We start from the raw sequence: 144179 nt of genomic DNA on the forward strand, positions 1-144179 counted from the left end.
CTGTCTGCAGAATATATGGTTAAAGCATGCAAAGTTCTTAAAAATACATATGAACACTTGAACATTTGCACCTTATGCTCCTCTTGAGTAGGTACAAATTAGACATCTGGGATGAAAACATAACCTCCTTGAATCAGTGAGACCTGGATGGATCTTACTTTCATTTCTCCTTTTTTACTCACTCTCACCCATACTACTGATATTAGTTGAAAGCAAGTGAACGGAAAGAGGGTAATGAGATACTTCTGTGATACATGGGAGTAGATTTTAAACAAATGAACATGTCTCTGTTCATTAACCCGAGTGATTCAAAGCAAGCTGCAGATAGGAAGTCATTTTCTCTCAGAAAGCATCAGGTATAAATAATTTTCCAGAACAACAAGAGCAATTGTGTATATAGTTTGGTAACATCTATAATTTATATGATCAGTATGAATAAAAACAGATTTGGGCTTAAAGCTGGATTCCTAGACTGTTGTGGAATTTTTTCAAGGTACAACAAAAATAGGCTTGCCATCCTTTTTTGTTGATCTCAAGTCTGAACCACAAGCAGTAACACAGCGTTCTGAAGCAGCAAACGTAACTTCACCTCGCATCAGCTATTGCATGCTTTTTCAATCTGGCCTGTTCTCACAATCTTAATACAAACAAAATGGGTGGTACCCTACAGTTTTGACCATCTGACCTTCATGAGGAGTACTGTAAAAAAGGCCCAGATGTGCCACGTGAATCAATCTTCTCTCTCCTTCCTGCCTGCTCCCCGTGCAATGCAACTCTTCAAGACTCTCAAGTCTTGACTTGAACACAATATATTTCGTGTTAACTGAACAGCATTGCGGATCAGGTTTTGGCATTACAGTTTCTACTGTTGTTTTAAAACATATTTTGCAGGGGGTGGGTTAATATTTAATTGAATAAGATAAAGGTATACAGCCCAAGTGTCCTTCCATTAAAAAAAGTGAGAATTTTGTCTTTATGCCACTATGAGTAAGAATAGGGTTCGCTAGTAAAATGGTGGGGGGAGGGGAAGGGAGAAAAACACGCTGAAAGGGATGTCTCAGATACTGCTAGAAGAAACGAAACATCTGCTTTTAGGTACTTTTACTAACTGTGCTTGTGCTTTCACTGTGTTTTGCAGCAGCAAAGTCAAAAATAATGGGGGGGGAGGGGGAGGAATCACGTAATTGTTCTGTGCTTTGTGTCCTGCCACATCACCATAACGATTTTAATTAAGCAAATGTAGAAACAGCTTTTATTTATAGCCACATTTATATCTGTCACTCAGTAGCCTTTCATGCCATGAAGTTTACCAAACAGACCTTCTATATACTTGTGTCTTCCGTGGACTAAGAATTGTCTCCTCCACCTGAGCAGAGAGGAGGATACAAAGGATACCGAAAAGGATCCAAGTATCCTGGAGACCTGGACCAAAGCCTGGACTTCCTATTCTTCCAGTCTGTGTTGTCACTTCATAAACAAAACAAGAACAAACGAGACCATGCGTGTCCAAGTGGCAGTACGGCGTCCTAGCAAGAAAGACTGTTGAAAGAAAGGTGACATGAAGGAAAAGGAAACCTCTTTATCAAAAGATACCTAGTGGCAAGAAAATTTCCAACTGGCCAAATGCCAGGAATGATTCCAACATTCAGCCGCCTGCAGTTTATAAGCGTTTTCTTAAGAGTTTCTGTAACTTGGAGGGAAATTTGGGTTCTAGTTCATAAACAATTGCAGCTGTGTTTGTACAACGCTTCCATGCACTTGCCCGCCTGCCTTCCACCCATGCAAGGCGGACGGCTGAGACAATGGCCACCCTCGCAGGCTTCCATTCCCCTGCGATCGCTTTCCAGAGCCGGCCTGTCACCACGCCGGCTGAGTATTTCACCCCCAGGAGTTGAAAACCGGCAGCTTTCCTTACTGCAACGGTGAACAGCAGGTCGCTTTCTAGTGCTTGCAGGTGAGAACTGCTTTGAACTTCCGATGCTTTAAACCCCCGTAAGTCGCGGCGATAGGGAAAACGCGGCCGGCTGCCCAGGCAGGGAGAGCCGGGCCAGAGGCAGGGAGAGCCGGGCCAGGCCGGGCGAGAGGCAGGGAGAGGCGGGCCAGGCCGGGCGAGAGGCAGGGAGAGGCGGGCCAGGCCGGGCGAGAGGCAGGGAGAGCCGGGCCAGGCCGGGCCAGAGGCAGGGAGAGCCGGGCCAGGCCGGGCGAGAGGCAGGGAGAGCCGGGCCAGGCCGGGCCAGAGGCAGGGAGAGCCGGGCCAGGCCGGGCGAGAGGCAGGGAGAGCCGGGCCAGGCCGGGCCAGAGGCAGGGAGAGCCGGGCCAGGCCGGGCCAGAGGCAGGGAGAGCCGGGCCAGGCCGGGCGAGAGGCAGGGAGAGCCGGGCCAGGCCGGGCCAGAGGCAGGGAGAGCCGGGCCAGGCCGGGCGAGAGGCAGGGAGAGCCGGGCCAGGCCGGGCCAGAGGCAGGGAGAGCCGGGCCAGGCCGGGCGAGAGGCAGGGAGAGCCGGGCCAGGCCGGGCGAGAGGCAGGGAGAGCCGGGCCAGGCCGGGCGAGAGGCAGGGAGAGCCGGGCCAGGCCGGGCCAGAGGCAGGGAGAGCCGGGCCAGGCCGGGCGAGAGGCAGGGAGAGCCGGGCCAGGCCGGGCCAGAGGCAGGGAGAGCCGGGCCAGGCCGGGCGAGAGGCAGGGAGAGCCGGGCCAGGCCGGGCCAGAGGCAGGGAGAGCCGGGCCAGAGGCAGGGAGAGGCGGGCCAGGCCGGGCGAGAGGCAGGGAGAGGCGGGCCAGGCCGGGCGAGAGGCAGGGAGAGCCGGGCCAGGCCGGGCGAGAGGCAGGGAGAGCCGGGCCACGCCGCGCCAGAGGCAGGGAGAGCCGGGCCAGAGGCAGGGAGAGCCGGGCTACGCCGCGCCAGAGGCAGGGAGAGCCGGGCCAGGCCGCGCCAGAGGCAGGGAGAGCCGGGCCAGAGGCAGGGAGAGCCGGGCCAGGCCGGGCCAGAGGCAGGGAGAGCTGGGCCAGGCCGGGCCAGAGGCAGGGAGAGCCGGGCCACGCCGCGCCAGAGGCAGGGAGAGCCGGGCCAGGCCGGGCCAGAGGCAGGGAGAGCCGGGCCAGGCCGCGCCAGAGGCACGGAGAGCCGGGCCAGGCCGCGCCAGAGGCACGGAGAGCCGGGCCACGCCGCGCCAGAGGCAGGGAGAGCCGGGCCACGCCGCGCCAGAGGCAGGGAGAGCCGGGCCAGGCCGCGCCAGAGGCACGGAGAGCCGGGCCGGGAGAGCCGGGCCCGGCCGGGCCAGCGGCCCTGTGCCAGCCACCGCCCGGGGCCCGCAGCGGCTCGCAAGGGGAGGGGCCGCTGCCGGGGCCGCCGCCAGGCGTGCGGCCAGCCGGGGGGCCGGCCCAGGCCGCCGCAGCTTTCGCTTTCGCCTTCCCCGCAGTCGGCCCTTTCCCCGAAGTCAGGTGGTGCGGCTGTTGCGGCCGGGCGCTCCCCCTCCCGCCGCGCTCCGCCCGGGCGGGGCGGCGGGCTCCCCGAGGCGGCTGCTCGCTGGAAAAGGCTCCCGGAGCCTTCCCCGGGAGGTGAGGGGAGGCACGGCAGCCGGCTTCGAAGGAGAGGCGGGGGGGAACGGCGCCAACAGCACGGGGAGCTGCCCGGCGGCGCGGTGACTGCCCCTGGGGGGACAAGGCGGCGGGGGGATGCCCCGCGTAATTCCACCTATGGCTTCCTCGGGCCGGGCCCCGCTGGCCGGCGTGCCGGCCCTGGCTGCTCTCTGGAGGTCGCCCACTGGGCTTTGGCTTCAGTGTCTTCCCTCCTGGGGCAACGGGAGCCATCTCCGCAGGGTCTGCGCTCCCTGCGGGGTCACCACGACCGCATCAGCCAGGCGCCGGGCAGCAGCCCCCGCTTCTCTGCCACCTGTTACGTCTGCCCGCAAATGCTACTTCTTAAACGCCTGGTAGCTCCTTCTCTCACGCGTTTCCAGATTTCTAAGCCTGCCCTGCTCCCAAGGCTGCTTGGGAGCGCCAGAAGCCCACAGAAACGGAGGCCCGTCCCCGGGGACCGGGCTCACCCTAATTTCTGCCTCGCCTGCTGCTGGGCGGCTTTTTCTTAACAGGTGCAACCTCCCTCTCTCTGTTACACGTGCGGCGCTTCTGCCTGCGAGCCCTGCGCAGTCGTTAGGGGCCCGCCGGCCGGCCGGGCCGAGGGGGACGCGGGGCAGCCCCTCGGGGTGGCGGGGGGAGCGCCGCGCCGGGAACACCCCGCCGCCCCCACGCGGAAGGGAAAAAGGCTGTGGGCGGGGCACGCCGGCGCCGCCGCGCGCCCATTGGCCGAGGCCGCTGGGGCCGGGCTGCCATTGGCCCTGCCGGCGGCTCCCCCGCCCCGCGGCTGCGCGGTTATTTCCCGGCGCAAGCGAGGGTCGCGGCTCGGAGCCGGAGCGCAGCCTCGTCCCACGTGTAAGTGCGGGCCGCGCGCGGGCAGGCGGGCGGGGCTACCGGTCGCCAACGGCCGCGGCGAGAGCGGGCCGGGGCTGCCCGGTCGGTGGTGCTGGCACGGGGGGGGGGGGGGCGGGGAACGGACGGACACGGGGAAGCGCTGTCAGCCCCGCGGGCCCGTCGAGCCGCGGTGTGGGGGGAAGAGGTGTGCGGCGTTCCAGGCGGCAGGGACGGCTGCCCCCCGCCCTTTGCTCCCGAACTGCCGTCGCCTGGTTTGGCGGCCATCAGCCGGGAACGCCTTCAGGGCCATCCCTGAAGTGTTGGGGAGCGGCGGGGTGAGGAGCGGGAGCTAGCCGTGGGAGACACCCTCCAGCACGGGTGTTACCGAGGCACACGGACCCGCACAGCTGCGAATGGCTTTCGCAAGACTGCGATCTTAACTGCCCTTACCCAAGGAAAGGCAGAACGGCAAAAGGGATTTTCCATCCTACCCCGCTTCGCTTGTCAGTTCGTCAGTGGCAGGCTGAGCCCAGGATCCATCTCTCTAACGCTTTTTCCGCAAAAGGTGCCGACTTCCCACTTTTTCAGCGTTTCCCTGCTTGCATCCTCAAGGACTGCATTTGCTGGGTTATTATATTGCTCTGTAACCATCTCTTTAGGAGCAGTGGCAGAGAACTAAGTCATTTTCCCAGTGTGGTTGCTTTAAGACACAGGAAAATTGAGTAAATCTTATCTTCATTTAAGCACCAGGAGGGGGGAACACCCCCCCCCCCCCACACACACACACACACAAATGCACTTCATGCATTTAGACAAAGTTCTTCCAGCTTTCCTCACTAGTGTCACGTTTAACTGTTTTTCTTGGTGCCGCTACAGGATACTCAAATGCTGCGTTACCTGTAATCTGGATCCCACGCGCATCAAAATCCTCAAAGCCCTCACTTCAAACATAATAGCATTTTTAACTCTCATTTGCTTCTCACACAGCATATGCCACTCAGCAGCTGAGGGAACTGGCATACAAACAATAACAGGATTTGGCAGGAAGCCATGTATAAAATAGGACCTATCTTAAGTAACAGGGCAGCATCAGGGTGAAGGACTATCACTTTTTTTTTTTTAAATTGTAGATGCAAGTGGACTTGCATCTCACCACCCATGTTCTCAGCCTGGACTGTTCCTTGGGCATATCTTTACATGCCATTTCCACTATGAAACAGTAACCTGCAGCCCAGTGAGGAGACAGCAACAGGTCTGCAGAGACCATATATCGGAACATATATCAGCCACTCTGTTATAGAAATGTTATTGTACAGCGTAGCTTCTCTCAGTCATATCAGTTCATTTTAAGTAACTTGTGTCTGCTGCACAGATTACTTGAATTTAGCCTGACAATTTGATCATGGGAACTAAAACATGTAGTAGAAAAAACATCTTTCCAATACTTCTCCATTTAAAGTGACAAGATCTAGACGTTTTCAGAGCAGGCAAGTGGGGGCACAGATAGCATCCAAAAATTGGCCCCCAGAGGTTTCTTTGATTTCCCACTCACATTCTTGGTGATGGGGAGTACACATCTGCACCAAGAAAAGGTAAAACGCCACAGGTAGGATCTTGATCCCGCAGAGTACAGGTATCAAACACACAGGTCCTCATTCCCACATCCCTACTAAGCAAGAGCATGGTAGCACTACCAGTACCCTAAATGCTGTGAAAAGGGGTTCAAAGAAAAAGTTTTCATAGGGAAGGATGATTTAGCTTAGAGTTATTTTTTCACAAAAGAGTACACTGTCTTAATTTAAAAAAAAATTTAAAAATGCAAATTAAAACAAGCACAGAAGAACTTTTATTCAGTTTTAATGACTAGCTTTCTGAAACTGTTACAGCTGAAAATAAAATGGTTTTGTTTGCTGGAAACACTTTTCCTTCCTACTCTCCAATTTTGCCAATGTTCATGAAAATTTCAAATTGGTTACTTTTCACCAGTTCAGTCCAAATACTACTTAAACATTTATACTGTGGGTTTTTTTTTTTTCCCCCCCCTGCCTCAGGATGACTCAGTGGTATCAGCTACAGCAACTTGATTCCAAGTTTTTGGAGCAAGTTCACCAGCTATACGATGACAGCTTTCCTATGGAGATCAGGCAGTACCTGGCACAGTGGCTGGAAAACCAGGATTGGTAAGCATAGAAATTGGCCTTCAGGTTGTGTGATGAGCAACGCTCTCATACGTGCTGTTACCGGCAGAATACCAGGGAAGCAGGCTGCTAGGTGAACATTTGCTGGCAGCACACTTCAGTGCTCTGTGGGTGCTATAGCCTGTATTCCTGCCCCTCTTCAGGGCTTTCTAGAGGGGCCTGACACCTAGAGTAACAAGTGTACTATCTCATATTTCCCTCGGTTGGTCTGTAAGAAAAGCAGCTGATTTAAGACCGATCAGTTACTACCTCGGCAGCTTAGTCTCTTGCTGTTCACAGACTTTGAACTTTTGCCAAGATTTCCGTGGAGTATCTTCTTTTAGAAGACTGGTACAACATGCACATGCATCAGGTTCACTTTTAGCTTCTTGATGTGCATGTGGCAAGAATATTACAGAGAAAAAACAACATTTCTGTATCAAGGAAAGTAAACTTGAGAGAATGAAACTGGTTTATGCTTGAAGGTAATTCTTACTGCTTGCGTATGCTACAACTGGAATTGGGGATTAAAAATAAGTACTCCTGTATGCATTTCTTGAATGCCGTATTGAAAATGTATTTGACACAAGCATGCCTTAAATTATTCTAGGGAACATGCAGCCAACAACGTATCTTTTGCTACGGTGTTATTCCATGACCTGCTGTCACAGCTTGACGATCAATTTAGTAGATTCTTGATAGAAAACAACTTTTTGCTGCAACACAACATAAGGAAAAGCAAACGTAATCTTCAGGTACGCCTGGGCTATACATTTGCTATATGGCTATACATTTGCTTGAATTGCTTCAGTAGTACAATTGGATGCGTCTAAGCAAACTGCCCTGCCATGAGGGATTTTTGCAGAGAATGTGTGAGAATCCTAATTTAAAAGCCAGAATTCAAATGTTGCTCTGTTTTTGGTTTAATTTGCTACAGTTAGAAAGTTACAGTTTCTGAGAGCTCTAGGAAAAAAGTTGTAGTTTATAAGGTGTTTATGTATTTGGAGCGCTTACTCAAATGTAGTTTCACTTACCCCACACCTTCCCCAGCCGGTTTCCTCAGTGTACTAAAGCTTCTGATGCAGAAGAAACACAGGGGAAGAAATCCTTCCCATGTCATGGCAGAACTACAGTTAATCGCAAAGGGCTAAAGCAATTGGTAGTGAGTGGCAGTGCAGAACATATCCTTAGTGGACTTAATTACTTTTGTTAGTCAGTCCTCCCCTCCTCCCTGCAGGGCTCTATGCCAGAGGATCTTCCATAGAGTCACCTTCTCCGCAGCCTATTGCCCACAAATCTAGCTTCTCCTCACCACCAGTTGGGGACTAGGGGACTGTTTTCTGAGGAGAGCATGACCAGGCTGTACTTACCCGATAGTAACTATAGATCGGCAATGAAAGATGAGTCGAGAAGGCTGGTACAGCTCAGTTACCTCCCAGGGCAGCACCATCCTGGGCAGAGCAGGGCAGTACTCAATCCAGAGCATGTTTCAACTTTGTATGTGTTTAAAACAGTAAGGTTGAATTTGTATCTGGCCTTGACTGCGTATTCATAAATAGCAACTAACGTATCTCCTTTACATCACTGAGCAAGAGCTGTACCCGTCAAACTAGAACAATCACCCCTCAAAAACAGCAGCTATACTTCAAAGCTGTGGGAGGGTGGCTCTGAAGAGAGGAGAGCTCTCTAGCACTGTAGGGTAGTATCTCACTTCTTCCAGTAATGTCTCTGACCCTTTCCTGTTGTTTTGTGCTGAGGCCCGTTGCTTTGTACACTAATGAACTGCAATAGAAACTCATTCTTGGCGATGGTTGCAGCTGTCACACTCCCTGTAGCCTTGGAGCATGCTATGACCAACATGTACCCCGAGGCTCACACAGAGTCACCCACTAATCTTTTTGCCAATCGGTTTAATGAAGGACAGGAAATTATGGGTATGAACTTTAACAATAGACTGTCTCTAATGCCAGGATAACTTCCAAGAAGACCCAATACACATGGCAATGATCATCTACAACTGTCTGAAAGAAGAGAGGAAAATACTGCGCAGTGCCCAGTTGTCAAATCAGGTAACAGTCTTGGAACATCTACTGTAGTTGTATCTACCCTTTCCTATTATTTGGGACAGAAAGAGTGGAAGACGACAGAGAGGAAACACGCTGTCCTCTCCCTATCCAACAACATGTTTCTTCTGTCTTTAAGAGTGAACACTGATATGTACCAGCTGGACAGTGTGGCTTGTTTGTACTATATGAAGCATTTGGAGGGGAAATGGCCAAGAAGTAATTTTTATTCCTTGAGTGATATAAAACCTATGCTGTTTTTTTAATGCTTCTATAGTACTGCCCGATATGCTTATCAGATTTTATTACAATTTAATAGTTAATGCTTGCCTTATTTCTCCAGCAAGATTTTAGCTTTTTTCTTCTGCGTTTTACTCCTGAATTAACTCTGTATTAAGCAGCTGAGCCTTGTTGCTTCTCTGGACTGTCTCTCTGGGAAAATGATGCATCATTCTCTTTCCCAGCTATCTCCAAGTATTTTTCTATTTTTGTTTTTTAAGTGAAGCCTATTTTTTTTCCTCTGAACGATAGGTAAAGCTGTATTCTTCTACTTCCTCATCTGTTCTCTGACTTTTCATCTTTTTGTTTTTTCCTTTGCAAGGAGAACAGTTTTGCAGTTAAAATAATCTGCAGTTGGGAAAGGCATGCAAACTGTATAGCTAGATGTAATCCATTTGCATAATAACGTGATGAGTGACCAAGCATGTTAAGTTCTGATACTGAAATACTTCCCTTTAGGGCAAGTTTTTGAATGCTGGTAGAGTGGGAAGAGTACTCAGGCATAGGGTTTCAACAAAGGGCCTAATGCAACTGTGTCCAAAACAGCTCCTCTGAAAATGTGACTCTGACAGAGCCCTTGTAGTTGCAGCACAGCTGTTCAGTTTCTGTTCTGGCACATGACAAAGCACTCAACTGCCTTTCCAGCAATATATCTGGGTCCTCAAAAAGGGAAGTAAGTCCTCCTATACATACTGTTGGCACTAAGTACAACACCATTCCCTACCTGTGCTTTCTGGTAAATATTCTCATTTCCCAAAGCTGACAAGATAAAATGCAGAGCAAGCACAATTATAAGCATCCTAAAAACCAAAGGAGAATCCCAAATGTTAGGGTATGCTCAGATTGCTTTAATCGTCTGACTTAAGTCTATGATGGAGGACCTTTGGCAGTTTACCAAAATAAGTACTTTAAGATGACCTTAGCTGAAGCATTAGTCAGAGCAACAATGCATACCTGACTGTCCCACATTGGAGGAACAGCAAGTTTTAACACCAGTAGTACTGTTAATGTGTGGAATAAAAACCCTGTCTTTCAAATTACTGCAACTCTCCCTGAGTGACATCATGCAATAAACTTCCTGAATGATATTAAGGTCAGCTTTCAAAGAAACTATACAGAGATCTAAAATGTGCTTGAATGCCCTGTAGGGAAGAAATTGCATGCCAAGTTACCCCATTTGCCTGTACACAAACAAGACCTGTCTTGTTCTTGCTCTTAGCCCATTTCTCCCCATATCCTGTATGGATGAGTATAATACTTGATGTAGATGTCATCCAACCTTCAGGGTTGTTGTTTTCTTGACATACATTTAGAAGATACATGAAGATAAGCAAACAAAAGAATGGATTTATGCAGAGAGAAAACAGAATATGTTTATAGCTTTATATTGCTATGACGGAAAAAAATGCAGCATCACTACACAACAGGCATTTTTAATTCTCCTTTGTTTCTTGCAAATTCACCTGAACTCAATTTCATATTATAAAACCTTAGTACGATTGATCAGAACAAGTCATGCTTCATCAGGTCGTTTGTCAACAAAAGTCACTAGCTTATGTTAACAAAAAGAGTATTTGCTGTCTCATGGGTCACTCTGGTTTGACTTCTGTTGTTGTTCTGCTTGCTTCCCTCAGATGGAAGTGGGGGGCATACAGAACACTGTGATTGGGATGCTGGACAAACAGAAGGAGCTTGATGCGAAAGTTAAGGCTGTAAAAAACAGTGTTATAGTAAGTATAGAACTATTTCAAGTAGTGTTTGTTGTTGTATTGAAAAGCTTTCAGTACATAAGACTTGCTAAAATGACAAATAAAAATAAGGTAATGGTTTGGTTTTCAAGTCTATAACCAGTGATTGTCTGAAAATAGAAAGTAATTATTAGTCAGTAGCACCGTAATACAGATTTGGGATTTGACTGGTTTAGCAAGATCAAATTTCTTGTGCCTAAGTTTTCGCAACAAAAACATTTTACCCATCTGAAATACTAGCAGCTGAGGAAAAACTCTTAAGAAATCATATACTGACCAATTTGTTGTTAACTAGAAGATAGATTTTCATTTAGCATATAGATGTTTATTGTCTTAACAAATACTGTCATGACAGAAAGCTTTTCTCCAAGCAGTACCAAAGAATTTAAAAGTTTGTTTGAAATGCTGTGTGGTGTTCCAAGTTTTTCTACTGTAGCCGAGGTTCTCCTAAACTCTGTGAACCAATATGGCTAGACGATGAGGACTTTTCCATATTTTATAATAAACAGATTTTAGTTAGCTGAGAAGAGGGAGGGAGACTGAATAGAAGGCAGTTAAGTTCAGGGATATTTCCTGTTAGGGAGTTGCAGGAAAAGGCATTGCTTCATCTCTGTAAAGGGCTGGTACCAGGTAGTTCCTAATCAGAAGTAGTCTTGCATTACATGAAAGTATTGAATAATTGTGGCTACCTTCATTTGTGCTTTATAGGACGTGGAGCAAGACATCAAGACATTAGAGGATATGCAAGATGAATACGACTTTAAATGTAAAACCTTGCAGAACAGAGGTAATTTATCAAGAACACACCCTATTGCATATAGTTTATAAGAGTAAATTCTGCTGTCTTAGGTAACTAAACTTAACAGTATGCAGCCAAAGTTACTGGTAATGTCCCTCCTTTATTAATTCTGCTTTGATAGTGTTCCTCCTTCATTCATTCTGCTTTATGCTGAAACCTAAATTCCCCAAAATGCATTCTCTGCATCTGTCTGTTCTTACAGGCAAGAGAGCCTCTTTGTTAACACAGCATTCCTTTGTCTTTTACAACCCTTTGCTACTAGAAATACCAAACCCTGTAGACCTGTGACCATTCAGCCCTACACCTAAATAGTTAAGTTTAGGCTTCTCTTTGCCATCTTCTGTTTGACAAATGCCTTCCTGCTCCGAGTTTTGTAGGCTCTTGTGTACTGAGGGAAGCACATGCAGCTGTAGCCCACACTGGTTTCATTATACAGATCTGTCTCTCCTTTTGACTACTTTGTTCTAGAAGAGGCTTCTGTTTCCAACACAAATTGGCAGTTGACTGTCCCTCAGAAGGGGGACATGTTCAGAAGATACTAAGGGGAGCACTGAGCCACGATCTTGCTCTTTTTGCTTGGGGACAGGTAGGGCTTCCGTGAGGCAGACAGGAACCTCTAACTTAAGGTCACTAGGCAGCAGAGGTAGTAGCTAGGGCGACTGCATAGGATCTGTCAGCCTGGGCTGCCCTCAGGAGGCTGTAAACATCCTCCCTTGAAATAACTGTTAGCTTCTGTTGCCATGTAACAGGAATGATTCGTGTCTGAAGTCAGCACGAGAACAAATTGCTCAGTGTGTATCTTTACACAATACAATTGTTATTTTAAATCAGGTTCTTGCTCTAAAAAGCAGCAAACTCAGATCTCAATTACTTCACTGGGATAGTGGCTTTTCCTTGCATTAGCGCTTTAAGTGTAGACTCTGTCCTTTCAGAAGGGGGAAAGGAGGAATCAAAAAAACAATCTAGGAGGCAGTAAGTATTTTCTCCCTTAAGCTTTAAAGATATACTTGACATTAGCCAGACAGGTCCCCTCCTCCCCCCAGTGTTTCCCCCACTCATACTTCAGCACTCCTTCAGCCTCACCTTCACAATTTCGACTTATTTTACAGAGCATGAGTCCAATGGTATGTCACAGGAGGAATACAAGAAAGAACAGATGAATCTCAAGAAGATGTTTTTGTCACTTGACCTCAAGAGAAAGGTAGTGTTCAAGTTTTCTTTCGGAAGGCAACAGCGCTTTGTTTTGAACATATTTTCATTAGGTTGACATACAAATTATGTAAAAGAAAACTTTTCTGCTACTATCAGTTGAACTAAGATTTCATTCTTTCCATCTAGAAAATCTAGAATCTCTGTAAGCAATTTTATTTCTCTTCTAGCAACCTCTATCAGGTAAAGCTAAAAGAACAACGAGAGGGAAAAGGTGTCATATCAGTTGTCATGTTCTTGAGGAAAACGGTGATTAAAAAATTTGCAGCTATATTCAAGTTAAGTGTGCTCACTCTTGTTGCAGTGCTCAAATCTACAGCAAGCACTGGGTCATCCCAGATAGACACTTGGGACATACATGGATTGTGAGACACTGGCTCTTCGGAATTCAGCAATAGTGAATATGCTGTGTTTCTCCATTGTTTCTCCACTTAATCTAGCAAATACTCCAGCTAAAAAGAAGCAGATGTTTTTAGAAAACACCCTCTGTTGACAGAAACTATTACTCTGAGGTCCTGGCAGAGTTTTGCAAGACAGATAGCATTAGCTAAAACAGTACTTAGTTTTCCTGTATGAAGTATTTTTAATAAACAGGGTAATTTAATATTCTCTATAGGAAGTGGTGAACAAGATAGTACAGCTGCTGAACACCACAGAGCACACACAGAGCGCTCTTATTAATGAGGAGCTGGTGGAGTGGAAACACAGGCAACAGACTGCATGCATTGGTGGCCCACCCAACGCTTGTCTTGACCAGCTACAGAACTGGTAAGTCTTTAGTCAAATACTGCATTGGACAGGAAATTGAAGTGTATTATGAGGAAACACCAGATCTGTGAAGTACACTGATTATTTAAGTTATGCTTTTTCATTCTGTCACAGGATAACTACATTTCATTGATTTTATTACCTCACCACATTTCCAGTGAGCAAGAAATGTTCTCTGTGCACTGCCTAGTCCTTAGGGACAGTCACCTGGCTGGTGTGTCAGCATTATTACAATACAAAAACATGCTAAAAGTAATAAGACTGTGTAATTGTAGGTTCACCATTGTCGCTGAAAGTCTACAGCAAGTTCGTCAGCAGCTCAAAAAACTTGAGGAACTGGAACAGAAGTTTACCTATGATCCTGATCCCATCACAAAAAATAAACAAGTTCTGCAGGACCGAACATACAGTCTTTTCAGACAACTCATCCAGAGGTAACCAGCAAGAAGGGTCTTTTTGTGTTTGTATGAATAAATGGGTGGAGAGCACCTTCGCTTCTGTTCCCTCTATTTCCTGCATGCTAACTTTCCATTTTCTGAGGTTTTCCTAAGTTTGTCACAAACATTAGACTAAATGACTGGTTTTAAGATTTACCCTATCTAGGGTTTCCACAGGTTTAGCCCATGGAAAGGGTTTGTGATCAGTCATCATTTAAGTTAGCAGGAGCTATGCTACAGTATGCATTGGTTACAGAATCAAGCTCCTAGTCTGTTAGTCCATTTCTTGCTTTAAGCTTCAGCCCTGCAAAGTTCAAGTAAATGGAAGCAAGAAACCATCTGCACCAAGATAAATACACACTAGATTCTCCAATCCTTTGTCTCTGGACACATCCTATTTGTCCCCAGCATAGAGAGGCCAACCCTATCTCTGTGCCATCTCTATGAAAGAAGTTACTGTAGCTGGTAGTTGCCCCACATAAGATCAGAGTCCCATTCTGTAAATATATAGTAGACAAAAATTCATGCTGCGGAAAGCTTGAAACTAGCAGATAAGAGCAGGGGCTTAGATATAGTAGGTAACACCCTGTATGGCGGGGCTAGAGCCCAAGATTTTCAGAGTTCCATTCAGATGCTTTGACCACTAATCTTCAATTGGAAAACACAGGTACTGCTTTTTAATGAAGTGAAGGTAACAAGGAAGAGCTGTAGAAGCCCAGCTGCAGAAGCCCAGCTGCTGTTTAGTTAACTTGCCTGTGAGTATAGTGGAAGGAAAAGTCTCTGTGCTGCCTAGGATTTGGTAACAATAGAAATACTTAAGGATTTGTGCCTACGCAGCACAACGCTACACAAAAGATGCCCAAGATGCCAAGTTTGGGGTGCATCAGAACAGGCTAGCCTCAGGAGTTTGCTTCATGTCATTAACTAGCCCTCATCAAATCCCCAGCTAGTTTATCTAGCTCTTGGGCTCTATGTGTTGTTACATAGCACCATCTCACAGCACTGAACCGTAAGAATTCAGCAAGCACTGGAAATGGCAAACAAAGCAACACTCCTCACTTGGATTATGCTAGTTATGTCACAGTGTTCACATGCTGTTTGATTTCAGGGAAGTTTGAAGTAGCACTCTCCCTCCCCAAGCGATCAATGTATTTAGGAAAAGCCAAACCTTATGAAATCACTTCATACTTGCAATATTTCTAGCCCCATCAATACAAGTGAAAGAAACCAACACACAGACCTCTGTACAGATTGAAACTGAATGAATAAAGTGTACAGTACTACTGGTAAATCACCATTCTTTTAAAGTTCACTTTTTACGTAATCTCTTATTCCTTAAAGACAACATTGATAAATCAAAGTGCCTTTAATCTGTTCTTTCCATAGCTCCTTTGTGGTAGAGAGGCAGCCTTGCATGCCAACACATCCTCAGAGGCCGTTAGTCCTGAAGACAGGAGTCCAGTTTACAGTAAAGCTGAGGTATGTTTTCCTCTTCCCCCTTCTTGTTTTGTGGTAAGCTTTTAATGTCATTGGCTTCCTACAGCTGAGAGGATTGCACATCTTACAGTATAGCCTAAGTACTGAGGTAAGGAGGAAGAAAGTGCCCTATGGCAGGGGGTTGTCTTCTAGCAAAGTTTAACTTCCATTTAGCTTTTACCCTTTACCAGAAGTGGGGGGTATTGAGTGTACAAGAAACACAACCAAACAGCAGAACAGACACATGCAGACCACTTTGTCATGCAAAAGAATAACTCATTTGCCCATCTAGTTTCCTCTCTAAATGATAACATGGAATCAGTGTCTACAGACCTTGCTAGTTTATCCTGTCACTGCATCTGTGCTATCTTGTGCGGAGCAAGCTTGGAGCCTGTGTGGCCCTGAGTTGTGCAGCTTAAATATACCTGTGATAAGCAGTGCAATAGAAGAGAACCTATCTTTTGCAATTGGAGTAATTTTTTTTTTTAAATTTCTTTTTCCAGATTGCTGGTGAAATTGCAGGAGTTGAACTACAACTTGAAAGTGAAAGTTTTATTTGATAAGTACGTTGCATTTTTCTCATCCTTGCATATGTTAATAGTAAGCAGTCCCCATATTCAGAAATCCAAAAGGCAGACATATTTTAAGGGTTGAGTTGGCCAGGAGCAGGCTGGTTCTCCATGGCAGCAGGTACAGCCTCCCTTTTTCATACCTGTGCCCTTGCTCTAAATTTCTCTCTGCCTTTAGAGACATGTCACAAAAGTATAGAAGGCCTCAGCATTTGCTTTAAGGGCAGGGAAAGAAAAGTAACAGGCTCTCCAAAATAACAGCGGTAGCTGTAAGGTCATGAAAGGGGGCTGTGCTGCTAAGAAAGCAGATGAGTTTTGTCTTTCCATTCGAGTGTTTAGGGAGCATTCTGTTCACTTGAAACAGCTCTGGGGTCCAGAAACTTGCATGGCATGGGGGAAGGGAAAAGAAATTCTTACATGGATGTCAGAGCTGAGGCTTTGAGAAGTACACCAGATAATGCAACTTAGTAACATTCAGAGTGGTAGGAAAACCAATTCAAGTGATACAGCAATTTATTCAAGAAGTTGTATGGTTTGAAAGCAGATTTAGAATGACAGCACTATGTGTTTTTTTTCCTCAGAGCAAGAGTTAAAGCCTATGTAGTAAAAGGACTTGCTTTGATTATAAAGCCCCGCAAAATTTACGCCTCAGTAAAAGATAGCCTGTGTACCACAATATTTATTTCAACTGCTTGAACCAATTGCCTTCTCTTTTACACAAAAGATTTCACAGAAGCATTTTACCAGTTCTCAGTCAGCTACTAAAACAAACACCCACATTTTCTGTGTCTGTGGCAGAACCTTTAGAAGATTTTTATTTTGTCTTTTTTTTTTTTTGACAGAGATGTAAGTGAGAAGAACTCAGTCAAAGGGTATGTGGTATTACAGTTTGGTATATTTCATATTGGGTTCTTTCAATGAATCCGAGACTCTTAATTCTTTTCTCTCTCTCTGAAGGTTCAGGAAGTTTAATATTTTGGGAACAAACACAAAAGTAATGAACATGGAAGAATCTACTAATGGAAGTCTAGCAGCAGAATTCAGGCACTTGGTAGGGTTTTTTTTTTTTTCTCCTTTTATTGACACATTCATGTAACAGTGTGGGTAGAGGGTGTGGTAGGAAGGAGACAAGTTTCTTTTGTTATTGAAGTCATTGTTTACGTTTGTACAAGAGGAACTGTGAACATCTCTCCTTTTTCTTTGTTCCTTCCCTTTTGAAATCTTTGGCCTGTTTCAATTGAAATGCTGTTGCTTTTGTCACTGAAATAGGGCCAAAAAGGCAAACAAGAGTATTTGCTGCCATACAGCTTATGTTGCAATGAGTTCTTTGGAGGAGAAAGAAAAAAAGAAGCCTAGAAATGTTGTTTTGGGCCTTTCAGATGAAGATTCATAGGTAGGAAAGCTTGGAGTTGTCTAAAGACCTTTGAAACTGGAAGAGGAAAATGGTCTAGGAGAGGACAGCTACAAGAAATTCAGTGCCTTCAGCAGACTATACAACACTTTTGATCTGCAGATTGTGAGATAAATCAGATGGGTTTCATCATTACAACAGGAAAGGAAAGATGCAAGTCCTGAACCAGTGAACATGGAATTCTCCCTTCCTCCCTTCATTGTCCAGAATAGACACTGTCTGGAGTTTATTGTCCAGTTCAGAGGGGTACTTTGATAAACCAGTATTTCATCTGATCCTTCCTGATTTCATGCTGCTTCTGTTCTTATAAGGCCTCTTACCTAAAGGCATTAGATCATAAGCGTGCAATATCTATTTTCCCAGGTGAATGGTCTGTAACAGAGTAATAGTTACCTATAGCTTAACCTTTTGGCTTCCATAGCTTAGAACCAAATAGGATCAGACACTAGTGCAGCAAGTTTGCGTACAGTTGAGCAGCTAGAGCATGCAAACTATTTGCATCCCCTACCACTTTCATTTCTGGCCAAGGTAAATGAATGACAGGGTTTTTTTTGTTCATTTGCAGCAACTGAAAGAACAGAAAAATGCAGGAAACAGAACAAATGAGGTAAGCAGCACTAACCTTGTTTGTAAAGCCTTTGTGTAATACACAGTACATTGTGTAAGACATTCAGGCATTTAAGACAATGCTCTGCTCAGTGCCATAAAGAAACACACAGGATGACAGATCTCTAGGAGAGGAGTTCAGTGTTTCTAGGAAACAATCCATGTAGGACGCGTCTACAAATGAGAACTAGTGCCAGAGTGGTGTCCCTCTGGACTCTCCCTCCTTGGTACCTAGCTTTAACAAGACTTTCTGGTAAGGACAGATTTTTCTGTGGCTTCAGGGTAGGAGCCAAAAAAATAGTGGCTAGAGAGTACCCATTCTAACAGGCAGTTTTAGGAAGTTAGCAATGTCACTTGACTTGGACCTGTAAACTGTTTCTGAGGTCCAGAGCAAGTAACCTTGGGCAAAAAAGGTTTCTCCCCATGATAAATCTCCTTACCTTCCCCCCCGGCAATTTTCAGTCCCTGAAACATTTTCTTTTTTCATACTTTTTTTTTTTTCTTTAAAGGGTCCTCTCATTGTAACAGAAGAACTTCACTCTCTGAGTTTTGAGACACAGCTGTGCCAGCCTGGCTTGGTAGTAGACCTAGAGGTATGTCTTAGGTGAAACAGATGGACTTAAATTCCTGTATGTCACTCATGCTGACAATCTAAACTTACTTTTTGTTTTAAAAAAAAGTACTTGGATATCAAACACTTTCAGTTATTTCAAAATATATGAATGACACTTCACAACATCTCTGTATATATACACATACAGTGAGAATACTGTCAAATCTCTGGGTAAATAAGAGTAGATGTACTTTGCAAAGTATCTCATAACCAACCCTGTGTTTTAAGCTCTTTAGGTATCAGTTTCCATTTATTTCAGAAGCAATATGCTATGAACTCTGTTACTACAAGTGCTATCATAACTGACACTAAATGGAGGTCTTTATCAGACAGAAATCAGTCTTTCTAGTACTTCATCATACTGACCCTTTCTCCCCTACATATAAACTTCAAGTGAAAGAGTTAAGACCACAAAAGCAAGGAATTACAATGGAAACATGTTTGTGGGTAGAGGAGGACTGCAGCAGGGGTACAGGATAGTCTGATACATTTCCTTCTGTGTTCCTTTCAGACCACATCCCTTCCCATTGTTGTGATCTCAAACGTGAGCCAGCTTCCAAGTGGATGGGCTTCTATCTTATGGTTCAACATGCTGTCTACTGATCCCAAGGTATTTGCAAAAAAAGTATCAGAAATACTATATGTAATTTTCAAGCATTGTCTGTATACAAGTGGCTGCTGCTTTTTTTCCTGAGGGAGATGACTTAATGGCTTTCAGGTGTAGAGGCACAGTGACTTACTTCCCCATCCTAAACAGAGCAATGTTTCAAACCCACATAAGGATATTATACATTGTATTCGGTATATACAGTACACAGTGAGAAGCCAAACAAACATTCAAGAATACAAATACAGTGCACTTGAGTAATCTAGGAATTCTACTCAATGGGAGAAGACCAAAGTCCCAGAGATTGCTTTTCCTGGTAAAGAATACCTGTCAGAATAGCAGCCTGCTATTCCACAGTTGTCTCAAGCTGACTTTGATTCTTAAATCTGCATTCTGTTTTGGCAATACACTTTTGTAAATTCAAGTGGTATTCCAAAATTAATGTTTATTAACTGTAGATTGTATTTTTCCCTTCCATTTTAGAACTTGTCCTTCTTTCTGAATCCACCTTATGCAAAGTGGTCTAAACTTTCTGAAGTTCTGAGTTGGCAGTTTTCTTCTGTAACAAAGAGAGGACTTAATGCAGATCAACTGAGCATGCTGGGAGAGAAGCTACTTGGTATGGTCTGCTTCCATTACTTTAACACTTTTGGTACTGAACAAGTAGATGGCCTGTTTGAATTGAAGCTAATTCTACATCTTTTTTGCAATCTATTTTAAGTTTTCATTTCCTCTCACACTCTTTCCCTCCCCCCCGCCCCCCTCATACAGTATCACTTTATAGCAATTAAGTGTTTTCTGTTTTTTAGTAGGGTGGAGTTTGCAAATGAATGTCAGGTCATGGAAAAAAACCTGCAGTTCTAACTTAGGAGTTGTATGCATTAGGGCAGCACAGATTGGGGCTCCTTCTGTCCTCTGAAGAGCTACTGAAGTTATGCACATGTTTAGTCAATCTTTGAGATGGCCGTTTCTTGGCATTTTTGGGGGTTGTTTAGGATTTTTTGTTTTGTTTTTTTAAATCCATCTCCATCAATTTTAACTTCATGCATGCCACCAACTACAGTGGGGGTTCACTCTATCTGCATAAACACAGTTGCAATATCAAAGTGCAAACATGATGAAACTGTTAAAGGATATCAAATTGAACATCTCCCAGATGAGAGTCCTTAGGCTTTCACTAATCAGCCATAAGTTTCATTTTCCAAACTCCTTGTGTGTTTGCCCGATAGGCAGGGCACTTGACACGGCTACTGAGTTTGCATAGTAGACTCTAGATAAAAATACTGTTGATTCAGTATATTCCACTAATCCTTAAGTTTCAGGAGGCACTTGTATTTAAAGGGTTTCTGACATTAGTGGGTCTAGGTGGTAAGTAAGTACAGCATTCCAGTCTCCAATTCCCTTCCTCTAATTTCCCCAAGACATAAGATCTGACAAAAAGCTTACTGATTTAATAGATTACTTTTCAGATTTCTGCAAGGAGAATAAATTTTTATTAGTCTAATTAACCATCATGAAGACAAAGTGACCACTGACGTATTTCTATGGTCAACTTGCATTTCAGAACTTCAAGAAATTCTTGTCAAGCTCTGATAAGAGTAGGGATGCTATTTAAATCTTGCCTCTACGGCTAGAAGCATTTCACTACTGAAAGAATCCAGGTAGCTGAAACACTATGCATTCAGGATCCCTTAATACAAGGGGACACAGAATCTAACAGGATGCCAGGATACAACTCAGCTGCTGCTTTTGTGATGTGAAAGTTGACAGAATCTTGGTCTCTAACACTAGCAGCATCAGAAACAAGCTCCCTAACCCAATTTATTTTTAGAGAGATAAGGGAAAAGCAGCCTATTTCTGACTATTGAAATCCATAGCATGATCTGTATGGAAAGAATTTGGCTCTGAATACAGTCAGGGTCTACAAAGCTCTGGCTACTGTAGTCACAGGATAAGATTTTCTTTGTGGTTTTGATGTGGTTATGAAATACCGTTGACATGAAAACAAGGCAGGGGAAAAGTGATTGCCACAGGAATGAGCGAGTCTGTGGTTGGGGCAGCCAAGAGTTTCTGGGGCAAAAGCCTACGAGTCACCAGAATTGAGGCAGGCAAGTGCTTCATCTCAGAAAGATGACGCAGGGTCTGCTGAGCTCCTACAGAAAAGCTTATGGGTTTCAGTTTTCTTGTTTTGCTGGAGAAGAGATATGCCAGACTTCAGTCTCCTTCCTGGAAGGATTTTGAAACTGGCAAGTGTTAGGTGTAGTACAGCATAAAAAGCATCAGAATGAATTCATTCTCATTACACACAGTCTATTTATATACATTTCATCATTCTCACACAGTGAACTTCTCCAGAGGGGAGCTCTGTGAGCTGTCCCTGCACTAGCCATGAAAATACCGTAGCCTCACATTCCTCCTCCAAGTCCAACAGCTCAGAGTTGTAAATAAACACTCAGAACTTGGTGCTGTAAGTACTTTCCTTTCAGTCTTACCAAGTAACTTACGGAACATGACTGAAGTCAATTTATTCTGTTTAGGGCCAACAGGTGGAGGATCTCATGATGGCCTTATTCCTTGGACAAGATTCTGCAAGGTATGAACTCAGTTTAAAAATTGAGATGGAAGGGGGCATTTTGTCTTGTTTTGGTTTTTGGGTGGTGTTTGGTTTTTCTTTCCCAGGGTGCTTTCTTTTTCAATAGTATACCCTAATTATTCTAGAGCTTACACAGTTGTGGGAAGTTTTGGTGGTGAGGTTAAGTAGCAACAGGAGGAGGAAAAAGGGCTTGTAATAGCAAGGGGTAGATGATTATGAGATTGCTTCTGAGCCATGTAAACTGTATAGAAAAATGCATCTTTCCAACACAGCGTCTTCATCATTATTAATGTAATTGCTATTAATAAAATAGTTCTCCATTTTAACTATTACAGAAAGTGTCAAAAAAACCAGTAAGATGAGCAATTAGTCTGTCATAGTGAAGGATATTGCCCAGAACAGGGGCAACTGGATTAGGGTGAGGATTAGCACAGGGTAGCGAAGAGGGTCAGCATGATAGCAGACAGCCACATCATGAGATTTCATAACCCTGTCTGCAGCAAGACAGGAGGACTCTTCACACTTTCTTTGGCTTTAGACACTAAACTGGTATAGATAAGCAGGAGATGACAGCAGAGAGGAGCAGACTCCAGGGGAAGAGCAAAGCTCTGGTGACCTACAAGCACTCAAGTTCATTAATATGAGTGTCTCACAAGGAATTGAAATCCAAGTCTGAACAGAAGGCATCTCTAAGCTGTCCTGCTAGCCAGCCTGGTGGAAAGCCCCATGGGATGGTTTGGATGTCCAAGAGCTCCAATAAGGACAATGCCCAGGCAGGAACCAGAGCCTTTTTTCTGCTGTTAGACCAGTGTTGTTGCATGAGAGGCACTGGGTCACATGTTTGTGGGTACTGTAGGCTCAGGGAGGCATTTCTCTGACACTGCCTCTTGCCTTAAGATTCAGTACATGCTTAATTCTCAATTGTTTCCGTTCTTCTGGAGCAGAGAACCAGAAAGGGGAAGAAATAAGAGAATACAGTGATGGTGGGAAAGAAGAAAAAGGGGAGAAAAATGCAAGAACAAGTAGATGCTGGCAGGATTGAGAGCTTGCTTCCTCTCCACTTAACAAAACTCATGTTTCATTATCCCTGTTCTCCCCTCCCACACCCTGCCTTTCCGTATTCTGAATTTCAGGAAAATATAAATGATAAGAATTTCCCCTTTTGGCTATGGATTGAGGGAATCCTGGAGCTTATTAAGAAACACCTCCTGTGTCTCTGGAATGATGGGTAAGACCTGAATGAAGTTAACAAAGATGTGGTTATTGCCTCAGACCTCTCATTTAGACTAGCAGTTCCATCCTCAGGTTGTGAAGTTGTTTCTACAGGTACCTTGGATCCAATAAAGTGGAACTTGCAACCAGAAAAATCTGAGGCAAATGAATCCTAATAGCGAGGAAGTCTCTAATGAGGCAATTGCTTGAAGCAAAAGCATCAGATAACCAAGCTGTCCTATTTAAGACAGAGCAGGGCTTTGAACCTTAATTTTTTTTTGCCTCTGCTCCCACTATAAGTAGGTTCTTTCTGCACCCTAGAACAGAGCCTTTTTTGTGTTTGACAGGGAAGACTAACCTACAACAAAGTATAAGTCATAAAGCAATCATCCATCTTAAAAACCAGCCAACCAACCTTCCCACAAGCAAGCGTTATTGTGAGCCTCCTCTAGGTGGCAGCAGCCAGACTCAGCTTCTGTATCTGCATTGTGCGTTCACACAGTAGTTACAGATTTTAACGGAGTTTATTAATTAGTAAGACTCTGCCAGATGGCAAACCAGTTCCATTTGCCCTTTAATACTGGTTAGTAAACTTTTGATGCTGGTATTGCTGATCTCTGAAGTAATTGCTGCCAGAAACAGGTTCAGCCAAGGTTACAATCCTGCATTTTAGGTTTAGCCACATTAAGACACCCTGTCAATAGTGCACTTACAGTGGAGCATCCTAGCATCCTACAAGTTTGCAGGATCTACAACAGCAGGATTGCTCTGTCTTGCTATATTCAGCAGCTGGCTTCAAATTATTACCCCCTAGTTTCAGATGAGTTCTGTTGAAGCCCTTTATAGTACAAGCCTTGTTTCACTGCCTAAAACCACATATTTCTTAGCTAAGTAGACTCCAGTGCAGCAGGATCTTTTGCCACCATTACTGAAGCAGAGTTGCAGTTCTCTCCCAGTTGGTGTTCTGTCTCAGTACGGCTGTATGCCTACAGGATTTTTGCATATGGCTTTGATAGTATACAGTCTTGAATAGCATTACTCATTGCTCTCAGTTATGAGAGCAATCCCCTGTTTAGGGTTTAACAGAAAGAAGAAGTGCAAGTTAAATGCTGAACGCAATCAAAATGAGATTTAGTAATATTGGTTTTTCCCCTCTTAGCTGGCTGTGTTGAATAGTCACAGATCTTTGTTTTCTAGAAAGGCAAAAAGGGAGACTGAAGGGAAAACTCCTACAAATTGCAAAGATACTTGAGCAGGTGTCATGGTTTAGCCCCAGCCAGCAACTAAGCACCATGCAGCCTCTCACTCACTCCCCCTACCCCAATGGGATGGGGGAGAGAATTGGAGGAGTAAGAGTGAGAAACACTCCTGGGTTGAGATAAGAACAGTTTAATAATTGAAATAAAGTAAAACAGTAATAATAACAACAACAATATAATAATGATAATAATAATAATATACAAAGCAAGTGATGCACAATGCAATTGCTCACCACCCGACGACCGATACCCAGACAGTTCCCGAGCAGCGATCCCTGCTCCCTGGCCACCCCCCCCCCCCCCCCCAGTTTATATACTGAGCATGACATCATATGGTATGGAATAGCCCTTTGGTCAGTTTGGATCAACTCTTCTGGCTGTGCCCCCTCCCAGTTTCTTGTGCACCTGGCAGAGCATGGGAAGCTGAAAAGTCCTTGACTAGCATAAGCAGTACTTAGCAACAACTAAAAACATCAGTGTGTTACCAACATTCTTCTCCTACTAAATCCAAAACATAGCACTATGCCTGCTACTAGGAAGAAAATTAACTCTATCCCAGCCAAAACCAGGACAGCAGGAAAGAGACAAATCTACAGTATTCACTGGGATAGAGATTCCCCTTGTATACAGAAGACTAGTTATTACAGCCTCAAGAATGCTTGACTTCCTCAGTACTTGAGGGATAGGAGGACTAAAGACTACGATTATGCACAGTACCTTTACCGCCAAACAGATTTGTTAAAGTGTGCCATTTAAAACAAAACCAAAACAAAAAACACCCACAAAACCCATAAAACAGGACAGCTTACAGCACCTGAAATTTCTAAGCAAAATCATGATTATTTAGTAGTTTTTGTACAAAAAGCACTTTCCCTAACTTAATGCATGGAAAGACAGTAGTAGTACTTTTTGAGTAGTACTCAAAACTTCATTATTGATGGAGTATTTTGAGGAATAAGCAGCAGTGCAAAGAAATTCTGACCTTTTAAAAAAAGCAGTTGGGGTTTGACCAGGTTATGCCCTAGTGCTGGCTTGTACAACTCCCTCCACAGTACCTATTCAGACCAATCCATTTCTTAAAATTACCACACTGGCCTCCTTGCCTACACATGCCTGAGCATGGTGTATTTGGGGGGTTGAAGTCACACAAGCTTGACAGCTCATCTAGAAAACATGCACAAGGAATAAAACAAACCCCACATCTGTGTGATGCAATCTAGTAGCTGGCAAACTTTGTTTTATCAACCAAAGAGGAGAAACAGCTGTTCCTTAGTGAAAACTGCTAGTTGGGATCTGACCATATTGTACACATATAGCTTTAATTCTGCTTCCACAGCCCAGTTTTGAAAGCAAAAGACAATCTCCTTTATTCTGAGCTCAGAAAAATTATTATATAAGCCACCAGGCAAAAGGAAGAGAGCTGAGGGAAGCTGTGGTGATTGATGGCTTCCACAGGGCAGCTCCAGCCTGTCAGTCCTATGCTAACTTCCTAGCTGTTCACAGGACAAAGCCTTCTGCAAGGCTTTTACAAGTACTTCAGCTTTTTAGTTTTCCTAGCACAGCTTAGATTTTATGTTGAGGAGTAAGCTCAGCTTTTTTTTTTTTTCTTCAACATTACAGCTGCATCATGGGTTTCATCAGTAAAGAAAAAGAACGTGCTTTATTGAAGGACCAGAGTCCAGGAACATTTTTACTAAGGTTCAGTGAAAGCAGCAGAGAGGGAGCAATCACATTTACTTGGGTGGAAGGATCTCAAAATGGTAAGTCAGTAACAGAGAACATCTTTGTCTTCAAAATACAAACTTGTATCAGAAAAATAAGTCTTTATGCTCTTCTCTTTGACACTGAGAACCAATACAATACACCACCCTAGCAGTCCCCACTCTTACAAGCAACAGGCCACAAGCTATAGCAGACACGCACCTTCCTTTGGTCGTTCATAAGCCATACAGTGCATTGTTCAAGGCTTCAGTTAGGGTTAACACCACTTCCCAGGTACTGCTTCTGGCCTGGAAGTTTGTTGAAGACAAACTGCCTTGGCTGTCTCCCCTGCCTCCTTAGGGTCTCTTAGCAAGATACCTTTAGTACATATATATCTGCATCTCCCTCCAAACCTGTATCACCTTTCCCATCAGAGATTTCTCTCCCAGGAAGAGTTCACTAGTGTCACATTCATCCCTCTGTACTATTGTTCTCTCCCATGACTTCACCTTGTGCACAACACTTTTTTCACAGCTTTCATTAAATCATGGTCCAACACATTTGTTCCTTCCCACATTCTCCCCAGATAACCCACATATTCACTTACTTAATTTTCCTAGCAGTTCTCCTTCCTCCTGTTTCCAGAAGAAGAACAGACAAAGAGCTTGATTCTTCAGTTAGCTGGGCTACTACTCCCACCCTCTTTCAAGGAAGCCTAGAGACTTAAAAGCTGCAAAAAAGATATAATCTCCCTTGTATCCAATCAGGGTTCTTCCCTTCTCATAGTACTTAAATCAACCCCACCTGCCAGGATGCTGCAGCTGTTGACATTTCACTTGGATGAGCCCAAGGCCTATAACATCTGGAAGAGAAACTGCTGGATGTAGTTGAATGACTTCTTTACCTTTGCTGCCTTCATACCTGAGGCATCCAAAAATTGAGCAAAGAAGGGTGATAGTATTTGGAGCATTCAGGGAGGCTTTATCCGTCTCTCTTTAGAATTCAGAAGAGCCCCAAGTGGTGTATTACGCACAAACTTCCTGATACACAGTAGAGTTTGAATGACATCATTTAGAAGAAGGTTAAAAAGGTAGCATAACTTTAACTGGTTAATGAAATATTGCAGTTAATTTCCACAGACAGGTCACCCCAGTCATTCTGAATACATCAAAAGCCATCACTGTACACTTCCCCCCATATGCCTTCCTACCCCACAAAACAATTGTGCTCACTTTGACAGTCGTCAAATATTTGCCTGCAGCACAGTAGGTGTCATCCAGGTAAGCCTTTTGCTCACGTGACCTCAGAATTTGTGGCAGTGGCTGCAGCTTTTCTGGGCAGTTTTAGAAAAAGCTTTGAAACCACCTTTAAGAATCACTGCTTCTCTCATCTGCAGAGCCCCAGTTCCATTCGGTAGAGCCATACACCAAGAAGGAGCTCTCTGCTGTTACTTTCCCTGATATCATTCGCAACTACAAAGTGATGGCAGCTGAAAATATTCCTGAAAATCCACTGAGATTTCTGTACCCAGACATACCCAAAGACAATGCCTTTGGCAAATACTACTCCAGGCCTAAGGAGGGTGAGTGCTATAAATGGCTCATACAGCATAAGGGTGATGTTTGTTCTTGAGGTGTGTGGGCACTGTATAATTTCTGTGACATAGAAAGAAAGGGTAGTAGTTGGACTGAGTGTCTTGGCAGCCTAAACCATGCTTGAGTGCTGCTCAGCTGAAAGGTGAGAACAGGCACCTAAGCTTTAGTAGGTTAAGAAAAGGTCTGTTTTTAAAGAGACACAACATGAGCTCTAGTCAGATCACAAAATGAAAGCATAATTGTTGCTGGCCCGCTAATTCAGCTTTCATGTGAGCCTATGAGATAGCTCAGAGATGTAGGTTCCCACTAACAGCTGGAACTGTGACTTATATTTGACTATTACACAGCACTGATCCTGGCTATGTGGGCCTGGCAGGATGTGTGGATACAGCTACAGCAAACTTTAGGGGAGGTTTTATTCCCCATTTTCTATAGGGGAAAAGCAAAAAGGAAAATCTGACTAAAAAATGGAATAAAAAGAGACTTGCACATTATCTGGGTCACAGGCTTTATTTTTGGTACAATGAAGATGGCAACGTGAAGGAAACTTGCTAAAAAACCCTATGCTCCTCCTTTTTTTTTTTCCTTCTTGAAGCACCAGAGCCTATGGATTTGGATAGTCCCAAGGGAAACGGCTACATCAAGACGGAATTAATCTCTGTATCTGAAGTGTAAGTTTCCACAAAAAGGCTGGATTTCTAGGAACTGAGCATAACTTCAGCTGTAGTTCATGTCCCTTCACAATATTTAAGGTGTAGGTGCCCCTGTTAAATCTTTCCTCTCTCTCTTCGAGGACCTGATCACACCACATTCATGCAGTGCTGTGTTTGAAACACTTACTTTTTTTAGGTAAAAACACTAGAAACTTGTACTGGCAAGTAATTTCTTGAAAAGCAAGTTCTTTAAGACTTGTTGGAACTTGTTTGATTAGAATGTACATCACTGCATAGTCCCAGTTTTCATTTAAAGCCATGCTGGCTTTGCAAAGCATGGTGTATTTCTCACAGGCTGGGTCTTCTTAACAAGAGACCTCATTAGTGGCCCTTCGGGACTCAAGAGCCAGACATGGTAGTCCAGCTGTGCCTCACTTCTTCATTCCCTGCTTTTCTCCTTCTCTTAGCCACCCTTCCAGGCTCCAGTCTCCAGAAAACCTGCTTCCCATGTCTCCTGAAGAGTTTGATGAGGTGTCTCGGATAGTGAGCACAGCAGAGATTGATACTGTGGTATGTATCACAAACCAGCCTTTTGCAGGATGGTTGAGCTGGAACTTGCTTTTTTTCCTTTTTTTTTCCCCCTTCAAATGTACATCAGACACTTAATGCAAGCTAACGCTTTGGAATCCGTCTCTCCAAATGCATTAGAAAAGCTGGGAATCCAAAGTTAGACTGGGATTGCTATCGCTTGTTCGTTCCACTTGTTTGTGAGGATAGGGGTGAAGAACAGGAGAGCAAAGCTTCCAGTGTGTATCTTGCAGGGGGAGGGAAGACAGGAAGGAAGGAAGGCGTAATGCTGTAGTCCTTCCTGTGGGGTCTGGGGTGGGGAGGGAAGCTAGAGCAGATATGCAGCTTGGAAGCGTTGCCCTGCCAACATTGGTGAGGTACCGCCTGTTAACAGAGCAGTGTCATCCTTTTGGGGTGTACTTCAGCAAAAAATTCCAAATTAAAGCATGGCTTTCCCTCCCCCCCCCCCCCCCGGTAGTTTGATCTTAAGATGTGAAATCTCGTGCTGTTTGGGGAGGACCTGGTTATGCTCCGTGGTTAGCAAAGACTAGAGTATTAGGGCTTTACTTGGCTTGTTTAATTGACATTTATTTTTCTTGTTGCAGATGTGTTCAGCGTATTCAACTTAAAGGTTGAGCTTTTTACTGCATTAACACAGCCAATTAGCTTATGCATTCCGCTCTGCAGTCAATGACTTGGTGACACGCTTCACTTCAACTCTTTGGTTTCTCAACCTGAAGGTCCAGTAGCAATTTTTAACTATTGGGAATATAAACAGCAGTCTGAGTAGCCTCTTCTTTTTGTTGTTTAGAAGTTCTTTGTTAAAGAATTTCCAGTTAGCGAGATACCGTGCCAGAGTGAAGGAAGAGAGGAGAATAGGCACGAGAGGTCCTCAGCAACAGTGATGGGAGAAAGATGCATTTTTTTAAGGGAATTGGTTAAATTCAACATTTAAAACAGTTGACTGTACATAGGCGGCTTCAAAGGAAAGCTAGTTGTTTTGCAGAGGTTCTGTTCAGAAAGGTTGCACTTTCTGTGTAACTACTTCTGAAGAACTTTCACAGCTTTGAATTTTCATCTGCATTACAGAAAGGAGAAGAACACCACTCTGCAGGTATATGCCGCACTGAATCCATGTGCTGCTGAAGCTTGTCCTGGTTTTATCTTTTCTAAGGGTATGGTATACTGAGACACCATAAGCCAAAAATGTTATCTGCATTTCATTTTTGCTTGTTTCTTAAGGCAAGGTCTTTTTGTGTAGGATGTTTAGCACAATCTTTCTCATAAAGAGCGCTTTTTAGGACACCACCTTAAAGCTTCATTGGCACATGCTGAGCTTGCAAGTCAACGTGTACAATCAAGACTAAGCCTCTACAGACTGCAATCATGCTGTCTAACAGCAGTATCAGACAAAATGAGAACCTACTCTTAAAGAGTGCCAAAGGGGTTGAGGTACGATTTTACTCACTGTGTTTAATCTACCACGGTGAGGATCTGGTCACTTGTATCTTTCACAATAATACATGATTTATGTAGGTTGTAACAGGTGGAATGGAAGTTAATTTTCTTGTGCACCGTGAACCAGAGCATTTATTTAACTGTTGATCTGAATAGCTAGAAGACCCTACAGGCTTTGACAATGAAGGTTTTTTTTTGCAATGAGGGATAAGGCACAGGGAAGTGAAGAAGTTAAATTTATACTGAGTAATGGTTGCAGGATATGCAGTCCTTAGTACTTAAAGGATGAAGTTGTGCTTCTATCAGAGGAGGAACAGGTTTGTTTCTCCGCATGTTTGAAGACAATTAACAACTCACAGTTAAGAGGGAAGGTTGTCTTAAGCAGCTGGTCTCATGGACTAAGGGCATGTATTAGTCCAGACTGCTAATTAGCGCACAGCTGAGCAGAGGGACTGCAGAACACTCGTGCTGGATCCCACATGTTCAGGTACAGGACCTGGGAAACGAGCTCTAGGTGGCCCTGCTTGAGCAGGAGGGCTGGACAAGACGACCTCCAGAGGTCCCTCCAACCTCAACCCGTCTGTGACTCTGTGACACAGTTGCTACTGCAGCTTCTCAACCCACTGCTATCTAATCCCAGCGCATGGGAGGGCAGCAGTGGCCAGTGTGACTCAGGGATTGCAGAGCTACTTCTCTACTATTCAAAAATGCTAGATCCATCAACTGCTGCTTAGAAAATGAATGACAGGTTCCATTTAGTGTGTTGTGCCCAAGATGACTGATGTGGCCCCAGCAAAAGCTCAAGAGAGAGAAAATTTAAAGGACCTAGAGCACATAACATACATATGTAAGTGGAAAGCACTGCTAAACTGACTTATTTTTGGTGCCCCTGGTTACTGAGGTTAACAGTGCTAGGGAATATCACAACTGGTGACTTAATGCTTTTAGCTTATTATAACTAGCTGAATGTGTATCTTTATTGTAATACAAAAGTCAAGTATTTGTTTCTTGAGCGACACCTTGTACTCATGGTCTATATGCAGCAGTTTGTTTTCATTACTGTTATACTTCAGTTTTATTGCCCAGGGTGAAATTTGCTTATGAGATTTAAAGCAACTCTGTCTTTACACAGCCAGTAGTTCTAAAAACAATGGGTTTTTTTTCCCCAATGGAATATTCTTTTGCCATTTTAAATAAATGGAACTGTCTGTTGACACTTTTGTCCTTTCTTTTGTTTTGTGGCTACTTCTATTATAAAGATGATGTGTCTGCCAATAGTTTACTGCGTATCTCATTTTAAACTTGTTTGTGCAACTAAACAGTTACAGCTCTGAAGCTTAAGGCAATATAGAAGCTTTTAATTCACTGCATTGTTGCAGTTCAGTCTGCATTACAGAGTTCTTAGAAGGTGGCTGTTAGAATTTTTTTTATTCTTGCTTGTATCACATCACTGATTTTTTTTTTTTCTTCTCCAACCAAACTTCAATAAACTCAACTTGAATTTCTAATTTGAGTCCATCAGTAGGATAACTGATCTATAGCTAAACTTTGTGAGCTATGAAGCTGGCCCACCGGTGCATCATTTTTGTCTGGAGCTATTAAGTGATGCAATCCCTTGTCTCACACTTGTCAGGCTTTTTTATTAACTACACAGCCAGAAGAACAATAAAAGCAAAGAAACTGTTGGTGAGATGAAGGATAGCAGGAGTGCAGAGTAGGCAAGAGAAAGCTGGAGCTGTTGAGGGCACGTGGCCAATCCACTTAAGAATCCTAGCATTAAGAAAAAACAACCAGTGAAAGGACACAGCTCTAGAAGTTTAGGTTTTTTAAAGAGGGGGGGGAAGGCAGCTAGATCAGATAAACTCATTCTCATTTCCTGTAAGCTTTGCACAATGGAAGTGACCAGAGTACGTTTTCCTGGACAGCCTTCCCCATGACTGAAGACTTATTTCAACATCAGTCACACAGATAACCAATAAAAACCACCACCATCATGATCCTCTTGGTATTTCCATTTATTATGCTGTAAAAAGCAACAGTATCTGGATTTTATTTCTTAAAATAAATAACTTTCATTTTCAGAACCAGTACAGCTCAAGTTTAGATTCATTCATGGGAAACTGCTAGAAATACATTCATCACTGTCTATTCCCCACAATACAGAATCTAAAAGTCAAGATCAGCCCAGTCAGTTACAATGACCAGAAGTACACTGCCAAGAAGTACAGTCACTGATAGTCCAGCTTGGAAGCAAAAAAATCCGGTACAATACATTTTGTTCACAAAGATAGGCTAATTAATGCTAAGACTATCACAATATTTCTGAGTACAAAGCATTAAGTTAGCTTAACGATTTTAGGTTGTGATACCAAAGAAACATATATGACATAAAAACAAAGGAGTGGGGGAATCCTCTTTGGAGCATAACGAAGTCAGCATTTGATAAGATAACCAAAAGCTATTTACGGTAAAATCTACATGTCAGTGTCATGAATGATCAACAGCCAAACCAATGTACTGCATATATTTATATTTATAAATAACGCCATGTCTAAATATAGCTGCATCACTGAATTGGACATTACAAAATAATGCATCCTCTCACACTGAAAAAATACTAAAACTAACCAGCAAAAATGCACTGAAGCTAAGGCTGGCTAAAAGCACTCAGTATGATTCAGGAAGGAGTTAAGTTAAGGGACAGCCATGATCTTTAACGTTAACTCAGTTAAAATGCCTTCTTTTGGTGTTTTGTATAGATGTGCATTATGTAATATTATACTTATCTTTTTAAAATGCCAGTTTGAGCAATGCAAATTTCATTTAAATAAAGCTAAATCAGGTATTTTTCTGAGAACCTAAAGGATATGTTTTAATGGGGAAAAAAAAAATACGCAAGAAGTCAGATCAGCACTGAGATACAGAATACTAAACTACAGTCTATCTGAAGATATTCCTCTACACTGAAGTTCACAGATCTGTTTCCAGAGAAAACATGTTGGAATTTAGTTCAGGGTGCAGCAGAGAAGAGGCCTTGTGCTACTCAGTGACCCATGTGGCTCAGTCGAGAGCCAGAGGCCATTTCATTTAGTTCTTGATTAGAACGAAGGTGGCTGGGACACAGGACGTGAAAAGAAGGGGTTAAAAGCCTTCAGAAAACCAGCTGATTTTCAGGAAAAAAAAAAGGGGGGGGGGGGAGGGGGAGAAGGCAGCTTAAGAACAGTAAGATTCTTGAGAAAAAGTGTTTGATAACCATGCCATCCAGCTTCGAAATGTGATTTCAGGGCTTTAGACTTCCAGACTCTTCCAAGATTTCATCATCATGAAGACAGTCACTGCTTGTGATGAGTATCAAGCACTTTTCCATGTGATTTCTCCTCCCTGTAGGGAGGCAGTATAGCGTATCGACAGGAGACTGTACAGGAACTCGACTCATTCTCAACTATACTGACCTGCTGGGTCACTCCGGAGAAGTTACTTCTCTCTATGCCTTAGCGTACCCATTTGCAAAAGGAGGATAACGTGGTTCAGATCATCTTTATAAAGTGCTTGGGCCATTCTAGAAAGAATTTGGGCATTATATTTCAGGAGGATTTTGGTGCCTAAACGCAGAAAATTTGAACTTGGAGATTACTAACGACTTGTACACTATGTGCTAGGATAAAAATAGCCATATATACAATTCTCAAGCACAATCTCCTTTTCCATGTGCTAAAACTATTCTTGCCTAAAATTCTTGTGCTAAAATTCTTGCCCATGTCCAACAACTGTGGCATTTTGTGAATATTGAGCTCTTAAGTGACTGCTCACTTCTGAGGTTTTATGCCACAGTATTGGCAGAAGCAGTTGCACATGGGACAGGGATCTGTCGTAACATTGTACTTCTGCAAACAACAAATATCTGCATCTACGTTTCCCATGACGGGGCACGTGCCAAGCTGGCTTCAGTGGCAAGACAATAAATGCCACCGTTCACCACAAAAGGTATCACCTACTTGTGCTCCTGATGCTGAACTCCTGTTCTACACCAGCGGAATCCCACTGATGCAATATCCTGCTCCCTGGTCGATGGTAGTGCAAGAAGAGAACATACCCAAAAATTTGGCTTATCTCCTGCTCCGCTCATGCTTTGATTGGCTCTATGCTCCTTAAAGCTGTTTCACTCCATCCGTGTTCCTTATTACAAGCCTAAACAAAGTCAGATTTACATGTAATATTTGGTTTAGTACTTTGCCGTTCACATACTTCCACTCCCCTCGCTGGTTCCTGGTGCAACTGCCAAGAACGCCACACGTCAGCCCAAAAGGGGGTTTTTGCATCTGTCAAGGCTTGCTGTAGTGCAAATACACCTGCAAGGAACACGACTGCACAGAGTGGAAGCACCCACTTGCCCCAGTGACGGGGAAGTACTTTAGCAGCTGAACATGCAGAGAGAGGAAGGAGGCGAGACAAAGGGAACCAAAAGCAACGCTTCCAAAACAAACCCAAAAAACCCACTAAACGCTGTTTGATGTTACAAGTCACATTCCCCTATGCCATTTGGTCAAACAAACCTTAAAACAGATTCCCTGACAAGACTATCTCTAAGAACAAGCCTAGACCATTGACAACTGTCACCTATATAGTCTGTTGATATTTGTATTATGTAAACAAGGTTGTGTGGAAGGTTTTTTTTTTATTATTATTTTTTCCCAAAGATAAGTGCAGATCCTTACTTAACACACCCAGCCTAAATCTACATCAGCATCCTCAGCTTTTGAAAAACCTCACTGACGCTCATACCTGACAGTACTCTGGCTCATCTCGGCCATACTGGAAACAGAGGGCTATAGAAACAAAAATATCAGCAGAAAAATTCCTGGCCACAGACTAGAGTTCACATAGAACACAAAAATAAATTAAGTAGTGCACAGTAAAGCCAACAACAGCTAAATATTTTTATACATCAATTATATGCAGCATGAGGTAATATTGCTCACATTATGGAGGGAGATTCTTAGTTGGTTTTGTTTCTTTTGAGAGAGATTGGATTTGTCCTGTGCGTATAGAAACTCCTGTAACATAACACTGAAGTAACAGAGACTTCTGTAAAATATATACCACTATCAGATAGAAACACACACGCTCTTCATTACTTATGTATACCACAATTACATAGGTAAGTGATTTGATTCTTAGGATCTAGCTGAAGATGATTATAGTAAGCCATCTAGATTTTTATGAACCGTTCGGTTCTCCTTTCCATTGTTGGAATCCTCTGATGGCGTGTATTGGACCTGATATTCTTGAAGTATTTTAAAAACATCATGGTGTCCAAAATGTAAAGCTTCATCCATAGGAGTGTTATTCCACCTACAGGAAGGAGCACAGTATTTCTAAGATCAGCACGTAAGATGCAGAGCCCAAAGCACCAAAAATTCGATTCTATGATTCTATTAGTCTGGAGAAGAGGAGGCCGAGGGGAGCCCTTATCGCTCTCTACAACTACCTGAAAGGAGGTTGTAGTGAGGTGGGTGTTGGGCTCTTCTCCCAAGTAGTTAGTGATAGGATGAGAGGAAATGGTGTCAAGCTGCGCCAGGGGAGGTTTAGATTGGATATTAGGAAAAATTTCTTCATGGAAAGAGTGGTCAAGCATTGGAACAGGCCACCCAGAGAGGTGGTGGAGTCACCATGCCTGGAGGTGCTCAAAAAACCTGCAGATGTGGCACTTTGGGATGTGGTTTAGTAGGCATGGTGGTGTTGGGTTGATGGATGGACTGATGATCCTAGAGGTCCCTTCCAACCTTAATGATTCCTAGTTTTACTTCCATTAAAAAAATAATCCAGCCACCAAGCCAGAAAACATGAAATGAATTATTTCTCTACCCTAAATTGGTTTAGTGGTGGACTTGGTAGTGTAGGTTAATGGTTGGACTGGATGACCTTAAAGGTCTTTTCCAACCTAAACAATTCTATGATTCTATGAAAATCTAGTTCTTTACATTCCGTGGTAATAATTAAGCACACAGACCACACTAGGTTCAGTAACTGTAAAAATACTTCATAAACTGAGCATAACCTTTTAAAAAATGGTTTTAATGGTTCATCTTTTTTTATTGCCGTTTGCTCTGCAGAACCTACAGAGAACCAGTAGGATCCCATTCCTTCTGCTTGAGTGTACTGGCTCAACGCATTCCACTCTTACTTGATACCTCTCGTCATGGGGGCTAGAGAGATGCTATTACAACATCTCTCCTCCAAACTGGCAATAAACCCACTCACCTGTCTTTGGGGAAAGGATTCACTTTGCATGCTTCCAGTAGAAATTTAACAACGTCCACATGTCCTATAAGAAAAGCAGGACGGTGAGTGTACGTATTTTTATAAATCTATACATATAATGTATATACCTATATACATACAAAATTTTAAAAAGCGCATATGCATATATAGAGAGTGAAGATACTGTAAAGAAAACTGACCACACTCCATTAACAGATAGCAATTCATATATGAGGAGACATTACCTTCTGCAGCTGCTACATGCAGGGCTGTTCGTGAGTCATAGTCTCTTTGCTCCATATCCATTCCTGACAGAGCAAATCTAAAAAAAAAAAAAACAAACCAACACCACAAAACAAAACAAAAATCCCCACAATTACAGAGAATTCTTACGTAATTAAAACAAGTTACAAAACTAGCATGGAACAATACCCCTACGCTAAAATGATGAAACATCTGCTGCAAGAGGATATAAACAGTATCAAGCGCACATTGCACCTTCAGTTATAATGAAAGGGGCCCTTACTGCTTTGGCTCTAAAAATAAGGTAGGGGCTTAATTTTCTTTCTGATCTCTAGTTGTTATAAGGAAAAATAAAATAAAAATCTCTTTGCAGGGTTCGTAACAGTCAGCATATCTGATTTAAAATCTAACAGGGACAAGCTAAGTCATATAAGGCAAAGTAAATTTATGCCAGCCGAGGAAACCCAGGAAGGACTCGCAAGTCTGAAAATCCTGAACAGAGTTATGGTACGGGGAGAGATCTTTCATCACGCTGCGGTGCTCTGGGACAGCAGAGCTAAACAATACGCATCTTTCCAGCCACTAACTATATTCAGGTATATTCTAGCCACATTAATACATTTATTTAGTCTCTTGCTATTATTAAACATTACCAGATTCTACTCCAGATCTAGAAAGCAAAGCTAGATTTCCTAGCCTCTCCAACAACACTGTGCATTTTCCAGCCTGATTTTTTGTGGCAGTTTCAGAATTGAATTATAAAGCAGGCTAGAGTACAGCTAGGATTTTCTGCCATCACTATAAAATGACTGGTTAAGGAAATTTAATTCAGTACAGTCCAAAGAAAGGGAAAACAACAGGATCTCAGGATAGTGTGAGGGTATTTTTTTCATTTGGGTTTGGGGTTTTTTTTGGTTGGTTGGTTGGTTGTTTTTTGGGTGAACATATACAATCTCCAGTACAGCTCAGATGTCCCCAGCACAGGCGCAGCGCATATTTTTAAGTAAACAACAACAGCAGGTACCAAACAAAACAGCTTTCCTATTCCCAACCCTGCACCGGTTTTTACCTCCGGAGTGCAGACACATCCCCCGTGTAGGCAGCGAAGAGCAGATTTATCACAGACTTCACCTACAGAGAGAAATGAAGGCCAATTTGTTTAGCCTCTTTCCTCAAGAAGTAAAAAAAAAAAAAAAAAAACAGAAAACCCAGAAAAGCACAGCGTGGCCAGTTGGTCCAGCCCTTATGAACCTCTTAATTTTATCCCCTTCCCTGGCCACATTTTGCAGTATAGCATAAAACACTGGAAGTATTTGTTCCAGCTTGCTTTGCTACCAGTACTTGTAATGTCTGTCTTTCCAAGGTTGAAGTCATAAGGACAGTAAAAGAAGCATAAAATGTGCATTTCTATTCTACTGTGGGTTAAAAAAAAAAAAAAAAAAAAAAAGCAAGCCTTGCTGTATGGACAAACCATATTTCTCTTTTTGCCCAATGATACCAAGTATTGAATTACAAAGACAGCATCACTTTGCACAATTCACAAACCATAAACACCTTTTAAGACAAACTCATTCTGGAAAAGAGAATACTAAGAGAAACCTATGTTAGCAGGAGAGAAGAAATGGTACCGGTTTTGCTTGGTATCACGGATTTTCCTTGCATACACCTAATATAGAGGCTTTCTTCAAATAAACAACTTTAAGCAATTTATCACATAATGAACCACTACAAGAAAAGCAAGGTTTCAAGGCAGACAGAAGTAGGATCTTTTTAGATCAAATAACACAGCTAAAGTCTCAGGCAAGCCAGTGCTTTTCTCAACTGTATTAATGAGTAAGAAACCACACCATGAGGCTACCAACTTCATCCCCTGCACATTTTTAACATATGCTGGCTATAACAACTCTAAAAGTTTTAACAAGAGCCAAAACCCACAAGATAGATGGTTTTAAGCATCCCGCCTCAGCTTCTTTCATGAGCGCATATGGCCACTTCTAGGCACCCTTTCACAGCATTTTCCAGTAAACTTTCTAAATGCTATGTTGCTTTTTGAGTCTACAAAGTTCTGTCGCTGCTACCAGTCAAATAACAGAGATAAAGGAGAAAACTGATGCTGCACTGGCCTTCCACAACAGGGAGAGACAAACAAAAATCACCGCCCACAAGCAAGTGTCCCACAGATTTCTGCAAAAACACTGACATATTTTCACAGGGCCACAGATGAGCCAACATCTGCGCCTCTTACAAACCAAAGGGGTGGAATTGCTTGTTATTTTTTACACCTCAAATGCGTACTGACGCAAAGAGAGACTGGAGCAAAAGGAGACGGACTCGGGATTGGAAACAGATTGGAAACTCCAGTACCCGCAAGCCCCTACAGCTCCTGATTTTCAATATGCACCGTGAGGCTCATCAGGCTTAGCAGCCTTGCACAGCGAGTGCGAGACCTGCTCGGCAGGACCTCCAGGGCTCCATCCCTTCTCAAGGAGGCTCAGTATCCCCCAGGCTGCTTCTAAACCTGACCTGCTCCAAAGGCTGGACCCCTGGGCTCTCACAGCACTCGCCCCAAAGCACCTGGGTCACCTTTACGTGTGGCAAACCTGAGATCATTTCCCAGACCCTCCTGTCGTGGTTTAGCCCCAGCCAGCAACTCAGCACCACGCAGCCGCTCGCTCACTCCCCCTGCCCCGATGGGATGGGGGAGAGAATCGGAGGAGTAAGAGTGAGAAACACTCCTGGGTTGAGATAAGAACAGTTTAATAATTGAGATAAAGTAAAATACGAATGATAATAGTAACAATATAATAATAATAATAACAACAACAACAACAACATCATACAAAGCAAGTGATGCACAATGCAATTGCTCACCACCCGCTGACCAATGCCCAGCCCATCCCCAAGCAGCGATCCCTGCCCCCTGGCCAACCCCCCCCCAGTTTATATACTGAGCATGACGGCATGACGTCATATGGTATGGAATAGCCCTTGGGGCAGTTTGGATCAACTCTTCTGGCTGTGCCCCCTCCCAGTTTCTTGTGCACCTGGCAGAGCATGGGAAGCTGAAAAGTCCTTGACTAGCATAAGCAGTACTTAGCAACAACTAAAACATCAGCGTGTTATCAACATTCTTCTCCTACTAAATCCAAACCACAGCACTATGCCTGCTACCAGGAAGAAAATTAACTCTATCCCAGCTGAAACCAGGACACCTCCTCACAAGCATTACAGAGGACAGGCCTGAAGTAATTCTGTTCCTCCCATGAAAATTTTTTTGTTTAAAGCTTCTGGAAAAAAAAAAAAACCAAAAAAAAAACCAAAAACCCACAACAAACCACCACCAAACCCCAATAACCCAGCAACCAAGAATCCTACAGCACGTGAGCACAGGCTTTGCTCTGGATGCAGAGCCAGCCGTCCCTGGCTGAGCCCACCCACCCCTCCAGCATTTTTTCTGCCCCTGCCCCAGGCAGCTCCTGCCCAGGCTGCCCCGCATCTGGGCTGGCCTTCTCTCCAACCCCTGGCTCCGCTCAGCCATTACAGGGCCCCGGGAATAAGCCGCTACAAGCGCCCCGCAAGGATGCTGCGTCTCATCCTTTCTGCGGTAAACCTGCAGCTGTCATGGAGACAGCATCACTTGCAGCACCAAGACCTGTGAAGGGCAGCAAACACCCAAGAGCACTCTCATTAGGCTTTCAATAGAAAACATCACAGTCACACCAAAATACTAAAACCTCTTAAAAGAACGTGCATCTTTTACAGACGCTGGGCTGCAGACTGTGTTTAAACGCAGGCGTGAAAGGGGAATTTAGTTTGATAATCTCTAAGTTTCACAGGATGAATCAGGAGCTTGCCTTGCTGAGAGAGAAGCTGAGCACTGCTCTACTGCTGGTGCCCTGCAGGCAGACCCAGCTGGTTGCACTCAGACATTTCAGGTCCTGCAGGTGCTGAATACTCTCCCTTTTTCAGGATTGAGGATGAGCAAAGGACATTCTGTCCTTAATAAAAATCATTTCAGAGGTAACATCATTTTGGCTGGGCTTCTTCACATTTCTGGGAAATGCAAATGTCTATTAAAATAATAAAATAACACACATTCCTTCCTTACCAAAAAAAAAACCACCAAACCCCCAAAAAAAACAAACCAGGAGACAAACAAATTAGCAGGACAATTATTAGCAGAATAATTATCCAAAACTCATCAGGAATGAACTCAAGCTGGAAAAAAGTAGACAGAGTGTAGCCATCATAGCTGAAACAACCCTCCCCTAGGGCTACACCTCCCCCCTTTCCAGTGAGGCTTCGGTAACTTTATGGAAGAATTAGGTTGGATTTTCCAACAACAAAACACACCTTGGCTCTCTAACTGCACCCTACTCTATCAGCAGCATAGTCCAGGCCAAAAAATTAACAAATTCTCTAAGGTGTGAAATGAAATTGCTCAAAAGGCAGCCATAAGCAACAAAGATGGACATAAAAAGTGAATTCAAGAATAAAATTTAAGAAACCGCCAATACAAAATACATTTTGAATTCAAGGTAAGAATATACAGTGTCCATGAGCATCTTCTGGAACATCCCTTAGTTTTCAAGAGAATATTAATCAAAGTAGCATATGTATATTAAACCATCATGAAAGAGGTTATCATTTACATGGAGAAAAAGTTATTAACATGAAAATAACTTGCTGCCAGAAGCTTTGTATCTGCACAAAAAAAAAATCTCACTTAGGCTGCCATAAAATCAAGCACAATCATGCAAGTAAAAATTCTCTACCCCCAAACTCACAGCTTACTAGCCTGAAACAACAGGCCTGTTGCAAAAATCAAGAGCCAAAGAAACTTTAAAGTGGGAGCAGCAAACATATGATTGTGGGGTTTTTAACTGTCGGAGAGAAAAAAAAAAAAAAATAAGATGACAGATGAGGTGTATCCATTCAAACTAAGTAGGGCACAAAGGGCAAGGCAACTAATTTAAGTGTTTAGAGACTGTCAGTGAGTTTCTCATTATCTTCTATATGCCGTACTGAGTACTGGTGGTTCTGTTAACTGCGCTGATGAACACAGTTTTTCCCTCATCTTCAGAAACAGGAACAAAAAGTTTACCTTCAACCCGACAGTCAAGGATTACCTTTTTCTACTGCACAGAATTCCTTAACTATGAAAATACAATAAAAGGAGAAGGGCCAGAGTCCCTTCGCTATATATGAGTCGGCTCAAGTACCTTACAGCTATACAGCAGTATCAAACCCAGAGCAAAAACTGTTCCACCTTACATCAAACGGCAGAGAAAACCTGCATGCACTGCACCAGATTAACTTCACAGCTCTCCTGTTACTACGCCAGAAATACAGAGCACTACTCACTTAGCTACGATGAAACAGTCTTTGTACAAAAACACTTCTTCCCAAGTGCTGGATATAATCCTTGTTTATCTGGGTGGTGAAACCAGCACGGAAAGGTTCCTCAGGAATACTTGTGTCACCCAGCACTAAAGATCAGAAGTCACAGACCACACACCTTGTCTTTTCACCTTGCACGGAAAGGTTCCTCAGGAATACTTGTGTCACCCAGCATTAAAGATCAGAAGGCACAGACCACGCACCTTGTCTTTTCACCTTGCACGGAAAGGTTCCTCAGGAATACTTGTGTCACCCAGCATTAAAGATCAGAAGGCACAGACCACGCACCTTGTCTTTTCACCTTGCACGGAAAGGTTCCTCAGGAATACTTGTGTCACCCAGCATTAAAGATCAGAAGGCACAGACCACGCACCTTGTCTTTTCACCTTGCACGGAAAGGTTCCTCAGGAATACTTGTGTCACCCAGCATTAAAGATCAGAAGGCACAGACCACGCACCTTGTCTTTTCACCTTGCACGGAAAGGTTCCTCAGGAATACTTGTGTCACCCAGCATTAAAGATCAGAAGGCACAGACCACGCACCTTGTCTTTTCACCTTGCACGGAAAGGTTCCTCAGGAATACTTGTGTCACCCAGCATTAAAGATCAGAAGGCACAGACCACGCACCTTGTCTTTTCACCTTCAGGTCAGTAGGCGTTGGAGGTCTCGCACTCAGCTGGATGAAACTCAGCCTACTGCTGGCAACGGCCCTGCTCCACGTCGGAGGTGGCCAAATGACCACGACCTCCAGAGCTCCTTTCCAGCTAACTGTCCTCTGAGTCTGTGGGTAAGGACGTGAGCAGCACAAGAAAGAAAAAATCAAGACTGTTGCTGCTGGAGAACTACACCGAGGTCAAGTTAAAGGAAGGAAACACCTGGTGTTCAGAGTAGCAGGAAGTCACACCGCTGCGGCAGACATTTCAGATGAACACAGAGGGCCTAAAAGGAAAAAAAAAAGGAAAAAAACACCAACCCAAAACCCCAAAAGCACTAACCGAGTGAGACATGGCATTGAAAGTGACAAACTGAGCGTTGAAGTGGCTCCTAGGCCAAAGTTTTCATATTGCAGTTATTTTAAATACCTCCTAAGCCTGATTGTGCTAAAAGCTTCGAAGAAGTCTCCTTCGAGCAGCAGGATTCGGAGGCGAAGCCAACGGCCCCTGAACGGAGGATGCGCAGCAAAGCACGAGGGCTGCCTCAGCGCTGCAGGCAGCGCGCACCCGGCGCACAGCAAGCACGCTGCTGCCCACCACTTCGCCGTAAGGCACGCTGTCGAAGCGCTTTGGTGAGACGTGACAGTTTTTGGTTGGTTTTTCACTATTTCAGTGTACCAACCTGAAAAGACTAGTGAAAGCGTAAGTTTAACTTCAGTATTAATAATGCTGAAGTTACTTAGCACAAGTGAAACTTCTAATTGATCTGAAAGACTTGACTGGTTTGTGGGAACAGCCTTGGTGGAGTACTTGTGACAAAATACTCTTTCCTAGTTGAGCTGCACACCCAAATCCAGCCCACACGAGAAGACCTATTTAAATAGCCTTAGTCTCATGACAGCTAAGAGCAAATCCCCATACAAGACTGAGATGAGAATCCCTTCTCTCTTAACACACACCAGTTCAGAGGATTTTTTTTTTTTAACATAGAAGGACAGCATGCGTATCACTGCCTAGCTCTAATGCTTATCAACAGAAGATCTCTCCAAACAACTTCGCAGAGAGGAAGCTGCTATCCTTACCGGCACTAAGATGGGAAATGGAGGCCCAGAGGTGGAAATGAATGCTACGGTCTCGTGGCGAGCGCAGAGCGACCCGGCGCCTTCTGCCCACTGGCTCACACGCTTCAGCATTATTATAAAACAATCAAACCTGAAGCAGGAACCAAACCCGTACGCCGCTTGGCTCGGCAGAGAAAACCCAAACAGCTGTGCATGCAAAGAAAACAAATCCTTTAGAGAAAAATTAATTTAGCTCAGAGCTGGATTAATTCCACGAGAAGCTCTCAGCTATAAAGGTCACTGAATCTGGATTTTAATTTCCTACTGTGTCCTGCTTCCTGAGACCGCCCCGTCCCCCAACTCCTTTGGAAACATTACAGAATGTACAGTCTAAAAAAATATATTACTTTCAACTTTACTGCTTCTCCAGGTGGCTGAGGAATACAGTCAAGGCCAATGGTTTAAAATGGTGCTGCTAAACGCGATACAAACAAGGATAAACAGACAACCCTCCCCTAATCTTTCCAATGCTCTTTACATGATATTTAGGGACAATGCCCCAGGTTAGCCTTCGGAAAAGGTGTTCAAAATACTGGGGAAAAAAAGGTTGGTTGAATGCACATTGTTTCTCAAGACCTTTGCTATATCTGAACTTTACTATGCACCAGACCTTGTGTGGTGACCCGAGACTTTCAAATACAACAAGGGGGGGGGGGGGGGGAAGAGATAGTAGAGCTAGTTGAGAAAAAAAGGCCACTGCGCTCTCCTCTCATGTCTCATTTTTTGTATTTAAAATGGAACGCAATGTTTCCTTTTGGGAACCCCGCCCTCCTGGCCAACTGGCTTGAAGAACAAAGTTTTAAATGTTGCCCTGCACGGCACAGAGGCGCGGAGATAAGTCAGGGTCTAAACTTCAGCTCTTGCAGCTTAGGACTTCCCTAATGACAAGCCCCTGCCGTACCGAGCCCAGGTCCCTGATGCACTGGGGTCTCAGAGCAGGTCCCAGGTAAAAGCCAGGCTCCGGTGCATGATGCCACCCAGTCTCCTGACAAACGCTCCCAGATGTAGGAGAGCTGCGCTGAAATGGGACTAAAGCTCTGCGGCTCTTCGCCAGTATGGAATACACCAGAGAAATCAGACCGACTTGCCTGGAAGTGTCTGTGAGGCACCGTTCTCCACACCCCTAAAACCTCCTAACGCTGCAGCAGGGTTAATCTGCACTTAGGATACCCCGGCGATCCTCCTTTGGCACCTGCGCCAACAACCGAGGAGGCGGCAGCACCATTTCCCTGCTTATACAAAAAGTCTGACAGGTGTCACGTCAAGACCGCGGATCCCGGCAACGCATCGTTACGACCAGGAGAAAGCTGAGAGCGCAAAGCGCTCGGTAATTTCTCTTACACGGTCTCTCCTCACGCCGCCGGGAGCCAGCCCCGTTTGGCGGCCGGGCGCCGCTGCCGTAGCGGGCGCAGGAGCCCCGGGACGCTGCGCTCGCCCCGCCGCCGCACGGGCTGAGCTTTCGCACCCGCTGGCAGCAGCACACGGCTTCCCTAAGCCGGCTCAGCGCTGGATTAACTCTGAAATTCAAAAAATAGATTTTTAAGCTAAGGTGAGCGTTTGTCTAGTGAATGAGGTTTAATGTTTCATACCGGGAGGAGACTGGCTACTATCAAGCCTACCTATTCTCCTGACCTTTGCAAACGACCACATACTAACAAGTAACGCAGGAGCAAAGAGTTTACGTAAGCCGCGAGGGGATGCACAAGGTCATAAAAGCTCCAAAATCAACCCAAGTTTGACTTCACAGTACCGCTTTTCTTCTACTTCTCCTAAAGCCAATCCCATGATGAGGGTCATCTGAGTATGCAGCAAAAGCAGATCATTGTTCCCACTCTCCAGAAAAATTACAGATTTCTAGATGTTTATTTATCAGTGGAAAAAAAAAAATCCTTAAATCTAAAAGGCGCCAGTATAAATTCTGAAACAGGAGTGGTGGCCTATTTAAAAAAAAAACACAGAACAAAACAACCAAAACACCACCACCAACAAAAAAATTCAGAAAAAGTGAATCTAGAGCACAGATTAAACGATTCAGTCACCCTGTTTTTACACACTGAACTGGTAATTCAACTACGCCGAAGCATAGCCTATAGATGACTTTTTCCCTGCATGTAAGGTTTCAAAACAAAATTCAGAAAAAAACTGCTCAACTCTGAAATGAAACCTAGAATGCAAGTAGTCCCTAAAAGGACAAAAATAAACCAGAGACTAATCTCAGAGAGGAACGCATGTGCCTATACATTCAGACACTAGGCAGGACTGCTTATTTTTAAAATTGGCCATTTTTATATTTACAATTAATTTGCAGTAAAGTGGAATCTGCTCTCCAGGGCCTGCTGACAAGGCTAGCGTGGAAAAATCACTGTTCAAGTCTAAAAGAGAGCCATAGGTTTCCTTAAAAATACCATTCTTCAGTATGAAATTAAGCTGTATTTTGTAAGGAAAGAAATCTCAATTGAAAGTCAGTATCTTTGGAACTGAGCTTCTGCTTTGTTTGCCCTGAAATGAATTCGAAGTTATTACCTAAGGGTAAGTAAAACATACACTTTTAAAAGTAAAAACTAAGACTGAACCCTAAACAAATATCCAACGCAAACAATACGGGTTCATCAAAAGCACGTAACTATTACTCTGTCCTCCCGCTGTAAGTTTCTTACAGCGTTTAAAACTGCTAGCTTTCAGTCTGGCACAAACAGATCTCTGTTAGATCCAGAGTATTTGAAGGACTGAAACTGGTTATTTCGATGTCCACCGCGCCAGTGCTGGAGAAGTGCACGTGCAACGCCTCTCACCCGGAGATCTCCGAACTCAAGCCGAGCGTCACCTCCGTTTCACGGCGGAGACGTGAACGTCCGCACTCACCCGCCCGCCCCACTCCGGCGCAAGCAGCCTGCCGGGATACAACGCCCGAACTTAAGCGCTGTGTTTTATTCACCAAATCCCAGATTAGTTTAGGTGCCACCCAGGTGAGGGCTGGCTCCGAAGCAGTCTCAGAGCTTGCCTGCTGAGGTTCTGCCCCCGAGTGTTTCTAGGGATGGACAGTCCATAAAGGCACGCTAAGCAGCCTCTGGATTGAGCCACAAAGTTACCTTATTCTACAGCAAACTGACAGTTACATAAGAAAAGGTGATTTTTCTAAATAACTTTCTGAAGCATGCCAAAATGCGTCTTTCGGCTCGAGTAAGAGTGATCAAGGGACCACCTCTACAGCAGCCTAAGGCCAACTGCGTCTAACAGAGCCTCTTGCCCGACATGAAATGAACACAAGGCTCACAAAAAGTTTATATCAGAATTCCTTGGGAAAGCCTTTGTTCCCATTATACGACAAATAATCAGAGGACATGTGAATAAATTAATGCATACCCTTACAACACATTAATGACATATGGAAATATCTGAATACACAAACAAGGCAAGCTGTTCCATAAAACTTTTGTTTCTTCTTCGGGACTTTTTCCCCCACCCCTTTAGCCTATTTTCTGCACTACTGATCCTTGTTTCCCCAGGTAATTTGAAGAAAGTGCAAAAATAACCTAGAATCTGCAAATATTTACTCTTCTGTGTTTTGAAACTAACCCAGGAAACAAGACTTTGTCGACAAATTTTTCTCTCCAGTCCATTTTCTGACACACCAACTATCATTTCTTTTCCTCTAGATGGTGCAAGCTCCCCCCTGCAGCTCAGGACGGAGGATGATGCCCAGCGCCGTTAGTTTTACGAGCTGTGGGTGCAGCATTTATTTTTGGACGCAAAGCTGCAACAGCAACTTTCAAAGCTGCTACCGCAGAGTTTATTTTTGGAGTCTCCCTGGTGGAATGAACTTGAAATGCAGCTTGCACAGCAATTATTCACGTAGCTTGTGCTGTTGGTCGAAAACTAACAGACTCATAAAACACTTATTTATTCCTCGGTAACCGCCTTACAGGTTTTAGCAGTCATGTTCAAACACAATTCATGTCTATACCGAAAAGCTTCTTCTCCCGTGAGTTATGTCTAGACTGCAGCCACACAAGGAGCTGTATTTTCACATATACATACCCAAGGCAGCTTTAAACCAGCTGCACTGCTATAGCTACAAAAACCTCATGCAAGCCAGCAAGCCAGTTAGTTATTTACCCAGGTTCACAGAAGAGCTTCTCCGTCTCCCCTTGGCTATATCAGATGGCAATACGGTACTAGCAGCTTTCAGTCTGGAATCACTGAGATGAGTTAATCGCATTTATGACCGCAACAAAGACCTGGCCCAGTGCTCTGTAACCTACATACAGAGCTTACTGCATCTGGATAGTTGAGCTGATTACACAGGAACATGTTATTTTAGGCAACATTACTGCTTTTTCGTGACTTTATTAAAAATGATACAAATGTGCTGGATAATTTTGTAAGTTAAAAGGGTTTTTTTGACCTTTAAATTATCGATCTAACTACAGATCAGGATGACAGCGGTCAGCAGCTCCTAAGAGCAGCTGGGTAGGCTACGGGAAATGAATGGCTGCTCAGTTAGCAGTCAGCAAGTAAGCGTATGAAAGAGAATTTCAAGGGCAGCCCTTGAAGGGCTAGCACTGCGGCTACTGCCCCTCACCTCAGCATCCGACTGCACTTCAGACAGAGTGAGGAGGAAGGTGGGAGAAGTTAAGACAGGTGCTACTGTTTGCTAACAAATAGATCAATTCAGCAGAAAAAATTAAGCAATCCTGAGATTTTTTTTGGTAATTGTATATCAAGATGGTCAAAATCCCAGTATGATTTTAAGTGCTTTCCTATTACAATTCAACTTCTAAAACTGTTTCAAATCCAAATCCAATTTTTCAGAATAAAGCTGGGCATTTCTTCTTCTGATTTCGTATATTTTAAAATTGGCAGGTAGATACTGACGAAACAATTCTATGGTCCTAAAAGTGTCCCGTTAAAAGTCTGAAAAGAGAACAAAGAGTTTTGGCTGAAGTTCAGACACAGGAGCACTAAAAGACAAACAAGCTTGTACTGGTAGCTCAATCTCAGTATCGGTCACAGAAGCCGCACATGTAGCTGAATATAAGAAATACTTAATTAAACCAAATATATACACTGAAGATGTCTCTTGACTTGGGGGAGGGGGTGGTGATAAAGCCCCTCCTTGACCCTGAAAACAGCTGTCAATCTCCTTTACTGGATAATGCATAGGCTAAAGTCACAAAAGGGCAGCCTCCTTGGAGGTACAGGCCACGCAGCGATGGTTTCTCTCTATCCCCCCCCTACTCATCTACTAGTTCTGAATCGATTTCTAGCATTCACATTTCCTTCACATTCAAACCTTTTAGAGACAGGTCAAAAAGTCTCACGTACCAGAGTATGCCTACCTGAAATTGCAAATAATTAGAATATCAATATATTGCATTTTACAGTAAACTGATTTTCTTTGCCCATCTCTGCCCAAAGTCCTTTTTCCATCAGAATACTTTAAAATAATCTAGGTATTTAAAAGCGTCAAAAAATTATACTTGCTACAAGCTAATACAATACCGTAACTGTTTGTCCATCTTTTCTGCTCTGTTAACATATTATTTTGCATAAAATTTTAAAACCCTACCAAGGACACAGGAAGCAGTAATTGGGAGCAGAAGGTCACCTTTTCTTCTGATCACATTTGGAGCTATGAAAGACAGACTAAACCAGAATTCACCTCTTCCAATACCAACTTCTTGCTCATTAGATGATCATCAAGTGGACACACAATTCTGGAAAGAGTCTGTCTTGCTGGTATTCCTCAAAATAACACCTCTCTACCTGTGAAAAGACTAATTCATCTTAAATACTAACAGGCAGGAGGTGCAAGCTCTTCAAGGAGTCAAAGAAATATCCTTTAACTCACACAAAGAAAAAGCAAGAGTCACAGACAGGAGCTCAGTTCTACAACTGCTTCAGCCACTGCATGCTCAGAGATTACATTTAATTATTCTAACTTTTAAATGATGAGATTTAGTATCTTGTAAATGAAATTTAAAATACTATATGTTTCCAATATAGTTTGTAAATCCATAAGTAATAGTCTGCTTCATACCATGTTTGTTTTTGCTGAAGTGCCTGAAAGACAGTAACAACATCACTGACAGCTGTGCTTGAAGATGGCAAGCTATGGAAGCAGAGACCTTATTTCATGACAACAAACACTGTCAATTTGCAACAACTTCTTAGCAGTTCTTCTGGTTATTGATTAATTCTAAAGTATTAGTAAAGTGATTCTGTTTAAATTACAGATAAGACTATTTAATTAACGTGAATTAGAAGTTAAATAATTAAACAAAATATTTACTAGATGAAGCGAAACATCTACTTACCTTCAGTCACTGATACACTTTCAGAAAGACCATGCCCATCTATTCCACTCCCGAGATGTGTAAGCCCCATGGGGTGAGCCGAGACTGTTTTGGCCAGCCATGTTTCTCAACTCCCACACTCCCACCACCGCCTCCCCCAGCGGAGGCAGAGGACTCAATCCTTCACCAATACTGACTCCAGAACTTGAACTCCAGGGGTAGAAAGTGGGTTACACAAACCGAAGTTTAGTTGAATCCCTGCATACAAGCCTCGCCACCCCCACCCCCCCAACCTAGACCATTCAAACTCATTTTTATGTAGGAAGGAGTACGTAGTATCATAACAATGTACAGGGTGTATGGATGGGGCAGTTTCTCCTTTCCTGTACCATCATTAGGGGCAGGAGGTACTCAGCATGACGGTGGGAAAAGTTGGGGAAAGAGCAGTGCATGATCAGTTGTGTCTCTCCCCTTGTAGCAAAGAAAACCACCATGAAAGATGAACTGGTTCAAGGGGTACACAGAAAAAAGAACGCAGAAGTCAGCTCAAGATTCAGAGCCATTGACAATGCCTGTGAAAAGGCCTCACGATTCCCTTACACACAACTATGGTACGCAGTATTAAGAACAGGTACTAGGATGGACACAGCCGATTTTGCTCTGTCATAGATACCCCTGAACAACTCACAGATGATGCTAAATTTTTCAACACAGAAGGCCTTCAGTAACTAATGCTGAAGCTTCACCAGGGCTTAGACGCTGATGATGTGACTAGAGAGCTTCCCTCCCCGTGCACAGGCATGCCTGGACTAATAGATGAGTCTGGTAGAAGAGTAGCTAATCTCAAGTGCTACTCACTTACAATTACTTCCAGATGTCTTATCCTTCGCTTCATACCCGTGACCTTTGTTTGGGGACGATTATGTTGATTTGAAAAGGTAAGAATACTGGGAAGAGGAGAGAAACCTGAGTACCAAAACTGCCTTGACTAGATTACAATGAGCATGGTCATGCTTGGTTCCACCTCCTGTTTCTGACTTCTTCTGGTATCAATGAATTAACACACTTTTTAACACTTGGAGACAACAGAATTAAGCGTATCACTGACAAAACTCCCAAAACATGAAGGAAAAATCTAATCATCTTTCACTAGACTTAAGACCTAAAGTTGGCTGATTCCACTTTTTTTTTTTTTTTTTAAAAAAAAAAAAAACCAAAAACCTTTCATGGACATTCATTAACTCATAAATCATGCCAGCAAGATTTTTGAAGACCTAATAAGGAAAACCAAGTTAGAATAACTATAGTGAATCAGGCAGTTCCAGAGAACCGTGACTTAACAAGAGGGAGTAATAGAAAAATCCGATCTGACTCCTGTCCTCATGACAGAAGATGCTACTGTTGTGTGGTTTGCCATGAATGGTATGACAAAGAAATAGTAGGCAGACAAATTACTTCAACAAAAAGTTTACTAGATCAAGTGAAACATTTAAGGCATAAAGACTTTTACCCTTCAGGTCCAAAGATGAAGACCAGGCAAATTTTCAGGTTTAGGTGGTACACATTTGTTATCAGTATTTTGGATGGGAATACTGGAATCCTGCTGCCATGTCCAAAGCATAAAAGTTATGTGGGAAAAAAAAAGAATGACCCTCTCAAAGGCTTTAACTTACTCTGCTGTCAAAGTTTTTCAGCATTTCTTATCAGCAATGAAATAACATTTTCTCAGTAAATGATGATGACTGGAAATTCCAAAACGGTAAAATAATTCTTGCAGAAAACTATTAACAGGAATCTTAGGGTTGCCATCATCTCATGATACAGACTTTGGTAGTTCCTGTTCAGTCCTTTTATAGGCTAACCCCTGCAAACACTTCTGCTACAAAAAGCATACAGAATATACAGAAATCTTAACAAGAGGAATGAATGCTGACCAGATGACTCTGGGTGCAGGGAAAAAAAAAACCACAAGAGCCTTTGAAGTAGTGGATACAGACATTACTAACACTGCAAGATTTAGGACCAAAGGACTGGGATCAACGATAGCCACACGAATAAAGCAGAATGCTGATGGGTGCTTTAGTGACGCTAGCTGTATTAAGCAGACAGGACAACAGAACGCCTGCCTTTTCAAGGACCTATTGACTATGACTGATATCCACACAACCGAGTAACGCTCCCGCTTTCCGAGTAGAGTAATGCTCCCGCTTACCGGGCTGTAGGTACTTCGCAATTTAGGGATGACAGTTTAGTCTTAACTACAGGACTCGGAGCTGGAATTATTCCCAGAATAAAGGAGGATGTTCTCAAAAGACACTTACTGAAACTTTAAAAGCAAGAGACTGACTACACCCTACAGGCTGAAAGCAGAATAGAGGAAATCTTACCAGAAATTTACTCTGCTCTTGTTGGGAGGATTGTTTCTAAACTATTAGGACATGTTTATAGAAACCTTCTTCTAATTTTCAGACTATTCATTCAGTACCTGCTTTTCTGGCATCGGAAATCTTTATTAGCTTAAACAGATCTTCCACCTCCATGGTTTTATTTCCAAACCCTGGGGACAGTCATATTATTCCCCATCAGCCTTTGGTACATGGGACAAAACATACTCAGCTGTTTCAGCCTGCTTCTCCATATCCTCAATCATAATTCTTAATCCTTTGCTGCAATGGCATGGGTGTTTGGCTGTTTGATTTTTTTTTTTTTTAAACATATTTGATCAGAACAGTTTATTCTCAGACCGGATTACGTTTTAATTAGTTGTCTTGAAACAATTACAGGTTGGCAAAGTTTAAAAGACCAGTCCTTTAAAAGAAGTGTGAATGCACTTACCATACAGCCAGCCAAAGCTAGGCATATAACAAAAACCAGGTCTACCAGGCCAAAAAAATTGATTTTGAATGAGTAATTCCTGAACAAACAATAAAGTTGCCTGCCTCAAGGAAAAAGCGGACTAGTGAATGACATCAACAGGAAGCAAGCAACATTATCTCTTCCTATCACTCCACTTGTGTTCTCAGTTCATTGTTTTGATAAGCGCTCTGATCACAAGGGGTCCTAATAGTAACATGCTGTCCCTCAGCAAATAACATACTGCCATGTTTGCATTTAGCCTGCTGCTCTTTAATAGGAAAATAAAGGGAATACAGCATTTTCAAATCCTTAAATCACTTTATTTTCAATGATACAATGAAAGAAAATATTTAGGATCCAGTAGGAAAATACAGCAGGAGGTGAAAATGTCAGTTATTGCTGACCAAAAGCCATTTTTAACTACACTGCTTCTAGGATTCCCTAAAGGCCAGATTTCCACATGATGGTAAGCTTATCACACACAGTGAAAAGACAGGAGTCACCATCCCAAGCTGCAGAAAGGGAAAATTTCAGCTGGAGGTTAGGAAAAAATTCTTCATGATCGAAGTGGTAAAGCACCAGGATGGGTTACTCAGTGAGGTTACTTGGAGGTTTTCAAAACTTGACCAGCAAAGTCCCTGAGCAACATGATCTAGCTGATGTTAGATCCTGCTTTGAGAAGAGGCTGGACTAGATGATCTCCAGAGATCCCTTCCAAGCTCTATGACCTTATGGTTTTATTCTTAGGTTGCTTACAGTCACTACAATCTCCTGCACGTCATACAAACGGGTTATGATGATTGCACCCAGCTAAGTAAAATTGACCTGATTTAAGAAGAGATACAGTATGAAGATAAAGTCCCAGTTTACAGTGCGCACAAGAATACGTCAAATTCTGTATACCAGCTGTTTGGCAACTCAAGCAAAAAGCCTACTTAACAATAGCACTTAGCTGTTAAAGAACCTTCCAAAGAAAGTAACAGATATTTGTTGACTGTATTATCAAAACTATTACTTCAAATTTCCAGAATATTCAACAATGTAAAAATAAGAATCCAATTCAAGCAATTTCACTGAAAAATCATCATGCCAAACAGATTAACAGAAGCGCAAATACGGAGGCGGGGGGAAGACCAGACTTTATTCCAAGTCTGACCAAATAATGATGAAATTAATGTGCACTTATCTCTAACAGGAGAAGCACGGCCACCTGCCCGTAATTCACAAAGTAATAGTGCTACTTAACCGAAGAAGATCTGCTGTAACGCATCAGATAAAGGGGTCAGAGGAAGTCTGGAAGGAAGATATGCAGAAGACAGCTTTTGCCTTCTGCAAGCATAACTGGTATCAGGAAAGCATGCGGACGACACTACAGAAGGCACCAGCTATGTGCCAGCTAGGTCAAAATCAGAGCACAGCAGCAGTTAAAACAGGAAGCTTTACCTTAGAACGGATGTGCTCCCCTGCATGCCTGCTGCATAAATGAAATACATGAAAGTACAGCTGGCTGGAACATTTTTGACGGTAGAAAAGCATTTTAAAATTCTTTCCTTTTTCCCTTGTCCTTCCCTCAACCCTGTTTCCTCATCAGCCTTAGTGCCGAGGTGCCAGTGTCTATTATTCTCCCAATGTGTAAACACGCTTGTCTTTCCTTTTTTAAAAAATCTGCATGGTCCAGTTAACTCTTAACACCCTTAGTATAGATCATGCATCTGTGTCAGCTTCATTACCTAAATTAAATTCTGCTTAAACTACTTACCCTGATGCAAAAAACCCAACTTGCCACCACCACACTCTGGCAAACCTAAACTCTACTGTAGGGCTTGCTTTAGTTAAACTGCAGCTTCAGATGTAACCATTATTACGTAAGGCCTGCTACGCATGGAAGAAATGCATGTGCATTTTCAGAAGTAACTATGTGCGGAGCTGTGCCACTTCAGTCTTGCAAAAAGTTTTAAATGCTAAGTGTTCAAGTGATATTCAAAAGTCTGCATAAAGCAGTATTAGAAGCCAGTAATGAAATCGGTTTCTTCTTGCATGAAAAGCAAAAGGAAACAGGACATTTCTATTTTGCACACAATATTCTCTAGAAGGAGCAAATGGTAAATTGGAAACCACACTTGATTCAAAGTAGGTAGTTTAATAATTAAGACTGCAACAAACTATTCAACATACCAGGACGTAAATTCCTGAATGAAAATGGAGCTGTGCATGACCCATCCTTTAAAAGATGTCATTATGCACACTACTTACTCATGCATTTTCTAGACAGGACAAGAAGTGTGGAACAGACAAGATACTAGCATGATGAAAAAAAATAATCAAGTTTTAGTTAGATTGCTACCTGATTTAAAGACTCTTACCATCCCTGCAACTACTTGAAACATTTGTGACATTCAAATTCCTCAAAAGAGACTCTGCACTAAAGACAAATTTTTTGGTGTATTTAGTCACCCGAGTAAGAACTCCGCTGAAAAAAGCCTATTCTTCCTTCACTGGAATAACCGCTTCTGAACTCCCACCAGAAAACTACAGAAGTATTTAAACAAAATTAAAAAAATAAAATACTAAAAGCCTACAAACTATAAAATGTTTTAGGATACTAAAACATTATATGTAAATTATGAAGCTCATAATTAACTACTTTGCTCCCAGCTAACTACTGTGCATCAATGACATGTATGTATCAAGACCAAGAGAAGAAAGAACAATGAAAAACCAACATACTCCATCCCCTCTCCCACCCACCCTCCTTCTGACTCCGTTGCCTTTTTATTCATTTACCGACCCACCGGTCTTTTGACACAAATGCTCAATAAAAACCAAAACATAAGAGCCAAAATAATTCTACAGTAAATCACCTGTAGTTCTCTCTTTGTATCTACCACTCTTCTACCCTTCCTCGTCTCTGTGAATTTTAGAGAATAAACTCTTTTGATATGTGTTATTTTATGTACAATGAACATACAGTTAATTTTAAAAACATAGTACAAGTAACTGCAGTTTATAAATCAATCTACAGAAAAGCTAAATTAGTAACTACAGCCATCCTCAGTATGGGCATGTCTCTAGTGACAAAATCTTGCCTCGGAATCATCACATTATGAATACATCTACTATTTAGTATCGCAAATAAATTTTCATGGAAAAAAAAATAAGCCTGTGACAAAGGGCAAGTGCTTTGCCAGGAACCCAGAGTCAACTAACCGTTGTTCAGACCCCACTGCTGCTACTATGAGGATGTGGTTTTTGGACCACCTTCCTTGCTATGCCTGATTTATTACAAGATATATTTTTCACTTCATAATGCTCAAGATAAACGGTTACTACCCTGGCACCGGTACCATTAACCACATGTTTTCCAAGTGACTGAATTAGTATCTTCAAAACCACACAAATACACAGTGACGTTAATATCCTACTGCACCATGACATTTTTATTAGACAAGTCACGGTGAGAAAGTTTCCCGACTTTGATTTTTGCTTTCAACTTTCTAAGATAACAGTTCAAAGAGAAAAATAATTAGATCATTGTACAAAGTGTTTAAGAAATCTCAGGAAGGTTTTCAGTGAGTGGTTTAACCAAATCTGCTTACTGCACCTACTTTTCCAGAATTTTATCTTTTTTAGAATGGAGTGCTCACTATCTCACTGCAGTCTCAAAAATGTGTTCGAACAAATCTGTTCTCCATTGAGAGAAAAAAAATACAATAAAAATCAGCTTAAAATAAATTTATTAAACAATACAAAAATAAGCATGCTGGAAATCGAGATACATAAATAACATACAATGCAAATGAAAAATGGAAAACGAGACAGGTAACTTAACAACTGAGCCAAAAAGTACAACACAAACGCTAAAATAAAATTTTAAAAAGCATTTACATTTCTAATGAAATGTTAATGATGCTGACAAAGAAAAACAAACAAACAGCTAAAATGCTTGAATATCAAGAATTGCTATTACTGTAGCACAGGTGAACACTAAAACGGTTGCAGACTTCAAACATTCAATGACTAGCCTCTATCACCCCATTCTCTCAGACCCGCTCACCAAACATAATGCAGGCATGGGTAAGTCGTCATGGCAGACCTAACTACGGTCCCAGCGATCCGTGTACCCTGCCACAAACAGGAGCCATCTGCAGACATGGCAGGCCAGAAGAAGAAACTGTGAGCGTAGGCAAGTTACAAAACAACTGGTCCAAGGAGTCTCCTCCTGACCCCTCCTAACTAGAGGCTGCCTTAAGTTGAGACAGGCTTCAAAAGCATATATTACAGAACTGTAATATATAGAATCTAAAGTCACGATTGTGTAAGCTGTACCCTAAATATTCTTATTATGCATATTACAGATCTAGTAGTTTCCTTAATTTTGTATTTCCCATGCAGGACTTGCCTCTACCATAACTTTTGTATGTAACTGACAAACATAACTATGGTCAGGATTTTTATTTTCAAGTTGAAACCCAGATGGAACAATTTTCCATCTTGAACCATGTTTTTAGAAGTAGCTTCAAATAGTACTAAAAATCAGAAAATAATGTGTGTAGAATTAGATCAAGCAAATCCTGCATCATACATTTTCCTTTTTTAATTAAATCAGTAATTTAACAGGCAACATGTCATCACTGTAAATACTTTTCATTAGCAGCACAGACACCTTATGTTCCCTCTTGCAACTGAGGGCCTTTCAGGTAAAGACACATAGTTTTGCAGGATCTGAATACTTGCTATGTCTCTGGAACTACCAGTTTACGGTAAAATCCCCGAACAGGTGAGACATTTTTATAATTCAAGACTTCGCCTTTACTTATTTTACTTTATTTTCAAGATAGGCACTGACAAACCAAACCTTATCATCAGTGATAAGATTGTAGAACAGCTATTATTCAGCAGTTTACGACTGACATTTGTTACTGACATGTGCACCACATATTTACCTCGTCATCCCAGTAGGACTTCAAATTCACTGAAAATTGATGTGCTGTATTGTTTTGCTTAAACATTTTAATCCTAGACTTCAAAGACAGGAAGCCCATCCTTTTACAACACACCGCTAGATGAAGATTATTCGGAGTTTAGTCAGAGCTTATATCAAATGTTTATGCAAAACTAACAATACCTAAACAGAGTAATTAAGAACAGCTTGCTTTCTCAAAGAGCATCAGCTTCACTTTATGCATCTTCCTGAATTCACAAACATCTAGATGGGTCTGAAAAGGGGCAGGAAAAACCTAACTCTCCCCTTATACAAAACTCACATATGAATGCACTTTGGAGTTTCAGATAAACTAAAGAGAGGGACTGGGGGAGGGGGCAGGCAGAAGGGGTGAAGGTGTTACTAAGGAATTATCTGGCATTGTCTCAAAATACTCAACGACATAATACCGTTCATCATTACTTGGACAAGTTTTCAACAGTTTTATAAACAGGATTCTGCGTGATGTGTACAGGGGGCAGGATATGTCAAATGATCTGCAAGCTTTTAAAGGGGAAAACTTTCTAAAAATAGAGAACAATTTTCTGAGATTTTTAGCACCATTAAGAATGTAATAGCTACAAGTGTCAAGAATTTAGCAAGTCTATGCCCTCTGTCCAGCACTGCCCACTGAGCCTATTCGAAGCTTACATACACCATTTCGAGATACACTCTACTCCAGATACTCAAAATTATCAAATTCTGCAGATGAACAGATGCGATTGCCTGTAGAAGAATGCAAGTCCCGTTTCTTAGCAAGCTGGCAGAGGTGCAAACTCACTATCATTTTAAGTAGCAATTTAACGATAACTTTTAAAAAATTTGCTCACATGTAAGTAAATGAAACCTCTGATCTTATATATGAACATGCACACACATTTGCAGTTGAAAAATAAGTTATTTGTAAACAGTTTTAATAATATCTACCTATCTGCTTTGCTCTGAACATATTTCCTGCTCACTACTCGGTTGGTTACCACTCTAAAACCAAGATTGCTTACATTCCTCTCTAGGGTGGAGCACAGCATTATTAGTAAGGCAGACTTCTGAGTCATAACTACCAGCTGGCAGTACAAGCAGCTAGCAAAGACACTCAAAACAGTTTGGTAAGAAATCTTTCTGCTGCATTAGTTAACTTGCAAACAGGCAGGGTTTTTCCCCCCCCCGCTTCTCCCAGTCCTCCCCAGCCATTTTTGCTCTTTTTATTTAAATGTTAGCATTAATAATTATTAAAGGTCTGATCAAAAAAAAGAAAAAGAATTCACTAGCACGGCATATCCAAAGGATCCATTTCTGTTCAAAGCAATTTGAAAGCTCATATTAAAAAAAAGAGAATAATAACATGACTCAGAACCTATCTCCACTTAATATACAATTATTTAGAGATTCATGGATTTGCTGTATTTTGCTGACACTATTTTACTTTGTATTTAATTAAAATTCTTTTGTCTTTACATGCTGACCCTGATCAGATGACACATCGTAAGTTCTTGCTTAGCTCTAAAGTTAATTTACTTAAAATTCTCAGATATAAACAAAAATAGACAGATATACACAAAAGTGGTATATCTTTCAAAACATTCAGATTTACCTTTTTTTTTTTTTTTAAAAAAGTAAATGTCTTTTGTAACTACAAAAGTCAGTTAACAGTTTTGGTTTTTGTTGTTTGCATGTGCTTTTTTCCCCCCCTTGAACTTTGACAGTCTTTTTGGTATAGCATACAGAATGTACACAAAATGTATATATATAAATGAAACACCAGGCAAACAATATTCAAATCAAAGTTAAATCTGGAGATGCTTGAGGGTTTTTAAAATGAAGAGTTTAATGAAGCTAGAACCCATTTGTTTAGTTTTGCTCTCCCCGACCTTCCATTCTATACACTACGGTTCTGGAGATGTCCTCGTTTGATTCAGGTGACACTTTTTTCCATACTGTTTCTTTTAAAGCAAGTTCTTGCTGGAGATTCTCATAGTCCATTGGTCCAAAGGAATGCTAGTTGTTCAAGCAACATACATTATTTATTAGTGTATTTGAATGAAAAAAATCCATACTTGCAGTCAATGCTAATAGACCCATGTTTTTCACCTCTTCACATAAACGGTTATTTTCTCTTTTCCAGTTACAAAAATTTCAAATTCCAAATCGGGTATTTTTTAGACGTATACATGCAAATAGAAGCACTTTAAAAATCATTCTACTGTATCTTCTCCTATTGAAATCTTCATGCCTTAGTTAAAACATCAATAGTAATAAAAGCAAAGACTTTTTCCTTATCTCAAGCACCCTCACACTTTTATCTTTTGTACATGTAGCTGGAGTGGATTCAGTTCACTCCCAGAGATTGCTTATACCACTTCCTTAGTAACAGGCACTTGTCTACATCACTGTAACACCTGAATTCACTGCCTGTGCAACTCTCAGCAAGTCATGTGGTCTCAGACATATCACTGAAAAAATGCTGAACATACATCTCATGCATTGCAGCACAGGACAGAAAGGCTAAGCCCACCAGCTGGTCAAATCTTTATTAAGGCAACCAGTACAGTTAAACGCTTTGCAATTATCAGATACCACATACTTACTGTAGCAAGGGAGATGAACTGCATGAAATGGAGTTACAAATCTAATATGAAATTCTACTACACAAAACCCTGTGATAGCATTGTCCACCCAGGGAAGTGTCCACTAATAATGTATACAGGTAAGTGTCCACTAATAATGTGAACTAACTAGTTTATCTGAAAGCTTTGATGCAATACATGTCATTGAGCAGTTTTGCATTTAGAGAAGAACTTCCTGTTTTTCTTCTGATGCCTACAAGGAATACACTAAATACACGTTAACTTACCCGCTGATCACCACCTTCTCTGCGAGGATCAAGCTTTTTTGCAAAGTGTCTCAAATTATCGTAGTTATGGAAATTGCACAAAGAAACCAGATCCTGCAAATATTTAGTGAACATACATTATTATTTGTGTATGATAGTCAAATGCATATCAGATTATAATAATACTACCACTTATGTTTTACATCATATCCTAGTAACTTAAATCAGCAATAAGAGAAGCTTATTTAATAAATCAATACCAATGTCTGTAAGGCCCTTTGAACATAATACGATGATATCATTAAGTTCCAACACCACCTTTAAACTCCTTTTCAAAGTAGTACAAAACAAGCAGCAATTTGCAAAATATCTATTTTTATGTATTTCTACTCCAGCTGTATGAAACACTTCAGGAACAGGAAGAATAGTCTGGGCTAGTCTAGTACATAAAACTTCAATCAAAAGGATGAAACAAGAAAATGTGTGATGTAATGGATTTTAATGCCATTTGAATTACAACATGAAAGGTTGTAATTACAGAACTTCGCCCTGTTGTTGTATTTTTAAAAATGAATGTTACATTCTGAAATTGCTACTCTACCCTTAATTGGTTTAGTGTGGACTTGGTAGTGTTAGGTTAATGGTTGGACTGGATGATCTTAAAGGTCTTTTCCAACCTAAATGATTCAATGATTCATGTTACTTGTATGCCATGACCGTCTATCAGTTTTTACATCTCATTATAATACAGAATAAATACAGTAAATCCTTCACGTACCTATTGTTCTATGATTTTATATTTAAATTATCAAGCACAAGAGTATTTCATATGAAACTTCAAAGTATTTAAACTGGCAGTAGTAACTTCTTAGTACTCTTAATTTGCAGCTGTACAGATGTTAGGTAAATAGAAGTATGAAAAGTTTTAACTGCTGCTCATCCACATGAACTAAACCCTTGCTCACTGTAAATCCCATGCTGTTGTTGATAAGCTAAGTGAAGACTAGTCATACAAGCGTTCACCCCAGGAACTGAAGTCCATCTAAACTAGTATCACTGCAGCTTAAATGTCATCACTACTTAAAAAAAAAAAAAAAAGGGGGGGGGGGGGGGCGGGGAGGAGCCTAGTTATGCCTTCAACTTCCAAAGCATTATCAATAATCCTGCATTTCCTATGGGGCTCTAGATAGCCTACTATTCTCTTTTTTGAAACTTTTTTCCTCCCATTCATAATTACTTAATCAGTATTATAAGGTGGTTTTAGGGAGAAAATTAAAAAAAAGGGAAGACAACATTTTTTACATTCTCCTCTCCCACAAAACATCTTTACTAATCGTTACAAAGTACTCTACAAAATCTCTCCTGTTTCTAATGCTGCTACCAACAGACTGTCCACAGCCCTTTCAAAAGCAAGAGACAAAGCTAAGAAAAGCTTGCCCAACAATTGTGTCTGATCTATGAAGACACGTTTTATGACAGATTGATTACAAAAATCGGTTAAAAAAAAAAAAAACATCAGAACAGCAACATTTCAGTAGAATCTTATTCTTTTATTGTAATGAAATAAGAGTTGCATTTCCAATGTTTTCAAAATGCTTTGCTTTACAACTGGAGAGGAAAAGTAGCCTATAAACAGAGCTCTAGAGCTTCTAATGCAGCATGCAACAGACCAGCTCTTTCATTACTTCATGAAGCGTTCCTTTTCAAAGCTTTTCCACAACAAATTTCTCCAGTGTTTCTGGCATCATATTTTCTTAATGCTCACAGAATTAGTGTTATTTATTACTAAAATGTAAACGTCTCTTCTTGGACTTTCACCCTTGGATCAGATGAAACTTGCTATGTATGGAAGAGTAACGAATCACTATTTAATTGACTTAGATCCCAGCTGTACTAACTGAAGCTCAGTAAACATCAGCTGCAAAAGTGGAAAAAAAAACCCCAAAAAAACCCAAAAACCACCACCAAAAAAAATGCCACTGAAGGCAATGCTGCTTACATGACAAAAGTGAATTCCTTTAACACTGTTGCCCATCTTGTCCAAAGGAGGTGACCAGCACATCAAGCCCATGACATTAGGAACAACCAGAAGAATCCCACCAGCAACTCCAGACTTTGCAGGAAGACCAACCTATAGAATAATTAGAGAATTACTGTCCTCTGCAAACATTCTTCACTATTGTAACACAATGCATTAGCATTTTACTGAAGGTTATGCAACATTTATAAAACATAGATCTGGAAAGCATTTTAAGCTGGGAAAGCATTATTACTTATCTGTTTTTAGACAGACAATAACCTGAAGCACAAATCACAGCAATCCGAGATACACAATCATAAAGTTACTCGCTCTCAGTAAAACAGAGTCAGCGATACAGTTATAATAGATTTGAATTATCTTTTTCAAAAAGCAATTATGACTAAGCAGTAGTACATAAGCGTATCTGTCATGAACAGTTTGCAACAAGGCAGTAGTACAAAGCTATATACCGAAAAAAAAAAACCCCGATTGGAAAAGGTAAAAAACAAAAACCTAAGAAAACAGAAGACTCTGTCCATAAAGTCATGCAATAACCTACTTATTTACAATCTGGATAAAGGTATTGCTTTTTTCCTACAGAAAATATATCACATATCCCCATAGCTCTGTAAGCAGTAACTTTTAGGTCACACAGAGCATCATAATCAGTTTTACATGTATGCAATGAGGAAAAACTAAAAATGCTTGAAACAAGATGCTGAAAACACAAATAAGATGCACTACATCTTGAAATACTTACTTATAAGAAACATACTGCTGGAAAATAGAAGCATGGTACATATGCTGTGTATGACAGCCACTTTTATGACACACAAGAGTAATTCATGAGACAGCCCGAGTCAATGAAGAAAAAGCAATCTGCAGAGGCTTTCTGCTATCCTTTACTACCACATAGAAGGATTTCTTCAGTTATGCTGTTTCCAGTTACATCTGCATCAATCACCTGTTTCCCTCATGAACAGCCTTTCTTAAGGGACAGTATTTATATGCTTCAATGTGAAAAGGATTCCCAAATGCAAAGTGGCAGAGAAGAGTAAGTACTGTAAGGTATTGGGTACTAGTAGTGCCATGAATTCTAGATGAGATTTTCCCATATGGTGTGTTCAATTTCTAAACAATTCATGTAACGCCCCCTCCCCCAGAAGCAAGCAAGCAAGCCCTGGAACATGGAAAACAGTAACACAGATTAATCTTCCTGGTCAGCACTAATTAGTAACTGAAAACTACTTACATGGAAGGCAAACTGCCCTGAAAAGTCATACATGCCACAGGAATGCATTAAACTCAAGGTATTCCGGACTGCTTCAGGACTCAGTACTCTTTCACCAGTGATTGGGCAAAAGCCACCATTAGCCAGAGTTGCTGCCATCACACTTGCCGATTCACACGTTACTTCTATTGAGCAAAGCTTATGAAAAAGAAATTGAGATCATAAGAAGTGATACTTCTAGCACAATAACGCCAACTATAGCAGGATCAACAATATGTCTCTATAGAAATAACGTTTTGTAAAATAACCTGTAGCGTAACATTTATTACAGGTGATGCTAATAGCATCAATTAATATGGTCTGAATCTTCCTATGATAAAGATCCCAGCAACAGTGTTTGTAAGCCCTCTTAATAGTTTAGGATAGTATTTTACACAGGTTAGTGTCTCCACGTGATTCCTCCCCCCGCCCCCCCTTATGTTCCTTTGAGAGGAAGAGGTCTGGGAAACAATCTCAGTATTTTGCATCTGCTTAAATGGCAAAGCCACAGAATGACTGGGTTTTTTCAATTTGAGTTTGTTTTGTGTGGCTTTTTTTAAGCCTTAGAAGACCACACACGTCTATTAAAAGTACATTTTAAAGCTGCAAACTCTAGCACATGCAAGTCTTAATGCCAGCACCTCCTACTGATGCAGCCTTATTTCACCTTTCTCTCATATATGCTTCTTGATAGATTAATGATACGACCATGTGATAGTTTCTCCCAGGATCCCTGCTTCAGTACAGACTATACATACTTTGGTGACACATCAGGAAATGTGATATGATGCCATCACCTGATGCTGCCTCATTTCTGCAGAAACCAAAAGATAAGCTGGTTTCAACCTGAAGCTGAAATGCTACTCTGAAAAGCAAACAAACTAGTGCTGGTATTCTTGCTTTTGCCAAACAGTCATTACATGATACTTCATGAAGTTACCTAAGCCAAGTTTGCATGAGTAGTTACTACCTGGAATTCTTATTTTCCGGGTGCCAAACTCAATACATCCTAGTCCAATCAACTGGAGTTGCAAATCAAGAGATTGTCAGAGACGCATCTAAAATGGCAACTGTGTTTTAAACATATGAAGTATTACATAATATCACCTACTTTGAAAAAAGTGTTTCTAGGTTCTCAGTTTAAGCACCTGCATTTTGTACCTTGGTTCTCTAAAATGAGAATAATCCATCCTCACTTTACACAGACAATAGGAAAATAAGTTTATTCCTGTTCAGAAAGTTCCCAATTACACAAGGGAGGAAGGAGCATCACAGAAAACCCCCCAAAAAGAGATAACTAGCCTTTTAAGTAGAATCCAAGTAGACTGTTTGCAAGTAAGCATTGTACAGTGAGAAGAAAACAGAATTGCCGCTCATATATGAGCTGCCCTTTTTCCAAGTATGGAGTGAAAAGGGGATCTTGCAAGGGAAAAAAAAAGAATGACACGTAGTCGTGAAATTAGAGATCATAATGCACGAAAATGAGGCCAAATTAAAATACCTCAGAAAAGTCAGTTTTGGCATTTCTTAACATATGAATAGCTTTGCACTCAGAAGTGTATCAGGACTTGAGGCAGTGGGATAGGAAACATTTAAAAAGCATGTTTAAACAGTAAATTCAAATAATTTAATCAGTTTTGTTCTGTAATAACAGAAGTTCAGAGTAGACTATTAGCTTGTACCTAGCTTCCAACTCAACAAGAGGTCAGCTAAGGCTAATCACATATACCTTACTTCATAAACAGTCATTCTATTTAAAGATTAGAGCAGGTGCATCCCAATACAAAAAACTCAGATAAAATTTGCATTTTAAAAAATATTGTTTATAATTTGCATAAGTAAAAGGCAGGTCTCATGAATCAAAAAGCAATTAATTTTGAGAACTCTGGACTTGGTTTTTTTTTTTTTAAACTATCCCAGACAGACTGTATGAGCAACACAACTTGAACTGCCTCTGGAGAACTACATGCAGCAGAGCTGACTGAGTTCTGAATGTTTTAACATTAGGAAACCCTTACTGAGGAAATACCTCACTCTTGCCAAGTTCTCATTTTGTGACAGTTGCAAATAACTTGCTGAAAGTGAAAAAGAAAAAAAATGTGGGAGGGGAGAATATATGACTAGATTCTTTGTTTTACTCATAAGCATTGAGTCAAACAAAAAGGAGGAGATATTCATATTATTTCATTTATAACACTACCCTTGAGCTTACAATAGAGCATGCACACACTATTTTAGTTACACACGGAGTTTAAAGTACTTCACAGTACAATAAAGAAGAGCAACCCAAAGAAGCAGAAATATTTTGTCAAACTCACTGAAGTAATACAAGACATTTTAAGCTTCTAACTACTAGTGTTTTAAAGACTATTGCTAGTTTGCATTAGCAATAAAGACACCTAAGTACATCACCTAAACAAAAGCAAACCTAGATACATCAAACGTACATCATTCATTTCCAGAGTTTAACAGAAGCTGACAAGTTTAACTATAAGCCGTTAAAGCCTTCATATCTTGAACAAAGCAGCTTCTACCACTTATTATACTAATATATAGTGTATATATATACAGTAATATAATAGTATTCTAAGTCTATACTGAGTCTCAATTTTAAAGTCAGTTACCTGAAAATAGAAGTCTAGTATAGCAACCATGTCCGTGCCTTCAGGAAAGCACTGAGGAAGAAAAATAAAGAGAGACTTTAGGTAAAAACCATTATTTTTTTTTTAAACATCACTTTTAGATAGACATACATTAAGCTATATTCTTGTTAGCACGTTACGCAGATTTAAAATTAAGTACTTATTTCAATGTAACAAGTGGAAATATTGAATCACATCAGATTTAAAAATAACAGCACAGTGAGGTCAATAAGCTAAGTATTAAAACATTTTTCAGTACAGCTTTGAAAATCTTTAAATCAGCAAGCTGCAAAATGCATTTAAAAGTATTATAAAGTCATCTGTACAGCACAGATTACGCACGTTACAACAAATAAAACAAATTATCATGGCTATGATACAGAAAAAGATTACAGGTATTCTATTAGAATGACATAAGTATCATACTTTCTAAATGACAGCATTTTGAGTAACGGTATGAAAACATATACAGTATTAGAGTAATTCATGCCATACTGCACATTAAATAAACTAAAAATCTTCACAGACTATAGGAAAAACCCACCACAGCCTTCAAAATACAATAAACAAGAGATCAACCTTTTTTTCTTTCAAGTAATAGCCGATTGCAAAGTTTCTATCTCCACTCTCTCTTTCAGACTGGAACCTTTAAAAAAAAAAAAAAAAAAAAGACAGGGCAACATGTCAAACTTTCAAAAAACGCTGAACTTGAGAAACACGCAATTCAGTAAAACTGCATGTAAAGGATAAATTACTTCTGAACATATTCTACTAACGTGACAGAAATTGCCACAGAAACTCACCCCAGTACACCCAGTTCGAGTGAATTAACTTTGACATCCAAGTACACACAGTAGGGGTTACCTACACATACAGAAGCTGACTTGGAGATAAGGCAAAGAAGTGTAAGATCCTGCTCTTAGAAGCATTTCTAAAAAGGCCAGAGTGGAATGAAACATCCCACAACGAGCTGTAGTGAAAGGGTCATTCACTGACAACACTGACCAAACTAGAGAGGAATCCGAGGATGAAGTCGCAGGTCAAATAGCGATCAGACTGTTGGCTGCACTGTTTATCATGATGATTAAGTTCAGGATGAAACCTAGAGGAGGAATCTGTACGGACATAAGGGTAGATAATTCTCTCCTGCCTGGTTCCTTCCATGGTAAACACCTTTACATTAACAAAGCTCAGGAACAACACTAGTTACCTCATACTGCTTCTCGCACGTGCATGCCAACTAGCAACTTGGAAGCAGCTCTGCTGTATCGAAACTTTATGATTTTCCCAGTGCTGCCTTGAAAAGCTCTCAAGATTTTTGGAATGATATACATTGAGTTAATGGGGGGGAATTGTTTTACAAAATGATTTAAATATGCAAAATAAAAAAAGCATAAAAAGTCCCAATTGTATAAAGTATGATTTCTAAACATTTGATACACGGCCATCAACATGCAATTTAATTTTTAATACGAATGCCAGGAAGGTAAGAGTCACACTTACAGCTCCCACTGCCACAGCACCAACAGAGCACTAAGAATAATGTAATTTCGAAGAGGTAACCGACACTTTTGTGTGAGATTTAGCCACACTGATGTCAGAGATATGCACAACTTCAGTTCTTGCAAATTTGAAGCCAAAGACACCCTCTAATATTAGGGATTAAATGATGGTTTCAATGTAAATAACTAAACTTCACCATAAGCTCAATAAACCAACTGTCAGTTGAGGCATTTTCCATCTAACTTTGTTACGCAAATAAAAAATACTCACGTAGCATTACTGAATCCAACATACTCATTACCAGCCATTTTATTCATGAATTGCATCACCTGTTAGAGACAGAGAGGAGGGGGGAAGCATGCTAACATTTTCAGACATGAAGAGGTTATAACTGATACTTTCAATCCAGTCTTACCCTAAATCTTGTAACACAATTTTACAAATGCAATCCAAATCACTAAACGTTTAAACAACCAAGTACAGATAAAAAGACAAAACATTTGAAATTACTAGAACTTCATTTGCAATTCCCTTGCCATCTTGACTTTTACCACTGAATTCAGTTAAAAAAGGAATGTTATAACATTAACTTACGTAGTCAAATTTTTCTGCATTATTTGCTCCTTGCTGCAAGAAAAGAAAAAATAATTTACAAAAATTGTTAACATAAGAAAGAAGTTAGTTCAATTAACAGTATTAGGATTTTTAACACGTATAACTAAGGTATGAGGCTAATTAAGAATAAGGTACTACAATCATTTCATATATTAATGAAAAAATTAAAGTGTTAGATAAGTAAATCTTTAATTATCGTTTAAATTAAATAATCCTATAAGAGTCTTATCAAACACCTGTATGTTGGAAATTAATTTAAACTGAAAAAGGTATGCTTTATTTTAAGTGCTCTCTATTCAACTTTACGTGTTTAGCATAAGTAAATGTAGTAAAAGCAAAAAATACAAAAGTAACTACAATCAGGATAATTATAATGAAAACACTAACTTTTTATGGATTAGTAACCCAAAGGTATTCTTATATTATCAACAGAGCTGAGCATAGGAAAGTTCAGGCTACTGAAGTTGAAATATTTCCATGGCTAGCACCCATACTAAGAATTTAGATTCAAGACTTAAAATAAAGTGTTACACCTTACTATGAAAATAATCGCATTTAATAAAAAAATATCTGATTTGATTAATAGCTGATTAACGTCCTACCTATTAAAAATTAAATAGAAAAATAGAATTTCACATCACAGAGTACATCATTGTGCTAACAATGTAAGGAAAAATCTAAATGCAACTTAATAAGGATGCTAGTAAAACTTAATTTTTAGGGTTGGTTGGTTTGTTTTTTCAGGGAGGACGAGGGGTGTTATTTTGGGGCTTTTTTCCACCCCCCCTCCCGTTTAAGAACATTCTCAAATTTAGTAGCTGCCAGTTAAAGATGCATTAATTCTTTACAGGTCTCTGACAGGCGACCTTTCACAAATTCCTACAGCAACATGTTAAAAGAAGGGTAGGAGGTAAAAAAATAGCACATGGTCTATTGGGGGAGTTTTTAATTTTTTGTAGTAGCCAAGTAGAGTTTTTTAAGGAAGTTTAAAACACAATGGCATCACATACACAAGTGGAAACGATGTATCTGGAGAAGATGTTTCTATAAATAATTTTAGTATTAAAGATACTCTATTTAGATAACAAAACTCTGTTTAAACATATCTCAAACAATTCAAGACACTACTTGCACTGTGTTTAGTACGGGAATGGGGAAGGAAGTGGAAAAAAACTGAAGCTTTATATCAACCAGTATTTTACTTAATGAAATGCGTAAAGCCAGTCTCTGTATATGGATTAGGGTGTTGCAGATAAATCTTTGAAGCCCATGCATCAGCTCATCTACAAGAGGATGTGCAGTCGTACACGTACGATCACTAGCTGAAAGGAACACCACACTGTTTTGTCAAAATTATGCACCAGTGGTTACCTTATGTTTAAAGGCCAATAACCTTACTCTTAAAAGCAGTATCTAGCTAATTTACAGTAAGATAAAAAAAATCATGATACATTTCATCAAAATGTTCCTGTATAATATACCAGAACACAAGTCTTAAAAATTTTACTCCAAATCTGTTCAATGAAAAATAATTAAAAGAAGAAATTACCAACTTCATTGAACTGTTGCAGTTGTCAAAATATTCCATAGATCCTAATGCTGTAAAATATGTAACAACATTTAAACCACAAAAACCTTTTCAACCTTTCAAATGCACAATGAACATCTTTTTCTGGGAAAGTGGGTCAGCATTAGTTATGGGATGCTGCATTGATAATTGTATGGTTAGACATGTATAATAAATTGAAACAAGTTCTTTTGTTAAAAAAAGAAAGAGGGAGAAAGGGATCATGCTTTCTGCAAAAATATAAATACATAACACTTCACTTTTTTTTTTCCCAGTTGAAAAAATATTCCTAGCCCTTCAACAAAAACGTGGCTTTACTAGCAGCATATAAAATTGATGGGCAAAAGATTCAATGCAAACTTTTTCCACATCAACTTGTTATAAAAAAAAAAAAGGTTTATTTTTAAAATTTACAGCTAATCTCGTATTTTGGGAAGAAAATCTTCTGCATGCTAACTCAGATGATGCGGTTTTAGTCCTTGATGTTCCACACACTTGTATAGGTACTTCATATCAAACACAAAAGCATTGATACTGAAATTAGACTGCTTGTATACCTAAAATATTTGCCTAAGTAATCATATGACCAAGACCTCAGTAGGGATTTAACATAACGTGTAACTAAAATAGAAAACTTTGCTTCCATACACATGATGACTAAAAAACCCAACCTATTAGTTTCCCTCTTTCAGCAGCTGACAGAGGTATGCTGCTCCTCCTAAAAAGCTGAAGAGACACAGAGGCAACACACATTCTATGATTAAAATTCAATAGCAAACATAAAATCCTAACATTCAGAATACAGAGCAACTTCTCCATAATAATTTAAACAAATATAAGAGACAAGAAAACTTCTGTTCTTGCACAAGTGCATCTTATTCTTAGCTTGACTGTGTAAGTCTATGAGGTTGGGGGCACTGTGACAATATTTCTTAGAAAGCATTTTTATTTAAGTTCAGATGCAATTCATCTGTCTAGAACATCAAAGGAAACATTCCATGCACTAACTCCACAAACACTTAGTACATTTACTGAAACATATGTTCATATACACACTTACTATATACATGCTTGTGTGTATATACATATGAAAAAACACTTCTAAATCAATACAAAATGAAATTGAAAATGTTAAGATTGAAGCAGTTTGATAGGCAGAAAATTCAAACTTGCAGAAGACAGCTCAATGCAATTTTGTAAACATTAAAAGCACAGTGGGCACTATGGCTGTCAATCAAATTTGAATTTTTTGACTGTGTCAGGTTTCAGTGATCTTCCCCCCACCTTTTTTAAAAAAAAAAAAAAAAAGTACTTTTATTATTTGTATTTCTACTAAAAAAATATAAGCAGTTGCACAGGTTGCATGCCTACATGTACATAGGAAAGAAGAGACACATGGATACTTACCAGAGCTTGCAACAACAAAATTAGGTAATATTTATTAGAAAAGTAGTTAATATTAGCCACTTTTCATTGATCAACATCCAGTGTTTATATGATTAGGCCACATAAGCTCTTACCATGTGTCTCTTGTTAAAATAATTTTTCAATTTTGAATCTAAGCCAAGCTAATAAAAACATCTGGATCATGAGAAGTTTATAATCTTCTAATAATAGAAGATTATTTAAAAATTTCTGGAATTTTTGAAAGCCAAATTCATAACCTAACACTATACTGTGACAGAACCATCCAGGGTGGGTGGGGGGAAAGGAAATCTTAACACTATGTCAGAGAGCAAGAAAACATTTTTTTACATTTGTGCATTTTACATTAACTTAACTATTAATGTCTTTATTTTAGTTTTCTGTACTTACACATGTTTTTAATTTTATTTGTTAATCTGGGCCTGTTCTGTGAGAACTGGTGTCTTGACTGCTTAGCGTGCCACTTTCAGCTCTGAAATACTTGAGAGCACACTGTCACAGACAGTATTTGACCCATTAAGACCAATACTATTACTATTTCAAATACCTGTAAGAATTACTTTGTGTCCTTCAGGTATTAAATACTTGCATATGTGACCACTGAATACATCTCATTTCAAATATCACTACTACATATTCTATGTCAAACAACATCCAATGCATCTGAGTTACAATAAAATGCAAGTGCAGAATAACGTGAACATACGTTCTATTCAAAATTAGTTACTACAAGAAGATGAATAACCCAGGGAGAGAGGAACCTTCACCAAAATAAAGACAAGTATCTGGCAGAGAAGATCACAACACCAACACATTTTAAAGTGGTATGCATGTACATTTACACATCAGTCTATCAGGAAGGACAACTGGAGTGGGTAGCATAGAGCAATTAAGCTAAATCTGTACTATTTATTCTAACTATACTGTCAAATAAACCCAATAAACCAGGGATTTTCCCACCCCTCAAGTATTAGAGCGTAACTTCAAAGGTTTCGTAGTAACTATATCCTGACACCAAACAGACCCTTGGCACAGCTGAACAGGTTTTTCCACCACTCTTTGCCTCTTATTTCATGACTTATCAGCATATTTAGAAAGCTCTTAAGTATATCAATACACCTCTTTCTGTCTTGTACAAAAAAGAAAAGACTTCATTGAATTAAGTTTTTTCAAGGTCTGTAAGATCAGCATTTTCATTTTCTCGTACACCAAATTTTTTGCAAGGACTATAAATATTGCTACGCCCCCCCAACATGTCTAAAAGCTTCCCATGTTAATTCACACCATAGAACACCTTCCTTCACCCAGCATTCAAGTCTATCATCACTGTCCGTAAGATTCTGCCTGGGGTTGTAAGCACTTACAGGATTTATATACAGTGTATTTGCCCAAACCTTTGCTGTTATACTAGCAGAGCTTTTATCTACAGATGGAGTCTTGTAGCATACAATAAAAATTACTTAAGATTAATCCCTTGTCCTCTGGCAATTCCTTCCACAGCCATCTGCCACCTTCTACATATTTCACTCTGTACTCTTCCTCTTCATCTCATCTGCACCTCTAACACGCTACCCTCCCCAGTCAGTAAAGACAGGTGGAAGTGGGCAATTGCTGACACGACCACTCATATTCCTGGAGTTGACACACTTTGAGAACTGAGTTTAAATTTAAGAAAAAACAACAGATCAAAGCATTAAAATCTATCCATCCTACAGCCAATGAGGACTTTTCCCAGTCAGCGTGATGTACAGAAAAAACAGTGTGTGGTTACGGAGCACTGAATCTGTACAGGAGCTGAACCATCTTCTTTCAAGCACCAGTATTTCCTTGGAGACATGGAAGAATTTACCATTTTATGTAATATCACTTTCCCACAAACTCCTGTAATTGCCACTACAATTTTCTTTTGATAAAAAGGATTTGAAAACTGTTATACCTATGTAATTTATATAACTAGTAATACAGGCAAATGGCTGTACAATTACAAACAAGGGAAAAGGTCCTCAGGGTTTTTGAAAATTTTATTTCATTAAAACTGGCCCACAGGATGTGCTTTTGCTAAAGCCTTTTTATTGCAGATACACGCTCTAAATTGCTGGAACAGTCCGTGGAGTGTAATACAAGTACAGTTAGAACAGAGCTGCGAGTTAAGGCACCAAAACGTAAATACATCATAGTTCCAAGCACATGACAGTAGGAGAATCATTTAAGCTGGTAAAAGCATGATATAGTCATGCCTAAGTAAGCTAAACATACAACTTAACATGCACATACACTTTACTATTATAAATAGCAAGGACTAAACATAACATTACAGTTTTGGTCTATGCTCTGTTCTGAGGTGCACATACCAAATTCTTAAGGCAGTCAGAACTGGATATGTGATGCTAAGAACCCTTTTTTCCCCCTAAAATGTTAACATATTACATATTCGGACAAAAAGATTACTCCAAGCATCGTCTCTTAGTAATCATAACTTATGTCAGATTCTAAGGGCAGTTGTGTGCAAGATTATGCATACTAACAACTACTAAATTCAGTACAATGTATGTAAATTTTGAAAGACTTCTTTTATCAATTTCTCAGAAAGATAAAATATTGACTATCAGAGGTGGTAAAAGCATTCTTAACACTGAAATACCGCAATAATCTCTCTATAGCAATCAACATACTATCATTAGATAAATCTGTCATACATGGCGAATTCGACCATGTTTAATAATCCCTTAATTTTCTTGGATTCTAGGAGCCATACAGAGTCTTCAAGATACGCAAGTAACACCTTAAAAAAACAGAATAAATGCAGAGGAACTGAGGGCAAAACATGGGTTAATGAAGCCACCTTTTTCACAAAAAACTAAGTCTTAGATTAGATCAAATATAAATGTGAATTACTTAAATCACCGAATAGTTAATAGGAATATTGTTAAATTGCAGATTATAAAGAAGTTATTCCACAAAAAGATACAACTATTAAGTAACTTTGTACCTGTGACCCTCTATGTAATTTTCTTCAGAGTATGTTTAGTTTGGTTATTCAAATGATAAATGGTATCTTAGTGGAAGCAGTACATAAAATAATCTACATTTTAATCACACTGAAAACAAATAATGGAGTGTGATAAATATGATATGCGTCCATTAGACGTGCAGTTACCACATGCAAAAACATCAGTGCAATGCAATACTCTTCATAAGAACATTACAGCAAAAAAAAAAACCACCCCAAAAATAAAAAAACACCCAGCAAAAACAATTCCCCAACCTTCTAACAAATATAACAGTTGCATGCAGTAAACAAATCCATGTTATCTATTTAGAAGTACAAAATTTATCAAGAACTATGTGCCTTCTGCAAGAGGCACAAGCTTGCATTTTGCCTTATGACCAGTAGGGCATGTTGTAGTAGGACTAACATTTTGACAGTTCAGACAAATGTGCTAAGTCAGATTTTAAAATTCACTATTATCCAAGTGAATTTCAATGCTCAGTCAACCTTTAAAAAAATATTAAATGTGAATAAATTTACCTGTCATACTTAAGGCCATTTTCTTTCACCTACAGCTATTAAAGATAAATGTCTTTAAACAGGAGTTCTTACACCTTCTTTAAATATAAAGTAACAGAAAATCACGATCTATGTAATTTTAAAATCAACAATTTGGAAATAGGAGGTAGGAAACACACTGTAGCTAATGGACTTTGAAACATAACCAAAACACGACTTTTAGACCTCTGAAGTAACAGTATTAATTTTTCTACTTCGAAACTCCAGGGGACTGACACGTTCCCCACAATTATAAGCAGGTACCCTTAAAAAAAAAAAAAAAAGACAACTATATAGAGAGAGAGAGAGTTTTTTGTACCAGTGGCTACCAAAAAAAAAGGCAGAAAATAGAAGTGAAGTATCTCGCAAACATTAGCATTACATAAAATTTACACCATTTACAATTTCAAGAGCTGCATACAGCTATTCTAAGGAAAAATAAAATACAGCTTTCCAAAAGTCGCAAGATCATGGACTGAAGATGTTAAGTCATTATTCAGCTATGGTTTACTCAGCAAAATACAGGTAACTGTTTCCAAATACACTTATTTAAGAAAAGACATTTAACACTCCAACAGAAACTATGTAACATAGAAGTTAAACATAATTTAGTTGTACAGTTTGTTAATAGGGGACAAATTCAGTATTAAGACTGACATGCAAATGTAGTTGCATTGCTCCTGCACAAATTAGAACACCTTCATTTCTTCTGCACAGCAAGAAATACTCTTGTAACTTTACGCTATATAAGAGCATCAGACATTCAGAAACATATTTCTGAGTGCTATAAAGTATATTCCTGAGGACATACTCTTAGTATTTAACAAGTATGAGGCAATTCGCTCAAGAGAATATCAAGTGTTGTGCAGTTAAAGGAGGAAAGGAAATAATAGCAAAAACACTAAGGAAAAAGAGAGTCTTCCAGCTGCACTGTTACTTTTAAAAATTGCTAGTTTAATACTGCATTTGTTTGGAAGGGTTACTACGTCCCAAAACAGCAGAGCTTGTCTACCTGCTAATGAGTAAACCGCCATTAGATATTGCACACATAAAATGAAAACAGTTCATAATCTGTACAACATACTTTTTCTACATTCTATTAAAATACTCTTGAGAGAAACTAAAAATGAACTTTTTACCTTGATTAAAGACGTGATCACAATTGCTCCAGCATTCACCATAGGGTTATGAGGCCTGTCTGTGAAATAAAGTTTTCAATTACTAATATATCCCAAGACACATTTGTCAAACAAAACCAGTCAATTGTTCAAGTGAAAAATTATAACTATCAATGCATGACTTAAAGCTATGATTATGGAATATAATCCTAAATTTAAAATACTGTAATCCAACATTATACACAATTTTTTGTAATTCTGCGCAAAGTATTTTACAGCTTAGAACAACTCAGCCTAATGCTACTTAACAGTACAGTAAATTAATCAGTTTGGCGTAATTTCTTTTCATGAAAATTTTCAATCCTCTCCAGTGTTCCAACATTTTATCAATGCAACATTTCCAAGTGGAACAACCCCTAAAGGACTTTCCAATTTTTCTCCAAGTTACCAAGTCTCAGCAATTTTAAAAGTGTTCAAACAAGTCCTTTAAAATACAACAGAATTCCAGTTCTTTAATTTCCTTATTGCTGTACATAAATACAAAATCCTGATTCTTTTTAAGAATCAGAGGTTTCTACTGGCAGCTGCTGAAATACAAATAACAATTTACTCATCCTCACTAGAATTTAACTTACTTTATAATTGACTTGCATATACCTGCTACACTTGAGCTTTTCTTTTTATCACTAATCTCCATATTAAGAGTACTTCTGCACTCCCAGTCATTCTTGGCTGCTCATGTGAATGAATCGCCTTTTTTTTTTTCCCTCCATTTTCCAAAAAAGCTTTCCTTATTAGCTGTCTACTTTTCCCAAATACAAGTTTTCATTCAACCTCCTACAGTTAGGTTTGGGGTTTTTTTAACTAATATTTTTGCTGTGCCTTCTAAGATGTTGATTTCTGAAGGTTCTGGTGTCTGAAAACCTGAACCAATTCTCAATACATTGTGACAGGTTTGAATTCTTTTTATTTGCTGTTACTTTGTCTCCAAATTTGAAAAAATATTAATTAAAAAACCCACACAAAGTGTTCACTATTTTTACATATAATACACACATATGCACACTAAAAGGAACTTGCGACAATTGCTTTTTGGAGATTAGCCTGATATTCACAGTACATACACACACACACATTTTCCCATGCAAATTACACTGGTCATGGTCAATGGCACCTAGCCATCTATGACCACCAGATAATCTCCAAAAACTAATCATCTCAACTTTCTTTTAGTATTTTTCAGAAAGTCAATATTAAAAGGAACTTTTTAAAAAAAATCAAGTTATTCTATTAGTGAAAAGGTAAGACCAATACCTTCTGTCCAAAAAAGTGAAGCTCCCCTAAAAAACAAATTTAGTGTGTATATACTATCTTTAAAGTTGTTAATGCCATTCCCTATCTCTCTGCAACAGACTCATGAATTGCTCTTACTTCATCCGATTGTACTTAAGATCCACCTATATCAAACATCCTGTTCTATTCACGTCAATAACGCAAGTAACCTGGGTCAAATATATTTGACTTTTGATTAAAACTAGATTCTAAGTAGCAAAAACACAGCATTTCCATAGCTTCCTAACTGTCTCTCCTTAGGGACCAAAAACCTAAACACCAAAGACATTACAAGTCAAATGACTATTCACAGCATCACAGACTGCTGGTCAGAAGGGACATCTGGAGGTCATCTCCTCCACCCTCCCACTCAAAGCAAGGCTATTGCAAGGTTACATGAGGTCAGTCGTGCCGTTATTTAACTGAGTCTTGAAACCCTCCCAACATGGCAAATCCTCTACCTCTCTAGGCATCCTGTTCCTCCCAGATGACAAGTCTACCCTAACATCCAACCCGCACCTCCCAAGCCACAGTGTGGGGCCACTGGTCCTTGTTATACAACCTGCCACTACCAAGAGGAGTTACACAAATCTTTATCTTTGCAATTGCTCTTCGGGTGTTCTAAGTGGCTCCCAGCAGAGCCCCTAACCTCCCCTTTCAAATGCTCCTTGAGAGTTACGTGTCCTGGACCCCACAGTACCTTGGCAACCCTCCACTGGAGCCCTTCCCAGTTTTTCAATATTCTCCTTGAACTGGGAATCCCAACTCCAGACACATAGTCCAACACAACACTGGCCTCATGCTTGATGAGAACACACTGTCACCCTCATTTCTTGCTCTAGCTCCACTTCTCTGTTTCCCAGCTTCTTCTCATCAACAGCAGGTATCATTCTAGTCCATAAACACATTAACCACTTAATCATATGCAACCCATTCTAAAAGTATTTTTATAAATGTTTTCCTCTTGATTCTTCCACACATCTCTATGGTTTCAATCTGCCACACAGTATAAGGAAAAAAAAAATTTCCCAAACCCCATATCACATATATATGTGAATAAAAAGGACGTGTAGTGTTTATTTAGCATTCAGCATCTCAAAAGCTTATCAATGTGCTAAGTCAACACAGCAGAATATACCCTCAGAAATGCTACTGCATCTCATTTCCTTGAAGATGTCACCACTTACCTTCAATGTCACAAGGCATTCTTCGTTACCTTTTCCTCTACTCTGAAGATTCCTCTCTCCCACTGCTTAACACCTCAAACTACATGTGCTAGTTCTGGCCACTTTACAACCAACACACCACCATGTGCTGACCTCACATGAAGAATGGCAAGAACCTTCTGATGAAAGGAAACATGGACTTCCCTGAATGTGCTTCTGAAATGAAGTTCTGTTTTGTTCCCCCCTTGACAAGTCAACATGGAACAATCATTGTTGGAGCCTTAACAGCTAAGGGGAGGTACAGCACTCCAGCTTACACATAAAGCTCTTCTTTGAGGTTCTCTCCCACTGCTGCCTAACACCAGCACATCACAGAGCCGAGTAGGACACCTTCCATTAATCCACTGCTGGCTCTTCTAAGCAGAATAAACCCTGTCAGCATATCCAGGTCCCAGGAAAGCAATTTTCACTATTATCTGGATAGCACCAGACAATGCTATCCAAACACTTCCCATACATAGATATCTGTAATTGACAGATAACCCTTCTATCTTGCCACAATAGCTACAGGCTTCTTGAGAGGTGGCTGATACTCCAAGCCTGTCAGTGTTTAAGAAGCATTTCGACAATGCCCTTAATAATATGCTTTAACTTTCAGTCAGCCCTGAAGTGGTCAGGCAGTTGGACCAGATGATTGTTGTAGATCCCTTCCAACTGAACTATTCTATTCTATTCTACAATGAAGAACCTCTCCACAGACTTAAGATATACTGGTCTTTTTTAAGGGCTGGGATGCCTAAATAAAATCTAACATTCTGAAAAATTCCTGCTAATTTCAAAGAAGAGATGTCTCCCATTCCCGTCAATAACACTTCCATTCCCAGGTATTCTTTCACCTCTTAGGGATGTATAGGTTCTGACGCTACATTAATTTTTAAGGCAAGGCATACATAGGTCTCCTTCCAAAGCAGCAGCAACTACTGATTTACCTCACAGTGGATACCATCAGCAATGGCACTCCATGTTGTACAACCACAAGGAATGAAGGTTGATACTATAATTGCAACAGTTTGCTAAAGAGGTGAATAAAATCACCTACTAATTTTTAGAAAGAGGTATCAAACTCTGCAAAGCTAACTGACATGCATCACTAAAACCAAAAACACACACATACATTCTATATATAATCAAATAATAAAGGCAGTGATCTGCTCAGACTGGGAAGAAAAAAAAAAAAATCTTTTCTGCAGCCTCTCTGCAAGTCTCTTATAGCGATGTATCACATCATTACACTTCGGAGTAAATTCAGGTTTTTATTATAGAAGAACAAGTCATAATAATGCTTCAACTTTAACTGCGATGCCCTGATTAAGTCTAGCATTGATTCAACAATTTGCCTCTTGGATAAACAACCCACCTAACAGCCTCTGAATAGTAAATATATTCTTCTCTGATACAGCTCTCTGTTTTTCCTGTGGGAAGGAGATACTTGTCTAGAACAGCCTTTTACATAGAGAACTGCAACCTGTTAAATATCTAAATTCAAAATAAAAGAAAATATAATTTATTTAGTTTCCTAAAAATCTCTCCACTGGACATCACTATTGAATGGTGAAAAATATTTATTTTTATAATACCTCAAAACTGCTTGACAATAAGTACGATTACTCCAGCAACCTGCCATGCAATTAAGCCATATGTGAACTCAGCCTTTCCCCAATAAACTCAAATTACAGTGCTTTTCCTCTGCCAGTTCTTCTGACCTTTTTGGTCCACCATTGGCCTTCAGCCTTTCTTGTATGACTGGCTTGCAGTCTTTGAGCACAGAAAGCAGAGGCTGCCATACATACACAATACAGGCATTTTTATACACAAAACAGTTAATCATGGCAAGTTCGTTCTGAAATGACATCAAAATGTGTTTGTCCAATACAAAAACTTAAAGAATTCCATCTTTAGTTAACAAAATCCTTCAGCAGAATAAAATTTCCTGGCAATCCCTCATTCAATGACAATGCAACATTTATTACTGGACTAAGTTCTACAAACAATTATATTACTGGACTAATTCTACAAATAATTATCATCAAGAGAAGGTCCCATGTATGAATGAGAGATACTAACTGTACATATATACAGGTATTGTCAGACATGTTGCATCAACTCAATAGGCATGAAAAAACCTGCAAACTGCTCAACAGTCATAAAAATTATTCTTGATGATGCCTATTTCAGTCACATTTTACTATGTAAAAGTCCTGATCTACTTCAATCAACTGGAATAATCTGTTTTTAATTAACATGGGAATTGCTTTAGTCCTCCAGAAATGTGAATTGTTCAATAGGCCATATGTTCCCTTTGATTTTTTAAAAAAGTTTTAAAATCGAAGATTCACAAGGCTGCAGAAGTTTCCAAATTTCCATTGCACAGCACAGATCTTACTCAAAATGTACATGATTCTTAGTCACACTTTTTTTTGTTAGAAGTTGGCATTTTTAGCTATGATTTAAAATTGTCCTGTAATATTCTCCATTCTTTCCAGCTTGAATCTCAATACTAGCAAAGAAAGAAATGAAAGAACACCCTGTTTTAGGAATCTTTAATGTAGTAAGTATAAAAAGTACGTTCAGATGCATGTCTAACCAGTTTTCAAAACCATCGTCTCACTTCATAAAATCCTGATTACAAACATGAACTTCAACTATATCAGAATAATTAGAAAGCAAATAGATTAAATATCTATATTATATATTTATTTTCAAATCTCATCTTCAGTTATGTACATTCAAACTGCCAAATACTCTGTGTATTCAGACTTCATATATCAATTTAAATCTACAAGTAAAGTGTAATCCCTTCTTCCCTCTTCCTCCTCCTTCACTCACAGAAACTCAACTTCCCTTTCTCTCCCTATAACTTCCTATTTATTAGACTACCTCCTGTTTCAGTCTTTCATTTAAGGACTGTACAGATAAAAGGCTGTTCGGGGTAGTTCTAATGCATTTTTCTGATGTCAGTTATATGAGCCACACAAGCACATACTTCAAATTTCTATCATGCGAATTAGTCCTCTCTATTAATTTCATGCACACTGGTCAAACTTTCAATAATCCCAATTGCTTTATTGGATAACAGTCTTATAAACACTCTTAAAGTCTAACAGTAATATAATAAAAGACCACAGTCTAACAATCTTCTCTCATAGTTCAACTCTAAAAGCAGCAATAAAAAGAAGAAAATAACTACTATACTTTCTGTCATTTAATTAAAAATTAAAAAAAAAAAAAACAAACCCAGAGCACCTATATTGATTCAAAGGGAAAAAAATGGGCAATTTTCAGCACCATCAAAACTTTTTTTACATGAAAGCCTTTTTAGGACATGAAAGGCAGTCTTCTTTACACTGTATGACACTGTATTTGGAAAAACTAGGAAAGCAAAAACAAGACAGCAAAGCTTGACAAAATACTTAATTCCCTCTTAGAGATATATATGCCATGTTGGTATTTCATTACTTCTTCCTAACATAATAAAAAAGATGACATAAAGTGTCAAGATCTATTTTATTTCTAAGTTTGGAATGATAATTTTAAGGTATGTGCTAAATATAATTATGTATCATTTCGGCATTAATAATATAGATATTTAAGTCAGAATTCAATACAGTCCTTGACAAAAATATCATCCAAGCCTTACACTGTTAATTAAATATTAATTGCAATACCATGGCAACAGAAACATTGTCTGTTCTCTTACTGAGAAGGATCCGCTAGAAGAAACATTTGTGTTTCAGAGATAACATCCAGTATTTCCTCTAAGGGTACATGAGTCATCCCTCTCAGATTTTTGCCATATTGTTTTTAAAAATAACATTTTCATGCTTGAGAATTAATATAATATGAAAAAGAAATAATCTAGTTAAGTACTGTACAAGAAATTATTGCTACAGCACTCCTGCCACAGGGGGGGGGGGGGGTGGATAAAAACATTGTTTCAAATCAGTAGCCAATTACAGTTTAGAATAATCTGTGGGAAGATGTGTTCACTTTTGCCTTCTGGAAACTAGCCAGCGCTGGCCTTTGGCACCAGCTTCTCAGAGGGCTGAGAAGGGAAATGATATACATGTTTCTTAAAATCAATTTAACATCTTTGATTCTTTCACCATCATTTTACAGAAGGCATGATTAAGGAACACTTGCTACCAACTCAACTAAATAAATATACATTTCAAATACCTGCATTCTCAAAATTCTTTGTTTTTTCCTACAGCTGGATACAAGCAAATAGAACAGAAGTAATAAAGCATCTTTTACTAGCATTCTAAATTAGGCAAAAGTGAGTGACAAAGGATAAGCCTACCTTGCTGATGGCAAAATATTTCAGGACACCGTCTAATAATAAGACTTAAAGAGGATACAGTAAAAGAAAAGACTGAAAAAACTGCGTAGCTTGTTTTATAATCTTCTAAAATTGAGTACTTGCATTAAGTATTATATATCTCTTACCATCTTCATTCAGGAACAATTTGTTGAATCTCAGTCCGCTAGGTTCTTTACCAACATATCTATGCACATACTCTGTGCCAAGATCATTAACAGCAATAGCATATTTCAAAGGCTTTACACAGGACTGAAGACAAAACGGAACTTTGGTATCGCCAACAGAATGCCTGGGGAAAACACAGATGAAGAGGTTTGAAATTTCCTGTTTGCCAGCTGTGGCAAGTAGAGTGTTAAATGCTTCATTAATTCTTCAACCTATTAGGACTATTAACAAAAACACCCAAAAAACTGAAAGCATATTATTATTGAGTCTCATTTTGAAGAGCAGAACAAAAAGATTTAAAGGTTTTAACAATTGCCTCCATAAGCTAAGCATAACGAAGTCACTTGCTGGTGATACAACAAAATAAAAGCACGTGCAGAAATGGATTTGTACCGGGGGGGAGGGAATCACCTCAGAGCTCTGTTATCACATTACCCTACTCAACAGGGTATGACCTGAATACAGCCACTATACATATTTATGTCTACATGAACAAAGATGAGATCCAATTCAGTTTTGGAATTTGAGGGCAGTAATTAAATAGCTGTATTTACATTCCCTTTGATAATGGCATAGGTATTTTATTACAATTATTAAATGCTATCTTTTGGAAAGTTTACTTTCAACATCTAGAGTCAGACTGCATCAAAGAATGACTCATACAAGCAGCATATACCACATCTAGAGCAAAAGGCTCCAAGCAACCACTGGTCTGACTGCAAAATCAGAAGCGTACCTGCTTCTTTCCTTTGCAGAAAATGTGAGGAGGTTCCAGAGAAACTCACAAAACCATTTTGGCATTATAAAAACTAACACTGCACAACATTAAACACTACAAAAAATTAGCATTATAAAAACTTTCATAAGTACGTGTTATAATATCCAAAACAAAGCAAAATGCCAATTTAAAATATTCAAAAAGGAGAACAGTTTTACTCTGAATAAATTATAATTCAGACACTTAAGCAGGGAGCTGAAAAATACTTCAACTCCCTTATACAGCTCTTCCTCTAGAGATTATAGAGCATATGGCTAATAAGAAACAAACATACAGGTCATAACAGATCACATTAAAATGATCCCCAATCCACAGTCACCATAAGCAAGTCTGATGCTCTCTCAAGAATGACCCATTCACTTGGGACACACCAAATACCCAAAAATTATGGTACTCAGAATAAGTAGTATGACTATATCAAACTGCAGGACAGCAAAGACATGCAAGCCGATGAGTATCACATTGTCTAGTTGCAAAGGCGGACACAGAATAGTTCACCTCACTTCTCAGCTAGATGGTGTACAATACTCCTTTACATCTAGGCTCATTAACTGTCTCTGCTACACTGAGTCACTATTCAATAAAAATAAAATCACTCTAGCTATATTTAAGACCTATATACACCCTTACAGGAGAAAGTATTATAAACCTGAAAAGCAAAATCATGTTAAGTTCTGCCCAGTTTCCACATCTTCATTTTCTTTTTAAAGAATATGGATCTGAATTTTTTCAGTGATGTATAGTGATCATATAATAATAATGCTACAGTAAGAACATTAAAATGTAGAAAAGCAACTAACTTTTAAGTACATCGTGACTTACAGCGAAAATAATATAGCTCGAGGCACGGGTATGATTAGACAACGCTCTTCAACTTCCACAGATTAATGATATGTAAGCATTGCCTCTATCTTGTCCTTTGGTAATCACTGAAATTACCCACAGCTTCATTACTGTGTTTCGATCATAAGCACAATATAAGCTAGCTTTAAATATAGTATTTACAAATACTATTTAAACACGTTTTATAATAACAGCAAAATAATTCAGCTTCAACAGAGAAGTTGAAAGAAATGTTAAGAAAGATGACCAAGTGGATTTCACTTCTTAAACAACTCCAATAAAGCTGCTTCTTTATTAAACCATGAGATATCATGAAATGCTGTATATCATAGAATGATAGATTATCTCAAGTTGGAAGGGACCCATAAGGATCATTGAGTCCAACTCCCTGCTCCTTGCAATACGTCAGTTAGTTTAAATAACTGAAACGGTAAAATCTAGAAGTTAGAATATACCTCTGTCCATCCACTGTGCAAAGTGACACACCCCACAAATCAGGGCTGAACTTGGCCAGTTGTGGAATATAGTCAGCAACCTATCACAATACGAAATAAAAGAGACATTACAACATCCAAAATATTTAACTATATGTTAACATATGTTAATTAAAATAAATGCCAATGGAAAGGATACACAAGTTACAACTGAATTATTCCACTAATCATCACCTAGTATATCTAAAACTTCATTACAAATTATTATATTCACTACATCATTATCAATTTTTTTTTTTTCAATGAAACTACAAACTTCAGCACATTCTGAGAGGAATCTCTGTTCTTTGTTACAGCATGTTTAGCCTTTTCAAATCATATAAAACTTTAGCTTGTAACAAATTTTGGCATTTTTCATTTAATTTATTGAAAATAAGCACTAGAATAAACTTTAATTACTAACACAAGTATGGTGTTGACAACTACTTCTGTCACACAACCCAGGCAGCTGTGTAGACTCGCATAATTTTATAGACTAAGTTTGGTCTGGCAAATTATACAGCAGTTTTACAGTTTATGTAAAATAAAGAACAAACACCACTATTTTCTGTTTCTAACCTCAAAATTGTAAAAGACCGTTAGAAGTAAGGAGCTTTATTTCTAACACAGTTTATAAGTTGCAGACATAGCTGAACTTCCAAAACTAGTTTATCAAGTTATCAGTTTAACATTTTGCTCAAAATGTGAAGAAAAATCTGTCTACTTAACAAATATATTTGGTTAATATCAAGAAATTTATAGAAGCTTGAAGTTGAATTTATAAACAGATTACCTTTCCTCCAGATTGTTTTTTAGCACTTTCATATAACTCATCAATATGTGAAGTAAACGACATAAAATCTGGAATGACAAACTTCCTCCTGAAAGCTTGAGTAAGCAACACAATATTACTTTGTACACACCTGTAAAAAGTTTAAAAAAATGTATTAGTATTTTGACAAAGTACTGCCAAAAAGCCTACTTAAGCAGCAATTACATGTTATTTAAATAAGAACCATCAGTGCCTAGAAGTTATATGCTTACAAGAACAGGTCTTTACTAGAAAGACTTCAATTTTCCACTCTGTAAGTTGCAAGTATTTTTTTTAATATTTAAAATTGTTTCATTGCATTTGCTTTTATGCCTTTTTATTTAAAGCTCTTATTTGAAGCTTCAACTGTAAGGCTGTACTGCCAAGTACTATCAATTTGCCTTTGAGTAGGACCTAAGCTTGCAAAAGCCACCCATTTCTTAGGATCAAGACATGTGACAGCCACCTAACCCAGCCCTTGTCCAAAGAAGTGCTAATTTCAGAGTTAGATTGGACTTCTGAGGTTCAGGGTTGGTTTCTCTCACTTCCAACTTGGTTCACCGCGAACTGACAAAGAACACTGCCAACAGACCAAACTGGAATGAGTTTCCACTCTAATAAGAACAAAACCCTGTGGAAGTACTCGATAACATCTTCTAAACTAAAGTTAACAGTGCACAGTACTGCAAGTCTCTTGCTTCAAACTATCATCACTTCAAGGAATCTTTGCTGCTTTTTAACCCACAATACATTATCGCCCACACCCTCTGAACATCAACCCATCTGCTACATTTAAAAACCTGATGAGGTAAAAAGGAAAGGACTTATCTAGGTGAAACAGAAAGGAAGGATCAAAACACAAGCTGAGACATGCTGCTTAAAGTGGTGTGCCTGTGGGTGGGGGGAGAGCAGGAGCAGGGGTGGCGACTGGGAGCTGTTATCACATCAGCTGAAATATGACCTGATAAAGGCTATTAAGAGACCTATCCCAGTGCAAGGAAGAGAAAGGGAAACATCAAACAAACAATTTCATTAACACGTTCATACTACGCAGAAACAAACTGTTAATTCAGACAAATGGGAATAAGAACTTCTAGGCCCATAGTACAAATGAACACGTATCCTTTCACTAAACTCAGAAAAGTAAATACTAATTTTTAGGGAAATACTTCCACTTGGAATAGATACTTCCAATAATCCTATTATTAAAAGTCATTATCAGTTCAAAATGAAGCTTCTTGAAGACCAGTGAACAGACAGAATTATCTTCCCTTTGAATCCGCCTCTCTTTTTTTTAAAGCTTCAGTCTGAACTCCTTTGTACTTAGGAGACTTTATCGCAAATTCAGCTGACAACCACTTCAAATGCTGGAAGGCACTACTCTCCAAAAGTGAAAGAGAAACAATAGAGAAGTTTCCATTGTACAGACTAGCATCTTAAGAATTGCTCTGTCTGTAATAAGCTGCTTTGACAGTCTATGTTGAAACAGCAATTGAGTTGGTTCTGTTGTAATCTGTCATGCTTATCCACTCCTTTTTTACATACCTTGCAAAAAATCCTGTTTGTTTTTGTTTCCAGCAGCCTCCAAATAGTTAGCTACCGCAGGTGCAACAACCCCTTTTCAAAAGCAATTAGTAACAGTTATGGCAGCTACATGTGCTGAAGGAATAACAACACATATATGCACCAGGTTTAACCTTCAGATGCACTTCTGCATTGTCTGAATCACCTGGACAGCATTAACAACTCTTGTAAGAAAAAAAAAAGTATTTGAAGTTCACCTAAACCTATTAGAATTACTCAAGAATACAAAGTGTGGAAAACAACAAGAAGGCAGTATGCACTGAAATACAGTCCTCTGATACTACATTATGTCTCTGAAACAGGAAGGGCATTTATACACTTGCCAATTCACATCAAGTCTAGCATGTTCACTTCAATAATTCAATCATTTTAAGCTTGAAATTGAAACTCACTGCAGAAATAGCTATGGGGGTTAAGGACATTACCTATTTCTGCAAGAAGTCATTGTTCCCAGACTTCTGCCAAGGTCAGTGTCTGCATATTTATCCTTGTACTCCTTAACCCACGCAAATCATATGAATTCACAGACATTAAATATGAGGGTTCAATTAATCTAGATGGGTATTTGGAACGATTACTGCATGGACAAAATGACAGGGGTCTTAGTAAGCTCCAATTAATGGGGCAGTAATATTTTCAGTCAGTACAGGACACTAGCCTTGACAGCCTCTGATATTCTGCAACTGGCATCTCCTCCCCAATGGAGTTTCTAACTGGTTTATGTTCCAGGTAACCCTTCGGAGACAAATGGTCTGAGGTTCAGGAGAAGTGGATCAGTAGGAAAAGATCATAGGGAGGAATTTAAGTAAATGAATATATTGACAAATAAAAATCTTTCTACAGTTAAATTTTATGAACAACATAGCCCTTATCCCCCACATACTTTAGCAGTGTTCAAAATAGGTACACTAAAAACTTCCCATCTCAAATTCTTCCACTTCTCCAAATTTTATAATCTCACCCTAAAAAATTCTGTCTTGCCGAATCCCAATCCAAGCACTTCTTCCCCCATTTGAAAACCTGTCTTTTTAAACTATAAAACTTCCGATACATTTGGGTTAGGAAGATTAGGATGCAAGTCTTATGCTCTATAGTAACTTTCAGCAGAAGTAACAGTTTGGGGTTTTTTGGGGAACCGAGTCTTTGGTCTCTAGCATAAAGTTACGATGACGTTGTTTCCTTTGTCATACAACTTTTATCCATTCTTTTTCAAGTTCTGGCTCAGCTTGCTGGTTATTGCTTCCCTACACAACGTAGACATTTGCTAAAAACACAGTCTGAACTCCCACCAATTCTGAAGAACTGTTAGGCTATCTATATAACTGAATGGGCACCTTTTTTTTCCTGTTTAAAAAGCTGCAGTATAAGCATTACAGAAAGGAATGTGAAACTCCATTTCCAACTAGCAAGACTAGGTCTGGAGAAGTGTTCAATATATTTAGACATTGTAGAAAAAAAAAAACAGTTACATTATTTTGAGAAAGAAGGTATTATAACATAGTTGAAGTCCTCTACACCTTCTGTCAAGAGCTTTCTAATTGCTCAAATACGATGAAAACATTTATTAATACCTGGGTTAAGCATATCTAAAATGAAAAGTTTTCCTCAGGATTTGCTACCTAGATTGAGCACCACTGCTGCTTGGAAGAAAACAGGTAACCCTGTTTGAGATCCAGCAACAGACTGTCAGATTTATGCTTAGAAGATAACATAACCAGATTGCTGCTTCCTACCCGCAAATCAGAGATTTGGCTAGCGAGACCACAGTTCTAGGTTGATAAAGCAGGACAGACAGCACCTTGTGACAAAGGCTAAGTCTACAAAGCCAAGTAAAGTTATTCTGAAAAAGAATTGAGTTTAAACCTGAGTTATAACTGTTACTCAGTAGCTATCATCTCATTCAAGTTTACACCATTTTCAAAATAACTCAATTCTGATTGCCTCACACGTTTCCTTCCTGCCTCCCCACCACAGACCAAAATATTGTTAGTTAAGAAATAGGGCTTTTTGCAAGTCATCTATTTTTCTGTTAGCAATGAGCTGTGAGTTAAAGGAAAAGCTAAGAGGGGTAGGAGGATTTCTTACAAAGATTATTAGAATTTTTTCTACAAATTAGCTACCATGGCATAGAAACAGATCTAAAAAATAGGATACATCAAAATGTGCACACTTCATGGGGAAGATTAGGGTGTACAATCTTCCATATTTGTTAATTTGCTTAAGTGTTATCTAACAATAGTTAGATAGTACTACTACTACTTCATTAAGTAGTACCATAGCTAGGGTACCAAAAAAAGAAAAGAAAAAAATTCACATAGCAAGCTAACTAGCATGCTGTGCTGCTTTCAGTAAGCAGGCTGTTCTCAGTGAGGTATCATTCATGCTACAAAGACCACATGTTATGTTATATAAATGCAACAGGAACAGCTAATTCAAGAAATTTGACAAGCATTCTCCCCGAAACGTACACAAGTGAATCCCTCAATTCAAGAAACTCTGGAGATGAAAGATTAAAAACCCAAGTTGTTCTGCCTGTAACATGGAGATTTTTTCCAAATTTTTATTTAAGTGGAGAGCACTGTAAAGCCAAAAATCTTCAAAATAAAGCAATTTTAGTCAAATTGGAGCCTAATGTTTAGAACCACTAAAAAGGTGGTTCTTCTGTTGAAACTTCTGTTACAAGGATGGACAGTACAGGTGCATAAGCTAAAATATTTTACAGGTAATTATTACAGGAATCGATTGATTTAGTCAAGCTTATGCTATCTCTACTCCACATCATTTATCCTTGATACTTTATTTGATCTAGCAGCTTTGGATTAAAATTCAACAGGAGAATTACACCACTGACTTTTACATATAAGGAACTGAAGCTTCAAAGTCCTGAGGTAAGTACAGCTGAGTAGATACATTATTATATTTCACACCTTAAACACTTGGATAAGAACCAAAAATACAGGAACCTTGTAGAAGTGTCTACACAGCAAATGCAGTGTGCCTAGGAGGAACAGATACCTGAAGTTTGGGGTTTTTTAATTTATAAAAGAGGTTAACACCTGCTGCTGCAAAGGAAAAACTGCCATGTGAAAAGAGTCACCTCTCCACCCTCTGTATAGTCTTTATGTTCAAAACTCTTCCTACACAAGAAGCAACCATGTCAGCTTTCCACAAATTGTCAGAGTAACAACCACTCCCCTAACACAGAGCATCAAATCCTAGAGATATGACGTAGAACACGGGCTAATCTTCAGCCCTCTAATTAGCAATCACTTGTCCTTTCTTTAATATAGAGCCCTTGCCTAAAACATAATTCATACTTTACTATTACAAACAAGCTTTCTAATATAAATGTAATGCTTAATAGCAAATGCATTTCCTTTCCAACCCAACCATATGCCCAGGAAGGTTTCTGACTAACAATTTACAGTTTTTACTGTGCTGACAAATAACCAGTGAAGACCTGGTCTTGAATTTAAACACAGGAATAAAGTCAGTCTATGTTGCACCTTTAAGAAGTATCCCACATTTGATTAAGGAGTTGACTGGTCTGTTATTTTTTCCACACACACAGACATTCATTTTTGCTCAAGGTACTTACAAATATGTTTATATAAATATTTAAAAAAATACACAACATAAATATTTAATGTTTATATTTATAAAACCTGTGTAAATATACAGTATAAGCATATACTGTACACTATACATTTTATATACTTACACATATATAATATATACACAATTATATATGTAAACACACCTTTTATACACACATTTTTAAATTGCAACTGAAAGGAAATAGCACTAAACAGCATTAGCTCACAAATTCAAAAAATGCTACAGAACAACAAAAATGTACCAATTTTCACAAAACTATACTCTTCATGAAAGAATCAAGTTTTAGATATTCTGTCATTTACCCTGTAAATGGAATAAAAATATAGACTCAAAAATAGTCTACAAATTTCATTTCAAGATTTAAGAGCCTTTAAGATTTCCAATCTTTTGGCATACAAAAACTCTAAGCAGGGGAGCAAAGGAGTGTGCTTGGAATGAACTGAAGACAACCTGAACAGTGTTTATATTGTTCAGCTAACTGACCACCAACTTTCCTTAAAAAAAAAAAAAAAAAAGTACCACTAAAATATGGCACATAAATCTTTTCAAAACAGACCAAAGCAGTGTCTACAGTCCTAACTGCTCTCATCTCTACATACGCTGAAATTTAACTTCACTCTATTTTTCATATACTCACTTTTAGAATTAACTACATACATACTCTGAACACCTCACTACACAGAAGCAGCATCCTGAACTTCAGATTAAAAACGGATGATGCAGCAAGAGAGAATTTTTATGTACTCATACTAAATACTCCATGCTGCATCAATTTGGCATCTGACCAAGAGTTACAGTATGGGGTCAGATACACATGGAAACCACACTGATACATTAAGCTCTTGCAGAGATCACACAATCTGTCTGCTGCATGAAACCAGAGAACAAACTCATATGAAAATAGCATCAGTAGGAGTTTGTGTTTGACTCCCTTTCTAATTACACATTGATTTATATATGTCTCTCCTAAGACAGCAGTCAGTAACACACAGACAACATTCATTCAGAATTATACAGTTACATTATTGACAGAAAGTTTACTTTTTAAAAAGGTCTTTGTCCAGCATAACACCATCTGAAGTTGTCTGAAGGGTCAGTCTTAACATATCCATGCACTCTTTCAATCGTGGATCAGATGTACGTAATCCTGTTGATTTGAGTGCCTATTACAATAAAACAATAATTACCAAAATGAAAAAAATATGCTATTACAATCAAGTTCTCTATGGCTCCGTCTCATTTATCAAGATAAGAGACATCTGCCACTGCATTACCAACACAGAGACATTCTGACACCTTATTGATCATTTTGCCATTTCCTTCTGCCATTTTGGCTGCATCTGATGTCAAAGGATTAATGGCATTTGAAATCCACAGTGGTCCAACTACATTTTACGCAAGTGCAAATACTACCCAGTCCTGACATAGACACAGATCTTTCAAACATACTCTTTTGCATAGCAAAGCAGTGAATAACAACTAGTACAGTCATTCTCTTATTTAATTACAGAAATAGTGTTGGGGGGGGGGGGGGGGGGGGGACCCACACAGAATACAGTAAACAGTGGTGGGGGGGAGGCAGAATATTCCTTGCTGCAGCTAATCATGTATAACAGAAATTCTTTGCTTTGTATTCTTGCATTTAGACTGTTAAAAAAAAAACCAAAACAACTTGCAGTAGTTAGCTTTCATACAGCACTCTGAACAGTGAACTTACAGTTATGAATTTATGAACTGGTATTTTTTCTTGTCCTTCCGCAATAGTATAGAAAAGCAGATCTTCTAAGCTAGGAAGGAGACCTTGCTTCATTTTACTGAAAAAAAAAAAAAAACCAAACAAAAGAAAACCAAACATGCATAGGTTAGTTTAGTGCATATTTTTATTTATACACATTTTTGCATTATTCACAAGGAAACACGTTTTCACTACCAATATAACTGCTACCATTAATTTCAAAGACCACTTCTATCAGGGAACAAAAAGCTTAATTCAGCTTTAAGTAGGAAAAAAATAGTAATATTAAAAGTAGCATACATACACAATTGCAAACGTTTTTAACTGCAACATAATCATGTTTTTACTGACACACATTTATTGCTAAGATTACATTTAGAAGTTTTTTTGAGCAGATTCATCACGTTTCCCTCTTCTTGATGTTAGAGAGGACAGACGTGTTACGCGCACAGGGGATAAAGTATTTATAAGACACGAAGTCCTACGTGCCTCATAATAAAGTTGTGAAAGCAGAGTGACCCAATGGTTCCACAGGCAAGAGAAAGTAAAGAGATGATGAATGTCTATTATTTTCTTCAAAACAGTTCTGTTTTTAGGAACTCCTAGGAGGAGTCCTAAAGCCCTTGTCCTTCTAGAAGCTTACGTAAGCCACAACAGTCACAGTAAAAGCAAGCAAAGCCATCTGCAGCACACTACAGTAACTTGAACCAGCTCCGGCACCAGAAGCAGTAACTCTCATCGTGCGTACTTCGCAGAGTAAGTTAACGTGCAGCGTAGGTACATCTTTAATGGTCACTATGTTTAGCAATGTAAATACACTGGCTTTCCAAGTATTCCATGTGTTAACTATTTTACTCTGAGATATGCTTCCTGCATGCCTGCATTTTTTTGCAACTTATACCTCCATTTTAAGTGAAACGTGAAGGAAACCTAGCAGATTAAGCATCAAGACTCCTTCCAAGAGAGAAAGCTGCAACACTGACAGCTTTCCCTCGAAGTCTTCGGTTTAACCTCAGAGTTTTGCCTTTCCCCGATATTCCAAAGCACCCTGCAGCAGGCAGGAGCACAAGTCTGTACTCAGTAAGTACAGCACCAGAGCACAGAGCTGGAATGTACGCGTCCGAACTGCTAGAGGCAGTGATAGCAAAGGGCTTTGGATCAATTCTCTCAGTCCCCTGAAGTGCGTAGGTTTGTTTCTAGACAAAGTCAGTTTAGAGAAAGCCAATGTTCTGATGTTTGATAAGCAAAAATAAATAACACCAAAACAGTTCTCTAGTAAATGTAGACGTACACTAACTAAAATGCAGTCTTACATTATTTTAGCCATCAATTTTAAAGTTCAATCTTATAATCTAATAATATTGGTAATACTTTGTTACTGTACTGTAATATATAAAAGTTACTGCCCAAAACTAGAATGCTCCTTGGCAATTTATCTGTTGTTATACATGTATGCATGTGTGTACAAAAAGCAGATCTGAATTCTAGCCATGAAAAGTTTTCACAAAATTAGTAATTCTTTGAATATCAGTACTCAGTTATAACTATGAAAATAAAATACTACAACCAAGCACAGACCCTAGCTAGGCCAATACAATCTTACAGACTGACGCTTAATCCTCCCTCCTCTCCCAATACTAGCTTACTCTAGCTCAACAACAGGTCAGATTTATGATTATTTTTAATAAAAATCTGATTATATCCAAATACCCTTCTAAATTTAAGACAACCTTTAGACTGCACTCGCCTCCCTCCTTTCCTCATAACTAGCAGTGAAAACCAGTAGTAAAAGTCTCACTTCTCATTTTCCAATTTATTTAAAACACTGTACTTACATACTAAGAACAGAAGACAGCTTTGTAAGCCAACAGAACTTTCCTTGTCTTCCAGTCTGGATTTTTTTTTTAAATGATGCTGGCTGACTAATGCACAGACAGGCTGGCAATTCAACCAAGACAAATGCTTGCAACTACCTCAAGCAAATTACTGAACACCCTTTTTCCTAAAGAAAATTCAAGTCTTCCACGCAGCACATTGTGCTTTCAATCTTTTGAGAACAGTATGTCCAGTCAAGCCAACAGAACCAAAACTACTAACACAGCAATTAAAGCTTCATCCTGTATCTGCATCCTAACTCTACAGCTACATACTTTGTTTTTGAAAGCTATGCTGAGTTACATAGTCTACACCCCTACATTGTCCCCATTTACACAGAGCATGTTACTAAACTCCCAACGCGTCAAGATTTCATGTTTTAAAGAATATCTCTGTTACAAGACTCATTACTGGATTGCTGAAGGTCTGACAGAGGAAACTTCCATATTTCACTTTGACAAAAGAAGCCGGCAAACACATTGAGAAATTTTAACTGATAACCTATTTAATTACAAGTTTCTGAGCCACTACTCAGAATTTTACAGCTGTTCCAAATGTGGAATTTCTATCTGGAAGGGTGCAGGAAAAACACTTCAGACATTCATCCAAGATTTTTATCTGCCTCTTCATAAGATTTTAATCTATTAAAGAGATGTACACCTTTCGCAGCATAAATTCTCTCATGACATACTTTCCATATCCTTCACATCTGCTGCTGTTCAATATTGGGTCAGTCAGCCTAATTTAACAATGGATCTGCACTGACTGCCAAAGCAAAGAGGATGGCATTCAATATATTTACAGAAAATTGCTCTTTGTCAAATAGTCCACCTTTTGATAAAGTTTATCAGCTAAATAGAGGTGGAAAGGCTTGCTCTGCAGTTTATCAGGTCAGTGATGTCAGTAACTAATGTTTGCTTAACCTAAAAGCTATGTTTTGGCACTGTGAGCACACTTAGCAAGACAGTGCTGTTCAGCACGCATAAAAAGCTGTTTTTCAAGTCAGGGAACTTGCAATTTCCACGGTCGAATTAAAGTGGAAATTCCAGTTTATTCCATTTCATGAATAATGACTTTTCATACTTATTTCCCTTCTTAAAAAAAAAAAAAATTAAGCACCAGACTATTACATAACTAGACTTCTTCAGTGGTAATCTGTGGACTAGAATACTGGTGGATGCTCCACACTGCTCTTTAAATATAAAGAAAAACAGAATGCAGGAATTCCAAGCACAGGGACTTTGCCATCTATATCATTCCTTCCTTTAGCTCCTCCTTTTGCATCAGTACAATGCTTATACCACATTCCATGGAGGATTTCATTTTAACAAAAGCTGAATTATAATTTCTACAATAGAAAAGAGATGAAATTTCAAATACAGTGAAAAATTCCTAGTTTGTACTTCAAGATGTAACTGGCAAAATGCAGAACAGAATTTATAGAACAAAAGATATAAAGATATGACACTGCTAGTAATAGTTTCAGGCTCATTATTAACCATAAGACACCAGTCATAAAAACATGAGGTCACAACAACTGTCATGAACAGCAGTCTCTAAGGGGGTCTGTATTGGGACCAGTACTGTTTGACATCATCATCAATGACACAGTGGGATCAGTGCACCCTCAGCAAGTTTGCAGATGCCACCAAGCTGAGTGGTGCGGTTGACACGCCTGAGGGACAGGATGCCATCCAGAGGGACCTGGACAAGCTCAGGAAGTAGGCCCACATGAACCTCATGAGGTTCAACAAGGCCAAGTGCAAGGTCCTGCACCTGGGACGGGGCAACCCCCAATATCAATACAGGCTGGGGGATGAAGGGATTGAGAGCAGCCCTGTGGAGAAGGACGTGGGGGTACTGGTGGATGAAAAGCTGGACATGAGCCAGCAATGGGCGCTTGCAGCCCAGAAAGCCAACCGAATCCTGGGCTGCGTCAAAAGAAGCGTGGCCAGCAGGTCAAGGGAGGTGATTCTGCCCCTCTACTCTGCTCTGGTGACACCTCACCTGGAGCACCGCGTCCAGCTCTGGGGCCCTCAGCACAAGAAGGACGTGGACCTGTTGGAGAGGGCCAGAGGAGGGCCACAAAAACAATCCGAGGGCTGGAGCACCTCTCCTACAAGGACAGGCTGAGGGAGTTGGGGTCGTTCAGCCTGGAGAAGAGAAGGCTGCGGGGAGACCTTATTGCAGCCTTTCAGTATTTAAAGGGGACTTATAAGAAAGAGGGGGACAAACTTTTTAGCAGGGCCTGTTGCGATAGGACAAGGAGTAATGGTTTTAAACTAAAAGAGGGCAGATCCAGATTAGATATGAGGAAGAACTTTTTTACAATGAGGGTGGTGAAACACTGGAATAGGTTGCCCAGAGAAGTGGTAGATGCCCCGTCCCTGTATCGTGGTTTAGCGATTACCCATTTTGCTATATTCCATATACTAGTACCCATCACTATTGCAATTTAGCTATGCTTTAAAAATCAGGGTTGCTCATGTTTTGCTCCTCCCTCTCACCTTAATCAAGGCCTCTGTAATTTAGAAATAGTTTAAACTAAGATAAACTATGTTTGAACCTAGTACTGTCCAGCATAAGATGTAGGAAAAACAATACACACTTATACTGAAAGTAAAAGGAAACAATGCAGTTATACTGAAAGTAGAAGTAAACACTATTAAATATTACACAAGTTTATAATTTAGGACTGTACTAGGTTATTGTGTTTTAAGTATTTTAAGCATGAACATAGATATGATTGCATTTTAATCCACAGCCTTCATTAATCAAAATTACCACTCTCTGGCCACTCTCAGTTTAAGCTCAAATATTTCTCCTTTCCAAAATATATTAAGTTTCAGGTGGATACACAGAGTGAAGGCTGGACAGCAGGGATAAGGAGGTGGTGGAAGATGTTCAGGAAAAAATGCACAAGGGGATCTGGTTATGCAATGGGATACTAGTTATTTCATCAGCCACAAGACCTCATAATTTATTCCCTCTGAGGAATTGAACTGTCCTAAATATCTGTACAGTCTTTGCACAAAACATTTTAGGTTTTCACTTGCAACTCCTACTCTCTATACACAAGGACTGTTAAGCAAGGAAACAAGCAAGAAAATCTTAGTGCTGTCTTTTGACACTATAGGTTATTCCAGTATCCTAGAACCGTAACCTTACAATCAAATAGGAAAAAAAAAAAAATCCCCCAAAACAAACAAAGAAAGCAAGCATAAAAAGGACTACTGTCTTCCCAGTTGGGTCCACAAATCATCTGCCAAATACAACTCAAATGTTACATACTGCTGGATGGCAAAGCGCTGGAATCGGCAGCACACGCAGACTACACTGACTTAAGCCAGCTGTCACTTTAGTCCAGAAACCTGTCTTTTGAAGAATTTCACTTTTCTTCTGAATCCTGTACTCTTGTCTTAATATAGCAATGATTTCCACATGTAATGTACCATTTACAAATGCTTAAGGAAGATTTTCATAATTCTGCATTAAGAAAAATAAGAATGAAAGCATCCAGCAGCCTGGCTAATGTGCCACCACGAATTCCTGCACAGCCTGAACTGAAAACAAACGTTTGTTTCCAGCTTTTTCCTTGTTCATAACTATATGCTGCATGTTTTATATAATTGTTCCTTGTTCCTTTTGCAGTAAGGCTCAAACAAGCATCTGACTTTCAAATACACCCTTTCGTCAAAAGACAAAAATGATTAAAACTGTGTAACTGGTTTCCAGCTACATAGACTTACCAGACTTATTAGAAATTATAGGATTTCCCTAAATTATGCTGGCTGTAGGAAGCTGTTATAAAAGCTCAGTTGAAGAAAATGTTACCTCTTTAATAAATCACCTTTTCAGCATTCTCAAAAACCCCTCACAGTTAGCATACTGGTTTTTCCTAAGTTTTTAATGGTACTGTCTATATTTCTCATTGAAAATAGAAGTACAACCTTTATAAACCACACCTACTGGAGCCACAGCTGAGTATTATTTTGTTCCAAAACATTATGTATAGAGCTAATTCAAAGAGGAAGCTTCATATATGTTGAACAATAGTATAAATATAAAAATAATCATACATGATTGTGTATTATATTGTATGCGGTTATATAACCTGACGTGCATGCATTTTTTAAGGTGTTTAAAGGCATCACTTATAGTTTCTGCTGTCAAAGAAGACTATACCTGATTGAACAAAAGGCTTGAACCAAGCTGAACAGCTAAGACATTTGGTGGGAGAAAGGGGAGAAGAACAAGAAGAACAAGCCTGCCATGTCAAAGGAGTACAAGTTCATGCTAAAAAAAAACCTCAAAACCACAACTCAAAAGCAGAACTATTAACAAGCTAAGGGCTGAAGCCTTCCCACCTGGCCTTGTGGAATCTTTTCCAGGCCTCCTCTTAGCATTAAGCCAACAAAGACTGCTCAGTGTTAAAGCAAGGTACTCCTTTCCTTACTGGCCTTATTTCCTGTCTTTTGCTTTTTTCATCTAGGTAATAAGCATGGCAAAGCCTGGGAAAGCAGCTTGGTTTTAGATTTTAATTATGCTGCCCCGTAAGCAGCACAAAGACACAGGGGCTGCCTACAGGAAGGCCAAAGGGCATGTTCCAAACACACACAAAGGAGATGGATCTTCGTGGGGCTTGCAGTTAAGTTGTCAAACTTCTCATAAAAGGCTATCAGAGATACTGAGCATACCCAGCTTCAGACAAGCAACAAGCAAACTATCAGATGGGGAGGTGGAAAATGAACCAGACTTTTTCAAGACCTGCATAATGCTGAGGACTAACAAAGCAGAGTGCTAAAGAGAACCATCAATCCATTTACCTCATCATTCTACTCTATCCCCGGTATCCATTACTGGTCATTACCAGGGACACAAACTGGAGCTGATTAGTCCCTGACCATATTCTTTTAAGAATATTTCAAGTTCTAAGTGAAGGAGTATTAACTTCATACGCATATACAGTCTTCTCATTCTATTACCTGCATGCACCCTTGTCACCTACGGACAAATGAGGACCTCCTGGCACAGGGACACACGCTGCAGCACCTATGAACATTCGTACGCACCACTAACTGGTGGTAACATCTAACCCTAACTGCACCAGGTACAGATGTGGAGAAGACAGCGCTGCAAAACTTCCAAGGCAGAACTACACGCCACGCACGCTGCCTTTAATAATTAATGTAAGATGACACAGCTTTCACTTCTCTTGGAAAATATTTTATGCAGGTAGCAGCGCGAGAACAAACACGCTAACGCACGCTGCCTCCTCTGAGCCACGACACAAGGCCCCCCCCCGCCCCGCATGTGCTCACAGCCGTATGTGGGAGGGACCCCAAGCCAAGTGGAAGGCCAGAGCGCGGACGGGACCCCACGCAGCGGTGAGGGCAGCCCCGAGAGGCCCGCACGCTCCCCACGCCACGCGTCTGCGCTTCCTTCCCCCTTCCGAGCCCGCCCTTCCCGACCCGCGGGGCCCCAGTGGGCTGCGCAGCCCCGCAGCAGGGCGCTGGGCCGGCGCCCCGAGCACCCGCCCGGAGCTGGGCGGCAGCCGGGCCCGCACAGGCGCAGCGCGGCCCGCCCCGCCGCCCTGCCAGACCCCCGCCCGCCGCCGGACCCCCCTCGCCGCCGGGACAGGCGATGCGTGCGCGGAGCAGCGCCCTCCCTGCGGCGGGCCAGGCCCTCGCACCTGCCGGGGAAGCGGCCCGGCGGCCCCCGCGCCCCGCCCGGCCCGGCCCGGCCCCCTTCCGCAGGCACCACGCGTGCGAAGGGGAAGGCGGCCCTCACATGGCGCCTCCGCATCCCCCGCCGCCCGGCCCGGCCCGGCCCGGCCCAGCGCCGCCCGCGCCCCGGCACACGCCCCCACCGCCCCCCTCGCACTCACTTCTCCCCCCCGCCGCCGCCTCCGGCCAGCTCCTTGCCGCCGCCGTGGTTATTGTTGTGGCCGCTGTCGGCGGGGGGCTCGCCGGGGCTCGGCGGCGGCGCCTGCGCCCCCTTCCCCGGCTCCTCCAAGGCTCCCTCCGAGCGAGTGCACAAGCCCCGCGCCGAAGGCGGCGGCGGCGGCAGCCCCGGGCCGCGGCGGGAGGCGGGCGGGCTCACTCCGAAGGCGGCCAGCGGCGGCGGGAGGCGCCTGGGGCCGGCGCCGGGACCCGGGCCGCCGGCCGCCCCCGACGGGCCGAGCAGCAGCAGCTCCCGCAGCAGCGCCGCGCGCCACAGCCGCATCATGCTGCGCCACTTCCCTCTGGCCGAGTGCCCCAGCCGGCGGCCTGCGGCGCCGCTCGCGCCCCGCCGCGCCCGCCCCCGCTCGCCCGATTGGCTGCGGCCGCCTAACTGTCAAGGCAGGCGGCGTGCTCATTGGCCGGCAGGGACGCCACTCCGGACGGGCCACGCCCCCGCGCGGGACGAGCCGCCTGCGGGCCGCTGGGGTCTCGGCACGCGAGGCCGGCGGCGCGGGGCCCGCGGGCGGCGGGGCCGGTACCGGTACCACCACCGGTACCCCCCCCCCCCCCCGGTAGCGGCCGCGGCCGGCGGGACGCCGGCGGAGCAGCGCCCCCCCGCGGCCGCACCCGCCGCAGGGCCGGGCGGTGGCGCGCCGAGGGGAGCGGCGGGGCGGCGGCGCGTAGCGGGCCGGGGCCGCCGTCGCCGTCCGCAGCGAGGTCACCCCGCCCTTCCCGCCGCCTGCCATTTTCTCTCGGCCCCGGCTCCTGAGCGGGGGGGGGGGGAAGTTTGAGTAATCGCCGCCCCCGCGCCGGCAGCGCGGGAGGGCCCGGGCCGCGGCCCAGCGGCGGGGGTGCGGGGCGAGGCCGGCACCTGCGGGGCAGCGGGCGGCGCCGGCCGCGCCCGGGGGGCCCCGCGGGCCCCGGGGCGGTTGAAACGCTCCCGGCGGCGCTTCCCCCCCTCTGCAAAGGGGTTAGAAACGGGCTGGGCTTCGGCGGTGTCAGGTTTAGGTTGCCATGGATACAGGCTTTTTTTTTTTTTTTAAATTTATGTTTTTAACTATCAAGTGCACCGCCTCTGCCGGGACAGAGGAGCGGGCGGTCACCGGTGCGGCTGGAGCGGTGTGGGCAGGGTGCAGCCGCCTCAGAGGCCTCCGTCAGCCACCCCCGTCCTACCCGTCGGGCACCGTAGGAAAGGGCTCAGGGGAGAAAAGATTGCTAGAAATGCCCTCAGCGGGAAGAGTACTTCCCAAACTCTTTGGGCCAAATGCTTCTGTTAACGTGCAGACCTACTAAAGGGTTTCCACGCACTTGCAATAAAAATGTAATTGCGTAGCTCACTGCCAGAACTTGCTGTGGAGGCCAAAGCGTACAACTTAAAAAAACCACAGGCAAGAAGTAAAACGCCTGGGCACCTAGATGAATTGGGTGGAAGTAAAACACCTGGGCACCTAGAAGAATTGGGTGCGGCTCTTCTTCATTTTCACATCATCAAACATTTAAGCAGAGTGTGAAAATTTTGCTCACTGCTCATCTACAGGTCTGGGTTTGGGAAGCACTGACCCATGGTAATGCGATGCTAGAGGCCAAAGTGGGAAGAGTAGCAGAGAGTAACCGTAGGGCTTCAGCCCAAGGTACAAATGTCACGCCTCACGCATACGTAAGCTTCTGTCACCGCATCCTGACATGCTGCTTGCCAGTATATCGCATCTTGGAAGTCACAGATTTTGCAGTCACTTAGTGAAACTCTTTGCACGCATAACCAATTGCTAAATTTGTCCTAGATGAGTACAAGTCAGTATTAGTAAATTGTATCCATTATGGGTAACAGTAGAAGAGGAGCTCTGTTGTCATCCTACTTCCTCGGTAATGACAACGTGGAAACCAGTATTTAAATTGCTGCTAGCTGTCTCACTTCAGGAATCACCATTTTCTGAGCAAAAATGTAAATTCTTCTGGAGTTCTGAGTCTATTACTGCTAAATTTCCTTGTGAACAATTTCCCCATGCACATGAGGTTTATTTCTTTTGGTATGTTTATTATGTTTGGGGGAGGCGGGGGTGGAGAAGTTGTAGTTGGGAGTTAAAATGATCTTGCTGCACACTTTATTGGACATGTTTTACTCTGAAGATACTGATAGCCTATTTTCCACCACCCCCCAGACTGAAAGTCTCGGCGTAGTAAATTGCTCTTAAAGAGCCACATAAAACACAGAGGGGTTTTTTGTTGCCTGTTTTCCATGCATTCTGAGTTTGAGATAATCGCTACAAATAGACATTGCAAATAGCCTTTGCTTACACTTAGACCACAGCGCAAATGCCCACAGGAGTTCCTTCTGCTAATAAATTGTCACAACAGCCATGAGAGTTTTTGGAAGCAGATTTAAAGCTAGCTGATAATCTACGCCTATAAAATGAGCCTCAGCGCACCAGTGGTTTTCCTTCCCACTGAACAAGGAAACTTGAAATATCAGTGTGGGATGTGTAATCCTCGGCTACGCTTACTTCGCATACAAAAATGCAAAGTACCTACAGTTCTCACATACTTATTACATTACCTATTATATTTCCTGGAACTCATTCTGGATTTCCATTTGCTGTCTTTTTGGCAAGTCAATAACTGCCTCTTTTATCCTGCCACCCCATAATAATACTTCTAATTTTTTAAATTCCATTATGTAAAATACTCTAAAGATAGAAGTCTCTCAAGGACCTTTTCCATTCTCTCTGCAGGGGCTGCTGCTGTAAGACTGGAGACAGCAAGTGCCTTTCCAGTATGTGCATTTGGTCACTAATTGAACACACAGTTCTGCAGACACTTACAAGATTCCCTGCTGATTTTTAGTGCCAAGGTGGTATTTCTGGTGTGACACCTGCGCTCTTTCACAAGCCAGCTGTTTAGCAACTGACCTGGTGCAAAAACTTGTCTAATTCACCTCTTATACTGGGGGGGGGGGGGGGGGGGGGAAGAATGCAAAGTGGAATGATCTGGATCTTTCTAGTGCTCTGGTTTCTGTTCAAAACATTGCAAATAAGGTTGTGGGAAGGAAAAGAAAAAAAAAAAAAGTACTACATCAACAAAAATATTTCCCTTTCATGACAGTACCCAGTGTTACACATTCTTGACCCTATGTGAACTCTTTAATTTTACTTTTTTTTTTTTACTTTGTATGCTATTGCCTTTAGTTAACCTTTTAGTATCACCTTCACATCAGTAACCTCCCAACACAAGTATTCTTCAATAAAAGTTTTCTTAAAACTCACTACAAGAAATTAATTCTCAATTTCTCTCTCTGGAAATTTCCTCGTGCGTGTTTTAGCTCTTGATGGCAGAAAAGACAAGTTGCTCTGTGTGTGGAACTACAAATACACAGCTCAGGAACAATGCAAAATGGTAAATATAGTTTCAGGTTCACAAAGTTCAAGGGCATTATTGTGACTCATTCTCTATTCTGAGAACTTTTGCTGCATATTTCAGGCCATCACTCCTTGCTCCTACTATGACTAAGCCTGAGAAGTTTCACCCAGTGATTCTCTCCCCTCCTCCCAAAGGCACAGGTATATTAGAGAGTCTTAATTTAAAGGTGCATTTTTTTTTTTACTTTTAAAATAAGCCATAAGAAATGTAGTAAAGATAACACCAGAAATAAGCCCATTTGCTTGTGAAAAGCGTTATACATTAAACCTGTCAAACTGACTGATTTTTGTTTTGATCCAGGTGTTAGACTGGGCTTTCCCATACCTCAGTGAAACCCCCTTTAGACTTCCCTCTTCAACAGAGAGATATTACTCGTCTCTTTGGAAATAGAAGTCAGGCCATCTGCTCTGCCATTCTGTGTTTCACACAGTCTCCCAAGAGAAACAGAAAATTACAAAAATGGTTTCCAACATAGTGAAAAGAAATTTGAAATTAAAATTCCCTATAGCTTTTGAGTTGGTTACACAACCGGCAGTAACCATAAGCCAATGAGTCTCTTTTTAATTTCCACAACTATACATGTATTTTTGTAAGACAAAAATTGAGAGAATTTTTGATAACATGGTTCTTCAGTTAAAAAAAAAAAGTAGATCTTTTAAATAGGCATTATTTTTTAAGTATTTCCCTTAAGCTGTACTGTAGCAAAATATTCCTAGTTCCTCTAAAAATAATCCATATTTCAGAGGTTTTTCTTTCTAAAAGGGGCATAGCAGCGTTAATCCTCTAGGAGAAAGGGCTCTGAAAAGCAGGTGGAAAGAGGTCTTCCCAGTTCAAGCACATACACTGATAACAGCTTTCAGGAAGGTTAAATCCTCCCATCAGATCTGCAGGGCAGATCTCAGATAAGCAGCAGAAATTAAGGATTATCTTGACTACGACATGAACTGTTTACTTTGCTATTTTAAATGGTTATGTTGGCTCCATTTCATTTGTTGCTGGGTAATGCTTTCCAAAAGAGAACTGAGGACCAGACACTGCAATTTTGACTCTATTTGAGTATTCCTACCAATTCTAGCAGCAGTCCCTAAAAACAAATTTTTCTTTTGTGAGGCTAACTTGCTGCACACTTGGGTAACATTTTGGTATCAATTCAAATGAAAGGTGCTCAGTCACAAGAAACATTCCCCATTCGATTCTACAGAGGATAGGGAACAGCTTCCTCTGAGCATAGAAGCGTAAGCAGTAAATGAAGTTACTATTTAATCTAAGAAAATGGAAGTTTAAATGTTTAGGTGTAATAGCTCAGAAATCCAACAAGGAGGAAAATATTCAGAAGAATAATTCACCTAGAAGGTAATAATTGAGGGAATGACCTCGAGTGACAAGCAATAGCAAAAATTCAAAATAATCTTCCCCTTGTAGTGCAGCAGTAAGACCATAGCTCATTTCTCATCACTCTCATTCCAGGCAAATATGGGCAGTGAGAAATTAATTCAAAGGAAAGCGACAAGAAGAGAAACTACAAGGGCCTGGAACATTCCTAGCTTGATTAAGAGACACTATACAATGTTTTTTAGTGTACATGACAGAGTAAGCAAATAATAGAAGTAGGTTTATTGAGGACGATATGCAAAGACTGACACTAAGGGATGAAATCCAAGAAATGCATAAAAGCCTTAGAATTGCTGTTTGGTTTTGAATAAACAGAAAAGGAGGTGATTAAAATACAAAACCAAATCTTTGCAAAATGATAATATTTAAAATGCTTCTCTTTTGACTCATTTCCTAACCTGAATATTGGGGAAGATTGTCTGCCACTGAAAATCACTGCACAAGAACAGAGTCTCAGGAGGCAACATTTATTCCCCACTCGTGGCATCAATGGGGTATCCTGTTCACTTCCTTACCCCATGGCCTGGTTTTCAGTATTGACATCCTTTGTTAACTGCCTCAAAATTAAATTACGAAGAGAGATGAGTATTAAAGGAGAAGAAAAGGAACTAGATTTATTTAAAATACAAAAGAACAATGCACTTATGTTCTATGGGGTACAATTATGCACTAAAACCCTCAATTGCTAGGTCTTTTCTGTCTATAACTTCCCAAGGGAAACCATGTGAATATGTGCATTCTATATGCCCAAATAATAAAGTGACTCTAGCTCTCGTGTTAAAATTTGACCTACAGGTAACCTTGATTCTTCTGCATTCATATGTTACATCCATGTTACCAGACAAACAGGACAAAACTTCTTTCACAACTACATGGACAAATTGCATTGCAATTCCTGAATTATGGTCTTAATTGTTCAGTCTGTTAGTCACAATTTTTTCCTCTTACTCTATTTGTTAACAGGTTTTCTTTCATCTTCATCAGTGAGACAGTGCCATTGTTCTTCATGCACATTATCGGTTATAGCACTTTTCAGATGCAAAATTCTTTACACATCAGAACATTCATCTTCGGAAGCCAACAACTTACCTACCAGAGCAGCATCCCCTGCTGCATTGTCCTGGTTTTGGCTGGGATAGAATTCGTTTTCTTCCTGGTAGCTGACATAGTGCTGTGTTTTGGATTTAGTTTGAGAATAATGTTGATAACACACTGATGTTTTAGTTGTTGCTAAGTACTGCTTACACCAGCCAAGGACTTTTTCAGCTTTCCATGCTCTGCCAGGTGCACAAGAAACTGGGAAGGGACACAGCCAAGATAGCTGATCCAAACTGACCAAAGGGATATTCTATACCATATGACGTCATGCTCACTATATAAGCTGGGGGGAGTTGGCTGGGAAGCTGTGATCACTGCTCGGGAAATGGATGGCTATTGGTCAGCAGGTGGTGAGCAATTGCATTGCACATCACCTGTTTTGTGTATTATTATTATTTCCCCTTCCTTTTCTGTCCTATTAAACTGTCTTTATCTCAACCCACAAATTTTACTTCTTTTTTTCTGATCCTGTCCCCCATCCCACTGGGGAGGGGGAGAGTGAGCAAACAGCTGTGTGGTCTTTAGCTGCCTGCCAGGTTAAACCACAATACGCATCCAGCACACTGCATATTATTTGTGCTCTAGTATACCTAAATCATAACGTTACAAGCCTCATGCATTCCACCCACAATCATATTTAATGTTTAATTCTGATGACACCTGCCAAACTGCAGTCCAGGTCTTGATACTACGGCAGGCTAGGGAGTGGGAGCAAACTTGGATCTTCCGTTCACATTCCCGATTCTCAAATATTAGCCATGGTAACCTTGTGCTAGCAAATAGAAACAAGCGACAACATCATCTGGCTGCTCCATCATAGCCCAGATGTCTGCGCCGAGCACGCATGCGAGCGCCTGGGAGCTCAGGTGAGTCCATGAACTCACTTCCAGCTGCTTTTGAGAACAGACACATAAAATTGCTGCCTGCATTTAAGCGAAGGTCAGAGCACTTAGTCTGAACACAAGCTGGCTCGTCACATACAAAGCTATGCAGTGCCAGGCAGTCGGTGGCCGACAGTTAACATCTGCCTGTGCCACCCAGCCCTGAAGTGATGGAGATGACAGTGCACTGCAGCCACACCTTGTCCCAAGCTGGTTGGTTTCACCTCTGAATTCCAGCACCTTACAAGGAGGCACTCCGAGAGATGCAGTCTTTCAGGCAAAGACACACACAAGTGAATCCCATTTAATGGTCCCATGTAGGAAAAACCTTCTCTCTCACAGAAGAAAATCTTTGCAAAAAAAAAAAAAAAAAAAGAAAACCTTCTTCCCCCATAGTCCAGGAGGAAGCAGTTAAAGACCTGCTACGCCACCTGGACGCTCACAAGTCTATGGGACTGGATGGGATCCACCCGAGAGTACTGAGGGAGCTGGCAGAGGAGCTTGCCAAGCCACTCTCCATCATCTATCAGCAGTCCTGGTTAACAGGGGAGGTCCCTGATGACTGGAGGCTTGCCAATGTGATGCCCATCTACAAGAAGGGCCAGAAGGAGGATCCAGGGAACTACAGGCCTGTCAGCCTGACCTCGGTGCCAGGGAAGATTATGGAGCAGTTCATCTTGAGTGCGCTCAACAGGCATGTGCAGGTCAACCAAGGGATCGGGCCCAGCCAGCATGGGTTCATGAAAGGCAGGTCCTGCTTGACCAACCTGATCTCCTTCTATGACCTGGTGACCCACCTGGTGGACAAAGGAAAGGCTGTGGATGTCATCTACCTGGACTTCAGTAAAGCCTTTGACACTGTCTCCCACAGCATTCTCCTAAGGAAGCTGGCAGCTCATGGCTTGGACAGGCATACTCTTTGCTGGGTAAAAAACTGGCTGGGTGGCCAAGCCCAGAGAGTTGTGGTGAATGGAGTTAAGTCCAGCTGGCAGCCAGTCACAAGCAATGTTCCCCAGGGCTCAGTATTGGGGCCAGTCTTGTTTAATATCTTTATCGATGATCTGGATGAGGGCATTGAGTGCACCCTCAGTAAGTTTGCAGATGACACCAAACTGGGTGGGAGTGTCGATCTGCTGGAGGGTAGGATGGCCCTGCAGAGGGACCTGGACAGGCTGGACCGATGGGCCGAGGCCAGCCGTATGAGGTTCAACAAGGCCAAGTACCGGGTCCTGCACTTGGGTCACAACAACCCCATGCAACGCTACAGGCTTGGGGAAGAGTGGCTGGAAAGCTGCCTGGCCAAAAAGGACCTGGGGGTGCTGGTTGACAGTCAGCTGAACATGAGCCAGCAGTGGGCCCAGGTGGCCAAGAAGGCCAGCAGCATCCTGGCTTGTATCAGGAATAGTGTGGCCAGCAGGAGCAGGGAGGTGATTGTGCCCCTGTGCTTGGCGCTGGTGAGGCCGCACCTGGAATACTGTGTCCAGTTTTGGGCCACTCAATACAAGAAAGACATTGAGGTGCTGGAGTGTGTCCAGAGAAGGGCAACAAAGCTATTGAAGTGTCTGGAGAGCAAGTCTTATGAGGAGTGGCTGAGGGAACTGGGGTTGTTTAGCCTAGAGAAGAGGAGGCTGAGGGGAGCCCTTATCACTCTCTACAACTACCTGAAAGGAGGTTGTAGTGAGGTGGGTGTTGGTCTCTTCTCCCAAGTAGTTAGTGATAGGACGAGAGGAAACGTACTCAAGCTGTGCCAGGGGAGGTTTAGATTGGGTATTAGGAAAAATTTCTTCATGGAAAGGGTAGTCAAGCATTGGAACAGGCTGCCCAGAGAGGTGGTGGAGTCCCCATCCCTGGAAGTGTTCAAAAAACAGATAGACGTGGCCTTCTGGGACATGGTTTAGTGGGCATGGTGGTGTTGGGTTGGTGGTTGGACTGATGATCTTAGAGGTCCTTTCCAATCTTAATGATTCCTAGTTTTTACTTTCATTATAAATAACCCAGCCACCAAGCCAGGAAACATGAAATTGCTACTCTACCCTTAACTGGTTTAGTGGTGGACTTGGTAATGTTACGTTAACGGTTGGACTGGATGATCTTAAAGGTCTTTTCCAACCTAAACAGTTCTATGATTCTCACACGTCTGGTTTTGCCCTTTCACAAACTGAGGTTAAAATCACTTGTGGCCACGTAGAAGCTTAAGCTTACAAGGACACCCAGGCTTAGGAGCCGGGCTACCCATCCTGGAAGAAAACAAAACAAGGTAAAATCAAGCAAGCAAAACAAGCAGTCAAACTGTAATGGAAACTGTCTCATCATAAGTGGTAATCCAAATAGTTTAAAAGTCTCCACCCTCCAGAAGGCTCCCCTGGAGTACATAGAAACCACTCTGATCGAGTGCAGGGAATAACGCTAGCACCAACAAAACCCCACTACCTCTGAAATGGCAAACTGATCAGCAAACCCACACATTTCTTTCTGTCTGGATATTTTTAGCACTTTCTTATATCTGTTGCTGCACGGAGGGAAGAGGAATGGACACTCCAGGTGACTTGGGGCTCAGCTTTCCTTTGCAACTGCCATGAGTTGCAAGTCTCCTTGCAAGTTGCAAGACTGAAAAACAAACAGTCCCATAAAGACTAATGCGAAAACACCTGATGCTTTTTTAATTCTTGAAGGATGTAACCTTGAAAGATGTTTTTTTTTTTTTCCCCTCCCCTGTCTAATTCTCTCTTTATAAACACCTGACTTTCTTCAGGAGGTGAAAGGAAGGAGCTAAGGGAGCATAACAAAGCAGATACTCTTGGTACCAGTGGGTGAGCCTCCATGTTGTTGGTGACTGCGGACACGCTACCAGCAGCACTTCCAGTAGCACACAATGTACCATCACACTTCAAGGGTATTTAATATTTAGACAAGGACCTTTGAACAGTTCCACAACAGTAGGTCAGTGGGGACTGAAAATTCACAAAACTGGATTCAAAGATTAAAAAAATAGAGCAGTCAAGGTTGTAAATTAGCCTGATTAAGCATGTGTTTTTCTAATAACTAGTTCAGTGCTTAAATGTGTGTATGTTCATCCTAACTTCCAACAAGACAAACACTTAAAATTCTTGCAAGGTATTTTTAGTGCATTTGAAACATTTGTGAAAGCACAAGATTTGTGCTTCTTTAGAGTGAACTCCTGTCACAGAACATCTTCACAACATCTTTAACTGCTCCATAATGCTCCATCTTTTCAGACAGGGTTTGAAACAACTCTCACTGAAGTCAGGAGCTGGTGGAAAAATGCAGAAGAAAAGAAACTCTACTTTTTAAATAGTATTTTTAGCCCTCGGCATAGTTTCCATAGCAGTATGAGACCCAATTAGGTGGACTTTTGCCTCAACTGACTGAGTTGTGCTGTTGAAATTCAAACGTTTCCAACATTACATGATCTCTGATGGCAAAAGTCACTCATTCCCACGCACATGCCGTGGCTTGTCACCCCTTCACAGTTGTTCGGAGGCAACAGTTGAATTGGGTCATGCTCTAAACTACGTGAGCAAAACAGCCTGGGTTAAAAATTGATAAGTGGTAATTCTCTTTGAGAAAGAGGAGTTTCACATAATAAATCCGTGAAACATGTCTGGAGGAGCTTTGAAATAGACATGCCATAGGATGGCTCAGAGGAAGAGCAGTAGCCAAGAAATTTTGATAATTTTGTTTCCATCTATATACTTGGCCTTGTACCACAGGAAAGGGATGTTGTCAGACAACGGACTTCACAGCCTTCCTGTCACAGGCAATTTTTAAATGATGACCAAGTGCTTGGATATTTTTAATATTTAGATAAAGTTTCATTTGGTAGCTCGATCAACAAGCAGAGCTTCAGGCAATTAGATATCCCTGTAATAAAGCATGAAGCCAAAACAGTTGTCTGTCTGGATAATACAGTTATATTGATTTTAGGAGGAAATATAAGCAGTTCTGGAATTACTAGAACAGCCCTTATTCTGTCACATACTTGCACACAAAATAACCTTGTAATACCCTACAGTAATCACTCAAGACATCATGGGCCTAATTTGAGAACAAATCTAACAGATCCTACCAGTAGCCCATTTGATACAATTTTTTTTCCATCTTCAGGCTCTTTGCTAGATATGTTGCATTAAACTAAACTCTCATTAGACACTTGAGGATCGGCTCTGCTAAAACAAAGTCTGAGCAACCAGTCCAGAATCAAGCTGTACTAGGGAGGATATTTGGGGCTAAAAGGACTTCAAGAGAACAAATGAAAAATGACCAGTGTAGAATATTTGGGGCCAGAAGGCAGGCAGAACAGACACATGCAATTATTCACATATCTGTGGTTAGGAAAACATCACCCAGACACCTTTCTATTTCCTCCCCAGCTTTGACTTACTGCATCACGTCTGTGGCAGAATTAAAAACTCTCAAGATAGGGCACGCGTCTCCCTATTAGTCATGTTTAATCAAGAAGTTAATTTGGTTTATTTCTTAGACTTTCATTATATGTATTCTGATGCAGTTCTTTTATTCAGCTTCAGTTTATCTCACCTTGTACATTTCTGCAAGTTTTTCCTCTGGTTATCTATCTTCTAAATTGTACCTCTTTGTCTTTTGATTGATATACTTTATTAAAGAAAGCAAGATCTAAAATAATAGTTTAAATAGCGACTCATTTTGTTCTGCTTTACCTATTAGTTACATTGTTTGATATGTCAACATATTTTATTAATATTAAAGGTGAAATTCAGAGCTGATAAAACACAAGCAGTAGAATGTATTGCCTCTTCACACAGTAGTATGATTGAAGGGAAAGGTAACAACTGTTCAGTGTACTTAATCTACCTTGGTGTAAAGTCAAATAAATTCTGCCCTTTGAAATAAAAAGTAATTCTTAAACTACCAGTAGTTGTTAATGATTACTAGAACTGGAAATAATCAATGAAAATCCACATGCTAGTGAGTAATAATCTTCTACAAACATCCTGAATATAGAGATTATACCCTTTATTTTAACAGCTAACGGGGAAAAGGTTAATTTACATCTCAGTACTAATTTGCATAACAAGAACCACTAACTTATGAAGTTAATGAACTGATACATCCACCAGCTCAGTCCAATGACCCTGTACTTAGGGGAAAAGCTGAGGGATCTGTGCGGTGGAATGCTGCTGATCATTTCCCAAGGATTTGGCCCAGTTCTGGATGCCCGGTGCACCCCAGCCAAATGGCATTCAGCCCTGCTCAGGATTACCATCAGCTTAAGTGATTGTTTGGGAAAACCACGAGGAATGGTGTTCTTCCCACACAGTAGTTCTAAAAAAAGATTGCTAGCATTTTTTTGCATCCCTGAGTAGATTGCACACAATTGGCTCCAATGCCGTCTTTGAAAGATTACAAAGAGGAGAAAAAGAATGAGTACCTTTAGTAGTGCTACAGCTGTGCTTTCTCACCTGCTTATTTCTATCCCCTGTACACTTCCAATGTTTAGGCAACATTTATTAGCATGTTGGGACTTACATCTTAAAAATCAGAAGAGCACTGCATGCATGAGATGAAGGGTAGAAGCAGTGTAGTCACAAGGTGGCTGTCACCCAGACAGAGAGTCGTGAGCCTGTTGAAACTCACTGTTGGGTATTTTGTGCTCCAAAAAGAGCAGCAGCAGAGCAGACTGGCTTCAGCTTGCCCGTAGCAGGACAAAGCTAGTTTCTCTGTACCTCTGCTACCTACTGGTCTTCTGAGTTCAAGGGCATGGGTAATAGGCAGCTGTGGTGCAAAAGTTACAGGTGTAACTTTTGAATGCATATTTCGGAGTTCATGTATAAAGTCAGCCTGCTTATTCCAGCTGGAACTTGAACTGCTTAACCTTCAACTCTCAGAGGCTTTCCGATCAGATCTGCAAATGGATGGAGAAGATTATTTCCAAACAGTCTGGCAGCCTGTTACACGTTATCTCGAAGCAGAGTGGGCAAAGGGATGGCAGGGCGCTCTGTCTTGAGCTTAAGGGGATGCCCTAGGAAAGAGTCAGTCCACTGGGTCACGGCTTGCGTGTGTGCAAAGGTCTGGGCAAGTTTGTCAAAAGGCCATGCGATGCCCAAAAAGAGATGTCATTTGTATAAACGCCTTCCCCAAAGGTGTCAAGAAGCTGTAGGAGATGCTAGGCTTCCACTGAAGACAGCGAGATAGCTAGGTGCTTGAAATTCTTTAGAATTGGGCTGCATGAGAATAAAATTATGCTTAACTACTTCGCTCTTCCTCCCTAAAGAGTTACGTACTTCTTTACCATATAATAATAAAGTGAAAAGAGGAGAAAAGCGATGAGGAATGATGTTACTGGTAACCATGAGGTGTGTAGTATTTTTAACAATGCTAATTAGTTTTGGTTTTATGGGGGAAAAAAAAACAAAAAAAACCCCACCACTATGTTCCATAAGTGACCCTATAGAGATGAACTATGCCATATTGTACTAAAAAAAATCCAGAACTCTTTAAGTGCAACCTTAGACAGAAGAACAACCATTTAAAGAGGTATTTTTTACTAAGCAAATAATCTGTTTACTCTCACTGTTGTAACATTTTCAGATTTTACTCATATTAGTGCAGCAAATTGAATGTACCTTGGCTTGGGAAAGGTTTCTTTCTGTAGCGTTCTATGCCTCCTCAGTAGAATTGGCTACAACACAGTACATTTTAGTGGCACTGCCAATCTGTTCAGCTTTCGTGCGACATGAGGCAGCGCAGGGGAGCACTGCTCTTGGCACAGGCGCAGCTGTCAGTGCTCCGCGTGCTGCCCTGAACATCGGCGAAGACAGGCTTTTGGAGTTGGGACTGGTGTTGTGAACAAGTAGGAGAAGAAATTGTTTAGCAAAAAGCCAAACACAGAGGCAAGCTTATAATTTTTATAATTGTCTTTTAGACCTAAACCTCACTTAAAGCAACTGTTCTGAGAACAAAACAAACAAAAAAAAAGGCCTGTAAAAGCCTTTTCTGCGGTGAGGAAGTTCATCTTTCATGAAACCCAGAGGAACAGATGTTACTGCGTTCCCAGGCCAGTAAAATCTGGAAGGAAATGAACACCATTATCTAGGAAATGGAAATGATTGGAAGCAGCTGTAAGCTGGAGCCTGCCGGCTCTCCCTGGCAAGTTCTGTGGCCATTGCTCATCCCTGCAAAGCAGAGCTTTGGTGTCTCTTTAATTCATTTTATACTGTCAGGGACACTCCCATGAAGGGTGGGTGCTGCAGCCCCACTAGCATACTTGAAGATTAATTTAGGAAAAGCCAGCTGTCCTAATCCCGTCTGGAAGCCATGATAGAGTACAAACCCTGTATTACACAACAGGGTCCCTTCTCTGACTCAGTGGAAAGGATTTCCTGGATGCCCATGGCAGTGTTTAGTCGGACAACAGGGAGGATACACAAGTGAGTGGCAGCGCAGCTCAGTCAGTTACGCCACGCACATGACCTATCCAAGCACTTGAAATAAGAGTTACTGGCACGTTTCCACGCTTCTGAGTGGCCTTCCCGTGTACAGGACCGACACACTTGTTGCAAACCCATGCAGCTATTTGGCTCTAAACCCTAAGGATTAAAACAGACCCATGCGAGGCTTCCCCTCCGTGTTCTCAGGTGTGCACAGTCAGGGTCCCTATACCTGTGCCTGGCTCCTTGTCACCACAAAAACATCCTTCCTAGATGCTGCTGGAAAAAGAGCGCTGCCATCACTCTCACATTGCAGCCGTCTTTTGCACCCTGGCTGACGGCCATCAGCACTTCCAAGGAGCTGAAGATAAATGAAGTGGAGGCTTTTGGCAGTTTGATAGTGCCACAACCATACAAAGCAAGCTTTCCCTGCCCCGATAAAGGTGCATGATAAAAAAAAGACTATAATACTACAGCCATAGCACCACAAATGCTATGTCTTGTGTCTGCAAAGCATTTGCAATAATATGGATGGTGTTACTAACCACTTGCATTTTTGGATATGCTAAATCATCCCAAAAGCTCTGACACAGGGCAAGTGGAAGAGATCCTTCTTTGTTCATCTGGAGGTGAACAACCCCCACCCTCCGCATGTTTATTTCCCTACCTGAGCCCTGCCAAGAGGGCTACCAGCGGTCAAATGCCTCATCAGCTGCTTTGGGCCATGCAGGCAACATCAGCCACGGCATTAAAGACACTGCACAACAATAACAAAGAAAGCACGAGTTATCTTGAGCGAGCTAGTCCGTGCTCTCCAACTGGCTCCGAGCCCCAGCTCAGAAGGTCACATAGCTGACATATCATCCTGTGAGTCATCCCCTGATACGGCGTGTGTCCAGCATAACTCATGTAGTTTGGCAGCACTGAGGGAGGTTCCTTCTCCTTTCTTGCTGCCCAGAGTCAGTGTTGCCCTACAGAACATACAAGACTGTAAAGCCACCAGAAGGCATACGCACAGCAACTTGACCATCTTGCTAGTCGTCATCACCTCCTAGAGTGGCAGCTCCAGGCAAGATTCATATCACAAATGTCACTTGCAAAGCTGTCCAGGTGGAGAAGTCTAGCCAAAATACACCTACCTACATTAAAAATAAAGACTTACAACCCAGGCCAGCTAACTGACCTACACTCTCTGAAGTCCCTGCTTAAATACCAGAATGTGTGCAGGTCTTACCCAGACTTAAACAACAGACATACTCATGAAACACTTAAGATAGATGCCTGATGGACACAGCGCTGTGGAGTCGGGCCCATCAGGTAATACTGATTTCATTCACCGAGTGTACCATTACACCCTCTGAATCTACTCCCTAACCAGACAGTCAAAGCATTGGAGACATGATTGGCATCCTGACAGCACTAGGATATTGCCGAACATCACGCCATCAAATGGGTGTTCTGTCAAAGCCACTGCTCTCCTGCACAACCACCATTTCTGCTCAGGCTGGCAGGCACAGGAGCTAAAGCCACAGCCTGCAGCAGGTAGCTGGAGTCAGCTGGGAAAGCAGGCACTGAAGATGCACATAAAAGTGATGGGGTACATTAATCAGAGAGAAAGGCAGGCAGAAAACTCAGATGCAGTAGATCTTCTGGCAGGAGATGGAGCAGAGGGGTTCATGAGCAAGGGAAGAAGAAAACAACAAAAAAGAAGCCATGCAAGTACATGTGAAAATTACAGTCCTTGGACTAAAGTCAGGCCTGAGCCCCCCTGAATTTTGGCTAAACTTAAACATGAAAAAACCCACATACACTAGAGGGAAGACACACTGTTTCGGGAACAAGGACATGGAACCGACAGATGAAAGAAGCAGAAGCAAGGTGAGACGGGGGTTCCCCCGGCTTGCCAGGCGTGCCTCCACCCCTTCCAGACAGGCACTGCCAGTTAACCCGGAGGAACAAATGCCACGTCTAGAAGGAAAACTGCCTCGCTGGAGTGTGCAACAGCACCCAGCATGTAATTTGTCAAAGTAATGACAACGAAAGGATTATGCTAATGGGCAGGTAGCTATAATGAGAATGCAGTGACACAGGTCATGCACAGTACATCTTTCCAGATGCAAAGAGGAACTGCCACTGTGGTTGAGCAGTCTGTTGACCATAAAGACACATGTTTAAGATGGGTGCACAAAATCAATTTTTTTCATGAAGAACATAGCAAGCAATAGTCTTAACGTTTTCTCTGTCAGGGTAAGGTGCTTTCCACAGCATTAGGTTCTGATGACCACCAGCTCAAGAACAGCTGGGATTTTTCTTCTGCAGTGAAATAAAATATATCACATTTCAACTTCTAGCTAAAAGCTGTCATCCCATAACGCTAGATGAAGTGCTACAAAATGCCAAGGCTGTTTCATACCATTGCAGAGGTTACGCATGCCTATGAAGGCAGTGCTAAGCCAAGATAGATGCTAAGCCATGAGGCTACTGGACACAATGCTCAGTACGTGCTGCACCAACTCTGGTTGGTTTTGAGACCTGTTGCAGGAGCAGTGCTACCAGCAGGACCTCAGCAGCTGCTTTTGACCATCCTCACTATCACATTAGTGCTGCAGCCGGTGCAGTGGCTGCCCTGGGCCGGCTGCAAGCAGCAGCAGCGCTACCTGCTAAGTGCTTTCCAAGTATTTAGAGACCACCACACCAAGGAGCTCACAGCCTGAGGCATTTAACATCTCTGGTGGACGCCAGAAGCACATCGGCTGTTGCTTTCCACCAGCAACGCAGGTAGCGGATCCCAGCCCACGCAGCCATGACACTCGAGAAGACAGCACAAGCAGCTGCCACCATCACCCTGGCAGACACTGCTGTTTGAAAGAGCACGAGTTGAGTGGAAAATCAGCCCAGACGAGCCTGTGAGTCACAGGCAAGTCATACTGTACGCCTGGAACAAGACATCTGTGCGACTCTGTCCACTCCAAAAAGCTACATTATGCATTTAGGGATAGACACCAGGTGAGGAAGAGTGGTTAGGAAAAGCACACACAAACATCACGGGTTAGAAAAAAGATGCTCAAGAATACTCTTCTAGATGCTGCAATACATTCAAGAGGCAAAGCTGAGGGTTTTAACCAAGGCTTATACAAAAGAACTTATACACCATTTCCCAAACTATGTGCAGTTCACATTCAGACACAGGGACGTTTGTTCGGGGCAGGAATGTATGTTTGTTTTTATTTCTGCAGAAGCATGTAGCTTACATCTGAGGAAGATCAATTATTAACTCCAGCCTGAGATGGATGTGTACAGGTTTAACTTTCCTGAGGGACAGGTACCTTATCGTGTTTCTAGATCTGACAGGTTCTGGTGTGGTTTGCTCCCAGCCAGGAGGTTAAATACCAGCACGCAGTGAAGCAGTCCCACCGGGAGAAAGGACACGGCACTAAGTACTCATGGAGATAAGATAGGGATTGATTTAATTTAAATTCAAATTTTTACAGTGTTAATAGAAACAGTGTTGTGAAAAAGGATTTATTATTCCTAATTACTCCTAGGGCTCAGGTTTTGCAAAAACCTGTTAAGAGTTTTTGGCAAGGTGTAATGTTCCTGCACCTGTGCTCACCAGGTGATGTTTCAGACCTCTACAGAGCCACTTACATATGTGCATGTTTAACATGGGGAAACATCCTTGCACTTCTGAAGGCTGCTCTTGAATTGTAACTTTAAGCTCATTCATCAGACCTAACTGAGCTCTTGGATATCAGGTGTTTCTGCACAAATAAAGTTTTCCCATGTACAGCAGTATATATATATTTTTTCACCATTTTATACTGTTGATCCTTCAGTGAGGGGAGCTGTAGCTTTCATTCAATGACACCAGCTTTTTATCTTACCACCTAAAAATTATCCCAGCTTTACGTCTACGTGACACAGCAATGTCACCCATACTTCGTAACAGCAGCAGGTGGTACGCAAGTGCTCTCACAAGCAGGTTTCACATGCTATACGACCACTTGCCCTCATGACATATTCTGGAGCTGAATCTGCTCCTTCAAAAGTCATAACCAGGTTTGGAGCATCTCTGATGAGCTGCACTAAACACCTTCCTCAGAGGTGCCTCTCCCCTTCAGGGACGATCCGTTTAACCCCAAAGCAGAAGCGCTGATCGAGTGTTTGAAACGTTCAGGGTAACTGCTGAATTCCCAAAGTGTTGGGAGGTCTCTGCCCCGTGCTGTGGTCTTCAAAGTTGGGCTCAACACCAGGTGAAGCTCTTCTGTTGGATGACAGTCTGCACATGACAAGCTGGCAGTGGTTTCTCAGCTTTGGCCCTTCTTTTCTAAAAGGAGCAAGGGAACTTGCCCACATCTGCTCATTTGCAAATTCAGTTTCTGTCTGACAGTACGTTTTACTAGCCTGCCGTTGCAGCAGTGGAGGAAGCACAAGCAGAGCTGGGGGCTGGAGTATTGCCACGATGCTCTGCTTTGGGAGACTGCCTTCTGTACAAAGAAGACCTTATACTCTCCCACCAAGGCTGCATTTCATCCTGCCTCGTCCCAGCGAGCCCTCCGCAACCACTGCCTTGCGGCTGAGACGCCAAAACCCAGGGGAGTCACGTGGCTGTGTGGCAGACATTAGCAGATCTACTTAGACTGATTATACTTAAAGCAAAACTGGTGCTGTCAATGTGTATTTCATTAAGGTTTCAGGAACATTTATTTCATAACCACTTACCCTTTTAATTAAAAGCTGTATTACCTTTGTTGCTGAGCCAGCAGCCTTTGCAAAGCATCTCTGCTGTCTCTCTAGCACCACATTAACTCAGGAAGGGACCTGTGGCACAAGAAGAGGACCTACTGGCCCAGTTTCCCCTCTCGAAACCTATGGGCTGCTTGGGCATGCATGCAGACTGATGAGGCTCTTAAGGACCGCAGCAGGAATGATCCGCCCCAGGAGTCAGAGAGAACAGCTCAGACTGGGGGATGGGGTGACAACCAGGAGCCACAACCAGGAACATTTCCTAAACCAAGGGAAGGAGCTCTCTCCATCCAGCTGAAAGTGCCTGGTAGTCCAGAAGGTGTTTATAGCTTCCAGCTGAGGAAAAGTCAGCTGAAGTACCAGTCTGCAATAGAGATTCTCTGCACTGGCTGTTACAAAGGACGCTCCTGTTCCAGCAAACGTGTAGATGTTTCTTTGGCACAACTGCACACATTGCTTTTCAGAAGGAAGCCAGTGGCCTCCTTCACGCTGAAGTTTTGCGGTTATTTAAAGGAGCGTTGCTTTCTGGCCATCCCTGCAACCTCCTTTCTGACACATCACCGCGTTGCTTTATGGATTTCTCTGCTGAGGAGAGGCTTGCCGGAGAACTGCGCTTTCTGGCAGTTCCCTTATAAGGCAAAGCTCCAGGCTCAGCTGGGCTCAGCTATTCCCTTAGTCTTTAGTCTTCATTGCAAAAATAGACCTGCGCTCTGGTATCCATTGTACCAGTATCAAACTGGAAAGAAGAAAAATCCTCTCTCTTCCTTTGCTAAATGCCAGCTGACGTTACCATTTAAAAAAAACAAAAAACACCCCCCAAAACCAGTGCAGAGAAGTCATAATGTTTGTACAATTAGCTTTGCACACCAACAATAGCTTGCAAACTCTTCAGCACTTATCTCTCTATCACATGTTCATACAGCGCTTGACTTGTCCCTGTTCATATAGACCTGCCCCTCATCCCTGATCCCTGGGCATTGCAGTCATGTAAGCGTTACAGAAAACATGGAAAGCCCCATCAAACAATACCCTGTGATGACTTGAGTTACCAGGGGACTGGGCTGGGCCCTTACGCATCCCTCCCAGGAGCCCTCTCCCACAGGGTACCAGAGAACGGGTAACAACACGCGCACCAGCCCAGCTAACTCCCTTTTGAGCCCGTAGCCAAAAGCAGCTATTGTCTCAAATCCAGGGACTGCAAAGCAATTTGAAAATGACAAGCACTTCAGTTACTGCAGTAGCAATACTGGCAAGCGAAAGGAAGGGACGGAAGAATATTCAGACAATGGGCACATACATGTTTATACTACGCTCAAGTTGGAAGCCAAGTTTAAGCCCACATGTGTTCGTGCTTGAACTGATAAGGCTCAGCCCAGATCTCTTGATTCCTAAGTTTTCAAAGGAGCTGCAGAGAGGCGAGTTTGTACTTAGCTCTGCGCACGATTGTGGTGCACTGGGTAAAGTTATCCTGTGTCAACCAGCATAACCCATAAAGTCTTAACAATTAACACCTCACTGCTGTGTAAAGCGGATCATACATTTGCCTAAAAAGATGTATTGTTCTTAAAGAAAACCTACTGCCCGGATCCCGTTTCAGGCACAGATTCAGTGAACTATTGAAGAAAGCTGACAGAGAAGATTATAATCTGCAGCAGACAGGGCAGCTGAGGATAGCAGCCAGTGGCCAAGAATATCTTTAGCCTTCAGCCTTCTCTGCCTAAGCAACAGCAATTGCTTTGGGATAGCAAACTAACACGGTTTATCATTTATTTGTAAACAATTAGCAATATCCCCATTGATTTTTCTATAGGTCTGCAATTGGTCTGCTTAAAGGTTGACAACTGGAGCTAGTCACCCTGCTCTGCAAGGCAATTGAAAGGAGTCATTGTGTGCTCCTTAGCTTGGAGATGACTCACTTCCAAAGCTGAAATGCCATTAGTTATGTGGCGGTTTCCTCAAACCCCAAGAGCATTCAGTTGGAATAATGTCATGGGGAAAAAAAAGTCACGTTAGCTGAAGGGACAAGCTGAAATTTGTCACCTTGCAGCTGCTGCTCGCTTTCTTTGTTACCTGCCTAGTGGAACATCGCCTTACTGAGTGTCTTTTCCTTTTTGAAGGGACACTGATGAGCACTTTTGCAAAAACAGCGCATAACAGACTCTCCCTCCAGAGTCCTGTGATCCCTTTTCCTCCCCAGCAAAATAGCTGTGCAGGAAGGAGGCCACACCGCCCATGCTGGGCTGGAAGAGAAGGGCTGTCTCCGTGCGCTCCAGTGGCAGCGGCACATGAGCCCTGCTGACATGAGTGCCTAGACATGTGCTGAGTCAATGGGGGATTTGCCGCTCCACCCAAAATTAATCTCATAATAATCAAAGGTATTTGTACATCAGCGTGCATTTCGCTGTAGATAACAGCCAGGGCTACTGTGTTACAGGAGGCTTGTCTATCAGGCAGGGCGCCTAGCATCTCCCATTGCTTTCATGGGTTATCTTACAAATATTATTGCAGCAATTGGAACGAAGGCCAGGAGATCATAAAAGCTACTGGAGGACAACAAAAATATTTTTGACTGGTAGGCTTGTAGTGCAAGGAGAAGAGTTGCGATGCACTTTTTTTTTTGTTTACTTCCTTGAGTAGTACCACCACGCATACCACAGTGACGGCTTAATCCAAAATAACATTTTTTTTTGTGCGTGAGAGAAGGAGGAGGAGAACCGAGAAAGGAACATGCTGTAAAAACAATGCACACTGGATATGCAGAAACGAGAGATATTTTGGTTCTTTTACAAAGTAATTAATACAAAATAAAACCTGTTGTGACTAAATTCAACTTGTTCTGAGCCAATCTCCCTATTTCCTCCTGCGCCTGCCATATCCAAGTTACTTCTCCATTTAGCCGCACAAGGCATAGCCCTTCCCTACTGTAACAGCAAAATCAGTGCAGGCTTTTCACCACATTTCACAGCTGGCACATTATCAAGGCATGGCCACTGACAGGGATCTTTCATCGTGAAAAACAAATAAACAAACCCCTCAACCATAGAAAATGTATCAGCCCCAGCATTTTCCTCATGACACGGACGTTAATTATGCAAGCAGTAACATTACTGCTCAAACATCCCAACCATATTAGGCACTTCCTTGCTGCCCTTCCCCCGAATGGCTGTTTATTTTGCAAGTGCTGCAGGGCAAAGATCTGTCTTCCAAGGCTTTGAAGCACCTAGCACACTGTTGGCATCATATAAAAGTATCATGACATATACATAAGCACGTATCTGCACAGATTATTATTATTAAGACTGTTGCTGTATTTGCTGGTTATTTTACCATGCAGTGACTATCTCACTCAATGCAAAAGTAATCTAGCAAATGCAAGCAATTAATAATTTCCCTGACAAACATAATCTACGAGAAGTAAGATAGAAAGTGCGTCATTTTACAGGATGAGTCTAGGAGAGCAATTAGAGCTGATGAGAAAAGCTGTCCAGAAGCACAACCTACAGGTGTAAGCTGCTAACTGCACTTCAGGCTGCAGGGCTCAAACCGAGCTTATGCTTATGGAAAACCAGTTTGTTCATGAAAATAAAGCCCTCCTTACAGGATAAAAAATGGGTTACGGATGTGAAAGGGATACACGCTTCACAGCTCCTGGCGCAGGGCATCCAAATGCACCCTCGCAAGAGCAAAGGCCTGCCCCTTACCCTTTCTGGGGAAGGGGCTGAAAGAGGATTTCCAAACCAGTTATGAATACAGGCACAGGGAACTGGGAAAAAGGGTGAATGAAGGTTGTATCATCATATCGATGATGATTTTTCCTTGACGTTCTTCTTTCCTTGAAGTGAATTAGGCACCGTAATTTGTAATATCACCTCCCTCTCCAACAAGTCAGAAAGACTTGGAGTCCACGCAAGAATTATTTACACTGGATACAGAGAGGATAAATAGCAAAAGGCAATGTGGCTTACCTCCACGTGAGGCTTCCGATCTTCAGGGAGTTTCCCGAGTAGCTCCGCATGCAGCGTGCTCACCCTGCCGGCTAACCCTTCCATCTCTTCATCCCCTATCCCACAGTGATTTCACAGGGAAAAGTCCAAACTCCATATTCCTGCATCCCCAGGACCTCACTTTAGTACCAGGCAACACCAAGAGCACCCCAATGGCTTCCTCCAGTCTGACCAGCATACCCAGGGCCAGCGAGCTCGGGCATAACCTCAGCAAGCTGCTACAGGCAGGGGACCCAGGGGCTGTAGGGCACCCACCTGTCAAGGGCAGGGCTATGCTGGTACCAGGTTGCAGTGGTTATTCAAATCATGGGTGGGGGAAGAAGAGGAGAGACCCCAGTAGGTGCTAATGCTCAGGCAGCTGTGCTCCCAGCTGTGTTCCCTGGGGGTCATACACCAGAAACAAGGGGTCCTTTCAATTCCCACCTACCCGGGCAGCTATGTCTCTCCATCAGTCTTACGACTCCCAAAAATAGGAAAATTGCAGTATGTGTCTCAAAAAATGCAGGCGTTCAGCCACTCCAGAAGTAATGAACAAGGGTGTCTCTGGTCTGACATCTTTAAAAAAGCCTGATTTTCAGCTGCATAGCAATTTTTCAAAATTGGCTCCACTTGAGAGGTTTCAAATGGGATGGCCAATGATTGCCTATGACTCTTCAAAATATCAGCCTTAATACTTGCCCTGTGAAGGCCAGATACAATTTGAAGATACTTACTGCTCCCAGGCAATTCAGTCATGCTGTTAACAGTGCTGGGTCCGTATGCAGAAATCAGCTGGAATAACTATTTCCGAATCATGGCAGACATTTTATTCTGGGATAAAGGGAACATTATTTCCTTGATTCTTTTTTTTTTTTTTTTTTTTTTTGAGTGGAAAGTCATATGGAGGCAATCATCACATGGGCGTCTGGGAGAGATACCAGAGCAGAATCAAAGAACAGGTTTTTTTCTCTGTTGCTATTCTGGTAATTTCCTTCATGTGGAAAAACCCTGACAATGGTCAAGCTCTCTTAGGGCATGGAGAGATGTCACATACAACTTCCTTAGATCTTAAGACATTTCAGCTACACACATTACAAAGTCGTTCTGGTAGGCATACAGATCTGGTAGAGAGATTTCCAAGAGCACTGGGATCTGCTGCAGCCGTCCTCCCAGTCAGGCAACCTCCTGCAGATCCCTCCTTAGCAGCTCATGCATCACTGCTCACATTTTCAGAAATTAAAACCAAGAGAGAGATGCTCATTAATATGGGAAAAAAAAATTACGTAGATTATAAAAAGAAGACAGGAATGCTGCCTTTTTATCCTTTTTACAAAGAGTGTGTGTGTATGTGTATATATATTTCCTTTGCACTCTCCCTACAAACCAGCAGGGTGTGCCTGCAGACCAGCTTTCTTACACGTACTCAACTCATTTTTTGTCTTAAATGATGCAAACTCTCTTCTTTATGCATCATAGCTTTCTTCAGTCAAAAAAAAAAAAAAAAAAGCTATGCACCCAATTAAACTAACAAAAAAGGATCATCCTTCCTGACACGACACCGCCTTTCTGTAGTTTCTCACTGAGAGTACAACGGAACTTCAACAATACATAAAATGAGCAGTAAGCTGAGAAACGGAAATCATCTCTGGTTTTGTAATAAACATAAAATACTCTCAAACTCCTCTTTATGCTGCCTGCTCTTAGGCGGATCAGCTTGGCAGCCTTCCCACCAGGACCTCTAAAACTAGATTTCCTGGGAAGGCAAACGAGGGCACTGCAGCTCCTTCTTCCGCCCCACTCCCTCCAGACCCTGCTTAACATCACTAAATTTAGTGAGTTCTTTGGCTCACAGGGTTGAGAAGGGACCATGCCTCTGTGAAGAGCCCCATCAGCAGCACAGCCAAAGCTGCCTCTCAAGAACTGGATTCAAACACTGAATTGCAGCAAACTGAAAGCTGATCTACACAGAATAATACTTTCATGGTATCAGACAATTTAGTTTACTGCTGAGTGAGATGCACAAGGAATTGAGCTGTGCAAAAAGACACGAGAAATAGCATTTTAAGCCATTTAAAAGCACTTTGTGCTGCTAAAAGGAACACCTGATTTTTTCCCTGCCGCTGCACATTGCAATATTGTGCACATCACTCTGTGAATTCACCTCCGCTGACCCAAAAGAGCTACAGCTGGCATTTGATCTATTTTTGACACTAATGCAAAAAAGCCGTCCTGGATCACTAGCGAGTACCATCTGCTCTTTGCAACTGAAATGCCATCAATTCACAAACTGGGGCCGGGAGTTTCGAAAATAGCTAGTCTAAAGTGAGACACCTCGATCCGTGTTTAGGCACCTGCCTGACTGTGAGGGAGAGCTGAGCGTGCTGCAGCTCCCATTAACCTGAACCTAAATTCAGTGCCCCCTGCCACTGCAGCCTTGGCGGTGTCCTCTGGGTTTCTCCAGCCTGGGGACTAGTGAAAAAGGACTGGTTTGTGCTAAATGCTGATTTAGCAGTCTCCCAGATGAGTGACATTCTCCAAAGCATCCAGACAAAGTTTGAAGTGACCAGATTGCTCCTGACTTTCCATTTTTTTAAAGTCAGAACTAGCTTTTAGCTCAGTTACTTTCCAAAAAATGAAGTTAGAATAGTAATTTTCACCTTACGGAGATAATAAAATACAAGTTTTAGTGTTTACAAGGTGGACAATGGTTTGCAGAAGCGATGGGAATGCTATGCTAAATTTGCAGCTTCAGTCCATTGCACCCTATTTACATAAAGGACTTTCAGGAACGTCCTTGCTCCTACCACACTGATATACCGTATTCATTTTCTTCTGAAGGGAACCAGAGAAACGCAGTCTTATATCTACCATGTAGGTCCAGGAAGACATTTCTGTACCAGTGGAGATCTGGCGTTTATACAATGCAACATAAAAATCCTGAAAGCTGTAAAAGATGTTTTCGCTGTATTAGTGACTATCATTTTGATGTGAAACCCACTTTAATGAATACCTGACAACTAAACCTTTTAAAGGAATGATTTCACTTGACATGAATGCATTCAACTACTGTTTGTTGAATGATATTCTTCTTAAACAGCCAGCCAAAGAATATTAGCGACACTGTAAATCAAGGGTTTACAACCTTCGCAAAACTCTGGACCACGTTTGAAACCTGTCAGTGCACTCGGGGGTGATACTGGATTTAAGAATAAGCTCAGGGGGATTTGCATAAGCAGAGAGAGGCCTTCAGCAAGTCAGTATTTGCTACGTAGCTAGAGAGCAGTCCTCACCACAAAGATTGTCGAGTATTATACACAGAAAAATTTTTTCCAGCCAGCATATTTATTTTTTTTCCGTCGAACGCGGACTGACATAAAGCCAGCCTCCGTGGGCCAGGTGCTCACTGCTTTCAGGTCAGGTCTGGCAGCCTGTAACTCCTGCTCAGCTCCAGCCTCGCTGCTCCAGCTGGAGCAGAAAAGCAGCATGTAAATATGCCTTGCGGCTCTGCGGCCCTTCCAGGCTCTGCAAAATGCCGTTCAAGCGCACTTTGACTAAGTGGGTCCCTCCTGCACCAGATTTTTGCTGGGACACAGGGACAGCGAGCTTGCAGTCACGGGGGTCTCCAAGCTCCTACTCCCCATCGCTCCTGCCTTCCTCCCTCAAACGCAGCAGGCAGTTAAGGTGACGTGGAGGACAGAGGTTGCACAAAGCTGATCACATCTTTCCAGCAAAATGATAAAGCATAAAATAAAATTTGGTGATGTTCAAGAGCTCTTTTTCGAGGTGAAAACACGGCCACCTTTCTTCATGGTAGTGGCATTAAGCTGCGTTGCATTTGTTCACATTCAGAGCAGTTTCTGTCGCCACTGAAATAATTTGATGTTTAATTAGTTTCGGGGTGGTTTTTTTTGAAAGTTCATCTTCTGCAGAATCAAAGCAATCTAACGGCTAGAGATACGTCCTGTACACATAAGTGCCTCGGACAAGTACTTTCCAACCTGCCAAAATGAGTCAGAGTACTGACAATACCAACTCAGAGCACCGAGAAACCCTGCATGGGCAAGCGGTAAGAGATGCATGCTTTTTTGAAAAATAAAAAGCCACAAAGCAGATGTTGTTTCTAAAGGGCAGCCATGCCTTTTTTTTACCAGCAGGTGTCACATGGAAATAAGCTGTCGTCTCAGCTGACACTGCAGCCCCTGCCCGGGGGCAGCAAGCCTGTCCCCAGTCCAAGGTGTCTGGGGTACGTGGTCCTGATGAGGAGATAAATGGAGTTATCTTCCAGCTGGACAAGCACCGTGATCACTCAGAGATGTATTACATCCCACGTAGGGGACCTGGGTAGCATTTCAGAAGCTGCCTCTCAACTAAGCCGTTCTCTATCGGGACACACCACCCTTCTTTCTCATATGAATAATTACTGATACAGGGCAAAGATGTCTGACAACTGACGCTTAGCTGCTTCATTAGGGGCATTAACATTACCTTACAGATGCCTTGTAAATTTTTTCCAGGAAATGTTGCTATTTTGTGCCACTTCAGTGTGCACTGCTGTTTGTGCAGGGTCACGGCCAGGTCCTACAGGCTGCCTGGTGCCAGGCTGCCCAGCCCAGCGTAAATACACGGATAGGGGATTTTAGCAGGACATGTCAGAGTGAGGGTTTGAGTGGTGTTTCTTTTTGGAAGCAGTGAGATTCCCAAAGTGCCCCTTTCCAAGATGTGAGTTGTGAATGGTAAGCAAAAAAATACAGGCAAATGATTTCTTATCTCATGGCAATTTCTAAGCTTCAGGTAAAGGCTATCGAGGTCATTTTTGAAAACGCTTCAACAGCTCCTCTCACACAATGGCATCCTATGGAGCCCAAATCTCAATCAGCCCGCCAGAAACACTATGGGCTTCAGCATCCTTGCACAGCACTTACATTGATCCCCACCACTGTCAGAGCATCATCTCCTGGAAGGAAACCTTCATGGGTGTGTGCCAGGAACTCACCCAAACCTCTGCCACCACTTGTACTGCAGACTCCCCTGCTCCTGAGGACTTTGCAGAGGGAGCCTGCGAAAGGTGTCCCCCGGTGCACCGTGAGCTGCAGCACCTCGGTGACAGCCACACTGTGGGACCTGAGCTCTGCAGGGGAAACTTTCTGTTGGACAGCATCACCAGGATGAAGAGAATTTGGCCCTGGGTAAGTGCCTTCAGCTCTGCTGGACCACTGGTAAGAGGGAGCAACAACCATTGCTTTGCCCGAAAAGAGAGACCTGAGCTTTAGTTCATTAATGCCCAGAAAGCAGGCATCACCTGCAGGAACTCTCCATGTAAGCAGCCACTGGAGCACAAAGTCTCATCTGCTGAGTGACTAGAAGTGAAGAAAATCAAGACAATTATAACTCTATTAAGAATAAACCTTTATATGTATGGTTCATAAAGTCAGGAGTCTTCTTGAATTATGCCATGTTTCTTGCTTTGGAAATAGGTTTTGCTTCTAATTTTGCTGCCAGAAAAGTGGGCATCCTTTCCAGATCCCATACAGCCTTGTATTTTGTTCCCCTCCTAAAACAAATACAAAGGGGAGCATGGATGCTTCATAGAAATAAATTTTCAACAGCCCTGTGAAAGTGTGGAAGTACACGTCTGACATCCCCCTGCATAGCTTCAAGCATCCTCAGGCCCATCTACTGCTTACAGGCTCCATCAGCCTATGCTAATCTGAAATACCTTGAAATAGAAATTATTCATTTATAAGAACTGGTGGCTAGTGTTTCTTCCATCAACCTTCTTTGAACAAGAGAAGAGACTTTCAATAAAATAAAAAAAGACCAAGAGAAGCATGAGCTTTACTGAAATTAAATGCTCCAGCAAAGCTTTCAAACTTGAAAAGCATGGGGTTTATGGAAATGAAATGTTCCAGCAAAGCTTTAAAACTTAAGAATAAAATAACAGAGTGACCAACACACTCACTACAGCTGGGGGGAAGGAAAAGGTTTTAAAGAGGGGACTTAAATTTCTGGCCAATGCTCTACTCATTGGTCACAGCATTTGTTTTGCTTTCACAATCTCCACTAAGCGTGTCCAACACTTCACCTGGGCTTTCCAAGCATTTTTGTTGCTGGCTGATAGCACCTCTTCCGTGTGATTGAACCATTCTGCAGTGCAGGAGTAGCGGTGCCAGTTCAGGTGTGCCCCAGCACTTGCTTCAGCTGAGGTTTGGGTTGCCAGCCCTCCTGTGGCCAGCACTGCCTCTGCTCTGCATGAGACCAGCCTGACAGGAGCTGGTCCTTCACTCTGCGCTTCCGCTACAGGACGGCTTTTGCTCCCTCCCTTCCTCCCTCCCCATCTCCATTTGGCAGGTGGGTTACCAGTACAGACCTCAGGAAAGCAAAACACCAGGGATTTGTGCTTTGCTGGCTTTGAGCAAGCGAACAGCCCAGCTCGAGTAGCACAAGCGGCACAGAAATGCACGTGGCCCTAGCACTGCTCTGCAGCACTGGGACTGAAATGACTCACATTCATTTTTGCCGGAAAAGAAGCAAGCTCACAACTGAAGTCATCATCTTGGGATGGAGATGCTCTATCCGGGGATGCAGAGTGGGATTTCCCACGCACACACGCAACACACGCACAGGGGAGAGGGGCAGCCAGAAAACACGCACGCAGAAGCGTTTGCATGACCCCAGTGGCTTTGCTCGAATCCTGCATGGCCGCATCATCTCACCATCCATCTACTTCCCCACCAACTCTTTCCAGCCCTCATTCATCCTGGGGCCAGCAGCTCCAGGAGGCTCACGGCAGGGAACGCGTCCTTGTGCAAGCCTGCTGCAGTGGCTGCAGGCAGCGAGCAAAAACCCAACTGTTCCCATCTTCCTCTCTAGAGGATAACTGACTTTGACACCCCAACATCTGCCAGTGCTCAAGTAGGGAGAAAACAAGAAACGTATTTAAACAAACAAATTCACTCTGTAAATGCTATGTGTGGCCAAACCGGATCTCACAAGGCACACGGAGCTGCTCCTCAGCTGGTACAAAGCATATCAGTAAAGGATATTTGCTCAGAGATAACAACTCTGGGCAGCGAAAGCCAAGCCTTGTGACAGGGCAGAGATAAAAAGTGATTGGAGCTGAAAAAAAGAGAAGGAAGAAAAAGGAAAAATCAGAAGAAAATTAAATGTCATCTTTTTCAACCGCATATTAAGGGGCATGGAATGGAGGCTAATGTTATACTGAGAAGCAAACCAGGTTTTGCCTTGGAGCTGTCACACTGCATTCTGACGTATTTTTGCAATGACCGAATATTTCCCCGTGCTTTTTTCAAGTGCAGCACCATCAGCGAAGGGACCAGTGTTTACCCCTTCCTGGGGCCTGGAGGACCCCTCTCCACTTGCTCGGAGGGTGAGGGGGCGGGAGGGGAGGCGGAGAAGGGGCGCGCGGGGCCAGGGCAGCTCAAGCACCCCTTGCTCCGAAGCCGGAGCAGCAGGGCAGGCGGCAGGGCTGGCAGACCCTGGTAAGGTGTTGCACCAGGTGAACTCTGCTCCACTCCGGTCATCCTTATGAATCACGGCTGGAAAGGCACCAGGAGGAGCACGGTTGTGTTTTGCTCGTCAGATTTCTCTTCTCTTGCAGAAAGACCAAACTACAAGCACACAGGTCATGGTTTTCTCTATACGAGTCTTCCCTGACCAAAGCCCGAACTGCCAGAAATGTGGCCCTGGCTGCTATATATAAAATGACTTACCCCTTTCCCCCTTACAGGGGGGGGAACTGTTATCATTAAAAAGGTTTGGGGATTTTTTTTTGCATAGTTCAATGAAAAAACCTTGTTATTCTTATGGTTTTAGCCTTATGTGTCAGAGCTTCTCTTGTCTTGGCCAAGCTAATTGTCTCACAGCCAGTTTGCTCCCACAGCCACTTGGGTCCCAGCGCAGCAAAGCCCCTGTGCATTAAACACATTTACAGACCATTAGCTGCACCGACCTCTTCACACGCTCAGTGTTTGCTGCGAGCTCGGGGCAGGCACAGCCAAATTGCTTGGCTGTATCAGAGCTCTGCTGGAGCAGGGACGGCGTCTGGTGGATATGAAATAACGTTCCGCTTCCATGGCGTATCACCCATCCTGTTTCTTCCCTTCTTCATCTCAATGCTCCCTTCAATTATAAACGTTTAAATTGGAATTATTAATTTTTTTCCCTAGCCCAAAGTCCCCTTTGACTGCACGGCACAGGTAGTGAGGGGTGATCAGAATTTTGGCACCACCAGGTCCTTCTGCAGCTACTTGGCAGGGTAGCACCAGGGAAGGCCCAACAGGAGACCCTTCGACGTAGGAAAAGAGACGAGATGGATGGTTTGGTATCAACGATTTCCAAGATGTTAAAAGTCAAATGCTTCAACAATTATGCAATGATGACATTTAGCAGAAGCAGCATGAAAATAATACTTGTTTACATTTTCTGAAACAAGGGAAAAAAAAAAACTAGTGTATTTTTTAATGGAAAATAATTTGTGTGAGTTCACAGAGGAAACGCTCTCTTCTTGTTCCTCTGCAGTTGCTGACTGCACCTGGTCCACCTCCATGTTCCCCTGCTCCCTCGAGAGACGTCCCCCCGCCTCTTTGGCTGCACTGGGGGGGCTCTGTGCCCTCACACTGCACCCCGTTACAGGGAACCACCAGGGTGAGGTGATACTCCCCACCGCCCTTTTTTGTAGCTTAAAAACAGACACAAAGCTCATTGCCATTGAGCTTTGCTGCCTTGGAGAGCCCATCGGGCTTCTAGCTGGTGTCCCACCACCTTCTTCAGGAAAACGAAAGTCAAGGGAGCTGCTGGCCCTGCTGGGCTGTGGGCTCCCAGTACTAAGGGGGCCCACATTTTTGAAGATCGCAGGGATCTTGGCACCATCCCCTGGAGCGTCTGGACAGATCCACAAGCCCGCCGACATCTCGACCGAACCACATGCAGTACGAGGTGAAAAGCCAGCATGGCGAGAGGCCGCCGTTCGCTGCCATCCCAGGTGGCTAAGGGAAACAGTGAGAAAAATTGTTTTCGATTTTCAACTGCTTCAAGAGCCTGAAAAAAAAAAAGAAAAGAAGAAAAAAACCCAGACAGGCAGAGGCAGGGAGTGGAGGAGCAGCAAAGAGCAGCGTGCGAAGGCGCGGCGGCGGGAGGATGAGTCAGTGTGAGCAGGCTGGGGCGAGGGCCGTGCGTGGGACTGCGGGAGCGGGGACGCGGGCGGGCACGGCACGGCGCCGGCACAGCCCCACGGGTCAGGGAGGATGCCGGCCGGCGCGGCTGGGCCAGCGGCACGCCCCGGCGAGCTCTGCTCAGGGTCCTTGCACAACACGTCTGCTCCAATTACCACGGGGAAGCAGAAGAATAATAAAGAAGAAAACCTGATTTTACACAAAACTAGAAAGCAGAAGACTCTGCTGGTTAATGGGTCTGGGCTCTACCCTGCGTCCCGGACCTGGGGCAGTTTTGCGGTCACCTCAACCTGGTTTTAAACCTACGGCGCTTCTCCCGTGAGACGCAAAAGCATCCTGCCCGGGTGCACGGCCACCACAGCCCGGCCCGCGGGATGAAGCTCTGGGGGAGCAGCCCTGGCTCCGGGGAGAGCCTCCAAGCAGGAGAGGGCTCAAAACCCCCGGCCCTCAGCCCCCTTGAAATAGCTTTCCAGATTGAGCGATCATTGCGATTAAAACAGAGCCAAGTGTCATGGCGGAACAGCAGCTAAATTACGGGTCTGGGAGTCGGGGAAAGGCGTGAATCTGACTGCCTGGCAATCAAAGATGGTAAATGGAAACCCTGAGCTCCAATACACCGTAATTGCACCCCGATCCGAGAACAGACAGGAATAGAAATTTGCCTCCAAAAAAATCATGTTGCAGTTTAATTTCTCTCCCTTTCTAACGCATAGTTTGAAATATAAGCATTTCAAATTACAACAGGTGATACTTCTGTAGGCCAGAGATTGTTGAAAATGTAAAGGGAAACTAAAAAGCTATTAAATAAGTAAACCTGGGCTATCTCCAGTAACTTCTATTCCATGAAATTGCTTGCTGGCAACGTCTCAGGAATTGCAGCAAGCAAGGTGAGCACCAAGGTAGCTGAGACTGCCAGAGTTTCAGCTCACCTCCATACAGTTCCTCACCTCTGTACAGGACATCCATCACCCAGCCTGAAAGTCTCCCAACTCACCACCCGCTGTCTGTCCTTCCTGCTGGCAGGGATAGCCAGCTGTAAAACTATCAGGCTGGGCAATCGTTTCAGTGAGACCTTGCTTAGCTACGAAAAGCAAATTGTTGCACGCAGGACTTCTCTAGAAACGAAGTGAGACTCGGGCGCGGGAGCTGGTGGTGGCCGTGTTGGCGGTGGCCGTGCACGGCTCTGACGACACTCGGCAGAGGACAGCGTTGCTCACGCATGCTGGGAAACGCTGCAACTGCGTGGGCAGCATATGCTACGGTGGACACATTTAGAAGCACTTACACCGACACTTTTAAAAATACATTAATTTTACACATCTACTACTTCAAGAGTTTGGGGTTTTTTAATTATTGAAAATAACACCCTTTCTCCCTGCTAAAATGTGCTCTGTGTAGCAATCAGAGCGAAGAGCAATCCTGTGGTCCCTCGTCTGTGCAGAGCATCTCAAAAAAAACCCCAAAAAAACGCACACAATAAATTGTAAATCCTCCCTTCCATGGAAGAGCCATCTGCTCAGAGAAGGCAATCCCCACTGTACATGTCTCCTTGCAGGGCCAGCTGAGGCGGGGTGCAGGGGAATAAGAGGTATTTAGCAAGCAATATCTTAAAAAGGACCCATGGAAGTTCTTTATTAAAATACCACTGGTAGACATGGGTGGTTTCCACCAGAAGTTAAGAGGTTTTCTGGAGCACAGAGGTAATCCCAAACTGGCAGATCTGTGCAGTCTGGAAACATGCAGGAACCCGCTTGTAGGACCTGGGACGACATCTCTTCTGGGCGCTGTGTTTCAGCACATGAGATTCTCATGGCTCATGAGATGCCCAAGCTATTTGCCCCTGTTGGCAGCAAATCTAATTACAATTCATCATTAAATGCGGCAGCACAATACATAGGGAAATATTTCCCTCTCATCTCATTTTTACAGAATGGCAAAGCTGGGCTTGGAAGATGACTTTTTTAATTTCTGCCCCCCCCCCCCCCCCCCGCCCCAAACCACTCAAAAATTACTAACAACTCACTTCACTTGATAATATCAATTAAGTCAGCGGCACTGCTACGTAGAAATGAAGCTTAAATGTCAAAAGCACAGAGGTCAATCCAAAGCAGGTATCTTGTACTGCCGATCTCTCGCCCAGGTCATGCGCAGAGATTTAGCTGGGTACGCAGGTTTGTGGCCACAAGCTTTGTGTTTCCTTCCTCATGTATTGAATGAAGCCTTTATTGATTTATTTATTTTAATCAGATTTCTCTCATGCCACACAGACTCACCAAATCCGAGTGGCAGGGCATGAAATAGCAATACCTAAAAATAGCAGCGAGAAAGAGTCTTGCTTGACTTCCCCCCGCCCCGGAAGCTCGCACACGGGGCTGCCGAGAGGTGGGGTACCGCAGGATGGAGTCGGCAAGCTGGTGTAATACGGGCACTATTGCCTTCGTGGGAGCACCAAGACCAATAGCGAAGGAACCGAATCCAGGTCCTTTGGAGGCAGCTAATTGCAAGCGGCTTGCATTCACTGCAAAGGCAGGGGTACAGCCCAAGAGCAGGCTTTCTGGACTGGATTACCGGCGTCATGTCACAAGTGGGATCCAGTGTCGGTATCCAGAATCGATAGCAATGGGCACTATAAAAATAAATTAAAAAAAAACCCACAAACTTTAGCTTTTCTGTGAGCTCTGGGCATGATCCTAGTCCCACAGAAGTACGTGGGCGTTTTGCAACCATTCCCAGCAAATGTAGATCTGTTCTCCTCTCCTTGTTCCCTTACCAGCTCTGCTTGGCATCCCTTCCTCCTCCCAGCTTTCCTTCCCCAGCAGGAATTTGCCAGGGTCAGTGCCCGGGGCCCTGGGCAGGGCTCCACCACCCATCCCATGCCCTCCTCGGGGCGTGCACAGCAGCTGGAAACAAGCCGGTTTCCAGCAAGCAGCTGCCCGACTCGCCTCCTACATCAGCAGGGATAGCTGGCTCACGGAGCGGAGCATCCAACGGGAAACGCCCGCCGGCCCCTGAGCTGCCAGGAAGGAGCTACTTGGGAACGCCACGTTTGCAACCTGCGCCTTTAAATTCATTTTACTATTACAGTCATTTCACTAACTACTTAATTGCAGCCATCTATCTGCGTCTGTCTCGGTCCGACACCCACAGATGCAGCCGCCCACGCAGCCACCCACGCCGGCCCACGCTCTGACTCATGCTCCGAGCCGTTGTCAAAAAAACCCCGCTCCCTGCCGAACGCGAACGCTCTCTTCAAACGTGTGCTGCTACTTTGATCTATTTCCATAGATTCCTGTGAGTCATCTGATCCGTCTCTGATCTAAACCCAGGAGACTAGAGCCTACATGTATGTTGTTTTGCATGAATTTGACTTGCACGGAGAGCTGACCCTGCTGTAATGCACAGGCATGTGAGAGCAGAAAAATCCTGGGAACTTCTTCCAGGAGTGAATTGCTTACTTATTCAAAAAGAAGGGCAATTATTTCCTATTAAAAGGTCCTATTGTGCTCTAAAAACAAAAATCCCATATATATATATATATATATATATTAGGGATAGCATTATTCTGAGATATAAGGTCACACTGACGCTCAGAAACCCTTTCCATCAAGTCTCCTTGCAGTGCTTTACCACGCAGCCTTTCCCCACCCCTACCAGCTCAATACCCTCTCCCTCGCTTTGCAGATGGTGACATGGTGGTGCCAAACCTTACCGTGCCCGTTTCAGCAGGAGCGGGAGCCAGCCTGCCACTTGCAGCACAGCTTAATTAAGGCGGTGGGGGATGATCAGCGCCGGGCACCTCGGGGGCTGTGCGATTTGGCTGTTGTCGCAGAGGAAGGCGGTAACGACATCCAGGCTACCACCGAGATGGTGTGTTCATCAAAGACTTCACACCGACTATCTAGCAGATGTGTGGTCCCTCGTTATCCCAAATCCTGAGAGCTGTGCCCCAGGGGTACCCAAATTTCTCCCGAGTGGGTATTCTTGCCTGGCGATCTATCAACATGTAGCACTTGCGGGTGAATCCATGAAAGCCATCGGGGAACATTTCTAAGCCTGCGATCTCTTCAAGCCATGACGTGGTTTGGGGGAATGCTGACATGGGTAAGTGTGGATGCCCAGGGGATGCTCGTTCCCACCTGGATGCTGTTTGCCAGGTCATGGCAGCCTGTGCCTGAGCTAACCCCCCTGCCCCTCTGCCCCCAGCCGGCAGTGCTGCTGGCCATGCCTGCACTTGACCTTGCAGACGCACCCTCTGTCCTCATCTGCCTGCAAATATTGCTGCTAAATCGGCTGTTATTATTCCCGTTGCCACAGCCTCTCCGCGCGCGGCAGGCAGGCAGGATCCCTTCCTGAACGCTTTGCAGGCATGTAGCAGATGGTGCCTGTCACTAAAAGCAAATAAATGCTTTGGTGCCCTGATTTATCTGCACAAATACCACCTGAATAATCGAGGACAGGAGGCCCAGTTAGAAATGCCTTTCTTAGTGGATTTGCACTCTGTGGTAATAAGCACCGAGCACACAGAGTTCACCGTTTTACAGAGTGTATGTTATATCACTATCGATAGCTTATTTAGATTTGCACAGATGCATTTGAAAAATAATTTAAAAAAAAAAAAAAGAAAGAGAAGCCAGATGGGTTTCATGAAGTTGTCACAAGGATCATTCCAAGACATGCCTAAAATGCTAAATATTAAGAAAAAAAAAGAGATGCGAAACTTGGAGCCTACACCTGAGCTTCCTGAAGTCAGTGGCAAAGCTTCCATCATCTCCCTGCAAGAAGAGGGCTGCAGGCATGCAATTAGAGTGGGGAAACCCAGGGCCAAATTGCTTCCTTTTGCTCCCTGGGTACAAATCCCCATTAACTCTCTTCTGCACAGCAGATTAGTAACTGAAAGCTGAATCTTACTGCTAGATTCGAAGCTTCCTAGTGGCTGAGGCTTGGGCTCACCCTTTTATTTTCCCCACCCATCCATCCTCCTAATGGGTCTCAGCATTGCCATCACGCCTGGCACCAGCGGGGTGGGGGGTACCCATGCACATCCGTCTCCCCCTGCAAAGTGCAGCCCAGTTGTAAGGAGCTCCAGGAGCTGGAGGTTTATTTAAACAAAGTCAGCGGGGCCGGGCGCTCACCGCACCCGGCACGGCTGATCTCAGCTCTTCCCGGCAGCCGGCGAGCGAGGTAGCACGGTAACTCCAAGCCATGCATCATGGCGAGCACTGCGTGGTGCATCACGGGGAGCGCTCTGCTAGGGTGGAGTGGGATGGTTATCATTTTAAACATCTTGGACTAGTGAAGCACGAATTTCAATCAGATCATTTGTTGAGGGAATAACATCCGCATCAGGAGGGTGACCAGCCCTTACTGCAAAATACAGCTGTGCCCCAGTCCTGGACACCCCAAAAAAGTGCCAAAAATAGGCTGAGCAGCCCAGGGAGCACAGAAGGGCTTGGCAGCTGGGGGTAACACCACACTGGGTGTTTTTTCCAGGAAACCTATAATTATGTAGCACTTTGGTACTGAACAACCCCTTTGTTCCCCTGCTTGTTTTTGTTCATTTTCTTACATTTTGTTTTTGTTTGTTTTCAGGAGAACGGGGGGAGGAGGAAGAGAAAGAGGTAGAAAAAACACTGCATGATTTGATTTCAATTGCATTGCACTTTCCCCGTGCTTTTTTTATGCTCGATGGGAGCGATGTGTGCGAGTCGGAAAGAACAGCACATTTTGCCAGCCTGAAAAATATTGCTTTGGGCCTAACCCAAATTTTCACCGGCTTCACTGGAAGTGGAATCGAGTCGTTTGAACAGCCAGAGCTGCAAACTATGATACCAGGGGTTTTAAGAAAAAGATATTATATGGCAGCTTAAGTCTCAACAGTCTCAAATATTTTTAGCGTGTTGATGGCCATCAGCACATCATGCTCAGAAAGCAGCACGCAGCCCTTGCCGGTCCCTTGCAGCACATCTGAGTGGGAAGAAGTAAAGCAATCACGGCTCAAGAGGAACACTTTTTGTCTTCCAGGTCTATAAAGGATGTGCAATATATTAGTAGAATTGAAAGGAATCATAAAAACACAGGGAAACGGCCCATTTTCTCCTCTTATTCCTAACACATCAGCTCTGAACGAGATACCCTGGAGGATCTGCAGTTAAAACATGGTTGTTTATTCGATTATTTCCATACGTGTCTTATTTATTTAAGATCGAGACAAATACTACTCGCGTGCCTGCTCTGCCGGTATTAATCATCTCCTGCATCCCGGGCTGCTGGGATGGTGGAAGGAACGTGACAGCCGCACGCGTGGGCGGGCGCGGAGGTGGGTGTTTGCCTGTTGGAGCAGAGGTTTGGAGCAAGCCGGCGTGAATGTTAAAATTCAGAGCCTTCCCAGGGTCTTGCACAACACTCCCTGTTTACTTAGGTGTAATTTTTTTAGAATATCTTTTCTTTGCAAATTTTATTTGCGATCAAGGTGCATATTGTTGGGGTTTGGGGCTGAACCTCTCTTGGGATAAGACGAGATATTTGTTTCTTTTTGGTGGAGGCTCACGCATCTGTGGTCTTTGAACACCTATTTTCAAGCTTGCCGCTGCTCTCACCGTGAGCCCTCCCTCTCCATTCAGAGCTGCTGAAAGCGCCTTGGCCACGTCTGAACGGCGGAACATTTGTTCCCACTTGCTACGGCACAGGGAGAAAGCTCTATGTCAAGAAACGATGTCGGTACAGCATGCAAAAATCCAGTCAATGTGGCCTTTAACAACTCGGGCGCGTAAGCGCGGGCACAGCTGGCACCACTCGCGTCAGGAATTAAATCAATTCAGAGGAGTGAAAATACGCTTGTTGGGAAAATCCATGCCATAAGAGCCACGGCATCACTCCGCAGAGGGGAGGCAGCCCACAGACACCTGATGCCGGGATGGGGATCATGATTTTCCCTCCACCACCAGCAATCTGGTGGTGCTGGCCGCAGCCAGCCCAAACCCTTTCTTGAACATTTATTTAGCTTGAGAAGGGCTAATTTCACTTTGAATGTGGTCCTAGTCTATTTAATTAACATCGACTAATCCGGTTGCTAAACAAAGGCAGCCAGAAAGGCTTTTGCACCAACACTAGTAAGCCTGATTACAGTAAGCCTGATTAAACACTCCTAAGTTAAATACCTCAATTAATCTGTGCATAGCCACACCTGAGAGTCAGTCCTTTAGATTAAACCCCAGTGGCAGTGTACACTTTACAGGGTATTAGCCCACCTCTTCAATACCTGAATGCTACTTCTTATTTATCTTAGAATCATAGAATCATTTAGGTTGGAAAAGACCCTTACAGTCATTAAGTCCAACCGTAAACCTAACACAGCCAAGTCCACCACTAAACCATGTCCCTAAGTGCCATGTATCTTCTTTCTTCCCATCTAGTTACAACAGCAAGAAAACCTATAACATCTCCTACAGATGTGACGCAAGATCCAGCCATGGTCACAATGAATTAGGGGGCTCTTTAGCTTGGCCAGCAGAACGACTCCCCTTTTTGGGTACCCTCTGCCACAAACAGAGCCTGAGTTGGTATTGAAGGACTGCTGATGTCCTGCTGACATGAAGGTCAGCCTCACACAGGACAAGCTGACAACAGGCAAAGCTCACACAAGCAGCAAGGCAAAAGCCACTCTCACCCACCTTTACCTTCTGCTAATGACTGCCAGTAACAGCAAGGAAGGCTTTAATCTCACCAAAGCCTTAGGCAGTGTGATAGCCTCCATCCTTCCCAAGGAAAGTCCTCAACATAGCAAAGAAGAAAACAGGTTGAAGCATAGCAACTGCTTAAATATGCTTTTTGCCTTCTTTTCTGAAAAGAAATGTTAGCAAACACCCTGAGGTGGGAGCCCAGGGAGGGACAGGCAGCATCTTACGCTGCCCGGAGGAAATGTAATCAGCAAAGCCCCTGGAGAATGGGGGCCAGCTGCTGTCCCTCTCCCAGCTGTGTCAGCACCACTGCTTTGATTTCAGCTGGGGAGCTAAAAGTAAAAAAAAAAAAAAAAAAGATAAAAAATGAATATATTTGGTTCCATTCACCAAGCAAACAAAGGGTGGTGTGGTTATGGCAAATGGGAATCCAAGGTGATCTGCAGAGCAAAAAAGGCCTCATGCTTTGTCTTTCTTCTTTGAAATACATATAAAGAATAGCTTTAAAGGATGGTTCTTCTGTTTTCTATTTAACAATGGAAAGAAAAATATAAACTTGGCGTTTTTGCCCTCAACCACAAAGACTGCAAATTTATTTTGGGAGAAAGCAAAATGGCATCTCAGAGCCTAACACAGTCAAGACTCCAAGTGCTCCAAAAATAAACCCGAGCATCACAAGGCAGGCAGAGCTGTAAGCAGGTTCTGCGCGGGAATCGCCTGCCCCTGTCAGAGCAGATTTTGTGAGGCTTTATAGCAAAGTCGTCTGGTGAAGACTCTGCTGTCTAATCTGCAAAGCACACCTGATATCGTAGGAAGGAATCTTGGATGTACTCAATATTCACACTGTCAAATCGGGGCTCCATATAGCATCGGGAGCCCTTTCTAAAGAGCTTAAGAAAAAGTGAGTGATTGGGGAGAGAGGGACAAAAAAGGAAATAAAATACAGGATGACACTTATGTAGATGTAGCAGCTAACAAATGTCTTACATGCTACCTGTAGAAACATGCCTGTTGAAAAATACTGGATCAGTTGTCTCCCAGTATTGGAGGCTCTACTGGACATCTTGTTCTTACACGAAGCACAAGGTGAACATGGTCCCTATGGCGGCAAATTGGTGGGGTTTTGTTCCAACAGCGGAAATGGCTCCTTCCTGGAATTAATACTCCAAGTCAGTATAATACTATATTAGGCTATAACATACACGTTGGGTTTCCTGAGTAAATCAGCATTTACACAATGTGAGCAAAAGGGGGAAATTCTCCAAACACCACTGAGGAATCAGCTCGTTGGAAAAGTCCTGTTTTACAAAGTTAATTTCTCATTATCAAGTTAGTCTTGATAGAAGCTCTTCGATGTGTTTCCTGCACTCCTGGAAGTTACCATCATATTCCAGGGACCGGGTGTCTACCAGCCCCAGGTGCAATGTGCTGCAGTAGGCAGCCCCAGCAAAGAGCTGTCACTCCTGCGGGGAAGAGTCAGAGCATCCCGCTCCCTCCTCCTCCTCACAGCCCAGTCATCCGTGCGACATCCCTACCCCTGCCAAAAATACAGAGGCGAGGATCCCCGCTGCGTCCCAGTACGGGGCTGAGCCCCCTGACCCTCACCGTTTTCTCCCTTTGCACTACTGAAGGAAAGGAGGGCATTTTTGGGGTGCAGGGTTTGGCTCCGGCGGAGCGGCTGGCTCATGAGCCAGGCAGTCTTTACTGCAGGGTCTCCTCTGCATTTTCTCTGTTGAAGTAGATTTGTGTAGAAATGATGACGCTGCTGTTATGCGTAGATGTTAATAGCAACATCTAGACAAGCGGTGTAATTTCAGATGCTACGTTAAGGCTGTATCCCACAAACACCTATGCTCCTGAGTAGGGTGCATAAACACGCACGCATCTCTGTGGGATCACCCCCCCTGACTTGCTTTTTATCCTAAACCCTTGGGAAATAAAAGGTACTGTCACCTCCACTGCCACTCAATATTTAGGCTTTGTGGGAAAACAACAACAACAAACCTTTGCATTCAGTGGAATGGTTTTGCGGAGGCGTTGTCCAGCATCCCCTGGCCCTGGGCGCAGCCCCTGCCCCCGGCCCCTCTGCGGTGAGGGGCCCGGGGGGTCCCTGGCCTCTGGCCAGCTGTGCCAAACATGCCGGGCTCCGCGTGGGCACCCGAGGCTGTTGCTGCTCGTGCTCCACTTTTCACCCGAGCTTTTCTATTTGGGAACGCTGTACACTCATTAATTACTACTGTGAGCAGCGTGATGGATTGGGATGGGTTTCGGCTCTCGGGGGGGGGGGGGGGGGTGAGGTGGAGGAGAAGCAGCGGTTTGGTGCGATCCAGCTTTCGCGATGTCTGCATCTCTTCCCTCTCGCTCTGGCGGAAAACAACAGCCGTGACAAGCGGGGGTGCAGCATCGCCCGCTGCCTGCTCCCACTCGCTTCAGGAAGAAAACAGCCTGCTCTCGGCTCCTCCTCGCTTGTGCCAGCTTCCAGCGGCACGCCAGGCTTCCAGCGAGGCAGGGAAGTCGTGTCGGCCGAGCAGGTACACCTCTATATGCGTGAGGAGGTCACAGATGAACCAGCTTCCTGATTTTGATCCATTTCCAAGGACGGGCTTTATGGGAGTGCTTGAAGGGGTTGCAAATGGTCATCAAATGGTTACGGGATGAAGTTCACCTATAAGGCGTAACTGGCCGCGAGCAGAGACGGCGTGTCAGAGTCACTTATTTGCTATTTATTTCCCTGGATTTCCACAATACTGAGGCGGCGCCCATCCAAAAAGCTCTGGGCCCGGCGCCATTATTTAAAACACGTACATCCAAAGTTATCCGCCCCCCGGCAGCCTCACCCCCAGCAACACCCAGCTGCGAGCTTCGAGGGGGGAAAAAAAGGAAAGGGGAGAAAAGCAAGAAGCAATCCCGGTGCCTAAGGTCCCCCTCGGCCGTCACACCCTCCTCTGGGAGGAGCAGGACCTCCCTATAGCGCCCAGCTCCTCATATTCTCTCCGTCTGCAACCAGTCACCGGCCCAGGACACGAGGCAGACCCCGAACGCCGGCGTCAGCTGACGGCACTGCCCACGCCGTACCCTGCAGCCGGACTTAGCCAAGACCTCCTCATGTCCCTGC

At 42.3% G+C, this 144179-nt stretch overlaps 2 protein-coding genes across 4 annotated transcripts; one reads left to right on the plus strand and one right to left on the minus strand.

Annotated features, from left to right (window-relative positions):
- Positions 1–4393: 4393 nt before the first annotated feature.
- STAT1 (signal transducer and activator of transcription 1) lies at positions 4394–31418 on the plus strand. Of its 2 annotated transcripts, XM_075711327.1 has the most exons (24): positions 4394–4425; positions 6456–6584; positions 7192–7336; positions 8552–8650; positions 10558–10653; positions 11380–11458; positions 12580–12671; positions 13296–13447; positions 13723–13881; positions 15271–15363; positions 15864–15923; positions 16772–16801; positions 16887–16980; positions 17906–17947; positions 18456–18539; positions 19071–19169; positions 19650–19785; positions 21704–21759; positions 22893–22987; positions 25851–25990; positions 27328–27513; positions 28122–28197; positions 28647–28749; positions 29352–31418. In XM_075711327.1, exons 2-24 carry the CDS (start codon positions 6457–6459, stop codon positions 29373–29375), a joined length of 2268 nt encoding a protein of 755 aa, XP_075567442.1. In that variant the 5' UTR covers positions 4394–4425; position 6456; the 3' UTR covers positions 29376–31418. The 2 variants fall into 2 exon arrangements, with proteins under 2 accessions (XP_075567442.1, XP_075567443.1); XM_075711328.1 differs by lacking the exon at positions 16772–16801.
- A 788-nt stretch (positions 31419–32206) lies between these two features.
- On the minus strand, positions 32207–101557 carry GLS (glutaminase). 2 transcript variants are annotated; one of them, XM_075711331.1, is made up of 18 exons: positions 101202–101557; positions 93422–93518; positions 92746–92867; positions 86485–86614; positions 85674–85753; positions 83558–83721; positions 76575–76633; positions 68876–68908; positions 68552–68610; positions 67358–67424; positions 66761–66811; positions 64119–64295; positions 62846–62977; positions 60868–60960; positions 37778–37839; positions 36711–36787; positions 36466–36529; positions 32207–35556 (listed from the first exon to the last, which is right to left on the minus strand). In XM_075711331.1, exons 1-18 carry the CDS (start codon positions 101540–101542, stop codon positions 35400–35402), a joined length of 1965 nt encoding a protein of 654 aa, XP_075567446.1. In that variant the 5' UTR covers positions 101543–101557; the 3' UTR covers positions 32207–35399. The 2 variants fall into 2 exon arrangements, with proteins under 2 accessions (XP_075567446.1, XP_075567445.1); XM_075711330.1 differs by lacking the exons at positions 32207–35556; positions 36466–36529; positions 36711–36787; positions 37778–37839 and adding an exon at positions 59178–60011 and having other exon boundaries at positions 101202–101542.
- Between the last annotated feature and the right edge of the window lie 42622 nt (positions 101558–144179).

Source organism: Pelecanus crispus, chromosome 5 (assembly GCF_030463565.1).
Source record: "Pelecanus crispus isolate bPelCri1 chromosome 5, bPelCri1.pri, whole genome shotgun sequence".
Taxonomy (NCBI): Eukaryota; Metazoa; Chordata; class Aves; order Pelecaniformes; family Pelecanidae; genus Pelecanus; species Pelecanus crispus.

Bases quoted from the DNA above. Each gene is read 5' to 3' on its own strand.
- STAT1 (XM_075711327.1), top strand. From the start codon at position 6,457: ATGACTCAGTGGTATCAGCTACAGCAACTTGATTCCAAGTTTTTGGAG. The intron at 13,448-13,722 runs GTAAGTCTTTAG...GTGTAATTGTAG, and splicing joins CTTGACCAGCTACAGAACTG to GTTCACCATTGTCGCTGAAA. The intron at 16,981-17,905 runs GTAGGGTTTTTT...GTTCATTTGCAG, and splicing joins CAGCAGAATTCAGGCACTTG to CAACTGAAAGAACAGAAAAA.
- GLS (XM_075711331.1), bottom strand. From the start codon at position 101,542: ATGATGCGGCTGTGGCGCGCGGCGCTGCTGCGGGAGCTGCTGCTGCTC. The intron at 92,868-93,421 runs GTAAGTTCACTG...TTATTGTAATAG, and splicing joins CAGTTCATAAATTCATAACT to GCACTCAAATCAACAGGATT. The intron at 67,425-68,551 runs GTGAGTATTTTT...TTTTTTTTAAAG, and splicing joins GTTGGATTCAGTAATGCTAC to GTTCCAGTCTGAAAGAGAGA.